The 144,179-nt window shown below is 42.8% G+C and overlaps 1 protein-coding gene across 1 annotated transcript; it reads left to right on the forward strand.

The window, feature by feature from the left end:
- Positions 1-6,830: 6,830 nt before the first annotated feature.
- CDK5RAP2 (CDK5 regulatory subunit associated protein 2) lies at positions 6,831-79,061 on the forward strand. Its single transcript, XM_018074319.3, has 39 exons — positions 6,831-6,836; positions 7,000-7,067; positions 9,070-9,137; positions 12,854-12,964; positions 13,475-13,551; positions 14,310-14,430; positions 16,252-16,403; positions 17,353-17,515; positions 18,891-18,944; positions 19,367-19,486; positions 20,067-20,159; positions 22,007-22,225; positions 27,760-27,930; positions 28,668-28,841; positions 33,639-33,736; positions 36,620-36,750; positions 38,353-38,468; positions 39,937-40,065; positions 43,658-43,753; positions 44,432-44,479; positions 45,096-45,283; positions 47,501-47,963; positions 50,501-50,765; positions 52,100-52,216; positions 54,277-54,874; positions 56,822-57,054; positions 59,206-59,254; positions 60,000-60,175; positions 61,313-61,438; positions 66,009-66,125; positions 66,395-66,584; positions 66,796-66,917; positions 68,257-68,505; positions 69,373-69,462; positions 69,737-69,996; positions 72,272-72,418; positions 74,253-74,391; positions 77,450-77,496; positions 78,390-79,061. The coding sequence occupies exons 3-39, from the start codon at positions 9,120-9,122 to the stop codon at positions 78,447-78,449; spliced, it is 5,727 nt and encodes a 1,908-aa protein (XP_017929808.2). The 5' UTR covers positions 6,831-6,836; positions 7,000-7,067; positions 9,070-9,119; the 3' UTR covers positions 78,450-79,061.
- Positions 79,062-144,179: the final 65,118 nt, after the last annotated feature.

Genomic DNA, 144,179 nt, shown 5'->3' on the forward strand with positions numbered 1-144,179 from the left:
CATCTGTCAAATCTTGCCATTCCTTTAAATATAGTGTTGCCATGACTAGGGCCGAGGAGGTGTCCAAAAATCGGATGTACCAATCTGTTGTTTGCTTTTAAATCTCTATCCAAAATGCAAATTCACTGTCATGAACACACTGAGAGCCTGGTCTCCATGGCTGAGGTTCTCTGAAGCAGCTGCTCATGGGGTGAAGGGATCCCATCGCCACCTCTGAGGGGGCAGATGTGCCAGAGGGCTGAGTGCAGCCTCCTGGCCTCTCGAGGGGCAAAAGCAAAGGTCTCCTGGGTTTTGGGTGGAGACAGCTTTGAGATGAGGAGCTCACAGGGGCAGATCTGCACTTCGAGGCTCAACAGGTAAAAGTGCACCATGGGTGGTTTCAGGAGTTTAACGTAGCACAAGGTGGGGGGTGGTTCAGCTGTCAAACAAACCTACAGGGAACAGGTTTTAGAGAGTCCCTTGATTTCTGTGGGAGGCTGGTGGGCTGTTTGCAGAGGGAGAACACCAAACAGGCAGCACAGCACGGGGAGGTCACACCAGGGAGCTCCTCAGCTGGTCCATGCAGCCTGTGAGCCTCAAGACGGGGGTCCCGCCCCTGGAAATCAAACCATTGCATTGAAACGGGGCATGGAACAAATATTTCACCTCACTCCTGCCCAGCCCCAGAGCTGCAGCTGTGTTGCTGTTCATGGTGAGGCTTCACCAGCAATTAATGCTGAGGTTCAGTGAAGTACCTGCTAAAGGTCAGCAGGAGCTGGCGGATGCATCCTCAGAGCCAGGCAAGAGTGGGTATTTCTCCAGGTGAAAAATGGTAGGGAGAATGTGGTGGTTATTTATTTGATTGCTGGTGCTGCGTGGAGGCTTTTCTTATCTTTGGAGGCTTGGGAGGGGGGGGAAATAGGTGCTTTAAACACATGCACAAAGATGCCATTTCTGCCTCAAAATTTGAATTGAAGATGAGGCACGACAAGGCAGGAGGGAAATAGTTGAGGTTGACCAAGGGAAATGGTGAGGGCAGAGTGTGGAATTGCATATAGGCCCAATGGGAAAGCTGCAGTTGCCTGCTGTGGGCCTGGGTGAGGTCCCATAGTTTAGGTAATAAATCTGGCTGATGTCATTCATAATGGGGTTACTTTTAGTAATAAAACGGGGGAGGACTGGAGGAGAAAATCTGGATATTGCTAATCCTGGAGTTACTCACCGAACTCTTAAAGAGCAGGGTGGTGCTGAAATAGAAAATTTCCTAAAAATTGTAATTATTTAGCATTGCTAATCTAGTGATACACTTGCACTTGGTCACTTCATGGGGTGGGGTAAGGTAATTTAGGAAGTGTTAGTTTTGGGGAGTGATACTAGAGGGCAAAGTGAAGGACAGACTGTTCACTTTAATGTTTCTAAAATACTTTAGTAGATCTTTTAATCTCTGCCACAAAACACCTCTTCCTCAAATTTTGGTGTGACTGGGCTGCTTTGTAATGGGAACAGACTAGGATTTTTGTCTCACTGTAGAAATAAGGACCATCTGCACAAGCAGAGCGTGGGCTCAGGTGCTGAGCCCTCCTAGTCCCTGCCTGCCACAGCACAGGAGGTGTTGGCACCTGGGCTGTTTCTGACCTTCAGAGTGCTCCAAACACTCTGTGTTTGGGCAGAGGAGGAGGTCAGGATGCCCTGCAGTCAGGATGCGAGGGGGGGGGCAGTACAGCTGTTGTCTGTGGGTTGCACATCTGGATGAAGGGATGTAGACAGCCTCGCAGGTGTGATGGGAAGCTTGGTTGGGCAGGAGGGACCTGGCTGCCCAGGCTTGGATGGCAGAGGAAAGCACAGGATGTCCTTTAGCAGGGCACAGCGAGGATGTGGCACTGGCACAAGGCTTGTTAGATGGGAGAATGACTCAGCAGGGACCCACCAGCCACCTCCTGCCACCCAGGCCTTGGCACTCGAGAACAACAGTTAGAGGAGGAGGTCGATGCCTCAGCAAGGAAAGAATAAACAGCTTTGTGTTTGGCTTTGGTGATGTGAGACCAGATCCTCCGTGCTCTCATCAATCATACCTGGCAGCACAGAGGGGAGGAAGAGGCTGAGCTAGCTCTGTCTCTAGTCAGCTCTGACTGGAGGGGGTGCAGAGCTCAAACACCTCTGCTGGGTAATGAAGGTCACCAGGACCATGACCTGTGTCATAGCTTGTCATGAGGCTTCCCAGGTGCTCAGGTTATGCCCTGTTGGGGTAGGGGCAGGTAAACCAGAAATGGACTCTCAGGGCTGCTTTGAGGCCCAGCTCAGCAGCCAGCGAGGCAGGGGGAGGCATCTTGTAGGGCTGAGGTGACGGTACAACTACATGTGGCATTCCTGAGGGGCCACCGGGCAGCACCTTCTGCCCGGATCCAGCAGTGAGGAGACCCCAGAGAATGGGGTCGTGGCGTGGCAGCTGCAGAGCTCAGAGAAGGCACAACAGGGCAGGGGAGGCTGGGTGGGTGTGGGAAACCACCTCAAGGCACGATCCTTGGGGTCATGAGGGCCGGGCTGGTCCGTATGGGGTGAGCCCAGTTCTGCAGTAAAGGCGAGAGGCAGTAAAGGGCACAAAGGTGTGTCAGGCCTGGGGCAGCCTGGAGGGCTCACGGCTGGGGAGAGCAGTTGGTGAGCACAGAGTGCAGCAGATGTGCAGAGAAGGGGTTGGGTTAATGAGAATAGATGATCTCGAGTCTCGTGAACCGCCGTGGCTGGAAATAGCTGCGAGGAGCGCTGGCCCTGGGGAGCTGTCAGGAGATGTCAGCCCCTGGAATGGTAATTCCCTTGGGCCAGGCTGAGCAAACTTAGCATTTAGGAAAGAGGAACGGATGTGTTGAGCATCCTTCAGGTATGCTGGGTCAGTTAACCACTGCTGTGCAGCACTGTTACCTTCAGTGTTACAGGCAATGTAAACGTGGCAGAAAGTTTGCACAGTCTCCTTTAAATAAAGGGTATAAAAATACTTTTCTCTTTAAAGTGAAGTTTTAGAATGAGCTCCCACAGGACTCTGCTCTTTGTGTGTCAGAGGAATGGATTAAAATAAGAAAAATGTGGGCCTTAAAAGTTGTACTTGCTCCCAACTGAAACCCATCAGTCTCACTACACGTCCAAACACGGCGTCTCCCAAGCATATGCTATGCTTACAAATGCATTTCTAAAAAGAAAAAAAAAGTGTATGATTTGAATATATGTCAGAATTTATACAGAAGAATGTTATTTAAAATGAATAAAAATAAATGTATATAATTTGTATCTATGCCACTTGGATTTTTGCATCTGTGGTTTTGTTCATTGAAGTTCAGCAGGAGTCTTTCCAATGACAGAAAGGATTGAATCTGATCTCATCCTGGTAATGATATTTGTTCCAAGAGAATTATTCCTTCATTATAGCCCTGTATGTGAGATGAGAACCGAGGCACAAAAATGTTTTTTAACATCAGATATCCATAAGTACAGTTGACATCCTGTGTCGGATAATCCAGCTAAAAAATGAGTCCTCTGGTCTCTTGTGTCTGCTGTGAACCATCCCAGCCCTCAGCTGCTCACACTGACATGTTTGGGATCTCCACAGTCAATGTCTGTTCTCCCACTGTTTTCTATATCATTCACACGGACACATTTTGTCAGAGATGTGAGTCATTAACAACAAAACCCTCAGAGCAAAGCTAGAAATGGGATGAGGATATTGGATCAGTTTTTTCTTCATGACCCCAAATGTCTTTCAAAGGCCATTTCTGCTATAGATACTCAGAAATCCACATGTGTGGCATCACTAGTTTTGAACACTTTGGGGAGTGTCTGTGGTAAACTTGTGTTTCTGTCTCACTTGGCAGTGTTAAGAAATTAATTTATTTGCAAATACAACTGCTAAAGGCTCAGCTTTTCTGCTGAAAGCTGTGTCTGACTCTGCAGCCCTTATTAAGCAAAGAAGTTGGAGAGGTAAGGCTTCATAAACTGAGTGAGCACTTGGTTTTAAGTGTTCATTCAAATGTTTAGCTGAGCCAGAGCTATATAAGTAAGGGCCACAGCGGTGAAATTCCAGGGAGTTTATTGAGACCTGATTTGCATTAGCAGAGCAGTCGGGCTGTGTATGACTTAAGTTAGGAAGAATCTTGCTGGGAGCTGTGAGAGGAGGAGGCAGAACTGAGAGCTGAACCAGGTCCCCAGAGTGGAGAGTGAGAGCAGGAGGGAGAGGAGGACCCTGACAGTGACATCCACCCTCCTTGTGCCACCACAGCACAGCACAGTGAGCAGCTGGCTCTTGTCCTGCTCCAGGGCAGCTTGTGCTCAACTCATCCCTACACTACACTCACCATAAGTACTTCCTTCCCAGACTGTCTTTAGGGACTCTCTTCCTGAGGTGGGAAGGACCTCGGGCTTCCTTGAGAAGCAGGGAAGTTCAAACACAGCTTCTTGGCATGAGGATTTAGTGTAATCTCCCCAAATGTGCTAAGGTTAAACAACATTAAGCAGATTATGAGAAGGCAAGTTGTTAACTGCTTCTAGAGGCATTTCCCAGGCCTTTCTGCCCCCTCAGCTTCCTGGTACTGCTGCAGGTTTCAAAACATTGTGCAGTGCAGTAACCCAGGGAAATTTCCCATCCTATCTGTCTGTATATACATAGACTTATAAAATCCTGGAATGTTTTGGGCTGGAAGTAACCTTCAAGATCATCTGGTTCCACCCCCTGCCATGGGCAGGGACACCTTCCACTAGACCAGGTTGCTCAGGGCCCCATCCAGCCCAGCCTTGAACACTTCCAGGGAAGACAGACATGGATATATCTCTATATATCCATATCTTTATCCATTGGACAAACACTTCATGAAGCAATAAACTTCACAAGGAGGGCCCTCCTGATTTCCTTTTGAATGTTGGACATGGACCATGGCTCTGCAGACAGAGGTGCTGTGTGTGCCCACAGCACATGAGCAGGGAGTGCTTTGCTCTGTACATGTGGCTGATGGACACTGATTTACAGACATGCATCAGATACATCACACCTCACTGAAACCTTAAACAAGAGCAAATTGGTATAATCCGCTCGGTGAATGGACTCATTCATTTTATGAAGACCTGCTCTGTAAAGAAAGGAAGCCACATTTCAGCCTGGCTGGTCAGATCTGGTGCCATATGGCAGACGTGATTTTGTGAACTTAACTTCATCTTGGCAGAGGCCACTGCAGAAGGGTCTCAGTCACATAACGTGGCCAGTGTCTCCAAAAGTCTGTCATGGGGGAGTCGAAGGGACCAAACATCCCTTGGGGTCACCAGAACCCAAAGGCAAAGCGTGAGGCATGTCCAATTGGACGGGAGATGGGATTAAGAGCCTAATTGTGCTGAGTAGTTCCTGGCATTTCCTGGCAGTTTGGGGGCTCTGACGGCTGCACCATCCTGCACTTGTACTCGTAAAGCTGAAAGGATGAAGCAGGGATAGGAAGCCCACCATGACCCTACACACCCAGAGCTGCAGGGGCTGCTGCCACCAGCCTGGGGCATTTGACAGGTGACAGCATCAATCTGTTCTGAGCAGTGAGATGGTGCAGGTGCACAGAGAAAATGGAGCTCACCAGGCCCGGGACAACTGGGGATGATAAACTCACAGAATTACCGTGGCCCGTGGTCAGCCCTTGTCTGTGGCTGATTTCCTGGCCGGGTAAAAGTCCCTTTGGGACAGCCCAGAGGATGGAGAGTGAAACCTGACACAGTGAGTGAAACCTGACACAGTGGTACTGAAGAGGAAACCAAATCTAGAAGGGGAAACCAAATCTAAGGCACACGGTTACTCCCGTGGGTGAGGTGAGTGTCCCGCTGGGACGGATGGAGCTTCCTCGTCTTACATGGAACACTGAGAGCCAGTCCCGGCATGGTGACGCTGTAAATATTGCAGGGAAATATTTCAGTCCTGCACACAAACAGCTCCCGAATAATGAATTCAAAAGGAGGGCAAGCAGGATGGGCAGCAAGGGGATGTCTGGAGCTCCACTGGCTCCGGCACCGTCACCATGGCCGTGCCCTCGGGGACACGGTGTAGGAGGGGACACCACAGCATTTAATCCAGTGTAGCATTTCCAGCTGTCGATATTCTGAAATGTTCAATGTAATCGCATTTTCTGCCCTCAAAAAGCGGGAGAGCCGACGTGCTTAGACCTTTGCTTCACAAAAAAAAAAACCCCAACAACCCCAGATTGTTTCAAAATGAGACTGCATGGATGCTGACAGCAGCTGGCTTCGCCCCTGCCAGCTCCGGAGAGCAGCGATTAGAATTTGGAACTAAAGCGTCATTATTTCTCCCGCCAAGCCTGATGACGGCTTGGCGCTGCGGGGGGAACATGGAAACCATCAGCTCCAGCGGCTCTGCCAGACCCGGCAGGAGCCCGGGACCGTGGCGCATCCCTGCAAAAGCCTCTTCCAAAGGGGTATTTTTTGGAGCGGGGCCCGGGGAGCGGCGGGGGTCGCTCTCGGGCTCCTTCCCTCACTCAACATGGCGCCCGCCCGGCCCCTCCCCTTTGCCCATCTGGCAGCCGCCCCCGCTTCTGCCCTCACCGACATGGCGCCTTGCCCGCCCAACCTTCCTCCGCTGCCCGCAACAAACATGGGGTCTCCCAATTCAGTTTCGTAATAGTGCCCGCCCTCTACGCGCCCCCGCGGCGGCTTTCAGCGGCTTCAGCTCTGCCGACGCAAAGATGGCGGCCGGCGATGCGGGCCGTTGAATTCCCCAGGAAGCCGCCCAACCCTCGCACAAATGGCGGCGGGAGCGGCCAGGGACGTCCCATGGATGTCTGCTGCCGGGGGAGGACCCACGGCGCGCTGCTGTGGCTGGAGGGCAGGTACGGCGGGGGCTGCGCGGGGGGGCCTGCGCTGGGGCGCGGGGCCTGGGCCGCGGCCGCGGGGTCAGCGGGAGATCGAAGCCCCCTCCGGCGTTCGGCTCTCAGCGGCTCTCTCCTCCTCGCTTCTCACTCCTTTTTCCTCCTTCTCCTCCTCCTTCCCCAGCGCCAGCGCCTCCCAGCTGCCGGACATCTCCCGCGGGGACCCCCAGCCCGGCCCGCCCGGCGGACAAGGTAAGGCTGGGTCTCTGTTGGGAGCCCACCCGGGCTCGGTGCTCGAACCTCGCGGGGGGAAACCTCAGCCCTGCGGGAAAAGGAAAGGGGCAAGAAAAATGGCTTTTAAGTGATGTGTTTCTGTGTAAGCGAAGGGCTTTTAGGGCCAGCGGCTGCCGCCGTCGCTGCCGTGAGCTCCGCTGCTCGCGGTCATCGCGGCTCGCAGCCTTACATAAGACGATCAGCGATTTTGTGGAGCGCGTAGTTAAAATGCTTGGAATATCCAGGCAGGCGATGCTGCCCGGCCGTGCTCCGCTCGGCGGTAGGGCTGTTACGCGCTGTGCATCCTCCGGGGCTCAGCTCGGCTGTTCAGTTCCCGCCTGCCTGAAGATCTAGACCCGGTGTCTCGGCTTTTAGCTAGTCGTGCATTAAGAAACCTTCCTGTCCAGTTCCTCTTGAACGGGAGCTGTAATTCTGTGCATTTTTCTGTATGATGACCGTAGAGTCACAGACTGGTTTGGGTTGGAAGGGAACCTTAAAGCTCATCTCATTCCATCCCCTACCATGGGCAGGGACACCTTCCACTATCCCAGGTTTCTCCAAGCCCTGTCCAACCTTCCTGGACACTTCCAGGGATGGGGCAGCCACAGCTTCTCCGGACAACCTGTGCCAGGGCCTCCCCACCCTCACAGGGAAGAATTTTTTCCGAATCTCTACTCTAACCCTGCCCTCTGTAAGTTTAAAGCCCTTCCCCTTTTGTCCTGTCACTCCAGGGGCTTATGAAAAGCCCCTCCTGTAGCTCCATCAGGTTGCCAGGTGCCATCTAACTGTTCATCCTCAGGTGTGGGAGACTTGCTTGAAACACTTATTTTAGAGTAAAGTGCCTGGACAATACTGGTTTGAAACCTCCTGCCTCTGTTGTTTGCTGTCCTGGGCTCCGTTAGGGTCAATTTCAGGTGTCTGTTTTGGTTTTCTTTCTGAATGTGTTTCTTTGTGAATGTTTTTCTTTGTGAATGTGTTTCTTTATGAATGTGTTGACTTTCTTTGTGAATGTGTTTCTTTATGAATGTGTTGACTTTCTTTGTGAATGGCTGACTTCATGGTATAGGTGAAGTAGTAATTGAAGCTAAGACAAATCAAATTAGATGGTTTATCAGGAAGTTATATTTACTCACAGAAGGAAGCAAATATAAATTACGTACTCGCGCTGCTCTGTTGTGCAACTGCTCAAGGAAAGGTGCCTTGTGAAACTAATTAGACTTTCAAGATGTGAAAACCACTGACTCTTTGGGTAACTTTTAAGACTGCTCTACACAGCTGCATAACAATTTTGGAAGTGATTTAAATGAAATATTTTCTTTTAGTTAATATGAGAGTCAGTCTGAGTCCCCAGCTATATCTTCTTTATATTTAAGACGATGTAAGTGCTACATGTTTTATACATTGTCATTATTCTGATTGGAAGTTTACTCTCTCAGATTTGAGTGGAAATAAGTTATGTAGCTCTGTTAAATGTGGCTGCTGCAGCATGTGTGTGCAAACAGAACTTGTAGATTCAGGAGGGATTAAATGTTAGGAATGTAAATCATGGCCGTTTCCTCTGTTTATCTTTTCCTTCAGTCTGAGGTTTAGGCCTGTGACCAGTGAGATACTGAGAGATTTGAATTGCTTTCTAGTAAATTAATGAGAATTAATTTAATATGGGATTCCTCTGTAGTTGCTCTGAGGACTTATTGTTGTGAGTGCACCTCACATAGCCTAATTTCAGTGTACATCATGGTTTAAATGGGTGATGCTGGAATTTGGGAGCTTAAGTGTTAGCTTATTGTGATCAGAAAGAAATCTAGATACTCCTTAGTAGCACTAACATGTGATGTAAACAAGGGACAAAGCATCGCCTCCCTTGTTTCCCAAAAGGTGTTCTACTTTTTTTATGTTTAGATTAGTGTAGACTTTGCCAAATTAAAGCTTTGCTTAGGGATTCTGCTGTCTGAACTTGTTCTGTCTTTTTAAATCTGTCTAGTGTTGCCAGATGTGGCAGAAGACACAGTCTCACCAACTCGAGCTCGGACCATGAAGGACTATGAAAATGTAAGCAGACTGTTAATATAGGACTTGGTGACAGATTTATGGCCAAGATATTCCCAGCATGCTGCCTGAAGTGTTGCCTCTTGGGGTCAGGTTTGTAGCTGGTGTCAGCTGACACACATCTGTTGGAGGTGTGACCAGGTGGATGTCCCTGTCTGTGCTTCCAAAACCGAGGCAGGAATTGTTGCTGAGAGCAGCCAACTGCTCGCTGAAGTTGTGAAACAAAAATTGGCACCCTCTGCTCAAAACTTCCTGCAAATCACCACAAGCACCAAAGCTTGGTTTGCACATCTGCTGTTGATTTATTTCAGGGAGGCATCAAGTTTATTTTGATTTAGGCTAGTGCAGGTTTGGCTTTTTAATTCATTGGCTGCAGTATGATGCTTTTAACTTCATAACTGTGTATGAGAGTGCTGTTGTAAAGGTCTAGTGCCATTGTGACAGTTCTGCAGGCAAAATTATTTTGGCACTTACTGGAATATAAAGGAAAACATTAGGTTTTTTAAAATATATTAATTGTATTAGTTGTTTAAATTGAATAAGTTTATATCTAGTGAACCATGATTTGATTGGGGTGTAGCTGTGTTGTGGGACAACTTCCCTGTTAAATGTTCTGCATTTTTTTTAACTCTAGTTCTTACTGTGAGAAGAAGCTCTAGCTTCTTTGAGCTTCTAGCTCAAACCTGAAATGTTTGAGATGACTGCTGCAGATAAAGGCTGTGGCTGCTGTTTTTGGACTGTGTTAAGTGTCTGCAGTTTCAGGGCACTGCTGTAGCTGCTGTTATCTTTTGTGGCATTGTTTTTGAAATGAGTGCTTCTTCTAAACTCAGTTTTTTGTGGCCTTATATCCCCCTGAGGGGAAACTATGCTCTTTGCTCAGAATTTAAAGCTTGTTTTGGAAAGCCTTGGTGAAGGATGTTTTTTTACAGTCTGTATCTATTTCTCTTTTGTCTGCTGGGGTAGATGGGTGCTGCTTTGGCATTAGGATGGGCTTAAAATCTTTTACTGTGATACATCCCAAAGACCTCAGTCTAGAATATACATTCTGCAAGTAGGTTATTGTCTGCAGGGTCCTTTTGCACAGGGAAAAAAAGTTTTAGCAGGGAGGAAAAATCTTGTTATGTAGGGAGAAAGGTCACAGGTCTGTCATCCTGGTGTCTACAGACCCCTCATGTTAAACTGAGCTGTTAAACTTCTCATGGGATAAGAACTTTTATGGATGCCAGCAGTGTAATGAATCTCAGAGATCCATTCAAATAAAGGAAGAAGAATCCATTAAACACAGAGATATTTCTATAAATATGGTATTTACTTAGGACATGAGAAGGATGTAGTTAAAACAGTGGCTTAAAAGAGTGGCTTTGGCCTTGCAGCTCAGAGAGAGCAGGATGGATGTAATGGACTAAAAGGTGGATCCATGTAGGAAAGGTCCTTTTATGTTTAGGCTTGGAGAAGGTGCTGAGCTGGAAAATGTTAGAGGTGCACATTTTTGAATTATTTATGCTGTGTCTCACTTCCTTGCAATACAGAAGGAACCACCTTGTGATAGAAAACATGATTACATGGGCAAAGTGAAAGGATTTCTAATTGAGGACCTCATTATGGCTTATTAGGTGCTCCTGGATAGAAAGAGTGATGGGTATTAAGGTAGGGAACTGAGTAATAGTAATTGTGGGTTTTTTCTTGTCTCTCCAAGCCCACTTAGAGTTTTGCTGTCTTGTAAAAAGGCCTCTGCTGGTGAAAACTGTGTTGTGCTGTGAAACCACAGCCACTGCTGACAGATCCATTTGGCATGAAAGTGGCTCTGTGCAGGCAGGCTGGGAAAGGAGCTAATCTGAGTTAGGATTTACTGCCATGCTGTCTGTGGTGTGGATTGTTTTGTGTAGTGTGTGTATCATTCCTTTTTTCAAATACAGAAATCAAAATGCATAAAGGAATTAAAACTTAGTCTTCAAATGCATAAGTTGAGAGAGCTGCCATTAAAATCTCTTTGCAGTGTGAACTTGCTCACATTATACATCTTGTCTTTTATTAAGCAATAACTTTTTAATTGTAGTCTGCCTGAATTAACTTTTGTCTGAGAAACAACATCAGAGACGACATTTGTTTCACTTCTTGGTTTATGGTTGCATAGTCTGTTTTATTTGCCTTTTGAAAATATTACCCTTAAGCTCTTTGGTTTATTTCTCTTGCCACTGAAATACATGTGACTAAAATCATGGTATGCTGAGTTCTTTTGATATTTTTTCCTTTTGACTCAGAAATCTATTGAATGTGTGGAGACTAACTAGAAGTTCAACTGATATAAATTCAGAGTGTCTTTGTTGCTTGGACTTTTTCTGAATGAGCAGAGACTGTTAGGAATGATCTACTGATAAGGTATGGGAATGAGCCACAAAGTTTATGTAGTCAGCTGGATTTTCAGTTGCTTGGATGATATTCACTTGTGTGAATAATGACAAGGCATCTTGCTGGGCAGGGATTGTTAAACTGAAGAATTGTTTGCAGATGCAGGTTCTGAGTGCAGTTACAGAAAATAATCTTAGGTTTCACAAGCCAAATATTTTAGAAATTGTATCGCTAATAATTCTTACAAATGGCACTGTACAGTTCTGGAAAAGCCTACATAAATATTTTATTAGAAGCTCTGTAACATATTAGATTTCCATTTGCTGAAAGCATCTGGCAGGGGACACGAGTCTTATTTGAGTGAATGTTTTATGCTTAACCTCTTAAAAAAATTTAGAGGGAGACTCCTTTCTTTAATGAAACCATCAACTATGTTACTGCTTCTACAAGGAAGGTTAAAAATGATAAGCAATTTTTTTCCTCAGAGAATTGCACTGTGAAATATGGGATGGGATAAAGGTTTTATTGGTGTTCGATTGGGCTTATGTGCCTTGTGTGCTTGTGGCTTTTCTTCCCATGAATAAGATTACCTTGGTCCCATGAATGAGGCTTCCTTCCCAGGCTTTCCCTTAGAAAATATTTGTTTCGACATAATGTCTTATATTCTGTTCAAGTTCCATCTTATAGAAGAATTGCCTAATATTTTTTGGATACCTTTTTTGTCAAGTCAGTCAATGTTTTAAAGAAGGAATATTCTAAAGAGCACTGTCTGCACTGCAGCTTGTATTATATATTTTTAAACAGTACTGTTTTACAGTTGTTATTTGCTTAAGTGCTGTGCAGGGCTAAAAATAAACACAAAATGTTATCATAAATGATAACGTCTTGGACAAACACACAACATTTATGTGTGTGCCAACGTGGCTACGTGTCTTAAAACCAAACTAAAAGACAAATCTCCAAACATTTAGAAGGGATAGGCTGGAATGGGATTTCTTCTTGTTCAGATGAGAAATGGAGTTGGGGAAAAAATGTTATGGCTGAGATGGTGGGAGAACATTATGTTCTGTGCTTCGGGCTGAAGCTGCAGGAGACAGAAACCTGTTGAAAGGCTTGGGGTATTTATAGCTCTGTGGGTGACACAGTCTTAGAGGGAAGGATGTTTATTTGGACTTGGGTGTCATATGGTGCAATTAACACCTTCACAATTTAATATATGTGTGTATGTGTATCATCCACATGTTTAATTATGTCCCGTGGGTTGGATTCCAGTATTGCACTGTGGAGAGCAAAACCAAATTCTGTAGTAGTTTTTACTCTTCATTTGAAACACATCACATAATTTGCTCATTTTCTTTCTTATTTCACAGCAAATCACTGATCTGAAAAAAGAAAACTTCAACCTGAAGCTTCGTATCTATTTCCTGGAGGAGCGAATGCAGCAGAAGTTTGATGGTCCCACTGAAGAAATATATAAAATTGTATGCATTTAGATTAATTTCATAGTACTGTGTATCTTTTTGAAGAGTTTGTTTTGTGGGGAGGTTGCCTATTTCACTTAACTTTTGAGTCTTTTTTTGTTGTTGTTGTTGGAAATGGCATCTGTCAGCTTCCAGGGCAGGGAGTTCTTTGTACAATTACATCATGAGAGGTTTTCTCAGGCTACAGCGAAATAATTTGAAAATTGTTAAAAGCCTCTATAACTGATGCAATCAGGTTTTGAAAGGAAAAGAAAATTTCTTGTGTCTTAAAGAACAAACATGCATGGAAGCCCTAGAAACTCCCAAGTTGAGGTGCAGTACTCCCCATTAGAGCAGTTAAGTGAATCCTTAATACTTTTTGAGATTTCTGAACCTTGCAAAATATGTCTTTCAGAAGCTGAAATGTCTCTGTGATTTTCTTAGCCCAGTGACACTTTACATTTGCTGGTCCAAGCAATAATTAATCTACACATTGCCAATAACTTTTGGGTTTTCATTCTCTTGCCTTAGAACATTGAGCTGAAAGTTGAAGTAGAAAGTCTGAAGCGTGAACTGCAGGAGAGAGAGAAACTACTCATCAAAGCCTAGTAAGTACCAGAATATTTCTGGATGTCCATTACATGGACTTGTTTCTATTTGGTTTTTCCTAATCCTTTAGGAATAGGAGGATTTAAAGTAGTATTTTAAGGGTGCTTATCTATAAATGTCTGGTTCAAAACTAATCCAGGCTGGCAATGACTGACAGCTGTTGACTGCTCCATAGGCCTCAGTTGCAATGGAATTTTCTTTGTTTTCCTGAGGACCAGATCAATTTTTGTTTGGTCTTTCCAGGTGGATCAAGGGATATTGCTGGGCTTTGAAGGGAACCTTGCACAAGGTCAAAGTAGCAAGTGAAATTTAGGGATCAGTAATATACAAGAGGTCATCTTGTATTTAGTAAGGAAACACTACCTGTTATTCTCTCACAAATACTGAAAAGGCAGCTGGAGAGACCTCAGCAGCTGCATGTCTTCAGTTTATTCCAGTGCTGCTTCCTGTAGAAAATACAACTCTACTGAAGGCTTGATACTGTATTTGAAAGCCTTAAAAATACAAAGGAAATATTTCACTTTTTCATCATACATATAAAATGCTTCTTTATCCACTGTGACAAGGCTTGTGTGTGGAACTCTCAGACTATACCACCCAAATTGCCATATTGTCTGTGGATGTTTGTATTTAACCTTCAAGTGACAAGCAGGTACAGATACAATGGAAGATGCTTGAGCATAATTCATCAGCCACTGGCACTTGAAATGTTTTCCACTTTGATATGCAATGGGATCTCTGTGTTGCTGCCTTTCAGCAAGGCAGTTGAAAGCTTGGCCCAGGGTGGTGATGCTGAAGTGCAGCGTGTGAAAGAGGCACAAAAGAAGATGCAAGAGATGGAAGAGATGCTGACTGGCAGAATAAACCTTCTGGAAGAGGTGAGTGACCAAAGCTGAAGGAATAGTAAGGAATCAGTGCTGTCTTTGTAGTGTTGTCTCATATTTGATATTGTGACCTACCTATATCTTTTTTTTTTTTTTAATTCCTCAGTGTCTGTTGTTGAGACAGTTTATTCCTGTATTTATGGTTGAGCCATCACTGATATCTTTGCAGGAGAACTGCTTCATGTTTCCTCATTTTTTTTAGTGTAGAGGCAAAAAAAAAAATTCTTTGTATGAATAACATGCTTCCTCCAAGCGAGGAGAAGTTCAGTTCCTTACAAAGAACAAATCTGATATTGAATAGTCTGTGCTGGAAATGTTTGTGCCAAGTTCTAGAAATACAGAAGCTCGTGGTTGTTTTGCATCACTGACTGTCTACAGTTCTCTGGAGAAGTGAGATTTTATGGCTGTGTTTGTGAGGGGGATCCATGTCTGGTGCTTCTTCTGTAAGTAAATAGAAATAGCACAAGTGAGTTAATTCCAATATTTGCTTTCCCATCTTTAAAGAATGAACTGGTCAAGGAACATACTAGTAGCAATCTCCTGATCATATTTTTCTGTCAGGATCACAGAATCCTGAGTTGTAAGGATCATCCAAGTCCATTTAAAGCAGAGAGCTCCTTCAGGGAGGAGGGAATCTCCGTGACCTTTTATTCTCTTTAATGCAACTGGAATTTCTGAAAGCATTCTTTGTGCTGTTGGATTGGTAGAGGAGTTCCTAAATTACTTCCTCTGTACCAAACCAGCCAGTCAGACTGGTGTTCTCAGATCTGACAGGTAGAAGGGCAAATATTCCAATCTTGTGGAGATGGAGTATTTTCTGTAGCCTGGAGATAGTGTTGGCCTCTGACATTAATTTTAGTATTCTTATGAATGTAAACACTGCAGTGTGGTGTTAGTCACTGGTTTTCACAGCACATGTAATTATACAGATCCAGGTAATGCTAACAAGGATTCATTTCCTTCAGAGTTCTTGATTGACAGATGAATGTTGGCAGAACAGCTTTTCAGGAGAGGGGTTGAGTGGGGAAGTTCAGTCGTGAAGGAGCTTTTCCTCCCCCTCCCCTAGAGAGATTCTTTTTAGTTTGGATCTGAAGGGGAATTACTTATTAGGCTACAAGGGGGCTTTTATTTCATAGAAAGCAAAATTGGGTGAGCACAGCAGGGAAGCTTACAATAGAAAAATGAAGATCTGAAACAAATTTGATGTAGTGGAAGGCAAGTATAGTTTTTTTGGTGTTCTGTCTCTATGAGTTGGGTCACCCAGAGGAAGTTGGCTGGAATCTCTGGGTCTTATCTCCATTTCCTTTGCTGTTCAAGAGAAAAATGTCTGGTTCATACTTTATCAATTCTTGCAAAGTATTATAAATGATGTTGGGAAGAGTTCCAGTTAGCTACAGTGAGCCTGGGAATATTAATTTTATTGAATAAAAAAGCCCTTCTTTAACCTCTTTAATTTAAGTGTAGCAATTTATTATGATAGAGGGAGGACAGTGAGACAAAACCAAATCATAATAGCTAAATCTAAAACCATAGCACAGGGGCACTTTTTTCCCAGTTCTGCTATCAGTTAGGATATTTCTTTGTTTTTTTTTTTTTGAAACAAATTTCCCTTCTTTCTGTGCCACAGAAAATGGATTAATCTTGAAAATGCAGCCACAGAGTTCAGAAGCATTTGTAAAGCCATCGAAATACTTGGTAAAAGTTCCTAAATTAAACATCCCGACATATGTTTGGTAGAAAAAAAACTTCAATATGTGAAAAATTTCATGAGTATTTTGTTCTTATAAGCATCAGGATTGTGTGCTTTAATTACAGAATCTTAAAGCTGCCCAAGAAGATGTGGAAAAAGCCGTGGCAATGACAGAGAAGGAGAAAGCTCTGAGAGTGGCAGCTGAGCAGAAACTTTCTTCAATTATGAATGCCCCTGCCAAGGATGTGGATATGGTTACAGCAGCTGAGAAAGACAGGTCAGAACCGTTGCCAGTGATGTTTCTGACTACTGGAATTCTCTATTGTGAAAGTGTGAAGAGCTGACATGGGTTTAGGTTTTAATAGTTTGGTCCTACCCTGGTATTCAGGAGCGTCTCTGACCATCTTACCTGCTCAGCTGGGACACGAATGGCAACACAGCAACCAGTTCACATGCTACATGTAGCAAAGCCATCTTTAAAAGTTGTCTGAAAGTGTAAAAGGATCAGGATGCTTGAGACACCAGCGTGTCCTACATTAAAGCCTCTTTGTAACTTTGACTCACCTCCTGCTCGCTGCTTTCTTGAGCTGCTGCTCAAGAGAACTTGACTGAGCCCTTGGTGTTCATGCTGTGGTGTTTGTGTGCTCTCAGTCCCAGGGATGTGCCTGGTGAGGGTGGTAAATTTAATTCACTGTGTTTGAGCTTTGTGGGTTTGATTGTTCTTTGCAAAGCACCGGTTGTGGGTTTTTTTGGCTGGTAGCTGGTAAGGTGTGTAAGTTGTTCAATAACTTTAGATGGGGAAAGTGTATAAACCCAAATCTCAGCAGTTTGGAGGATTGTTTTTGCTTTTATTTTAGATGTGTAAAGTAAACTACATGTGGTGTTTTGTGGGCAGAGAAAGGGAATAGATTGGTGAGGTTTTTGTGTGGGTTCTAAAGGATAATGTAACTAAAATATTGACGTTTAAGTGTTGACATCTGAAGTGATACTGGAGGAAAATAAGAATGAGCACTTTGCAAATAGCTCAGCCCTGTTTGCTTGCTTTAAAGTTACATCTCTTTTTGTGTTTCTCTGGAGGGAGAAGGAGTTGTGAAAGTCCTCCCCTAAATTTTACAGGTATTGTCTGGAGTTTTCACCTAGGGAAGTTGTCTGCAAGATTTACTGCAGTGACTGATGAGTTGGTGGTAGATGATACAAGATTAATATTAAAACTCTTATCATTTTAGACTTATAGAGCAACTGAATCTGTCTCTGAAGAGTAAAGAAGCTCTAATTCAATACCTCGAAGAGGAAAAGTCTAAGAGGGGATCTTATGATGGGAACTTGTCAGCAGAAAAAATCAGAGAACTTACCATTGCTTTGAGGCATGAAAAAGATAGTGAGATAGAGGTGAGGAAACTGCTTGAACAGTTACATGTTATAAATCTCGTGTGGGGTAGGATTTTAAAGGTTTTGTGCATGACAGTATGTGAGTGACCTAAGCCAATTTTTAAAAATATTATTTCCTCCTTCCTTCTCCTTTTCCTTACCATTCATTGGTTATACTATGGTTTGGGGGGCAATATTCATCTTTATTATCCACTCATTCAGTGAGAGGTTGTGTTTCCCATTGCTTTTATGCCTGTGTTATAGATACTGTGCAATTGCTTTACAGAAGTATATATTAAAGAAATACTAGATGTTAATAGATCCCTCACTAGATGACATAACTGCTATAAAAGTTAAGAATGTGACTTGAGAGTTTGTTCTTGGAAAGTGTCTCTACTGTTAGGGTCTGGAAAAAAAGCTGTGGTAAGGGAGGTAGGCATAAAAAAATCTCATGAAATAAAGTGGAAGTTTAGCCTTTGGCTTACAAAAGGTGCAAGAGTCAGTCTTATTTCACTTGGCTCTTACACAGGAAGGCAGATATCCTGACAGCTGGAATGCAGAATCAGGTCCTGAGGCTTGTTGTCTTTTTTTTTCTTTTTTTTCCCATTGGTTATTCAAACAAGAAATTAAAGCTGGCAGAATTAGGAAAGTTAGTCATGGGGGCTGTCAGGATTCGTTTTGGAACTGAGTCTTGCTCAGTACCTACACACCTTTTTGTTTATGTCAAGAACAGTTGAGAACCTTCAGCAATTGCACTGATCAGTGAAATTAAGATTTTTCAGTCTGCATGGTCTTGCAATTAAATCATTGTGTGTCAGGAGAGACCACCCTGATTTCACAAGAGTATTTGTGTGTCAAGGTGAAAACAGTGTCACCTTTAATCACTTCACAGGAGGTGGACAGCCTACATGATCATTTGGGATGCAGTACTGGAGGAAAAAATCTGATGAATAGCTTTGCACAACTCTGCTTTTATATATGATTACCTTTTAAAAACAAATAATTCTGTAACCTCCCTGGGGAAAAGTGCTAATTAAAATCTGCCTTGGTAAAAGCATCTTGCTGGCAAAGATAAATGTCACATAAAAATGCACCTTTATTAACTCGGCAAGTACAGTTGTTCCTGTCTCATGGAAGAACATGTTGTGTGAGGTTTTATTTTCTTTGTTTTTCCTTCTTCTTAAGTTGGACTGGCTCATACTGTGCCCAGGTAGATTTGTAGACTTCCAGGAAGCAACTGATTCAATATATTCCTGTCAAAATGTGTATATTAAGTTTTCCTTCCTCCTCCAAGGTTTTTAAGCTCGTTTTGCTTCATTTTAATGCTTAATGAGTTATATTTGTGTTTAGAATTTTTTTTTTTTTTGTTCTTATATGAGTTATGTTGTTCTTACAGGCTCTTAGAATGGAGCTTAAAAATGAGAGAAATTCCTTTGAAAAAAAAATTCAGGTAAGTTCTGACTTTGTTTCTGTTTCCCTCACTCCTTGCAGTGTGTGTTGGGCTCCCTCTGTTATGCATTCATAGGTACAGACAGGAAAGGGGGCAGAGCAAGTCCTCTGGTAAATTCTCTTTTATGTTTCATGACAGAAAGGCTCCTCCTTTTTTTTTTTTTTTGAACCAATTTTCAGTAGAGCTGATAAGGCCACTTATCAAATATTGGAGCTGATACTCATGGCCAGCCCATGAGATTAGCTGCCTTCTACTGTATTCCAGGCACAAATTTAAGATGATGACTCTCATTTTGGGACTGTATTTTGTGTTGGTAATCTGAGTAATAAGCTTCAAGAACTCTGAGGGAATGTTCTTATTAATGTGCAGTTACAGTGTCTCTTAGTGGGAAGTTAATGCAACTTTCACATAATCTAATTTAGTCACTCCAAGAAGAGCTACAAGAGAGAGAAAATGAGCTTGCTGTGGAAAAGAAGAATGGTTTGAAAAGGGACAAAACTATCCAAGGCCTAACTGTTGCCTTAAAAGCAAAGGAAAGAGAGGTATGGTGATTGTGATCTTGCTGGTTTGTTGAACTGGGAGTGGAATTTTGTGCTGTGTGTGTGACAGTCTGATCTCACTGTAACCATGAGGAGGCTTCTAGTGGGTCCCTGATCACTGCTGTCAGCTCTAAGCAGTTCTGTTTGCCTGGAGTTTGGGCTCTTGGACTGGAGGAGAGAAGAAAAAAGATACTTAACTGATACTTTCTCCCCTAAGAACTTAAAAGAAAAATGTTTTCTCTTACGCACTGAATTTTATCAGCTCTGAGCACCACTTACATGGTGTGAGGAGTATTTTATTTGTTGAGTAAGTGGAGCTGTCAAAGGCAGCTAAAATAGGAGAGGTCAAGCTGAAATTCAGAATGCGTGGAAGAGTGGGAAATACTTAACTTGAGTGAAGGCAGTCTAGTGAGTGTTGTATAAGAACAAGTATTTCTTTATATAAGATTTATTATGATGTATTTGGTGGTTTTGTTCTTGGAAGTGTTTTGTGTAGCTGGATGAATGGATAATGAGGTGGGATAGTGATTACTGAGTGGCCCTCCCTTGGAAATAACTATTTCTACATTCCTTTTGCTTAAAGAATGAGGAGCTTGGTTCTGAAATTGAAGAGTTAAATGCTTCATTGGCTAAGGCAAGAGAGGCAACTCACAAGGCACATGTACAAAAATTCAAGGTAAGGACAAACAATTTAATGTGGCTTCCCCATCCCTGCTCTTCCCTCCTCTGTAATTCCACACAGTGGGTAGTGCTTTGTGTCTTTGAAAGCAGAGAAATGGAAATTAGTTTAAAATGTTGTTTAAAATGTTTGATTTTTTTTTTTTTTACCTTGAAAAAAAAATTCCCAAATCAAATCGCTGGACAAATGGAATGTTAAAATGTGAGATTACTTACCTTGTTTCTTGATATTTTTTCTTCAATAAAAAACTGAGAAACCTTAAGGGAGAAATGAATAAAAGCAAAAGAAGTTAAAAACAAAGACACAGATAGTTGTGGAGCTGAGATGATCTTGAGGTTTTTTTTTTTTTTTTGACCTGCTTTGTTTTCTCTTCCAAAAGTATGGTACCAGCACAGGCTTCTTGTTAGCAGACTGGATATGAGACACTTGTTTGGATTTATTTATATAATAAATGTGAAACCACTACTTATAAAATAGTGGAATGTTGTTTGTGAAAATGTGATTTAGTAATGCTTTCCTGTGTGTGGTGGAGGAAGGACTTTATGATGATAATTTCTGCATTGTAAAGGTCTTGAAATGTAAAATGGGAGAAAGTAAGAACTAGATATTAAAATAGGCAATGAAATGTCTCTTGTAACGTTTTCAAACTCATCCAAAGTTTGGTAAAACTGACACTGCTTAGAGGCAGTGCTGCATCTTCCATTGTGCTGTTTGTTCATCCACCTGGTTTCAGCCCAGCAGGATGGCAGAGGTGGATTCAGCTGCCTCTGAGGTGCCCCCATTACAGCCCTTGTGACTGACTGTTATTCCAGAGTCTAATGGAGTAGTAAGGTTTAGTTCTCTCAGAGAACCTCCATTTCTTCAAAAGCCTTTTATTTCACTTAAACCCATGTTTTAATTGTGCTCTACTGAGAAAAGTTTATCATATTTCTTTTTCAGGTCATTTTGGCCTGTATGTGACTCTGTAGCTTATGTTTACTTTTTCATACCTGCTTTGAAATATGACTCTTAATTTTACCTTTTTCATTTTTGAGACCTTGTTGATTTTTTTTTTTTAAAGTTCTAAGTTTATAAAGTGTGTGGCTAATCCCTCCTGCCCACAGAATCCACATGGCATGGTGGGTGACAGAGCCAACCCTTCTCCTCAATACTCATCTCCTTAGCTACAAACTTGAGTTGAAGGCAGTTCTCTGTGAGTAGATTGTGCTGCACAGCCCACTACTCCTGTCAGCTTCAAAGCCACTTGTAACAGTGTGTGGTGGGGAAGAACACAAATCAGACTTGCTGTTTTATATTAAAAATCATGCTTCTGCCCAGGGCAGTGGTGGAGTCACCATCCCTGGAAGGGTTCAGAAAACACGTGGATCTGGCACTTGAGGACTTGAATTAGTGTGGACATGGTGGTGGTGCTGGGTGGGTGGTTGGACTCCATGATCTTAAAGATTGTTTCCAATCTTAATGGTACTATGAAAGACTTGGTGGCTACCTGCCCTAGGCCAGATTCAAACTGCCCCAAAAGCAGAGCTTTATGAAGTTAAAGCTTTGAGAAGCAAAAATACAGCTGTGACCTGGTTTGCACCTCCTTTGCACGTCAACCTTTATCTCATTCTTTGTTATCTCAGACTTTGTTATCCTGCACTGGATGTCATGGAAAGTTGTGTTACTTTAGCAGGGAAAATTATCAGTGTAACACTTTCCATGTTTTGTCATTTCACTATTTTTTTGCACCCCAATTCTGAAGTTGTGGGAAGAGGGGCAGGGGAGCGGGTTTGGGTGCAACAGGAATAAAGAATTCCAGGCTCTACAAACACCTTCTAGAGCCTGAATGCTGCTTTATGTTTCAGGGTGCTGCAGATTATCAAGCTCTCCTGATGGAGAAGGAGACCCTGTTGGCAGAACTTCGTTCAGAAAACCTGACCAAGGATGCTGAAAATCGCAGACTCCAAAGGATAATTAAAGTGACCGGTCAAGAGCTGAGTGATTTGAATCAGGAAAGAGAGAAAATGGAGAAGGAGCTGGATGAGGCACAGCTGCAGAAGAGTAGAAGTGACAAAACCATTAATGTTATTATCATTTTTTTGTTTTATTTCATAATGTTTAATTCAGCACTTTAGCAGGTCCTTTTCTCACACAGTTAGGTTTTTAATGTAAATAGCTTTTGGTAAGGTAAATGCCTAACACTGCCTAATGCCTGTGTTTGAGAGAATGTAGCCAAGAAGACTGAGGAAAATTCTACACAGAAGAATATATTAAAATAAATACAGTTTTTATAGTTAGGTCCTAGGGAAAAACATTAACCTTTAGAAGTGGTAAATGGTTACTGTTGGTTTCAGTTTTCTGATGGGAGGATCTGAACATGCATGACAGTGTATGTTTTATATTTCTGCTGTATTTGTCCTGTTATATGTCTGTAGGTTATCCTAAATTACACTACTTTTAAACTCTAACACAGCCCAGGAGGAAGCAGCCAGTTGTTGTGACCTCAAGCCAAACCTCAGCCTGCTTTCTGCTCTCCCAGCAGGGTCACTGTACAGACTGTATATTTAATAACTTCTGCTTGTAAAAGACCCAAAGCACAGGATTAATTGATGACAATTTAACATAAAAATGATGTGCTGCTCATTAATTTTGCTGCTTGATATTCTGCAGAGGGTTTTTACCTTGCTCTAGGTGTTCAGACAAGCACTTCTGCTTCCAGCTCTCAGAGCTGATGCAACAAAGTGAATGATCAGGTTTCTTCTTTTCTTCCTTTGAAAAAAGGATGCACCCTGTGCTGAAGAGGTTGACATAAAACATACTTCTCACCTCTATGGTTTGTCATGTGGATTTTGCTAAATTCTTCCCACTGTTGCTTCCATCAGGGCAGCATTTGCATAACAAGCAGAGTCCCTCCTGCATCCAGAGTCTGCTCCTCCTCAGTCAGGGATTAGTCTCCTGCTATATTAAATTACATAAAGGATTAAATGAGCCTGTTCTTATTCAGTGGCTGTTTTGGTTCCATTATTAAATAAGGGCCTTAATAAAGCAGGGAGACGTGAAAATTGCAGCTCCTGCACTATCCCTTAAAACCAGCAGAGGGGTCTCTTTACCTACAAACCAATTAAGTTCTTCTCCCCACCCCCCCACCTCCAATTTAACGCATTTTTGTTTGATTGTCAACTGTGGTTTGGCTGCCGTCACAGTGTCTCTATCTTTGGTGTGCTTTGAAATTTCTTCAGGGTGTTGAGGTTAAGGAGAGCGAGAACAGATCGCTCCTGTCAGTAAAACAGCCACAAAGAGCATTTTATTGATTTGAAGTATTTTATATTTAACTGTCTTCTCTATTCAGAATTTTTTTTTTTTCATCTTTCAGGGGAGCTAGAATATAACTGTATAAGAGAGACAGGAAAAATAGGACTGAGCAAGGAGTTGCCAGGGGATTCAAAGTTGCTTGGATTACAGAAGCCCTATTTGACTCCATTATGTCCAAGTTTTTCATGTAAATGACTGGCTCCTTGGGGAGAAGCATTCCTGCCAAAAGATGAGCAGTCTTATAAAAATTATATCCCTAACCTATTTCCTAGTCCTTGCAGAACAGCTGCTTCCATTTCAGAGCTGTGAGTACATTGGGATATAACCACATTGCCTGTGAAGTGTAGCCCATTAAGTAGTAGATATGTGGGAGTAAAAAAATATGCTGTGAGATTTTGCTCTTTGACAAACAGGAAACTGCTTCAGTGATGTGATGCAAACTTTTTATGAGACAGCCTTAAAAATTCAGTTCTATTTATGCTTCAAGATACCTATTTATCAGTGTTTCTATTTTGTTAGAATAAAGCCAGCAAGAAAGTGTATAAACTGTAGAAAATGCCCTCAACATTTGTAATGAACTGCTGTCCTGGCTCTTCACTCACTCACAGGGAAATTTTCAATGACTTTCCGTGTACTGAAATTGGGATAATGCAAATTTTTGCATATATCCATTAAAAAGAAAAACAACAAAACCCCAAAAACACCACAAGCAACAAACCCTAAAAAAAAGTTGAGGTCCAGAAAACGTCCTTTTCCCTGTTGTAAACCAAGTTTGTCTGGACATGAATTGGGCATTAGTGGGGTGAAACTAAATCAATTAAGACTGTTACATGTGGGCTGATCATCCAAATCACAGACTCTGCCCAGTATTAGGAGTCTTCTGGAATAAGGAGCTTAGATGTCCTTGAACCATGTTCCTGCCTCAGGGTGGGCAACTTTAAAGGTCTCTGAAAGAGCTTTTAAAAGCTCTCAGTTCTGTACTTGCCAAAAGCTGCTGTTAAGCAGCACTTTGAGCATCACCACTGAGATGCTGTTAAAAGTATCACTTTAAGCTCTTTGAAACGAGGAAGTTTGAGCTATATTCTTATATACTATTGATGAGGAATAAACATCAACTCATCCTTTTTATTGCTTGTGCCTACCATGTTACTGTGCCTCTAGCAGGGATTCAGTCCTCCTTCATCGAGGAGTTTGTTCAAATTTACATGGTTAAACACCTCACGTATCCATTCTCTCTCCAGGCCTAAATGTAGACAATTAGAGTGTATTTACTAGATATTCATATTTGATCAGTTGGTTGGGGAAATGCAGAATAACTCATTAGGCAGAATTTATTATTTAGCCTTCCTACCTGTAGTTTAGCCTGAGAGGGAAGTTTTGGAGCTTTGCGATTTAATTATTCACCAAACTGGATTTCATCTGACAAGGAGGGGGAGGCATCTGCTCCAGTGTTCTATATTACAGTGTTTCACATTCATTTTTCTTAGTTCAGCTATCATTAATCATGAGAAAGTCTCTGGGGAAAAAGGTTGGCAAGGGGAATTGGGAAGTTTGTGCTCCGAGAGCCGTAGGTACTATATTATCCTTGCAACTCAGTGTATGGAAACCAATAGATTTTCTCCCAGCCAATCTGAGTGGTCAATGAGTTCAGACAACCTGCTACAGTGATGGATAGTTTGGTGTGTTACAGAATTCCAGCTCATGCAAAGGAGATCATTTTCAGTCTCACCTCTAGCTTGTTTTGGGAAGGATTTAGGGAACTCTCGGGGCAGAAATACTTGAGGCAAAGTTACTTGCACATTGCAAATGTCTCACAGGCTGTTTTGGTTTTTCCACAATTGTATCCATTGTCAGTCCAGTTCTTTCCATAAACCTGGATATAACAGAGTGCTTTTAAGGCAGAAACCTGGTTTCTGCACCTGACAAGTGTTGTACACCAAGAGGGCTGAGATTAGATGATAGGGATGGTGTTGCAGCAGCATCTCTTCTATCTCTGCATGTCTGTCACCTTCCTAAAGCTGTTCATGGTTTTTATAAACTCAGGATGTTGGTCACCTGAAGTCACAGAACAGATCAAAAATGTTCATTTCGGGTTTAGCTACAGGTGGTTGATTCACTTAAAGCCTCTCAGTGATGTAATAGCATAAAAATGACATTAAAAAAAACCCCCAAGGAGTGAACTTTGCAGTGCAGGGAAACTCATAACACTGCTGTTGATCCTTTGCTTCCAATTCCCATGCTGGGAATGGGAATTCAGGCTTAATTTGACCCACTTGAAGCCATAAGCTTTTGCAGTTATCAGACCTTACACTACTTCCCACTGCAGTTTGTATTTATAGGTAGTTAGGAAAAAATAGCAACATTTTTGAGAGTTTGTTTGCATAGACAACACTTGGACCTGATTCTGTAATTCTTCATTTTTCTTAGTCAAGCAAGTAGTTCTTTTTTGAAGAACTGAAAAAAATAACTTTATTAGTTTGCAGAACTGAAAGTCTAGTTTTAATGATTCTTTGAATAACATTTGAGGGGGTTTTGGGAGCTGTTAGGGGTTTCTTAGCTCAATCCTGGTGATGAAGGTAAAATGAAGCAAGTAAACCAAAAGGCATTGTAAATGACAATTTGCATTTACTGTGCAAAATAAACAGAAGTAAAACACTGCAGTAATAAAATGATTTTAAGGATTTGATGTGAACCTGCATGAAGTGAGGTAATTAAGTCAAGAAAAGGACATAAAACAGTTTGTAAAGAGATTGCAGTTAAAGTGTCACTAGTGCTATTTCTTTGAACTTAGAATAAGAAACAACTATTAAATTTTAAATCCCAGTGGAGGTAAATTTAAGGTTTATAGGTGACTACCATATGTGCAAACTATTTGAAGGGCTCATGCTACTTCACAAATGGGCCCTTTTGAGGAATAAATAGAAAACATTTTTTTTAAGATGTACTCTCTATTACCTGGTTCTTTGGGTCTGAACAGAAGTTTAGATAGTATAAAGTCTTCTGTAAGTTTTAATTGTTTAATTTTAGGCAAGAGCTCCTTTGTTACAAGTTTCTACTTCTCTTTTTCCACACAATCTGTGCAGTAGATGCAGAGGAACAGTTTATAAAATGAAGCTCATGTCTGTGCAACCTCTGCCTCCTTTGACTGAGTGTTGAAACTTCCACCAAATCAGGAAAAGATCGGAAGCGACACAAAGAGTGGGAGAGAAGCCACACTATGGATTTTCTATTGCCTTGTGCTCTTGATATTTTCCACTCAGTAACTGGGAGCTGACTGTTAATTCCATGCTAATAATCTCATATATTTACATAGATTTAGGTGTTTTCCTGGTTTGTAACAAAGTGTAAGGAATAGGAATTGTTTGTTGTTGTTTTGTTGTTGATAAACCCAAGGCTTTATCAGGTGGTCAGACTTTGGAACCCCACAGAGAGCTACATTGTCAGGTGGAGTGGGGCAGGATCTGTAGGGATGCAGAGGAAGGAGCTGGGATTGTGGTGTAACCTGCAACCCAGGAGATGCTGCTCTTTGCATTGCAATATTCCAGTTTGATCCTACAGATCTCTGAGTCCTTTGGACTTGCCACTGCATCAGGCTGTTGAAAGAGGCTGTTTCTATGGTTTGGAAGCAGAATGGACAAGAAGCACACGTTTCTGATGGGGAGATAATGCAGCTAATCCTGGAGCTGCAGAAAGTAATTAACAGAACCACAATCAAGATCAAGTTCTGTTCACCCCTTCTGATCACGAGACCGACCCGACTGGTCACTTCAAGTTTGTGCTCTTGTCAAAAGAAAAAAGTTTGAACGTTTCTGACCTTTCGCTTGATGCAAAAGTAACCAGTAATACAATGTTAGTGCAACAATTTTCGTGGTGTGATGAGAAAAAGGAGCAAATGACAAACTGAATCACCCGTAACCAATTTTCTCCTATTTCTAGCAAGGGAGTGAATTGACTCTGGAGTGAGTGTTGGTTCTGACAGCGACAACATCTGCGTGTATAATAATCCCCCCAGCCCTGCAGTCCAGTCATTGGGTATGAAAAGCATTTAAACAACAACAGCCACCTAGATTTTTAGAAGAAAATACTGACATCTCTTCTCAAAGTTTCCTTTCTTTAATTGTGTTCATTGATGCCAACAGAAAGAAAGTGGCTTCAGTACGTTTTCCAGGCTATCCGGTGATATGGGTAATTTAAAGCAATGGAAAGATAAAGTAATAATGTGGGTTGTTAGCCTGAAACATTTTTTAAAGTTGATTTGCTACATATTCAGTTTCTTGTTTTTTTGTGTTTTTTTTTTTTTTGGTAGGACCTTAGAAATCAACTAGAGAAATTACATGGTGAAATGACTGAGAAAGAAAAGGCAGTTGAACACCATTACAATATTCTTTTGAGTGAAAGCAATCAGAAGCTGCAGAGCCAAGAGCTCGTTATCAAGCGGCTGACAGACAGTGTCAATCACAAGGATCTGCTGCTCGAGGTAGGTAGGCTGACTTTGAAATGAAAAATGGAAAGTTATCATTTGATTTTGTGTGAGGAGTTATTACAAAATCACATTTGTATTTGGAGTTACTGTTGATTTTGCTGATAATCCTTCAGTTTTTATAATGCTTTATTTGCAGAACAGACATATAATTATAGAGCGTGTGGCATTCAGCAGGATTTCTTAGGGTTTTTTGAAGCGTGTGGACAGAGGGAGAAGGAAGCTTTGCTAATGCTTATGTAGATTTTTCACTGTTGTGGTAAAAGCTCTGAAGTGCCTGTGATTTTCAGTTTATTGTGCAGAAACTGGAGGCTGAGGAATAGGTAGAGATACTGAAATATTTTATCTTCCCTTTTTGAAGCCCAAATGACCTATGTGAGAAGGCTCCTGTCTGAATGGTAATGGACCCTGCTCAGTTTTTTTACTGGAGATATAACACTGAAAAGTACTGATGGTGTTCAGCCTGCAATACAAAAACTTAAGGTTGCTCTGCACCTGGAGACCAAGGTGCATGCCTTGACTTATTTATTAATACTTAAAAGTTTGAATAGCTGGGCAAAGCTTCTGTGTGTCTTTCTTTTCTTCTAATATCTTAAATTTTGCTCTTTTTGCAAGGTGTGTCAATAACATGTACCAAGTAATCCTTGGATATTCTCCTGAATTTTATTTTGCTATTTTGCAGTTTAAAATTGGAGTAAATTTTGTAAAAGTGTCTCATGGCTTTCTTTTGTTAGAAACTGGATGGAACAGTTAAAGAAAAGGATGCAGAATTGCAGGAGCTCCTGAATAAGTACAAGAACCTTCTAAGAGCTAATGAAGAACTTGAGCTGAAAAATGAGGGCCTAGTAAAGGAAAAATGTGCTGCACAGTCTCAACAGTCAATTATCAAGATAGCCAGAGAGTTAGAGGTGAGTTTTTCATAACTGATCGTTTGCAGATAAATACCTTGACTTCAAATTTAAGAGAATTTTGACTTTGACTTCCAAGCTGTGGACTCATGTATGTTGTAATTCACCAGTATTGTACTCTGATGAGCTCATATGGCGTCACTAAGCTCTATAATCTTAGAAAGCAAGTTAAAGGTTTTCCTGCCATAAAGAGGTAGAGTTTTTTGGTGGTTAGGGCAGACATATTTCCCTGAGTGAGAGGGTATCTGTGTTTCTGAAGAGAGCTACAGAGGAGGGTTTGTGTACTTCTGATAGATAAGAGGGAAGACTGCACAGAGCCAGTGACCAAAAGAGATAAATGGATTGTGAGGAAAAATACAGCAGTGAAAATATGTCTAGGGCAAGAAGAAAACTGCTTTAAAGCAAAGAAGAAAGGCAATAGTGCAGTAATATTTATATGTATTTATATGCCCATTTTATTTAATGCCATGAAATGAATAAACTTGTTAGTAACTGAAATCAGAGCTCAAAATTCAGAGTCTTAAAATGTAGAGTTAATTCCTTCTCCCTTCACCCCCCACTTCTGTACAAGCAAAAGAAAAGTCAGGTACTGTTAAGTTTTTGAATCACTTGCTGACTCCATCAGTGCATGATTATGTACAGATTATTGAACAAATAAGCTCCTTTTGAGGTTACATTTTTTGTCTTTCTTGTGTTGTTTGCACCTTGGTATGTTAAGATTTCTTGAAGCATCAGGCAAGGTAAAAAGAATTAGACTAGTACATTATAATGGTGGAGAAAGCTTTTTCATTTCTTTAAGAATAAATCAGTCATTAATGAGATTTTCTGAAGGGAGCTCAAAACAAAGTGAGCCAATGGCAAAGGAAACATGAGTGCAGTATCTTGGGTCACATTCTGAATCATGAAATGTTTGATGTGATGGGCACTATTATTAAATGTGGTAGAGACAAGGACACGTTGAGTCATGGATTATAGGAGAAGCTCAGAGTAAGGGAGCTGCAGCCCTGTTTGCCCAGGTACCAGTGAGGGCATATCCAGTGTATATGAATGTACAGGCAGGAAATAGAGTCTGGGAAAGGCTGAGCAGAAATTCAACCTCTGTAAAACAAACTGCAGTGCAGGCACGTAACTTCTGTCACAAAGGGACCTAAAAGTGATGGAAAATCATACAGAATTAATGAAAATCAAACAGTAACTCCCCTCTGTACACCTCACTTGCAGTTCAGGTGTATAAGCAGGGGTGAGAGCAGTGGTAGGTGAAGCTGTGCATGGCAATCACCCAGACCCACCTTCTAATCACAGCCCATTCTCTGCTGCTGGTTCACTGGTGGCTGTGAACAATAGCTAATCACGGCCCATTGTCCCCTCAGCTCAACCCCAGTGTCACATATCTCCTGTAAGAACCCACTTGGGCATGTTAATCATCAGTTTTTGGACAGGGATTATCCAGAGCTCTGCTCTCACTGGCTGCCTGGGACTCCTGGATGGCTTTTCCCTGCTGCACCAACTCCCAGCAAAGCCACAGCTGGATGGATCCTCCCCACCAGAGGGAACAGAAACCCAGCTCTTCCAGCCTCACTCATCTTTAAAGTTGAAGACACTGATCTGAGAGATGCAGAACTTTCTCTCTTTCATCATATCTTTGTACTCTATTTTAATGCAATGATAAGTTTTAAGGCAACCAACATCCAGAGCTCTGTTGGGTCCCTTGACCAGGGTGGGGAAGATAAATGACAGTTTCTAATTTTGGAGTTTGGATTCTTGAGCCACTGTCATGGGCTAGAGAGAGAGAGTGAATGAGGGCATTGATAATTATAGGGGAGTCAGGCAACTGCTGACTCTGGTGTCTGTGAAGTCTCAGAATTAAATGTATTTTACAACCAAGGAGTTTAGAAGTTAGAAGAAATTACCAAATTTTGGTACTGATTGATTGATGGATCAATAAAGAGGTGTAGGTTATGGCTTTCTCTCAGTCATTCATTCTCTAACCTTCAAAGATTTTGAAATGATCCTGAGGATTGTTGGAAGCAAGAGAATATTCAGTGAGGCAACCGGATATTCTTGTGACTTTGCCAATAAGTTATTTATTGTGGAGGTAAAAACCTTTTATTTTCATTGCTCACAATCTGAGAAACCTTTAATGAAAGTAAGTTATGTTTTCCACCACTGCTGCTTAGCAATAGTATTTCAGACTTAAATATAGACTTTAATGTATTAGATTGCCTCCTTTCATGGGAATATAAATCTTTCACTGCAATATGGTCCTGGATGTCTTACAGCTATCTTCTCTAACACATTTTCCCTCACACCATGTGTCAAGAGGTTTAATGTTTCATTAACTCCCCCAGCATTACAGTCTATTTAAGTTACAGAGCTGCCTTATGTTTTGTGTACCGTCGGGGAGTTGATTGAAATAATTCACTCCTACACGTTATTTAGAAATGACAGTAATAATGTACATAAAAAAAGAAAAAAAAAAAAAGGAAGTTCATGCTGTACCTTCTCACCCTTATTATTCATGAAAGATTCTGAAAAATCGGGAACACTTCTTCATGATTTTGCTAACCTTTACCTAGCTGGTTGAATTTAGAATTTAATAATTTGTGTATAGTCTGTGACATTTGGAATTAACGAGCAGCTCCTGTCTCCCGTTACGCAGAGAAAGAGCTGGGAGGATTTCACGAGCTCGCTGAGCTTTTGGTACAAATGTAGAACTCAATGAACACGTGAATTTCTAAAAGGAGCAGGGAGCTGGAGCAGGGTGGTGTGTTTGGCAGGGGGGTGTGTTTGGCAGGGGGGTGTGTTTGGCAGGGGGGTGTGTTTGGCAGGGGGGTGTGTTGAGCAGGGTGGTGTGTTTAGCACTGCTTTGTTCAGGCAGCAGTTACAGACCCTGCTCTGTGCACCATAACCCTGCAGAGTGACACTGCTTTGCCACTGCTTCAGGAGGAGCTTTTAATTAGGATGTAGCTCTGTATGTCTGCAGTAATAATTGCAAGGCTTGTATCAGACATATGGAAGAGTTCACTGGAACTTTTAACAGTCTGCGAACCGACTAAATTAAGTCAAAGGATTTATTTTTTTCCTGTTGCTTTTTCTACGTCACTGATCAGTGTTTGTGACCAAAGTTTTCCAAGTCAAATTGCAACCTGTGTATTTTATGTTTAGTGGCTGTTCTTGAAAGGCTGAGGTTCCAGCACATTGATAAGGCTCCTTAATTCAGGCTGCAAGATGTACTTTTTAACATTTTTTTTGCATGAGGTTTTTTTTTTTTATTAATGGCCTCTGGATCACCCACCTCCATCTGTTTGCCTTTGTGTTACTCAGTCAGCAGAAGCTGTTGCTGTGAGCTCCTCTTCTGCTCATCTAGATGATAAACTTGATATGAATCTCAGTATTTTGCACTTCAGTACAGAGTAGTATTTAATGTATAAATTGCACTAGAACATGGAGACATTTATTAGAATACAGGTGCCTGTAGGTGGCAGCTGAACACGGTGCCTGTGTCCTAAGGCAAGGTCACTTCTTCAAAGACTCTGTAGCCTTGGTGGTAGAAGCTGCAGCAGGACCTGCCAGGCACGTTACCTGAACAGGAGTTGATTGAGCAAAACTTGATTACACTTGCAAAATATTATTTAACATGTTTGCCAGCATACAGTGAAGTATGAGTGTAAATAATTAAAAGTAAACACCAGTTGTCCTTGCTTTTGTGCTGTTTACTTTGCAGAACACTGAATTTTTCAAATTAACAGTCTTTGCATCGTTAGTGTGAATTAACAAGATTATACTGTAGCTGATTTTTTTTTTTTTGCTGCAATTCCTTCCTTAGGAATTACAGTTGGAGTAATAACAGCTGCTTAAAACTCCTGGGTGTAGGTTTGTTCCTTGTTAATGATCTGTTCACTAATGATTTAGTATCTCTTAAGAGTTCCCTTAGCTGAGATTCTCCCTTAGCTGTGGCACCTCTTCTGTTCTTGCTTTCAGTTTTCAGTCGAAAAAGAAAACTGAGAGAAGCAACAATTCTTAAACAGAGGCAGAATTTGTGCCTGGTATTAATACATCTAAATTTGCTACAGATATTCCAGTTATTTTCTCTTCAAAGATGGCTGATATCTTAGATACTTTTATGCAATAAGTGCAAGCAAATAATCCTTTGAATAGTTGCATTTTTTGCTTCCTGCTGAACTGTGTGGTTGTTTTGGAGTGAAAGAAGTCTGGGGGAATTAGTGGATCCTTACTGAGAATGTACCCTAAGAGTCTGGGTTTATTCTTAAGATAATAACAATATCCTTTCTGTGAGCAAGACTGCAGGTAAACCATTTTCTTTCCTTTGCACAAGTGAAGCAGCAGCTTGTGGTGACCCAGCTGAGTGTGCAGAAAGCTGACTCACAGAGTGTCTGACACGGTCATCCTTTAGTTGTGGCTCAACACAACCCTTTTTTTTGTTGTTGTTCAGAAATGGAACAGAATTTGCAGGAACTCCTTGACCCAAAAAAGCCAAATTTATCCAGAACACCGAGAGGACTTGTTCTAAAATGTGTTCTTGGAGCTTGGGTTTGTCTGCTTTCCCTTCCCTCCCTTCCTCTCCTCTGGAATAGCTGCCTACTAGGTTGTTCCTGGATTTTTGGAACTTTGGGAGTGAGGATGCTTTGGGTTGGGGTGGGGGTGAAGCTTCTTAAACTGTGAGAAAAATGATGAATCACTGTCTAGATGTGTGACTCACTCATGGTAGGTAAACAGTGATACAATACAAACTTAAAAATTACCTTGCAAGTTCAGTATGTTCTTGGTTTAATTTAGGAAAATAAAGAAGCTGAGTATGAGAAGCTGATTCTTGCTTTAAGGAAAGAACAAAATATATATTCTACCCTAGTGAAGACCTTCAAAGAATCAGATAGGTGAGTACTTCTGGTTTGGGGGATAATTAAACTCAAAGGGCAAAAGTCAGAAGTTGGGAGAAAAATGTGCAGTTTAACTGGAGATTTTTTTTTACCAGCCAGTTGTTTGTAAACTCACCGTAGTCATCTCTGTAAAGGGAAATATTTTTGTAAGTGAGGCTCTATTATGTAAATGACTTAAATGTTTCTGAAAATATTTCTGTTTGGATTGGAATCTGAAATAACCCAGATTTCCACTGAGGTACCAAAGTAAGCAGCTGGATTTTCAGCAGTTACATGTGGTGTGTTGGAATACAGGGGAAAAATCAAATTGCAGTGAACTTCTGGGTGCTGGACAATTTGCCATGGTTTACTTCTAAAATACAGATAATGCTTATCTTAAAAGTGACACTTTGAGAATTTTGATGAGAATATAAACCCATAAGACTTTGGAAAAGGTTAAACAAAACAGAATAATTGAAGATTACATAGTACACTTTCGATGTAAGGCATTGAGAAGTATGGCAGGAGCAAGTGGTTTTTAACCTTTTAAAATCAAAGAACACAACATTTTAGAGAGAAATCCGTGGCCTACTTTGTACCCTGTTATTGCTTGGCAGTTGAGGAGGAGATATTATGATAAAATAAAGAAAATTCTTAGCCGTAAGGTAAAATAAATTTAAATGTTTTATAAAAAATTTACTGTTGCTGTTATAATTACAAACGCCTTAATTAGATATTGAGAGCGTTTGAGAGCCTCCTGACTCTTTCTGCCTGAAGGCAATGGCTTATTCCTGCCAGCCCTGGGGGAATGTGTGTTTGTAGTTTGCAGTTGGTTTATAGCCCACTGCAGTTTGGAAACCATGAAGTGAGTAGATGAGAACTGTATGTGAGTTAAGCACATTAACAGTGTGCCAGCTTGTGCTTGGCCACAGCTCAGGAGCTGCTTTAGATACTAGAATTCTGTTAATTAAAAATAGTGACAGAAGTCAGATTATGGGGATTATTTCTTATTTCACATGAGGAGTGTGGCCTGACACTGAGCCGTGTTCTGTGGGTCAGGTGGTTGTCATCACTCCAAGCAGTAACAACAGCAGAGGAAAGTGGCTCTAAAACGAGTTTTTCCTTTCAAATAAGGAAACTTAAAACTGTAGGTGTAATCATCAGGGTCCTAGGAATTCTGCAATTAACTTCTGCAGGATCAGGATCGTTGGTTCTGGTTTCTTGATGTGGGGTTCTGGGGTGCACAGAGCAGCGTCACGCAGCGGTTGCACGCGATGCTCGAAGTTGGAGAATGGTCTTGTTTCTCCCCCTCGTAGTTTTGGGGGCTGAGATGTGCTCTGAATCTCATCAGGGAAGACTTGAACAGCCAAAGTTCTTGGAAATGGATAAACAAGCCCTGCAGATACACAAATGAGGAAGCTGAATTTAATTGCCATCAGCAGTGACAAGGATTTTAGGCAAACATCTGTTTTCCTGCTGACATATCTTCTTTTAGGCATTATTTATTTTAAGCAACCTGGGTGGTTATATTTCAAAATAAGGTACAAGATGTCAGGACCAAGACATTCCCCATCTCTCCAAGTGGGGAATCAATGCTTTTTCTTATAAAACCTCTAACTCATGAAAAGGAGAAAATGTGCTTACCTGGCTCCTAGTAATGTGTTGATTTGTTTTTATTCTTAATTTTTTTGCTGAGCTTTTAAGAGGGGTCTCTCTTCAAAGAAGCTCTTGTCTGAGGCAGAATTGGTTAAAGCAGTAGTTTCTTGTGCAGGAAACCCTGACAACAGCACAGTTGTCAGGAGACAGCCTGAGAGTCTTTTCATACATGCAGCCTTTTAATTAACGTGCTTCTACAATACGCTGTTATTCTCATGCAAGTATGATGTGCTCTATGTTCCTGTACAGTCTCCTGTAAGATGGGTTTAAATTTTTTAAAGATCCCTGAATTCTCTGGCATTTAGTGCAGTGGATTGGAAATTCTACAGCAGCTTCATTTATTTTAAAACACTGAATGAAGTAAACGTGAAAATAAATAGTACGATGAGTTCAGTCATACCGTGTTACCTATTTTTTATTAAATCCTATTTATTTCATTTTAGTACAATTTCAGGTTGTTTTTTTCAGTACTTAAGTCTTTTTGTGGACTGATCAGAACTGTCTTGTTGATGTAGTTGAAGGGTGTGGGGAAGATTTAGAAAGGGACAGCTCCAGGTGCTGAGACTGAGAGACCTGAGGGGCTGATGCTAAGGAGCTTCCCTGGCAAAGCTGCTTAAAGAATTAATTCACCTTGACAAATTTATAAATTGTAAGTTTTGACATTTATGCCCTATTGAGATAATTGAGACAATTTAGACCTCAAAAGGTCTTTTTACAGACTGTGTGGATAAATGAAGAAATAAAACTGTTAGTTATGTCTGGGTCATATTTTCAGTGAAACAGGATTTTTTGATGTTTTTCTTAAGTGGAGCATTAGATTATATAGTGTAGCTCTGTGGCAAGGGAATGAAGTTTCCATGGTCACCACATAATGGAGTACACAAAGCCATCAGCATTATATAATAATGATATTTTTCTGGCATACTCTCCAGAAGTCAGTAATTTTGATTTTTTCCTTCAAAAGAATCGCCCAGAGTTGGCTGCTGGAATAACTCTGTCATGTGGAAGCTGACTTAGAAACAGCACAGCTCAAAACAGCAGGAAGAGGCTGTGTATGTAAACATTTAGTCTCCTCTTCCTATGTAGGGATTTGTTTGGGCTCGTGCATGAAAATGATGTAACTGTGGTGAAACCCAGCGATGGGGAACCTGAAATGGGCTCTTGGTGCAAGCCCAGGTGGATAAAATGTGCTGAGGTTTGAGTTGAATCTCAAAGATTTCTTTCCCCCCCTCCTTTTCTATCCAGCATAAATAGCTTGCAAGTGGAACTGAACAACATTTTCATGTTGAGAAAACAACTGGAAGAAGATGTTTTAGGCAACCGGAATCTACAGAAGATCTTAGAGGATCAGATAAAGGACATGAAAAACCGCCAAGGTCTGTAGCCATGTGCAGCCCAACCCCTCTCCCTGCACCAAAAAAAAACCCTGGGTTTTTTTTTTACAGTCAATTTGCTGTGATGGAGAAGAAATATTTGAGAGTAAAAAGGGTGTGAAAAGGTTTCTTTTTGGCTTTCTACACTGAAGATGATTTGGGGGATTTGTAACAACGTCTTGGAGCAATCAGGGCACGTACAGAGGGACAGCTTCTCTCTTTCCATGCAGCAGGTGTTGGTAATTCCATGGCAATTCTGCAGCAGGGATTATTTCATGCTGCTTAAAGTTTTGTACCCTCAGAATTTATGTTTTTCACAGAAGTCTGTGATTCTTGACTTGGAATCAACCTGTGGCAATGGGATCACCTTCTGACCATGGGATGTAATTACTTCCCAAAGAACTTGTGTCTCAGACAATGGATAACCTCCTTCTAATAGAAGAATTATTTCTAGAGAAAGGAAAGGTAGCCAGAGGTTTTGTTATTTAGTGATTCAGAAAGAGTAGAGCCTTAAACTATAACTTTATCTTCAAGCTTTTTTATTGTACGTCTTGGGAGGTGTTTTTAGGATATTCTTAGATATAGAAAAGAATAATGTCAGTGGGCACTGTTAAATATAGTTTACTGCATATGTACAAGATGTATCTGGTTTATTCCTTAGGGGATATATAAATAACAATAAAGCCTGTTCACTTTCCCCTTTCAACTTGGATTTTCAGTTTTAGCATCACTCCCTTGACAGCTCTGATAAGTGATAAAAGGTAAACTTTGACTGTTTCAGAGTTTCCAGCCTCAAAAGCCCACAGATGATCCACAACCAGGGTGGGCCAAAGGGTCTCGTGGATGCTCCTGTGTTCTCAGGAGCAGTTTTGTTGAGGGTGAGGCTGCTGGGAATGAAGACTCTGAAAAATTAGTGATAATTTGTGAGTTTTGGGTCCTTGCAGCAGCCACAGGGTCAGTGTCAGAGCTGGGAGTAGGATTTGGATGTCTCTTCTTTGTCCTACTTTAGATATGCTTTCTCTCTATTTAAGGAGATCCATTTGTAGAATTAGCTGTCATCTATATTGTAAATAAGCAGGTGTTTATTGAAACATAACAAATAATTCCTGCAGTTATAGAGGAAATGAATAAGTAACTATTTACAATTCAATGGCTGCACTCTTTTGACTCAAAAGCAAAATAAATTCATTAACTTTGTCTAACCTGGCCTTTTGCCTTGAAACCTTGAGTTCATGTTCATAAAAATATAGTTAAAACCGAATAACTATTCATGCCTAACTTATCCTTCCTAAAAATTATTTCTAATTGTTATGCTAAATATGCAAATTATAATTCAGAATTACATTCACAACTCATGCTGATAACCACAGAAAATACAGCCACAGAAAATGCAGCATGTCTGTGTGTCAGAAGCACAAAGAAATATGGGTACAAAATTTTTTTCAATTAAACAGAAAGCTTATTTTGGGAATGAAACATTTTAACTGGCCTCCCAGAGACTTACTGGAAGGTTCTTATTCGAAAAGTCCTGTCTGTGCATTTTGTACTGTGTTTTCCTGCAAATGGAATTTCTGAAATAATGCCTGTCCTTGATTATTTTGGCAGATGAAACACTATCTTTCTGTGGTGATCAAACATCTTATATGAGTATCTGTTTAGGAGAACAAGATCATTTAAGCCTACAGATAGATCATCTGTCTCTTGAAGAACTTAAGAAAAAGGTATTGATCTTTTTTTATTATTTACTGTTTCTAATGGCTTTATTCTGCTTTGTTTATAGTTTCTGTATCTCTCACAGAAATGTTATTTAGATACAATTGGGTTGTTCTGAAAGGATTTGAAGGAAACATCTCTGGTTCTTTGACCCACCTTTTATGAACTATTTAGTCTTTGTTACACCACATGGACTTCAGAATCAGCTGAAAGGTGGGGGGAGTTGCTGCCAAAGTTGTATGCTCTGAGACACTTGGACTCAAGTTTTTGACTCAATTCCATGTTTCAGACATCATGTACATCAACTCCAAAGGAAAGTTTTGACATTAAACATCCCACAATGTGTATTTCATGCACCTTTATAAACATGAAGATATATAGTTTATACAGCACACTCCAGGACTTTCAAACCTTTTGGTAAATAGGGCATGTTATAAAATAAACCAGTGATAAATGAATGTTGTCTCCATTCTACATAAGGAGAACTGAAATTCACAGGGATTAAATGTGCAGACCTCTGCCATATAATAAACCAATATCAGAGGTCAGAAACTTGTTCTCTTACTCCTTGCCCTGTGCAGTGACCTCTGGTCCATGCTCCAGTTTATGACAAGGAATTATTTTGAATGTGGTTGTTTGGGAGTGAATATAAGTGGAGTTTTATATTTCTCAGGGCCAGCTGAATTGTAGGCAGGTGCTCACACTCTGGAGGTGGGTAATCTAAAGGAAGGAATTTTGCCTTACACTGAGCAGGTGTCACTAAAAAAGCCCCAGATTGTGTCCCAGTGCCATTCTGGGGTTACACCACTTTTATCTCTGAGCATATTCCCCTCAATAGGTTCAGGGACCCTCATTAGCAGAAGATGTTTATATATAACTTCTTACTGGAAAAGGGCTTCGTGTGCCTGAAAGCTGACCTGTTTTTCCAAGTATATTAATTGGTCTAATAAAAAGATTTCACCTTTTTCTCCAAATGTTGCCTTCTCGATATACTAAATGTGTTTGTGACTGTAATGTCTGTTCAAGAGCTTTGAACATGAGTGTCCATTCAGATTTTGTGTTTGTGAAGCTGCTCAGAATGGGAGTAATTTATAAATGGGTTTGGAGGCAGAAGAACAGGTTGTTTCTGGATGATGCCATTTCCCTGCAATGCTATTTTTTCTTGCATTAAATGTTTCTTCTCCAATCAGCTGCTGGTGTGAGGTGCCCTCAGGTTTGTTCTTACCACTGAGTTGTGAAACTTAATACCTGAACTCAATAACTGACTGGAAACTACAGTCTTACAAATTAAGGTTCCTTGAATGCCAACTCACAAATACATAACTGTGTTTCCACACATTGCCTCAAGGACAGGCACACAAACTCAGCCTCTCCCACTTTGCAGTTTGGATTTAGCTGGACATTTATATATCATCATGTGTTTTCCTACTAGTTTGGATGTTAAAAGTTCTGCTTGTTCTTCCTTTGATTATTTAGGTGTCTGATCTGCTCCTGATGGTTAAGGAACTGCAGTCAATTAATCAAGAACTTAAGGAAAGGCAGTCTGGATGTTGTACAACAGATTCTCAAGGGAAGGAAGCACTGAAAATATTAAACCACAGAGAGGTAGGTTTTCTGTTTTAAAGTACTGAGTCTGACTCTCTCATCTAATGTACCTTGTGGAGTCATTTACATCAGTTCAGAAGGAGTGTAAAGCCCTCAGGGCTGAAGTTGCTAATTCCTTATAATAACTTTTTAAATTAATGATGTAAACAACTTTAACGTGTTAGCACAACAGAGAATCAGCTCAATGCAAGTGTTCAGTGATGTGTCAAGTTGATTTTAAGGAAGCAACATACTCATTTAAATATTAATTGGGTCTGTGATCTATTTGTTTTGTCAATTGAAAGGGAAGGAAATAGTTAATTTTACAAAGAAAGCAGTATCTTATATAACATTTTAGTTATTCTTGAAAATCTCTTTGCTGTTGCAGAGTCATTCTCATGCTGGGTCTAATTCTCTGAGCTTGGTTTAGGTTTCCTTTGCATCTGCAAAACAAAAGGGTCCAATGTAGCCAAAAAAGAGAGAATAACACTTCAGATCACCTAAATGTGTGGCTGTTTCTTCATATAGAGCAGAAAATTACATGAAGAAGGGGCCCCCAGCACTGTGGAAATAATCCTTGCTGGTATTTCCTTCTTTTTCCTGAGGCTGAGACTGTTTTTAGCTTTGGGAAAGAAGAGGTTCCACTGAGAAACATTTTGGGAGCTGGGTCCCCACATGTGTTACTGTGTGTGAGTGGTGAAGGGTGTTCAGGAGGCTCTGAGAGATCCTACTGACCCTTCCAGCTTGTTGGAAAATATTTCTGGAAGTGTGGCTGGTAGTGCTTGTCTTTATATTCCTTTGTGGTTTTTGCTTTCAGTCCCGTTGTTGTTTGCAGAACATATTGAATAGGAAGGAAAAAAATGTGGAAGGAATAATGATGGTGCTGGTATTTTGTGCCTTGAATTTCTGAATTAAAAGAACAAGGACGGGAACAGTTTGAATTTCTTATGTGTAGGGACTGGCTGATTCCAGAACTGGGACTGTGGTATTGGTGATTTTTCTGCAGGACTCAGGAAAAAGGCTCATGTCTTTTCCTGGATGTGCTGTTGAACAATCATCAAAAGTCACCAAATATTCTTGCTTTTTCAATTTTTAAGGCTTACTCATGCTACCTTTAATTGAAATACATTTTAAATGAGAAACAGACCTTTAGGGGTGCCGTGGTTTTATTGAAATAATGAATTTATGTGTCACTAACAGGTCTGGGCACAGAGCTTGTGGGGTGATCCCTTTCTGAGTGCCTGCACTTCCCATAATTAATATTTTTTGCATTTTGCCTTATCATCCTGCAGAGGGTGCTGCACCCCCAAGGATGCTGCAGTTAATTCCAAAGGAATTCCAGTCCTGTGCTGGGATTATGACAGGACACTGTGCTCTCCTGCTTGTCTCCACATGACAAGTACACACAGACCTGCTCTCTGAAAGCTCCCTACACGAAATTAGATGTAGAATGATGAGGAGTGAAGCTTGTAAAATATAAATAAATCCCACAATTCTGGTTAAGGAAATAAGAAAATTAAATATGGATTTTAACCTGTGCCAGAATGACAGTAGTACTCTGGAACTCAAAAGTCAAAGGCTCTTTAGTTAAAAGTTTCTAGTTTAAAAGTTTTTATCATTTATCATTTATACCATTTGTCATTTTATCAGGCCTGGCAATAAATGGCAACCTGGATTTTGGGTTATGGATCGTGACAACAGTGTGTTTTATATATTAATAAGCACTGTCAAAAAACCCTATGTTCTATTTTTTGTGTGGGTTTTGAGCTAAAATTTGTTGGCAGGTGGTGCTGGGATAACACTAACATGTGTTATAAGAGGAATTTGGACAGACACAGGAAGATGTATCTTTCTCAGGTTCTTAAAATGTTCCTATTTTGCTTTTCCTTCCCTGAGCTGGAGCACAAATCAGATGAATCTGCATGTTGGTGCCTCTGCAGGGTCTGATAGCCCCTAGTCCTCTGTTTCTTGCCTTCCTGTTCATGCTGGGAGGGAGAAAAAGGAGAGGAAGAGGTTGTTTTTGTACTGTCCTCTGAACATCTGCTTTCTTGGAGAGAAGCAGCCTCAGTGATTTCAACCTTCAGGGCTCTGGGGATCTTTGCAAACCAAGCATATCAGGGGTTCATTTCAAAAAAACATTCTCAAGGTTTTCAGTCTCCAAGGAAATACTTTAAAACAGGCAGCTTAGTCTTGGTAGGTTTATTTTTCTGGCCTTGAGACACTTATTTTCTTTTAATATTTTGTTGCACATTAGGTTATATTCCTTGGAGAACAGAAAATTTGTCTTCAGCCTCTCAGAGAGAGGACCATAGGACCAGGCTCAACCTGCAGTGATTCCTTGTAATAGTGTATTTATAACCTGTTGGTCTTATGCAGTAGTTTCAGGCTAAGAATCCTCACTTATAAAACCAAATACTGGCCTTGGAAGAGCAGGTACTAAAAACTGTTGAGTTATAAAAGGTGGTTGCATTGGATGGATAAGTTACATGTGCAAACTACTTCATTTTTAATACACAAATGCAGGGTTTGTCCTTAATCTACACATGGAAGATTAAATCTAAACAGTTTTTTTTAATAATAGCTAACATTATTAGACTTTTGTCATCCCATGATGACAACAAAAAGATTTTTTTATAATGCATACCCTTGCTATACACCATAGTCCCATCTGTGTCTTCCTCCAGTTTTCAAGTTGTCTTTCTTCTGTGTTGTCCTAGAAAACCAAATCTGAGTGAAAATACCAAAATAATCCAAACATGACTTGGAAGTTAAGTTTTCTGCATAGAATTCTAATTGTAAAAGGCAAATGTATTAATACACTGCACCATCCGGTTTCTGCCTTTTAAAATTCGTGCTAAAAACCATTAGAGTGGCTTCTACTGCAAGGGATTGGGAGCTAAAAAGGTTTTTCTCATTAATTTCATATATATATATATATATATATATACACATACATTCAATGTGTGCTCAATTAAAAAATCAGACCCCACACATACATTCAATTCCCAGTGTTCTTAGGAAGCAGAAATAACTCTGCTCATAGAATCCTTTTTGCCTGCCATGGGACTGACTCGTGAGCCAGGACTTTGCAGCCTGTGATTCTGGGGAAGCAGGTTTCTCTCTTGCTGAGTTTCAGCACCAAGCTATAAATACCACATCCAGGACCCCGAGACACCAGTTCCCTTCCCTCCAGTCTCTCACCTGAATCTGTTTCTTGGATGCTGGAGAAGAGCCTAAACTGTGTAGCAAATGAATATAAATTCTGGAAATTGGAAAATAGAATAGGCACAACGAGAATACGACTGAGGAGACAGAGCTCCACAAGGGCTTGACTGGTTTTATATGTTTTATAAATTCTGAGGAGAAAGGGTTAAATAAAAATAAAGGAATGTATAAGATGAAGTTTCACTGTATTTGATGAGAGTCATTCCTGGGGTTTGTACTAATTTTCTTTGTTCTTGTCGAAGAAATCTAATTCAGTGTTTGTTACTTTGTATTACAGGCTTTTTTTATTTTTCTTTTAAGACATGTCACTGACTTATTTATGCATGTTTCATATCACAGTATTTTTTTTTTTGTGCTACATTTTCACATCATTCCATACTTTGTGTAGTGTCTTGAAACAACAGAGGAGCCTGTAATGCAGACTGAAGATGGTGACAATGACAGGAAGATGCAGAACAGTCAGTTTTGTGAGAGGGTCAGTCAGGTAGGACTCTGCTCAGGGTACACTGGGTTACAGTGCCCTCTTCTCTGCATGCCTTTAAAATCTCTTATTTTCTTAGAACACAAAGTCTTTTGCGACCAAAGCATGCTTTTCTTGTTATCTGAGTTTGCTTTCAACTGATTGTTATCCTTAAGAGTTTGTGGAAGCTTTTTCCTGTATTTTTCTGCTGGCTTTACAGTCAAAATAGGTTTCATTGTGGACCTTGTGTTCTCTTGTTGGAGTACTTATAGTCATCCTGAAAGGGGGTGACAGAGAGTCCCTTCAAATCATGTTTCTTTACCTAAACACACACTGATCTTCTCCCTCCATTGCACCCAGGCCTATAGTACAAATTGTGTGAGATTCATTTGCTGCTGTGATTGAGGAAAAAAGACTGTAGATCTTTCTTCAGGTTTGAAGTACTTGATGTTCTTGGTAACTGGTAGACTGCATTTTTATACACACAGGAATCTGCTGTCCTCTTATTCTAATATAAAGCATCACAGAATCACAAAATAATTCAGATTGCAGGGACCTTAGAGGATCATCAAGTGCAATTAAAATTGAACCTTTGGGGTTTAAAAACTGTAACATGCTAAAATATGACACAAAATGGGGCATTTTGTATAGTAATGTTGAAGAATAATGATGCAATTTGTAATTTCTGTGTTTGTTTACCAGGTATGCCTTCAAGTATCTTTGGATTTTCCTTGTGAGGTGGATAAACAGGTTAGTGATGTATTGATAAGATTCTCTTGGCTCTTTAACATCCTCATCTCTCTCTGCTGGTGGAAATTGTACCCACACACATGGGCCTGAATTCTCATGTGATTGGCACTGACTTTGATTGTTTTAACGGGGGCTGAATGACTGCAGAGATCCCAGGTAGAAATTTCCTAGGACACACCTACAGTGTTTTCTGCAAGAAGTTGGCAGCTTGTAAATGCTTGATGTTGTTTCCTGTCCCAGCCATCACTTGCATCTGGAGATCCCAGGACAGAATTTGTACTGTAAATACAGATGACTCCAAGTTGAACTAATAAAATGTTAGCTGCAGTTTGCAGGCAACATTCCAGAAGTTTCATACCTCTTCACAGATAAAGACCTTCAGGGAAATCTTCTTACTCCTTCCTAAACAACTGATCCCTATGAATTAATCATATGAAATAGATGTTAATTGGTTTTCCTATTAATAAATAGTCAGCGAAATGTCTGTGGATGCTTCTTAATGCAGATAAAGAGCATCAGGAATTACCAAACCTGATTACAAAAAAGATTACAGCCCTGAATTTAATAGAACATTACATACCTGTGTAATAAGACAATGTTTGCAATTTTTTAGCAGATAACTCCATCGGGCTATTCAGAGAGTTTCTGCAAAGACAGACATTATAGGAGTCCAATTAAGCCTCAATTTGAGCATGATACAGCTGACAAACACTTGGGCAGAATGGGAATGAGTGAGTATGAAACAGAAGAGAGCTTGCTCACATCTCTTTTAAGAGAAAATAGAACATCTGTGCTGGAATCTACGTAAGTATGAGGGATATGCACTGCTTTTGACAGTATTTCTATTTGAGAAGAGAATAAAGTAATTTTGCTAAAGTGAATTTGGATAATGGCACTGTCTAATTTACCTGAGAGATTGGCAAGACACCTTCAGAGCCATTTTAGTCTATCATGCAATTAAGTAATTAGGAAACACACTATCAGCAGAAATCCTTAAGAAAAACCCATTGCAAGAAAGAAACTCTCCAAAGTTACTGGTACCTGGAGCTTTGCTGCAGGGACTGATTGCTTCTAGGATGGGGTCTAGCAGAGTTAAAGGGCTCAGTTCATAATAGGTGGTATTTTTCTTTAAAAAACCAAAATATCTGAGAGCACAGGTGGTGTGGTGGAGGGGACAACACTTTACTGCTGTAAAAATTATGTATATGGGGATCTGAGGGCAGAGGAATTGGAGTTACAATGATTTTTACAGGGATAATTTTGAATGGATGGTACTCTATACATTTCACCTGAACTGCCTGGGCAGAGGTTTGCTCTCTGTCAGTGGTTCAGGGGGTTTTGGGGCCCGAGTCCTGCAGTTGAATAGGAGATTATTCCAGTACAACCACTTGTAGGACTGTGCTGAGATGAACCATTCTGTGTGTATTTGGATCACTTTCAATGCAGGAGGAGACACTCATCTGTACAAGCCCTGGTGTAATCAGTGGTTTTGAAGTGTCTGTGTGTGTTGATTTGATCAATTCCCAGCTAAAATGCTCATTTCCATAGGAACTGGCCGATACCAAGCAAGAAATGCCTGTACAGGAAAACCACACTCCCTGACTAGTTTCCCCAATTTCATGCTTACACCACTTATCTCCTGGTTGAGAACTGAATTAGAGTCTTGGTGGAGATGATTCTCATTTTCCTTTCCTGGTTTTCTCCACTGTAATCACTATGTCCAGGATTATGTGTCTTTTCCAATGCCTTTCAGTGCTGTTCCTTCACTGGGTGTAGTGATTTTTGGAGGGTGATGGGAATGACCTTCCCCATAAACTCTGCTGAGCAATGCTGGGAGCAGAATATCACACAAGTCAAATCCTGGTTTCTGTGTTCATCACCCTGCACTTGGCTTTACTCCAGCAATTCTCTATTTTTACATTACTATTTAAAACTCTCCCAACAGGCATACATGGTCTTAGTTGTCACAGCAGTAGTTAGTGGTGAATGAGGAGGTACTACTCCCTTAGAAGATGAACAGAAAACATTGTTTATTTGTTAACTTTACTTAAAAGTCTGCTAATGAGCGATTCCAGCACCATCATCTTTGCCACTCTAGCGTGTAATTTTTTCTATGTTCCAGTATAAATGACCAGATTGACGGGTGATGAGCCTGTACTTTGCATAACTGAATTCTCACTAATGACATCAGATGCCAGAGAAAGCCATAAAAAGCCTAGTTAGCTTCTACCATTTCAAATGCTAAACTATATAAATGCAGTTGTTTAAAATGCTGGTTTATGTGTTTAATGGCACAAACAGCTCTCTATTGGACACACAAAATTGTCTGTGGAATTTGAGAGCTTGCTTGTGCTTGAAATGCCTCTTATTTGGCTTCAGTTTCTCTTAAACATCACTTTCCAAACTGTTGTCCATGAACCACTTGTTATCCATGGGGCAGTTTGGTGGTCTGCAGTGAGCTGGTTTTGCAGGCTTTTGGCTGCTTTCTCCGTTTCCATCTTCCCTGTTACATTAAAAATACATGAAGGGATAGATTTTTAGAAAAACTCAGCATCAAGGCCAGGAGTTGGACTTTGATGGTCCTTGTGGGTCCCTTCCAATTCAGGATATTCTGTGATTCCATGATCTAAAGTCTCCCGTGGTTTTGGTATAAATTAATTTTTAAGGTAGAGAGTAAACTTTTTCGAAAATCCATTCATATTTCATATATTTCTTTGTTACATAAGCAATCAGTTTAGTTACCAGAGGTTTAGTGTCAGTTCATAAATTGAGAGAGGGACAGTAGAGCATATATGGTTATAAATAGGAGAAAAGCACTGATGAGATAATTTATGATAGAATTTGAGTTGTGAAAGGGTTTCAAAAACTCTGTTTGTTCGTAATTCATTAGTGAGTAAAACAGAATCTCCTGGGAATTTCAGATGTGTCACGACACAGCAGAAGAGTTTCTTAGAAGGTATTTTTGTTTGCTTAAATAAAAATCTAAATTCATGGCTTTTCTCTCCTCTTTCCCGAGTGCAGCAGACAAGAACAAATGAAAATTGTAAATGAACTGTTAGATCATCTGAACATGACTGAGGAAGAATGTTCAAGTGAAGATATAGAGAAAAAGGATGAAAAAGATCTTAAGCAAATGATTATTCAACTAAGAGCTGAACTCAAACGTTTCAAGCAGGTCACTAAATTCTTAAAGCAGCAAGTAAAATTGAAATCAACTTTTGATGGGAAAGAGAAGCTTTATCCAGATGCAGTGCCACAGATTAATAAGGATATTCAGTTGTTGAAAGTGGAATTGAAAGATGCAGCTACACAAACAATGACTTTAGAGAGTAATGTCATGAGATTCAAACATGAAGGCAAAAAAGGAGCCTCAGAAGAAAAGTCAAACTATTCAAGATTAAATGCAGAAAGAGAACATCAGCAAGGAAATGTGTATAAGAAGGGTGAACAGCATGAAAGACTTTTTTTTACAAGAACAAATGAAGTAAGTTTATTCTCGTTCTGGTACTTAGGGAATAGATATATAAAAGGGAAAAAATATGTTTCATTTCTAATATTAAATCTTACTTTTGTGTAATGTTTAATATTAGGAAAAGAGATGTAAGCCAAATATATTTTAGATAATTGTTCTTAATGTTCAGAGCTTTTCATCACATACTTCAGCCTGCTTTGGAACGTTAATTAACTGAATTTCAATCCTCACCGGGACCAGATACTAGTAAATATTACAGCTTTTGGAAAAAGAGTTTATAGCTTAATGGCCTGATTCTGCACTGCCTTGTGTTCCTGCAGAGATGGTCACAGCCTGCAGAGCCTGAGCAGAGTGAACTCATTGATTGAGTCGAAATGGCAAATGTGTTCTAGAAAATTCCTTGCACCATGTCTGAGAGCAGGCTGGTGAGGAGTCAGGGGTAGACTTCCACGAACTCCAATCTTAATTTTAGCCTTCAATTAACATCTAATAATTGTGTCTTGCTTTTAGAGAAGTGTGGCCAGTGGGGCACTGTGAAACTGGGGGGCAGTTTGTCGTGTTGGTTTGGAACCTGAGAGCACAGAATCTGTTCTGTCAGCACAGACAGAACTTGAGTTTTCGAGCCTTCTGTCTGCAGGCAGCCTGTGATCCCAAACAAAGAGGTGGGAAAACAGTGTCTGCTAAAGAGTTCCTGTGTATTGTTTCAGCAGCAGTGATAGAAGTGAAGTTGAAAACTCTTTGAAGATCTTGGCTCCTGCGGCGCAGACAAAGGAGAGCGTTGCTTTTGATTTTGTGCACTTCTAATGGGGAATGTTGTAGCACCTTCTGCAAAGAGTGGTTCCCATGACTTTAGTGATCAAGAGATTTATGTGAGGCAGCAATTAGGAACTGTTCATTTTTATTCTGGCTTGTTCCTTTTGGATTCATTTTTCTGAAGCTGTGGCTGCCCCATCCCTGGGAGTGTTCAAGGCCGGGTTGGATGGAGCTTGGAGCAACCTGGGCTAGTGGAAGGTGTCTGTGCCCATGGCAGGGGTTGGAATGATGTGAGCTTTAAGGTCCCTTCCAACCCAAACCATCCTGTGATTGTTTCTGCACTTCTCTTTTTTCCAGGTTCCTGTTTTCCCTGAGTTTCAATATACTCTTCTGATTCCTCTCTAGTTTAATCAGCTGCAACCTCAATGCAATCCCTGAATCAGTTGCTTTAAAAGCTTTCTTGTTTGGACTAATGCAGTGTATCTTTAGCTCTGGAATGGCTTTTATAAATTACCCAGCTGAACTGGCCTTTGGGTAATCTGGGTGACATATGTGTCTGTGCCACAGCCCTGAGACAGCTGGGAATGGTTTGTTGTTATTAATGCAGTTTAGTTAACTGGAAGTTCTGGATTTATATTTCAGCCTATGGATGATATTGTATTCATGTATGTACAAAAGGGATTGAGTATGGCATTAGGAAAATGGAACTTGCATTTTATTATTTTGAATTGTGTAAAGACTATAATTGCCAAGAAGTGAATGAGAAAAGGTATTTCAGAATACACTGGGTGGTGAAAGAAATTAGGGGACTCAGGACACTGGTAGAGCAAATGAACAGCAAAAAAATAAACTCAATCTATCTGAACATGCCATTATTGATTTTTATTATTATTATTGCACACAATTCCATAACTCTCATCAACACATAGCATGCTTTTATCTTTTTTGGAGATAGCACTATTTTATGCTCTGTGGTTTAAACAAGGAACATTTGTTTTGTGCAGACTTTCCAAAAGGCGAGAGGCTAAAATGTGGTGACTTAAGAAATTTAACTTCCCCCAATTCCAGTGACAGAATGTCTGTTACAGTAGGAACTGGGAATGCTGCAGAAACAATTTATAGACTATATGGGTGAAGGAGCTGGTTTTGTTCATGAAGAATTTCTCTGTGGCAGGATAAATGTCCCCTGTGGCTGATGCAAAGCTGTGTTGATTTTCTCAGGGTTATGGAAATAGGGGTTGTTAGGTGGAAACAAAAGGAAGAAAGGAAAGTAAGCTCAGAATTTTTTAAAAATGAGGAAGATCCTCAACTAAAAAAAAAATGTGTTTTAAGGGGAACAGGTTTTAAAGTTAACTTAAAGGTGTTAAGTTGCTGGGCTGGCAGACATTTATGATATAAATGACAGTAGGAAATAGCAGTTAGAGAGGTCAGTTTGGGTGAGAAACTATTTTCCTAAGGCATCCATAAATTCCAAACTAACAGTTCTACTGGTTACAAACCTTTGCTGGTCACTGCTGGATTTGCTGTGTTGGTTCCTGAGCTGGAAGCCAGTCACTGGGAGGCTGTGGATGCATGAGCAGCTGGTACTTACAGAAAATTGTACCAGTGGAATGGGTTTTCTGCCTCTCTGTTTATTTTTCATGTAGCCAAGGGCATTGCAAACTTATTGTCAAAACTAAAGTGACAGCTGACTGATCTTACAGGAAGAATTTTATTTTTCTACAAAATGTTTCCTTGTAGTTCCTATGCTCTGACTGTTACATGTGAGCTACAACTCCCCATTTTATTCCACGCAGGCTGGCTCTTCTTCCCTGCCCAAGAAATCCCGTCTGCCCGTGCTCTTAAAATCCTCCAGACCCTTAGGAAATGTGCCTTTGAACTCCTGGATGCAGAAATCGGGGTCAGAACCACAGTGTTGTACCAGGACACCCTGGGAAGGTCTGAAAGCTTGTGAAGCACAAACCAAACCACTGCAGGCACAAACTAATGGAGACTCATTGGATGAGTCTGGAGCTGAAAACCTTGGAGAAGAGCCTGCCCAGGGAAGCACATCAGGGAGAGGTAAATAATGAACAGACGTGGTGATTGTGCTGCTTGGAATAGTGGCTTAAACGCAGATCGTCTTTATATATCTACAGTGCTGAAAACAGTGTACAGATCTTGAAAAACACCTTTTTTTTTCCTCTTTGCCACTAAAATGTAAACCAGCTTTTTATGGAATAGGAAGTGCTGTGTACACATGGCACAAAATCCATAATAAATGACAGATGCACAGAGTACCACACATGCACATGTATATGTCAGTGTTTAGGTAAATAAAAAATTTCCTTTATAGGATGCCAAGTTTAATGAAAACTGTCAGTAATGGAGACAGGAGAGTAAAAAATACTTTATTTGTTTATGCTGCATAATTAAGTTTTTCCAATATTCCACGGATCAATCAAGTAATCTGTGTCTGTTTCCAGTGTGGTGGGTTAATCTAAACTCAGTTGTTGACAAAGTGTCAGGATCAGCAAACTATGACAAATTGTAAGACAGAGAGCAATGGGTATTACAGAAAGATTTGGAGTGGTAAAAAACCAAAAATGCACTTAGCAGTTAGAATAAAAACTGAGTAGAGATCTGAAGGACAGGGGAGGGAGTGTCAGTGTGAGAAATAAGTTTCAATCAAGTGGTGAGTGAACCACTGTCAAACACGGAGTTTGCAGAGACTTTTTTGTTGATAAAGTTGTTGTGGAAAGGGACAGATATGGTACAATTTGTTGTAAATACTTAAGGTGATGGGACTGGAGCAATTAATTCTGGTAGGTGCAAAGCCCATGGAGAATGCTGAGAAGGGCAGTACTTTTAAACTGAATGCTGAGATGAATCAGAAGCTGCACTCCTGTGGTTTCCTTTCCACACTGATTTCTTTCCCCTGGGTAACACTTGTACTGCACACTTGGTAATTCCAAGGCTTGCTGCAATGGGAGATTGCAGAAGATTAGTTTATGATCAGTGCTCATGCTGGAGAAACTTGGAAGCCTTTTCTCTAAACTTAACATAAAACATTGAAAAATGCACTACAAATTGATGAACTGTAACATCACAAAGGGGACTTGCAAATGTTTATCTTCATTTGTTAGTAGGAGCCTTTGCAAGTCATTCTCAGTAGTTATCCTTATAATTAGTTCAAGTATTTTAAAAATATGTGCAAGCACTGTTACACATGACCAATATTTTCCTGTTCCAAATTGTCAGAGAACCGGGTTGGGATTTGTGAGGTGGGTTTGTTTTTGCTTTTTGTTTTGTGCTTTGGTTGGTTGCTTTTTGGTTTTGTTTCTTTTAACTGTCCCCATTTAATTTTTTTCAGTCACTTACTGAATTGTGTTTTACTTTCCCCCACTGTTCTCCAGTTGACTCATTGCTCAAAGTGGATAATAGTGAAACCCAGGTGGAGTTGGAAGGTGTTGATCCAGGTGCAGAGGACAAGAATGAGTATGTGATGGACAAAAATCAGCAAAACTATCAAGGTAAGGAATTTATATGGTATAGTATTAGAAAAAAGGAAACTTTAAAATTCTAGTTTTTTCTGAGTTGTATAAAATCATAAATTGCTGCAGGTAATCATCTCCCTTGCCATTATTTGTGGGTTTTAAATCTCATTTTCTTAGCTAGTATGGATTAATTGCTCCAAGGATCCAAGCTGGTCTTTCAGAGTTGTGCTTTCAGAAGGGCCACAGGGATTTATGAGTCTGGTTTCCAGTAAAAGTAATGAGTTATTTGCCTGACTCTGATCTCTGTTGCTAATGTCCTCACTTCTGAACTCTCCTCTGAATTAAATGTTTGTTAGTTATTGCTTCTGCATCTAGTTCTGAACTATTGGATTGAAGCAATTGAATGATAGAATTTTGCTTATCTGAATTATTTGAAGGCATTCAATTAGGTTGAAACCTAATGGAATCGTTTAATGAAAATATAAATAGGCTTTATACTATGTGTTCCATGTTTCTGCATCATCCATTAGTCTTTTTTGGGAGAGCTTGAATAACCTGATTAATACTGTAGAGAGAGGATATGGCCAAATCTGTGATCCTTTGGTGTGCAGGGTTGTACTCCATGTGTGTCCATATATGCACAGAGAGCTTATTAGTTCTCCTTTAATTAAAGGGCACTGGTTAATTAAAACTACAGCCAGTGCTCTAATCTGAAATATTTCTTCCTTAATATCTGTTTTTATTATTTTATCTGTTTATTATCTGTTTACATGGAATCAGGATTTCAGAGTTTAAGAGTTCACCAAGTATTTGGGTTTTTTGACATCTGTGTTACTGCAGCAACCCACTGGTAGGGAAGGAGGAGAAGCTGATGAATGAAGTGTTGCACAGAGACACAGAACTGTTTGGGTTGGAGGGGACCTTGAAGATTATCCTGTTCCAACCCCCAGCCATGTGCAGGGACACTTTCCACTAGCCCAGGTTGCTCCAAACCCTGTCCAACCTGGCCTTGGACACTTCCAGGGATGGGGCAGCCACAGCTTCTCTGGGCAGTGTTGATATCCCAGTATCACAGCTTTATTTTATTCAAGCTTTATGTTATATTTATTTTTATTTGCTTGTGCTTGAACTTGACTTGGGCCTTCATATAGAGCTGCTCCTCCTGAGATTTTGTGCTGATTTAAAACTTGAACCTGGGCATTCAAATTCTCCATGGAAACCAATCTGAAAGTATTAAGGCCTCTGAAAGATCAATGAGTGACTCCCGAAAGGGAAGTTCTAATTCATAGTGATCTTTTGCAGAACTAATAGGAGGGCAAAATTTAATTTACTGGTAACTAGAAAATAATCATTTTGCCAGCTACTAACACATAGAGCCCTCAATACACACACAAGAATAAACATGGATTATATGTAGGAATATATGACTTTTATTGGGCTGAATCTGGGGTGATTGCATTACTTAGGAATGGCAAAGTCACCTGAGGAATGTGATGTGCACGTCAAGTGTGTGCCAGTAAAACCTTTAACACCAACACTTTAATGGATTTTGTTTAGATCAACCTTTAAAAAGAAGTTATTAAAGCCCCCTTCTTCAAATTTTACTATTTTGTTGATAACCTTTTTAAAATTCCGCTGACTTTATGCTCCAATTGGTTTTGTATAGATTTTTGAAGTGAGGAGAAGAGGAATATTTAATTAGGAGCTTTAGGAAGAACCATGTAAAGTCAGAGTCTCCTTTGAAATCTTATGGTCTCGTGTTTGAGGTTATATCTTTGTGACTGCAAAGGTCTGGGCCTCAATGGTGTCTGATTCAGGAGAGCATATGCCAAAAGGAATTTCCAATCGTTTGGGAAAAGAAAGTGGGTGTATTTTGAGTATTGTTTATTTGAAAGGTGATAAGGGGTTGAATTATTGAATTAACAGACAAATCAAAGAAAGAGGTCAAAAGTCCCAAACTAATATTGTATAGCTGGTAATTATCTGCATTTTCATTTTGCTATTGCAGAATGAAATGAATTCATTCTGGTGCTGTTGAGAACAGAGTGTCAGATAAAGAAATATTAATATTCACTCTCAAGCCTCCTGTTTTTCAGACACGCAAAATCATCATAACATTAGCAATGGGAATATTCAGAGTTCATTAAAAGAGCTGGATGCAGAGTTTTATCCCATGGAACACGAGGACATGGACTCAGCCACTGCACGTTTGGGTTCCGAGCGCCCGCGCTCCTGCAAATGGAGTGGAACAAGTACAGATGCACCCGATGACTGTGAAGCCACAGATGATGTAGAAGAACTGAAACAAAGAATTAAGAATATGAAGTCTGAGCTTGAAAAGTACAAAATGTTCCTGTTTCAGCTGCAGAGCTCTGACCATCTCCTGCTCAGTGGCGTTCCTAACGAAGTTGTGAGTGACGCAGCCTTGCCCGTGGAAGGGTCTGGAACACAAGTGTCACATAAAGCTATGCAAGACATCAAAGCATTCTCTGGTGTCCATCAGCTGGATTATGAGATCCACGCTGAAAACAGGAATTCAGAGCCTTCAAAAGCACCTGATACATGGGCAGCACAAAACCTTAAGGAACTGCTGTTGGAAAATGAGGCAGAACATGAGAAAGAGCAAGTTGCAAATGTGCATCTTGATGAAGTGTATCACCTTCAGAACAAACTGGGGGAAACATCACCATCCAAGTGAGTAAAACCATTGCTATTTCAGATTCTGTTTTGTAAACAGCAGTAGGAAGGTAACATGAAGATAATTTTATTCACATAGAAGTGTGTTATAGTAAAGGCTATTTCACCAACATTACCATAAATAAACTGAAATACTTAGTTAAAAGGCCCCTTGAAGTACAAAACAATATTCCTCTACAACAGAACTGCTCCTGATAAGCTCATGTGTAACTGTCCTGTGCCACAGACCTTTGTCTTTGCCCATAGCTCAGGTCCACAACTCTCTTTGCTGCAAGACACCCTCCCTTGAGCAGCCACATCTCAGGTTACCTGTGAGAAGGGCTGAGCTCTGTAATCCAAGTGTCACAGTTTTGCATCACTCAGGGTTTTTTCAGGTGACAAGTGCAAGAAAATGGAACATCCCTTTTAAGCCAGGAACGTTTCTGTGGGCAGTTGGCTGGCACATCCACGCTGGCCCTTCTGTTCATGGGACCAGACTTCATGTGTAAAATAAGACGTTTCTGCTCTAGTTCCCGTTTATTTTGCAGCTGAAGTGCTGTGATGCTTTCCTGTGAAAGTGGATATATATATATATATAAATTAATGAATGAAATTTTATAGCATAAGCTCATAAGCTGGAAAATCATCTATGGGAGACTGGAAAGTATCAGTCTTGCTTTTTGAATGATAAGACCGGGGGCAGCATTTTGGCTACATATGTGCAAATCACAGCCACAGAATGGGGGCTCATAAGAGTGAACCTTTTTTAACATCCACCCCCCTTTTTCCCTTTTTAATATTGTTATTGTCCTGAGGGCTTGTAGGATGCCAGGAAGTGTAACAAAGAAAGGGATTTAGCCTTGTGGCTTTCTTCCAAATGCTTGAGGAGAAATATTTGGAGACACTGAGCAGCCACCAACATGGACTGTTATATCTCTGAGTCTTACTGTTGTAAAATACAATTGTGTTATGTAGCCCATACAAATTTACATACCTTGAAAATACACCTCAGCCATTTTACAAAGGAAGATCTAACTGTAAATTAAGGAATGAGACAATATGGGTCACTGTGAAGTTTTTATGGCCACTGTGTAGGACAACATCATGAGTCACAAGTGCCAGACCCAAAACTGAATTATTTTATACACAAGTGACAATAAAAATTCTATAACAACCCAGACCATTATAGATTTTGGTTGATTCTCTTTCAAATCCTCTCTATTTTTCTCTCCACTAATTGATGATTCTGTACAAAGAACTATACCTGTGGTACAGACAGTGGCAGTATAAAGGGGATGTCTACATTTGCAAGTGTAAACTCAATAAATAAATTCAATTGAGTTGAAATTTATATCCTGGCTTGTGAAGTACAGGAGTGTGGACACTACAGTGGTTGTCATGGTCATGTCTCTGGTAAAAAACATGCAGAAATATGCAGAATTTTCAGACTGGGTGAGACCAGAAAGTCCATTATTGTGCTTTTGTATGTAAATACATAAAATTTCAGAAGGGACAGCTCTGTTCTTCCATAATGAATTAAGGAAAAAAAACCCACAAAGCATCAAAAAACCCATCCTGAAAAAAACCCAAAACAATCCAGTCAGGAAAAATATGTGTATTCTTAAAACTTCTTTTCGTGGATTCACTCTTCCTTATCTAAATTTGGCACCTTTGGTGCCATCCGGGTTCTTTCCCAGCAGACCATCGAGTCATTCCCTTAGTTTTGGCCCATTTTATAAATGAAGCAGTTCAGTGATGGAGAATAACCCACCAGTTATGCCCATAAATACCAAACTCAACACTTAGAGACAACACATCTCTCATTACGGCCGTAAAAGCGCTTTAAAAGCAAATCGAGTCGCATAAAATTATAGTCCAGGAATATAAGTTTAATTTGCTTTTTATTTTTATTTAAGTGTCACTTACGGTCAGCAAATTGCCTTACAGATAATTTCATTTTCTCAGATATGATTCATTAGTCCATTCCCAAGCTCGAGAGCTCTCCTTTCAATGCCAACAAATTAAAGAGATCCGCTGTGGCTGTGTCACTTACCATCAGCATCTGACAAGTCTGGTTAAAGCCTTTGAGGAGCTGCTTCAGGCCAGTGATGTTGATTATTATGTTGCTGAAGGCTTCCGTGAGCAGCTGAATCAAAGTGTCCTGTTGTTTGAGAAGCTGGAAATGAAATTCCTCTATGGTAAGCAGCAGTGTTTTGTGCTCGCTGTCACACGTGTTCACGTTGTCCAAATGGGAAGGGTTTTATCGTGTTTTTAGTGGAAGGGTTGCTTTAAAATGATTTATAGGGGAGGGCTGTCTTGGAAGGTAAAGTTTTTGTGCTCCAACAAGAATCACAGGCTAATTAGGGAGCTCTGGAGATCACCCAGTCCAACCCCCTGCCAAGGCAGGGTCACCTGGAGCAGGTGACACAGGAACACCAGGTGGGTTTGGAATGTCTCCAGAGAGGGAGACTCCACGCCCTCCCTGGGCAGCTCTTCCAGAGCTCTGCCACCTTCAGTGGAAAGAAGTTCTTTCCCATGTTGAGGTGGAACTTCTTGGGTTTTAGTTTATGACCATTACCCCATGGCTGGATTTTACTTTTGTGATTGTGCTCTCTCTTGACACCTGTTATTTGGAGCTGTTTATCTTAACACAAGCATATTTTAACTGTCCAAAATACAGTGGTTATATTTAGTTTGATAAAAGTTTTGTTGCACCTAGCTTCAGGATTTCCTGTTTCAAGCCTAGCTGACTCTGGTGAAGACACTTGGGGACATGGGTTAGTGCTGGGCTTTGCAGTGCTGGGTGGCCAGTTGGACTCAATGGTCTAAGAGGTCTTTTCCAACCTAAATTATTCTATGATTTGCCCAAGGGACCTGTATCTTGCTGCCAATAGTCTGATTGGTTAGGAAATACACACTGTCTTTCATGACAGAGAGCTAAAATGCAATCATGTGTGGGAAAATGAGCATCACAATTGACATTGGTCACCTGAAGGAAGATTATAATCCTGCATATTGCCTTCAGTCTGTAGTTTAAAGAAGGTTAGCAGGAAAGTGATGGAAAAGGGACGTTATCATGAGTAATTCAGCAAGAAAAACCTTTTCCTGACATTGCAAGTGTTTCTCTTGCTGACCCAGACAACCAGCAATACTTCCACAGATGTCAGCAGCAGGAATTACACCTTCAGCAAAACACTTGAGGCACCTGAAATAGGGACCCTGACCCCCACATCCTCCTGGAATTGGCTCTGGAAGATGACTTTGTTCAGCCCCATTCAGGGCCCAGCCATGCCATGATCTGTGTTCTGCCTTTCATTAAAGATCTCAGCAGCATGTTGCAGTTTTGATTGCTCATATAAAGCAGCTCTATATGAGAAAAAGGTATTACAGGCAGTGTGTCATAGCAGGGTAATAAAAGATTGAGTGTATTCAACGATTTCAGTGGCTGCAGAGACTCCTTGCATTACAAATGAGAAGTCTGTAGTGAATAAACATTAAATGCCTTTAAGCCAACAGATGGTATCCTATATACTGTGAAAAGTCACTGACAACTGAGACAATTCAATATATCTAACACAATGGTGTTGCATTGAATCACACATTAAAATAAAAGGATGTTTGTAGGGTTGTAAAGAACATCCAGTGTGCTAAGAATTGACTGTAAAGCAGCAGCATAAACAACCGTCTGTCTCGGCATTTCCATCCTGACCTTCAGTTCATTCCCCTGAAATTTCAGCTGTGCAGCTCCTCCCTGCCACTTTTGCTTAATTGCACAAAAATTTTAAAATCTGGGGAGCCAAGGTGACACCATGAAACTCTCATTTCCTTATTCAAATTAGTGTCTGAGTCCAGGTCTCTTGCCCTAAACTGTGCTTGTGCTCACACACAATTCCACAGAGAACATTGCAGGCAAAATCCCGTGTGTGCCTCTTTATGAAGAATTACTGGTTAACATGACGCTGGGTGGACAAAATCCAAGTGCAACAGAATTGTTTTTATATCATTTTATTTATATATTTTTTTATTGAAGCATTTACTCTTAATCCTTTTGCATACAGCACAATTATTTCGCATCTGTGTGCTAACTAAAACACCAAGGCTGTAAAATCTGGCACCTGTGGTCTCTATTAATTTTTTTTTGAGCTTCAGAGCAAGATGCTGCTTTGTTGCTAAGCTATAAATAGTTTTACTCCTGTACAGCATTTGACACTAACACACAGCGTGTGAGTATCTGTTGACTTCTCTAATTTCTCATTAATTTACCATTCTATATTTAAATAGAGTAAGATGGAGGGGAAAAAATTGTAATTCTCAGTATGTGTTTTTAATCAGCTGTTTCTGCTTTGCAGGAGAATCAATAGGTACAGAAGTTACCATACTTTATGAATTAGCTCAAAGGTAAGAGTGCAACTGAATGTTTAGCAAAAATATGGTTGTTTCTTAAGTTGATAAGGACGTTTTGTAGCACAACTTCCACTGTTTTGCTTTTTGGCAGGGCTTTGCTTATTAATATTCAATTTGTTAATAAAATATCCATCGAAAACAAACGAAGGCTTTTTTCCCCACTTCTCATCAAAAAGCTGAGATACTGAAAAAGAAACATCCTGCTACCAGGACTGTTCCAGTGATGAACAAACAATACCTGTGCCATGATCCACTGTGGTGGATGTTCACACATTATCCTGGTTGCCAGGAGGGACAGGGAGCTCCCTGTGACCTTGGGGCTGGCTCAGATCACTGAAGTTGCAGCACAGCTGAGGTTCGTTCTCACAGCCCCCTTCTGCTGAAGGTGAAGGGAGCAGGTGTTGTTGTGCTGCATATGTTGGTTTTATGCCAGCCTGGGATTCTTCTGTGCTACAGAAACCCTCAGCTGCCTGTTCAAGGCAGCTTGAGGTCCCCTGAACACCAAGGTGAATACCTGGTGCTGGAAAATACAAAGCGGGCTGGAGGTCCAGTGCTTATTCCTGCTGACTTCAGTGAGCTCTGAATTTCAGTCTTGATACGACCTCTGATGTGTAGTGGTTTGTTTCCTGTATAAATTCCCTTGCTTTACCTGTGAATTTGACAGCAAGCCCTCTGTCTGTGCTTCCAAAGTCAAAAACCAACGTTTTATATTTTAAAACCGTTTTGTTTGGCACAAAAGGGATAACGAGAAGAACGCCACGATGTACCAGCAGCTGCAGGATGAGTCCCCTGTACCATCTGCTCTTCAGAGCTTGTCTGACTTTGATTTGTCAGAGAAGTCTCCCCTTGGCTCACCTGAGCACAGGCGTGACCTGGAAGGCCAGCACAGCAAAGTGCCGAGCAAGTTCCCCCCAGGTAATGTTTTTCCCACTGAAGATTCGCTGGATATTGGGAAAAGCTGATGAATAACACACTAGGGAACTAATTAAGAAATAATGAAGAATGTTTGTCTGCTTCAGCTTTCCAGTTCCTTGCATAATCATTACAATTCCAGTGATAAGGCACACAGAGATGGCAAGGATGTGAGCTGCCTCCTGTTTTGAGACAAAATAAACCGTGATCATTTGTGCCTTTGTTGTTTTAGACTCTCAGCTTTTACAGTGCTCCAGACAGCCCTTAAATAGACAAGTTATAGGGGCAAAATAGACAATTGTCAAGAGATTATTACGTTGAAAAAGAGAGATTTTCTAATTTTGTGAAAGCCAGAGTTGTGTTTCCTGGAGGATTGTTAAGTGCTGCATAATTAATAAGTGGTGTCATGTTTGACCTGGATAGTTTCACTAAGCACGAGTGATGCTTGCAGTACTTTATCGGCAGCCATGAAAATTTAATGTCTGAGCTGGCACCGACTGCTCAGGGAGAAATATTGCAGAGTAAACCAGGAGTGTGTGACAGGGATAAACTGACAAATCAGACAGTGACAGGTAGAACAGATCAGCTCCTGAGTAAAGCTGAAACTTGCAGCCAGTGGAAGAAAAATGGTAGAATGGCAAAGCAAGAAGGAAAAGGTACAGTAATGAAACTTGATTCAACAGATTTATTTATTGTGGTATGCACTGGGTAAGTCAAAGTCAAATTTCTGTCTGAGTTACTCTGGGAGCTTCCTATTGTAAGGGAAAATGTATATGATTGGTGTGTTGAGCCAGAGTGTGAAGCTGCATTGCAGAGTTAGAATTCATTTCTCAGTACAGGGAATGTTTAACTAGATAAAATTGTTATCTACTCCAGTTTTGCAGGAAGAAGAAATCTGAAGAGCCTTAAAACTGGAATATTGCTTAAGTTAAAATGTGGAGTAGGAGTTGTCACTAAATGCATGGCTTGAGCACTGTACAAAAAAAAGACTGTCGTGGAGTCAGATATTTAATATCTGCCATTTTTAACAGCTCTGTATCATCTTTTAGTATTAACAGCCATTAGATTTGGCAGGAGTACATAGTGTAAAAGAATACAGTAATTTGCTCAAAATAAGAAGTGGTCTCCTGCTTTATTTAGAGTTATTAATGGAGCATCTGCAAGAAATTAGAATCCTGAGACAGCGTTTAGAATACTCCATAAAAACTAATGAGAGACTGAGGAAGCAGCTTGAGAGACAAGTAACAGACAAGGAACTAGATCAAGGTAAGAATTTATTTCATGAGAAATGAAATCCACCTTTTCTGATGAGAGCCTGAGAGATCAAATGCTGCTGGAAATGTTTTGTGTGATTTTTTTTTTTTTTTAATAACCCCACCCCTTAAAATGATGTGCCTTTCTCAGAGTCCTGCTGCATTTTGAGCCTCTCAGCAGCCACTGGTTTCCCACCCTGCCTGTGGAGTGGCATAAATACAGATCTGATGTGCCTTTTCCTTGAGTCCAGTGCTGGAAGTGTACCCAGTACCAAAGCACAAATCTTTTATGGGATACACGTGCACCACAGAGCCTCAAACCTGCACATGCACACATTGCTCAGAGAACAGGGCTGCCAGGGACTTTTATAACATTTGATGGTGCTGTGGTTGAATTTCATACAGAGAATTGAAAGACCCTCCTAGTTCTGTTACCAGCAAACAGCCTGCTTTTTTCCCTTTTTTGTTTTTGTGCCTTCAGGATATCATTATTATTTCAATGTTCTTGTATTTTAGGATGTCGTCTTTCACTTCTCAGCCATGTCCAGCCAGGGACAGTTGCAGGAGGGGAAGCCCATTTTATCAACATCATTTCAGTATGAATTTTTCAGTCTGAATAAAGAAGGAGATGCTTTGCTCTGAATTACATCCCTGCTGTTGATCCAAAATAGGAATTGTGTAGAATTAGCTTCCCTGCCCCTGTCCCATGTACACCTGGGGCAGTCAGCACAGCACCACTGCCAGCTGGAGATGCCTTCTCTGGAATTTTCTGACTGCTCTAAAGCCAGCTTGTGTTTACACACAGGGACAAAATGCCTGCAAGACAGAGCCTGGGCCATGTCAGCTTGTCACTGGAGTTGATTGGAGGGATAAATGTGTCCTGGACAAAATGCCACCATGAGGTTTTAATGAGAAATACCTGACAGCGACTGATGGAAATTTTAACACGGAGTTGGTTTTCATTCCAAACTCTGATATAAAGCAGCGGATGAAAAATGCTAAGAATAGTTATGCAAATTGGGAGGCAGTGCTCTCTGTTCTTGGTGTTCAGCATCTCTGAAAGCCAAGCTCTGATCTGTGTTTAAAACTTTTCACAAGGAGATAGCCAGCTTGCACTAAAAGGATGCTTTTGGAGCACCTTTGAAGCACCCTGTACCTGCACTTCCCTGCACTTTGCTCTCACTCTCCCACATTCCCCCCACAGGACAATTGATTAATATGAAATATTACTCAGACTGAAAGCAGGCAATAAATACAGATGTACTTTCCTTTGCCTCAGTTTCACTAATACTGACATTAGATTCATTATGTTTTACATCACCCCATGATCCATTTCTGTTGTTGTTTAAATGGAGGCAACCTGCACATGGCAGTTTGCTTTCAGGGATAATTTACAGTGATGGAAAGGTGGATAAAAAGCATCCATTTCACCCATGAAGTATTTACACTGCTGGAAAGGCATTCTGTGCTTGTGAAATAACCACACTGAAACACTTCCAACTCTTTTACAGCTTCATAAAGATTCTGGCAAGGGCATCCATTAATGCAGTGAAAGTATATTTTCTTTATAAACTGTCTTATGCCTTCCATCTGTCTTCTTGTTGCCTTAGCACATCTACCAATGCATGGAGGAGAAATTTGGAAAAGTAAAGGAAAAAAAACAACTACCTGTTAGAACAACTCCTTTTTGCTACTATGTACTTTCAGTCCTTCTTATTTCTCTCTGTACTGAAGATCTGTTTCATGAGATCAGATAAGCCTGTGCTCTCTTCTAATAATGATGCTCCTTTTTTTTGTAATAGATGAGATTTCTTTGACTTTTAGTGTAAAAAGAAGTTCACAAGTGAAGTTTGAGGCAGATTCCTGAAGGCATGGGGTGATAGGGCAAGGGGGAATGGCCTTAAGCTGAAGGATGGTAGGTTTAGGTTGGATATTAGAAAGAAATTCTTCCCTGTGAGGGTGGGGAGGCCCTGGCACAGGTTGCCCAGAGAAGCTGTGGCTGCCCCATCCCTGGGAGTGTCCAAGGCCAGGTTGGACAGGGCTTGGAGCAACCTGGGCTGGTGGAAGGTGTCCCTGCCCATGGCAGGGGGTGGAATGAGATGAGTTTTAAGGTCTCTTCCCACCCAAACCACTCTGTGATTCTATGAATTCAATACTTTTACTTTTAACTTAATATCCTTAGTTTGTTGTCCTTTAAAACAGAAAGCCAAGTTGTAACATACTTAATTGTTGATGAGAGCCTGTTAAATTCATGATGCTGAATCATTTGTTCAACTGAAGTAATTGCATAGATTTATTCTTGTCTAATAAATATTATATGGATGTACATACTCACATCTGCCCACTATTTTTACCGTGTTATTTTTAATATTTAGATTCTCTAAGTATTTAAATGCCTCTGGGCTTCCAGTATTCTATAAATGACTCAAGTGCTGGTAATGACTACATCGTTCCTGTAGAGCTGAGGTTTGCAGTGCAAGTAGAACTAAAATAATTGCTTCAATCATTTCAAATGTTAGGCTTCAAAACAAAATCAAAGGTTTAATTTTGAGTTTCCCAGGTTTCAAATGTTATTAATGGCAGTTAACATTAAAATAGGTGTTTTTTTGCTTTTTTAACCCATAAGTGACTGTATCTACTCAGAATTCTCTTCATCTGTCAATGCCTTTATTTTGCTTTACCTGGGAATGAATATTTTCTTCCTCTTTGCTGTGATTTTCAATAGTGCCTTTCTTTCAGTCAGTGTTTCCTTTGAAACCTTCAAGGTATGCTTCCTTAGCACTCACTTTTTCAGCACAAAACAGAATGAGAACTCAAGTGTATTGCAATTGTGGGCCCTGATGCTCCACTTTCCTCTGGTTAGATGGACCTTTGCCTCTGTGGAGAGTGTAATTGATGTCAGCAGGGCTCTGCACAGAAGTAGTAGTCTCAATAGTGGGTCAAATTGCAGGATTGTGTCCCTATTACCACTGGCTCTACATTATCCCTTATTATGTAAGATAACTACTAGTTATATTCTAAAGCCTTTCAGTAAAACTGTGATAGCATAACTTTTCAAATAGGATAAAGCTGGGTGATGGGCAATAAATTAAATTAGAATCAAGATGAGACCATCAAGCCTTGCCACTTCAACTTGAATTGCTTTGTTAAAGTCTGAAAAGGGAAAAGCCTTTTGAGTTCACAGAGCTGCCTCAACTCTTTAACATATAGATAGTGAAATGCCATTAGTGCCAGGCTTCTGGAGCCTTTGAGTCTTTCAGTAGTGACAAGAGGTGCATATCATGGCACACTACATCCCAGTTAGGTAGTGGGTAAAAGCTTCAATTGGGATTACAATAAAATGAGATTACTCAGAGGAAGTGCAGCACATCAAATTGAATTGAACTGCCAGAGCTGAAAGGCATCCTCCTCATACACTCAGCTAATTTTTTTTGCCAGCTGGTTATTTCTCTATTAACCAAATACTTGACACTCTTGTAGTTATCTCGGGAGATACTGGGATAACCAATCAACTGAAAAATACTTTTAATTCCAGTGGGTCCTGGAGTGTTTTACTGACTATGAGAAGGCTGTAAAGGGCAATAACAATTACTTGACTTGCATTTCAGAGGCAGCACCTTGAGAGTGGAATGTGGCACTTTCCAGACTGCACTGTAACAGTGCACTTGGGGGATGAGTAACATAAATACAGTACATTATGAGGAGTACCTGGGCTGGAATTTGACTGACTGGATACAGGATTTAATGCTTATATTCATATGACTAACACAATAAGATCCTCAGGGTAGGATTCATCACCCTTATCTTTCTGAAATTTAGACATCTAAATCTGTGCTGGTTTTCCAAAGCTTCTCATGGAGGCACTGGAGAGAAGTGCAGCTCTTGGAGAACAGGGCTCTCACCCCCAGAGAGGTGTGGAGAGGATGCAGGGGGTGAGCTGCTCTCTGGAGGGGCCTGTTCCTCCCTGTGGCTGCTGATGGTTGATCAAGTCGGGCTCAGTTATCTGAATTTTAGATGCACAAATTTAAGAGGGATGAATCTTCATCCCTGTGGTCATAAATGTGTTCTCAGTTTGTAATCAGAGGCCAAGACAGTGACTCTTGGCTGTGTGGTAACAGATCTATTGCCAGACTATTTATGTTACTCCTGCATTAGTCCCTGTGGATTAGTTGGTAGAATCTAGTTGTTCTCTCACTAAATACAATGGAGTATGAGCAGAGCAAGACTAAAATATATGATAAACCCTCCAACAGTTTTCAAGTCATAGAAATGTCACAAAATACTCCTGTATTTTGTCCTATTGGGATATTAACTGATAGGTAAAGACTGCTGGGGATAATTCTGCAATTTTGGTAATGGTTGCCCAGCAATGAGAGATACTTGTGATGCTCAGGGCTTTGGATTACTTGGCATTAACCTGAGCTGCCTTTTAGCCTGTAGTGATAACCTTCAAAATATATAGTGGAGAAATAGCTTTCATAACATGTTTTTCTGCAATTTTTTAAATTGTTCTTGTCTGGAAAGTTTAATCTTTAATGACCTAGAGATGACTCATAAATCATCTTTTATGTATATATTTATAGGTTCTGCAAACATTTTTATCCATGGCTCAGAGCAGCATAATTCCCTCACTTCTGAAATACATTTCCTGAGGAAGCAAAATCAAGTTCTGAATGCAATGTTAGCAAAAGGATCCAGAGGTAAAAACGTGAACTGTGCTTTACAGGAGTAGCCTGCAACTCATCCCAGATCAGAAAACAATAAAATAGTCACATTCTACTCATTAAACTGACTTAACCATTCTCCCCACCCCTGAAATTCCATGCTCAACCATAAGCATCCAAGCTGGGATTAACAATAATAGAGTAGCAGCTGTTATTTTCTGATAGTCTCTGAAAAAGCTGATTTAGTTAAAAACCATAGCTTTAGTGGGGGCGTTACAGATACCTTGTGTTTCTTCTTGTTTCAGATAAACAAAAGGAAAATGAAAAGTTAAGAGAATCTCTTTCTAAAAAGAGTGCAATCATTGAGCATCTTCAGGAGGATCACGAGTGCATCAAGAAGGAAAACGAAAAGTTGCAAAAACAAATTTACCAAAAGGAAGATGAAATCAGATACCTGACATGTCAGATTTACAGCAGTCGTAATGAATTAAACAGGTATTGATTCTGTCCCCATTTAAACAGTCATTTAGAGAAGAAGATTGTCAATGTGACAAGCACGTGTTTAGCCATAGCCATTAACATTAATGAGGTGCATGGATGTATTCAAAAGGCAAGGCAAGAATTACGGAGGGAAAGAGGAATGGATTTTAGATTTTGAAAAAAAAAAAATAAGAATTTAACTCAGCTGTTTATTGGGACTTAACAGGTTGCAAACAGAAATCAATGTAAAGCAGCATCAGATCTCGGAGAATGAGAAGTTACTGCAGTCGCTGCGGACGGAGATCAAGGTGTATGAAAAGCTGGAAGAAGCAAGAAGGAAGAGGACAGGTATAAATGCACAACATTTGCCCTTGCAACCCTTCCCTCTGAATATGACCTTGTAGGGCTGGGTCACCGTTTCTGTGCTTCTGCTTCTCTGCTGTGCAGAGAGAACTGACAACTTGCTAATCAAATGCTGCTTTTTACTTGGTGTCACTGCCAGGCTGTTTGAGATGTTGAGTGCACACACCCCAAGTTTCCTTTGTCTTTTAGCTAAGCTAAAAACAAGAATTGAAGATTTAGTGGCTCAGGCTTCCTGGGAATCTTAGATATTTACTTGTCATCTAAGTACCTGCTGCTGCATCCTCACAGGTCGTGCTTACTCAGGTAGCTTGTGCTTTCTCTTGGCTGAAGGTGAGGGTATGGCTTCTCCCTGGGGCTGGGAGAAGTGCTGGCACTGCTTTCTGAACGAGCTGTTTAATAATTTCCAGTCCACTTTGATGTCACTAAAGGTGAGAGGGGGACTGGAGCTCACCTGAGTTCTTCCTACCCCTTGTAAGGAAGCTGTGCCACCACGTAGCTGTTGGTGTGGTGAGATAAAAGTGGAATGCTGCTCATTGCTGCATTCCCCTTGCCAGATCCAGCAAATTCCTTATTGGAACTTCTTGTAAAAGGTGATTTTTTTTCTCCCTGCTCCTCTAATATGCCCTGCTGCCACTGGATTTCCTGCCTGGCTGCAGCAGAAGAGCCCTGTTGGCACAAGGCTTTAAGCCGAAGTTGGCTCAGGGTGGAAGTGATTCTTGTGGAACTGGTGATGCCATTAGAGAGTAGCAGCAGCCTCCTCGTGTAGCTCAGCCCCTTCCCAGGGTGTCTGGAGGGTGTCTGGAGAACACCCTCATGAGTTTGATTTCAGCAGGAAAGAATACATGGAATTGTTTCTGTGAAAAGGCAAACACAGCCCTTGCTTTTTTTCATGTTCAGATTTGTTCCTCTGGTTGCCAGGTGATCACTACTTTGTTTTTAATTCTGTGTGTAAAATTAAACTCCCAATTCTACTTCATCCCTCCTCTGTACTCTGAGATTACCCATTCCTTTTCTTTCCCCAGACTGTGCATTACTGAGCTTCAGATTTTCTAAATCCTCTTCATTCTGTTTTTATCACATTTTTTAGCTTTTGGCTTGAGACTTAGTAGCTTTAATGGACAAAGTGAAAAATAATTTTCAGCTCTTTAAATCTTTCCTGGATAGAAGCAATTAAGACGTGCTTTTTTGTTTATCTCAATGCTGCTTGTAGTTAATTCTTAATATTGAGGATAACACTGGCTATAACTTACTTGCTGAGCGTTCTAGTAGCTAATATTTTTTAATAGTTAAAGATGTTTAAGTGTTTCTTTTGAAATTATCTCAGATCCCAGATGTGATGCCTCAGAGGAATTCAGAAAAGATCAGAATAATCCACTTGACTTACACGAACTGTTGACTGAAATACAGAGTCTGCGGGTGCAGCTGGAAAGGAGCATCGAGACCAACAAGTCCTTGCATGAAAAATTAGAGGAACAGCTTTCCAAAGGAAAGAGGGAGGAAGTGGCATCAGTGTCAGCTGTTAATATCAACTGTCTTTTCAAACCAGGATCTCAGCACTGTGCAGGAGTGAATGGTACTGTGCTGTGTATGCTTTTGTTGTGCTGTGGAACCTGTGCCTTGCTCTTTAAAGATGCTCTAAAAGCCTTATACAACATCAGCTGCACCCAAATCCCCTTCCTGGTAGAGCTGTTCGTGCAGGGGGTGTGAAGTGAAATTTTCCTTACCTGGGGGTTCTTTTTTCACTCCAGAGCTCTGTAGTGTCTGTAAGGGTGAATATGTATTACCCAAGAATGATCAATAAATGCACTAAATGGGCTCTGGATAAATCACTTGTCCCTTTTTTGCCCTTGAGAAATATTTTACCTTTATTTCAATCACTTTTAAGTGATGCTGTTTTAGCAAATCAAGGAAAATGTAATGTTGACACTCAGGTTATTGTTCCAATATAAATGTACATGGGATGCAGAGGGCATGAAAATCTTCTTCCTTGCTGCTTAAAGTGCTCTGCATAGTAACAGCTTTCCATACATCCAGCATACAGCCAGAAAAACTCCTTGGAATGTCAACAGCTGACTTTATTAGGTTTTTAGGTTGCTATCTTTACTCATAAGTGCTTAGGGAATTTGGAAGATCTTTAGTCTGGTAGTGTGGAGAGTGTCATACTTCTTGTGAAATTAATGGGAAGCTTACATTTGCTAATTACAATATGCTCTTCAGGAGGTATTTTAGGTATTTTTACTATTTTGGGAGATATCTAGAACTTTGGATAGATGCTAAAATACAAGAGTAGGTAAATACTGGAAGATCCATGGCTGCATTTCCCTGCTTCCTGAGTCCAAGTGCAGCATCAGCAATAAAAGGAGCAGAAGTAGAGTTGGGAAGTTTTTTTAATGGATGTAAACATCTACTGATAAGAGTTTTCCTTCTCACTTTTTAGTAGAAAACCTTTGCAAATGCCCTGCTGCCAGCAGAAACATTTGTGAGCAGCAGAAGCAGAGGAGTGGACGTTGCATTTCCCTGGGGAAAACAGGTACGTCCAAATGTGTCCTAAATGTGAGTTATGACCCTGAGATGAGCTCAGTTGGTCAGAACCTGGTGCTAATAATGCTAAGGTTGTGGGTTCAATCCCTGTATGAGCCATTCACTTAAGAGCTGGACTTTAAAATCCTTGTGGGTCCCTTCCAGCTCAGAATATTCCGTGATCCTGTAACTGTCGGTACCTCAGACCTGTGGTTTGAGAGAAGTTTAGTGTAAATCGGTTCCACACGTAAGGATAAAAGAAGTCCACTATTTTTCTATCCCAGGTACACTCCCAACCCCTAAGGATGATGTAGACAGTGCTTCCCACTGCAGCAGCACCTCCTGCTCCAACACCACGTGCACCCCTCGCCTGGTGCCCGGGCACGGGGTGTGGGCGGACAAGAACGGGCGCCACGTGCTGGGGCTGATCGAGGACTACGAGGCCCTGAGGAAACACATCACAGAGGGGCAGCAGGTCCTGGCAGAAATGGACATTTCCCTGAGAGACATCACTGGTACGAAGCTGCAGGAGCCTGGAGTAAAGGTAAGCAGAGAAAGCTGCTAAAGGAGGGTGAATTTATAGAAGAAGAACCAGGTTGATTGTGCAGCGGGCACTGAATGGCTCAGGACACCTCGACCTTCACGGTCCAAGCCTCATCTAAATGCAGGCACTTATTTGTGATTCTGAGTTAATGAGGCTACAGGTAAATTAGTTAATTCTGGTGCTTTAAGCAATCTTAGTTTTACTTGCAAGTTGAAATGAGGTAAAACTGCTTGCTTTTATATGAAGAGTGGTGTTTGTTACGCTGGAAATGATAAAAATGCCAAATGAAAGCAACAACAGAAAACCTCAGGTAAAAGTCTGAAATGCTTCAAAGAGGGCATAAAGTAGTGGTGTGTAAAAATAATCTAAGGATAAAACTAATTGAGATTTTCTTGTAATGCAGGTTTGAGACTAATGCAGGAAATATGAGACAATTAAAAGAAATGGGATACAGAGCTAATAAAGTTCCTCACTTAGTTGAATTCAGCCCTTTAGTAACACCAGGTTGTAACTGTACATTAATGATTGATGCATGCTAATGAGGGTTGTTTCATATTACATTCCTATTCAGGGAAGCTTTTTAATATTTTTTCACTTCTTGGTATCAGCTGAGCATTTTAGCAATATCAGTGGCTATCCAGAGACTGGAATATCTTATTAATGATCAAATATTGTCTTCTGGAACACAGTGTATCATCCTTTCTGCATCCTGTGACACAGTAATAACAAGTCATGGTGCTCTTGCTGTAATCTTAAACATAACAATGTTTAAACAAATCAAATGTTTGTGTTGTCTTGAATAATGTCAGTCCTTTTCCTCTAGAATCAGGAGAACTGGTTAGTGTTCACTTCTGCTCATTTTATCTTATGTAATATTTTCAATTCCTGGACACAGTTAATGATGGCATATTTGGGGTGGATTGAAAAGATAAATTTGCCTACAAGCTTCAATTAAAGGGAAGGAACAGTCTGTGCATGTCTGTGGCATCTAATAAAGAACTAAGAAACTTAAACCCCAACAGGAAAGGCTTGGAACAGGCACTGAAAACAACAGCCAGTGGTAAAAATAATGAACCACTGGCATGGAGGGTGCTCAGAGACACTTACTGGAGGGGATTTTAAAAATGATTATGCCAATATTTGAAAAATTCCATGTAATGCTTTGCTGCCTTGGAGTGGGAAAGGGAACTAAGTGACTAATGAAGGTCCTTTTCACCCCTATGATTTTATGATAATATAAATGTTGTAAAAACCATTCCTGCTGCTCTTCAAAAACCAGAAGGTCTTAACTGCAGGGATAAATTTGTGCTACTTATTTTTGCAGTTATAATTAGTGAAGCTATTGAAGGTGCAGTCTTCCACAATTCTGAAATTCTTTTTGTGGTATCACATGTGTGCTCACCCAGGAAAATGATGCCTGAATGACAGTTAAGACTCTCTGAAGTATCATATATTTCCAAATGACCTAGTTAACATACTGATAATGACTGGAAAAGTAATCTAAGTTTTTAACTTGTTTTGTTGGTGTAAAGATAAAAGCAGTAAGTTTCACAATTTGCAGTTTCCTATCAAGCTTTACATCACTGAATTTTCAGACTACTTAGCAAATGGGATGTTTTATGTGACAGGAGGATTCTGGTTAGATAACAATGCTAAATAAATATTCAGATTATATCCTGCATGGGGTAGGAACTGCAAATGCTTTTCCTTCATTACCCTTCCCCCTTCTGTAGCACCATTGCTTTGGTAATTCATTTGCTCCCCTCACATTCTTTCCCTCCTTTATTTCACATTTATGCAATTCCTTCAATTTGGTTTTCTCATCTGTCAGCAGAGGAAAACATTTTATGTGTGTCCTGATGGTTATTTTAGCATTAAATGGAACAGTTTAAAGGGTCTGCTAAGGAAGAAACATCTATATTGCTTAAATTGATGTCTGTAATCATTGACTTTCAAATAACATGACACGAAATGCAAATGGAGAAAGAAGAGAGTTGCCAACTGTTACCAAGTGGCAAAGGAAATCTAGTAAATATAATCTATTCTTAATCATGGTTATTGATTAGGATGAATCCCCTCCCTCCCTGAAATTCTCAGATAATGCATAATTCATCAGCTTTTGTTAACTAACAAATTAGTTTTTATGGCAAACAATGTCTGTGTACATTATCTTAAATATGAAATCACACCCACTGGATTAAATCCATTCATTAAGATTACATTTCCATAATGTTTTCAGTATAAAATATGACATGTCTCTACTCCTGTGATACAGGTACCAGCCCAGGCATCCCTGCATGGCTTTTCCACAAATACTCACACAGTGCAGCAGATTTTAGAAGAGGCTGCACGTTTACTGAAGCTCCTCTGGAGAGTTTCCCTTCCCCTGAAAGCTGCCCATGGTACTGCTCAGGGCACTCAGGTACTGCTGGGTTTCACTGGAATTTGTTGGATTTGAGGTTTTTTTCTGAACTCTTTTGAAAATCATGAACCCAGGATGTCCAGTGTGTGCTGGTTCCTGTCATATTGTGGTCATATTGTGTGCCCAGGTGTTAATTTACAACATACTTTATAATCAAGATGTCATCTGTAACCCTGTCACAGGATATTCAGGAAACCCAGGCAGGTGGCAAATGTTCCACTTCTGCAAGACAAGGTTTGGACTCCCTGTTATTTGAGCCAAATTCAATTTGATTATGTGTATTCCAGTAAGAACAGAAACATCAGCAACTTCGATGTAATCTCAGCTACAAAATGTTGTTGATGCCAAAGCTGTAAAAGAGGATGCTTTTGTAAAAGTGTGACAAAACCCCAAGACAAGTTTTATAACATTTTAACTAAAAAGGATTGCACTATGCAAATGAATGAAAGTAAACTAAATGAGGAATGAGTTATCTCTGCTGTCAGGGTACCACCACTCAGCAATGCAACTGTTTCAAACTCTGGCTTTAAAATAAATCTGAAGTGTTTTCACTGAGGTTTTTGTATGTGTTTTTTAAGGGAAGTAGGATATTCCTGAAAAACCCCTCAAACTTTAGGAAAATAAACATTTTATATATAATTTCATGACATTTTTGGTGATGTTTTCTAGCATCCTTATATAGACTCACAAAAGCAGAAGGAGTTTGCTGTCTGATATATTCACTGATGTTTCAGCTCCATATTTGGAATGTCTTGGCAAGTGTGTGTGCTTCCATTTTTATCCTCCTGTGTGTAAGCTATACAGACAGCTAAATGTTGGCCTGGGTTGCAGTATCTGAACATACCTCACACACACTCAGGGCTTTCAGTATGTGGGTGATGCATCTTGTGCTTCCCTGTCACATTGATCCAAACCTTCTTCTTTTGGATCAGTCACTTATGAAAATCTGACCTTAATGTGTGTGGGGATTTGAGTTCCCAGGATGCACCTAATTAGAGCCTAATAGAATCTTTTTTAAAGTTTCTTATCCAACATCCCGAGATCTTAAGAGTATTAGATTGCTTCTGATGTCTTAAATGCAGCATATGAAAGAATGTCTCTTGAAGCTTGATTGTAAAAGATACAGGGCATTCACTGCCTTCTCTGCAGCCCCACAGGAGTTGTGAGTAATCAGTTCTGCAGAGCTAAGTACTGGGGGCAAATTCCAGAGACACATTAATTAACAAGTGGCACAGGATTAAAAATGTGCAAGCTTAAGTTTGCCCAAGGATCCAAACTGGTGATACTGGAAGATGTGTCAGGGCTGCTCACCATCCTGTTTTGCAAGTTACTAACCATAACTTGGTTGGAACTGGTGAAAACTGAACCTTAATAATGATACTGTCAAATAATTTTGCAATTAAACCATCCTGTTCATATGTCCAGTGCCTTTTAGCCCTTTGATAAAGGCAGCACCAACTATTAACAGAACACTGGAGGAGCAAGATGGAAGTTCTGAACCTGCAGACAGGACACTTGCTGATCCCATGGCACTGCCCTTCCTTATCTTTTCCAGTTCAGAAACAAAAATAGGCACTGGTGTTAAGACTTTCTCCAGTGTAATAGAAGAATTGTAGTTGTCTCTTGACAGGTGTCATAGAATCACAGAATCATGTCACAGGTGTCCTGGGGGATGTGAATGAGGAAGGACAGGACTCAGACATCTTTCACTCCTTTAAGTTTTTCATACTCTAAGGAAGCTTGAGAGTACTTGTGCAAAAATATTGAGCAATTCTCAGTGTGGATAGTGCTTTTCTGTAATAGTTTAATGTCATATTTTCTTTTCTCAATTTAGGATGAAGGGATGAAAGCAGAAATATTTCGATTACGGAAGAAACTGTCCGAGCAAGAGAGGAAGTTGCACAGCACAGTGAAACGCTTGCACTCCACAAACCAGCTGAAGGAAAACATGGAGAAAGTCATCATTGACCAGTGTGAGTGTGTGCTTTGTTAATGATTCTTATTTCATTTTTGTAGTCTGTGGCTGCCTTTACAACTGGCATTCCCTTGTGCACTCCCAGCTGTCAGTGACAAACAGCTCAGGAGGTTCAGGCTGTGCCAGACTGATGGAGCCTCAGTCCAGTGGAAAAAAGTTGCCCAAAGTACAGAAAGCTGCAGAGAATATCATGGGAAGCAGTTCATGGTTTTACACAAACCACTGACAACATGTCAATCCATGCAGCTGCCCCTGATTGCCACTTGAGTTATTCCATTTTGGATACTATTTTTTCTATCTTGCAACAGTTCTGGACAGAGGCAAAGCTCCTGTTGCTGTAGACCTTTTCAGCCAAAGATTTTTGTCCTTCTCAGAGTTGTGATTTTGCCTCAGTCTTAGTAAACATGGCATTAGGCTCTTAGATTTTCTGAGATGCTACCCTTGTAGCAAAGGAGATCTGTCAGTGCTCTGCACCAGACTGGGGAGTGCAGGAGAACAAGGCTCAGAATAAGGGAAACAAAAATTTATTGTGAGTCCTTTTTTAAAGAAAAATTAGGACATGCTGTGAAATGATATTTTACCCTTAGCATCCTGTATCTAGGAAATTAGCTGGAAACATGAAAACAAGTGGGACACGGGCAGTATTGTAGCTGTTTTAAGCCAGGTTTGAAGAGATCCATCTCTGCTGCTTTAGAGTTTAATCACTCACCAGAAGAGCTTTGAATGGATGTCTCCTCTACCTTCATACTACAGCAATATGTGTATTGTGGGAGGGGGATTTAATTTTCTTCTTTAAAAAGAAAATTAAAAAGTCCTTCCTTACCTTCTCTGAAGAGGTGGGACTGAATGGCTCGTTAGTCTGTGCTGGAGTGGCACTTGTGTTACCAATCAATAATTCACCTAGACTGGAAAATGTTCCACACCATACAAAGTTATAAAAATGACCATAACACTATATGTGACTCAAGTCATTTAAATGCAGTGTAGAGTGATAAATGTTATTTTGCTCCATAGCCTGTAACTTTTATATCTAAGGTCCATTTGTCTCCTGCCTGCAGATTTTTGTTGTTTTAAGCATTTATGGGCTGGTTTTTGGTCACTTCTTTCAGAATTGTTAAATTAAACGATGTACAAATTACTTATATTAAATCATAAACTGTGTTTTGTTCAAGTTTTAAAGCTAAATAGCTCAGTTTGGGGTTGTCATATAAAAATCAAAGCTATTGTAGTATGTCTTTCCAAATAATATCCCTGGGGTAGATTTACTGGTGTAGTTTCTCCAGTTCCAGTGACATCTGGAACACACTGGCTTATTTCAGAACTAGGCAGGTTATAAATCAACAGAGATTTTTACCCTTGTAGCCAAAGTGTTATCCCTCTGCCACTCCACCACTGTGGAAATGTGCAAACAGCACATCTCCCCCTAATTTTGCTCCCTCTTTGCAGGGCTTTGAGCCTCATCTGAACGAGGGGCTGAGAAACTGAAACCTGCATTTTCTGAAACCTCTGTAATGCAAAAGTGCTGCCTGGGGAGCAGCAGCTGTGCCAGCAGTGTCACAGCCTCCAAATTCTCTTCATGGGCTGAATTTAACATTTTTGATTTAGGAAAAAAATCTAGTTTGCCAGGTGAAATGAATTTACTAGCAGAGCTCTTATGAGCAGAGAGCACTCTGCTACACAGAAAGGCCTCGATGTGATTTTCTCTACGTTTCACTGATTAGGGGAATTATGGATGTCGAGTTGCCTTCGCCTTAAAGAGCAATTTAATAAATGTTTCTAATTTGCATCTGTACACAAATTCCTGACCAAGCATACAGCGAAACTGGGGGATCATGTGAAGCTGCTGGATTTTTGTCAGGATGTTCACACTTGGTTTTGAGATTTCTTCCTTTCCCCTTTTGCTGTTAAAAAAGGAAAAGCATCTCTTTCCTTTCCATAGGTGACCTTGCCCGCCTTCATTCTCCACACATCCTGTTACCTGGCCACTCCACTGAGGATATTCAGGTTCCCTCTGTTATTTAACTGAACATTCCTAAATATATTTAGAGGCAGAGACTGGAACATTCTTGTGGCTCAGAGTCTTCTGTGTGCTTTCTCTGGTGAGAGAACTCGTTGCTTACAAACCTCCTCTGAACCTCTGAACGTGGAACAATGTGGTGCCAAATTGCAGTAATCTGCCAAGGGTGTAATTATCTCATGACAGCTCTACCCTTGGAGTTGTTGGGTTCTTGCTGTTGTAATGAAAAATCTTTATTATGGCTAAATTGTTTATTTTTGAGACTGGAATATCAAATTGGTACTTGTGAGGGGTGTATTTCAGCAGTTATGGAGCTGACACAGATTAGAGACTCGCAGATTTAATCTGACATTTCTAAATACTGGTTTTGTTTGGGAACATCCCCTCCTCTGTTCACAGGTCTCCTGCTGTCCCCACAGAGCCAAAGTAGCTGGATGAACAGAGAGAACTTGGAACCCTTCAGAACAAGCCCCTGACAGGATTTCCCCATGGTCCAGAGGGGTTGCCTTGTCCTTGAACTGCTGGAGGATCTGGGTGACTCCTTTTGCCACCTGCCCACGGTCCCCCCACAACATCTCCACTGCAAATTTTCTCTCTTCCCTACTAACTGCCCTCCCCAGCCCAAATAGGATATATAATGGCTCAAACTGGAGTTAAATCAGGCACCAGCTCCCCTCAGAATGAACAGAAAGTCTTCCTTTCTGCCTTAGGTGGAGGGAACTGGGCACTCAGGATCGCAGGGGCTGTTGGTGCCTGGGATGTTACACGTGGTGCTGAGCTATTCCTGTTTCACATGGAATGGTCTTGGTGTGGCAGAAAAACTTCTAAACCACTTCCATGATGCTTAGATTTGAAAAGCAGATTATGGAATATAGGCCAGGAGGAGGAAACCACATTCCAGGGGTGGCCTCTGGACCTGCCCTGTGGTCCTGAGGAAATCCTCCTGCTCAGATGTTGTTTAGTATTTGGTCATAAGACTTGAATACAGTGAATTTAGAAAGACTTGAAGTATTCTTTTTAATCTCCTCTTTCTTTCCAGTGGTTTTAACTCATGATGTCTTGAAGAAAGCCAGAGGAAACCTGGAAGTAAGTAAAATTTTTGCTTGTTTTTAATTCCTTGGTATATGCTAATCAGAAATCTGCATTGCTGTGTCAGGAGTATTTTGCAGAATTAGTCTGATTTGCTTTAGGTTTGCTACCTAATCAAGTCTGGGTGACAGCAGTTTAGTATGATAAATAGTCTGCTGTGTTTGATGTCTGAATTAAGAGTTTTATGACTGACCATATAAACAGCTAAACCCTCTCCTTCCTGATGCTTCCCTAGATTAATATTCATGTCTGTCATCACCTTCCAGCAGTTTATTTTCAGGTGATCACAGCCTGATAACCTGCCTGCTGAACAAGTTCACAAAGACACCCTTATTTAAAGCTGGAGTGTGTATTAGTAACTGGTGCACCTTTTATTTTTTAAACATGGACCCAACAGGCAAAGCTTTTGCAACCATCTCTTTGCTGGTGAAAGGTATTAAATCACTGGGAGTGTTTAAATAATCACTGCTCAGAAGTAATTTCTCCCAGAAGGTTCAGACTTTGCTCTCAGAAGGATGTAATACACTTCTTGACTGCTAAATCCCAGCCTTCTCCTCACACCCCTCCACTGTGAAGGATTGTACAGTTCTCAGCCCCTCCTTGAATTTTCCTCTAACCTTTTCTGTGCACCCCTTCTCCCTCATCCCCATCAGTGCCTCCTTCAGCACTTCCCTGTGCAGCTGCTGTGCTGTTGTCTCAGCCCTGCCTGAGCTAGAAAGTGATGACATAAAAGAGTCTTTCTGCTTACAAAAGTCTTATCACTTTAATTTGAAGATCTGCTGAACACAGAAGCTCCTATTTGCAGCTCCTTGTGCAGCAGGATGGGGTAGGGACAAATTGTGGGCATCAAAGTACTGTACAATAATAGTAATTATTGCTTTCCTAACCAGGTCCCACCAGCTGAGAATCAAAAATCACCTTCCTACACCAGCAAAAAGAGGATTCTCTGAAGGAGAAAGTTCTGCTAACACAGACTGGTCCTGGGAGTTGTTTGCTTCATGCTGCCTTACTATTTATTGATGTAAAAATGGTTGTTCAGCTCTTTTAATGGAATCAGCCTTTGACCAAAAAAAAAAAAAAAAGAGGACAAAAAAAGAATTCTTTTGGTAAATAACTTATTTAACATTTTCTGTAATGTAAAGATGGTTTTTAATATTTATTACAGAAGCAAGGTACTGCAGGTACTGAGGAAAACTCCAGATTTTTTTTTTTTAAAGTTGGCACATTTGAAATTTTATATTTGTAATTGTCATGTTATAAACCTATTTGTTGTTATAGTCAAACAGGTCCAGAAAGAGTCAAGAATATGATCCACCTTCCACTGTTTCTCTACTGCTAAAATAATGCAGGTTAAAAAAAGAAAAGATTCTGCCAGTTGTCATTGTTTTGTAGAAATGTGAAAAATGTTCAATATTTTAAAGCATTTTAACCATCTCTGGAAGATCCTTCTGGAAGCTGCCTGATGCTGGGCTTTCTTACTTGTCCTGTTAGGAACTTAGATTGATGCTGTGTCTGAAAATGTTACGTAGAATCAGACAATTAAAATGAAAAATAATCACAAACGCGTTTGTGTTATTTTGTTTAAAACCTCAGACTTTGAGCATTACTGAACAAAGAAACCACATCAGAGGGTGCCTTTGCTGAGTGGCACAAAGTGAACTGGGAAAATAGTTTAACCCTAACATGACCATAATACAGCAATTTTTAGTTACAAAAGTGGACTTTGTGGTGCAATCATGGTTTTATTGAACTAAATTAAAAAATCATAGAATGGTTTGGGTTGGAAGGGACCTTAAAGCTCATGTCATTCCACCCCCTGCCATGGGCAGGGACACCTTCCACTATCCCAGGTTGCTCCAAGCCCCGTCCAACCTGGCCTTGGACACTTCCAGGGATGGGGCAGCCACAGCTTCTCTGGGCAACCTGTGCCAGGGCCTCTCCACCCTCACAGGGAAGAACTTATGCCTAATATCCAACCTGCTCTTTTAGTTTGAAGCCATTCCTCCTTGTCCAGGCCCTTGTAAACAGTCTCTCCCCATCTTTCCTGAGGGCCCCCTTCAGGTCCTGGAAGGTCACAATTAGGTCACTCTGGAGCCTTCTCTTCTCCAGGCTGAACAATCCCAATTCTCTAGCCTTTCCTCACAGGAGAGGTCACAGATAATCTGTTCCTTGGCACTGGGGATGGTCTCTCACATTCCAAACTTCCACACAACCATCGTGCATGTCATTTTTTTTATTGGAGGAAACCAACCCAAAGCCCTGCACTTCCCAGGTGTCCCTTTCTGTGGTCCCTGCTGTGACCTGCTTTGCTGTTCCCAGCGTGGGCTCCCTCTGAAGGATGCCGATGGATTTAGAGGGAGGTCCCACAGCCTTCCAGGAGGTGCCATGCTCTGGGAAGCGTCCTGTGCCTTGGAGATCCCAACCTGCAGCCCGTGCCCGGGTTATCCTGGACCTCCCTGTGGCACCATCCCGGGATGGGAAGGCTGAGCCCAACCCGGCTCTGCCTTTCTGTGCCAGGAGGGGGAGCCAGACCCATTCGCCTGGATTCGGGGAAAGATGCCAGGAAAATGGGAAAAGTTAAAAATAAACTTCTCCAATCGGAAAAAGGGGGGAAGGTAAGGGAAGGAGCGTGCAGTCAAACTTGTTCTTCAGTCTCTTCACACGTTATTGTCCTCACAGCTCACTAAAAACGTCAAGTTAATTTTACTAAGTAGCTAAATTATAGACACTCAGCTGTAATCAGAATCCGCTATACATTTCAACTTTCAAAATTAATCATCCTACGTTTCTGAGCTATAACACCTGAAGGAAACAGCTGTACAGCTATATATAGCACTCCCATGCCTCTTGGTCTTCTTGCAGCCTTTTCTTTCCCCCCACACCATCTGTACTTAAAAATAAATAAATAAGTAGGTTAAATGTTTCCCTTTCCTGAGATGATTTGCCACTTATTTCTTAATGGTCCCTGCTGTGCCCTCTCAGAGCTCTTCTCCTGACCCCTCTTTCCTTCTGACAGGCTCTGATTGCTGCACTCAGTTCACAGCAGAGCAAACACCTGGGCAGGTGGAGGGGACAGAGTCACCACTGAGATTGGGTTAACTGGGAGAGAAAAAAAAAATATGCAGCTTTTATCAACACCTCTTTAAAAACAGATGATCCTATGAGATCAAAGTATTTCATCTTAATGAGAAGTGCCTCTTAAAAACACACACAATTTACTGGGCTGGTTTAAAAATAATTAGAAAAAAAAAAATAAAACAGAAAAAAAGCTCAGCAGATGGAGCCCGCAGAAGACAAAGCTTACGGAGTGTTAAACTTTGTTCCCATTAAACAAAATTAAATTTTCCTTTAAAAATAATTATGCAGGAGAAAAATAAGCAGCATAAGCAAATGGAATTAAAGGAGGGGCTCATTTGCTTAGTGAGTTCCTGCCTGTACTTTCATTATATGTGCAAGGTGTTTGGAAACATTGCTGAGAGAGTAGTTCAGGGATGAGGATTCTAGAGGGTGAGGGGAGACCTGCTGTTATTACCTGTGACCTTGAACCTCTCTGCTCATTTCCCAGGCTTGCAGGGCATAAACAGGCTGAGGTCCTTCTCAGAGAAGAATTCAGAAGCCAGGGGGGATTAAGGGGAAAAAAAAAAGAAAAGGAAAAAAAGCAAAAAAAAGGAAAAAGAAACAAAGAAAAGAAAAAAAAAGAAAAAAAAAGAAAAAAACCAAAGAAAATAAAAAACAAAGAAAAGGGAAAAAAACAAAGAAAAGAAAATACAAAGAAAAGGAAAAAACAAAAAACAAAGAAAATGAAAAAAAAAAAAACACAAAGAAAAGGAAAAAACTAAAAGCTTTTCCCTTCTCTTTAACCCCCCTACAATACCTGCAGCTGCACAGGAGCTCTGAGAAAAGGCAATATTTATTGTCCTGGGGACAGAGCAGTGCACTGGGGACACAGCCAGCCAGCCCCAAACCATCCCATCAGGGCAGCACGGCTGGGAGGGCACTGAAGACCCACCTCTGCCAAAGGGAACAAACAGAAATAATATCCCAAACTCACAGGTGGTTGGTTGTATTAAAAATAAATCAATGCTAATGCATTCAGGCGTTTAAAAACAAAAAAGCAGCAGACCTTGCGGTATTTTAATCCCCACAAAAGCTGCCAGTTCTGTTTTTGGGAGGGAGCAGTGAGGCTTTGAGGGGTGGTGTCTGCTGGGGTGGAGAGGGATGGGGCATCCCGGGGCACCTGTGGGATCACAGGGAGATTTGGGGAAGGGGCAGAGCCCTCCCCACCAGCTGTATGGGATCACAGAGCAATTTGGGGAGGGGGCAGAGCCCTCCCCACCAGCCATGGCCCAAAAAGCCAGGCAGAGGGGATCATGCCCTCTTTATATTTGGGGTTTATTTTAAACACTCGTGAACCAGGAAAAGCAAATCCTGTCATCACTCCCAAATTCCACAGAAATGACAGTACGGGAAGAGAAATGTATAAAAAGTAAGTGGCAACACTCCTGGGTTCTACTGGCACCAAATTCCTGATGTACAAACTGCTAAAACCTCACCCCTGGTCACCTGTGGACACCAATTCCTTGAAGCCATGGGTGTCCAGAGCTTTCCCACCGTGGGCTCTGGGGGAAAGCAGGAACCTGGAGGAGGGTCAGGGCTTTGCTGTGAGTGAGACCAAACCCCTCCAGTGCCAATGAGCCCGAACTGATACTGGTATTAAACCCCAGCACCCGCTTTTAGGTGGTTGTGCAGGGGGATTTGCCCCTCTAGCCCTGGGTTCTGCTGCTGGTGGAGGGTGTTTGCCCTATGGATGTTGGGAACACTCACACCCACGTCACACTGGGGAGGATCACTCCAGCACCAACCCCCCCACAGCGGGGGATGCTGCAGAGCCTGGGCTCATCCTCGGGGCCGTAACAACGCGGGGAAAAGCTCCTCGAATAGCACAAATCCCTCCCTATACATTTCTTCCCCTGCCACCTTCCCTTCCTAACCTTCATCCTTGGCTCCTCAAGTCCACTTCTGAGCCTTCCTGGGATCAGCAGCCACTAGATGGCAAAGGCGGGTCGTGCTGGCGGGGGGCGGCCGCAGCTCTGGGGTCTGTGTCGGACCCGGGCGTGCAGAGCCCAGCACGGACCCGCGGCCGCTGCGCTGGGCTTGGGCTCCTGCCCATCTCCTGCCTGCAGGGAGCTGCCATAAACCCAAACACACGCTGCCGGATCGGGCCTGGGCTCATTAGTGGGAATGACACGGATAAGATGAGATTTGGAGCCTGAGTTATTACTCAAATGAGGAAAAAAAAAAAAACTCCAACAAATCCCAGTCTTAAAATGTGCCCTGCACAGATCACAGCGATCCAGAAGCCACGGGCATTGTTGTCATGGTGAAATTATCAGCAAGTTTAGTGCTTGGTGAAGTCCTGGGGCTGCCCCTCTGCTTCTCTGGAAACAAACTCCCCCCTCCAGTCCCTTTCCATGGGTTTGGCTTCTAGAGTCAAGGTTTGGCTTCCAGAGGAACAAGTGCCCAAGGGTTCTCCATCTTTGCTGGATGCTACACCAAACCCATCAGTGCTGTCAGCACAGAAGCTCTGGGTGATGGGTCAACCCCCTCACCTTCCAGGGGGAAGCAAAAGCAATACAAACTACTCCTAAAATGCCGTTTTTCTCCACCAAAGTTTCACCCTGAACCCCCAGCTCAGCACCCAGATTTCATGCTACACACCGACCACGTGCCTGCTCCAGAGGGAAGCACTCTGGGAATGGGCAGTGGCTGCTCCCTCCCCTGCTAGCCTGCAGGGAATGATCCAGGTTTAGCAGGGTCAAAGCACAGAGAACAGGGAAGGAACGTGCTCACTTTAGCATCTGTTTGCAGAAAACTCCCCTTGCAGGGAGCAGAGGCTGCGTCCTCCAGCTCCTCCAGGCTGCAGAGCAGTGTCTGGCAACAGTGGAGGAAGACAAAGCTGCTCCTGGGCTGGTGACACTGAGGGGACAAGAAAGATTTTAGTGACCCATTCCCACCTCTCTGTCCCCCTGCTTGCCATCCTTCCACAGATAAAATCTGTGTTTTCACAGCTCTCTCCTGTCTCCAGAGAAGCAGCAAAAAATCCAGTGTCACAGTAGAGCAGAGCTGCAACACATCCCTGCAAACCAGCACATCAAAAGTGATAAATAAACCAAGTAATCCCTTTTCCTACCTATCTCCACAGGATGTCACTCCTCTAATAAGCTCCCAACACCAAATCAAGTCCTTGGACACCTCCACAGGCAGCTCTGGGCTCCCCTTGCCCCATCCCACCTTCAGACCTGCTGCTCCACACTTGCAGCCACATCATCCTTACCTTTAATTTCTGAATTGACCCCCTCGAGAAAAGCTCTGCGTGCCTATTTTTTATGTGTTTATTTTGTCATTTCTTTAGAAAGATACTTGTTACAGTATTTTTTTCCCCCCTCCTTCCCCCCCAGCCCTGTCGGAGGCATCTACTTGGGTAATTTGTTGAGCGGGTTGCTGGGCCATGCATTATGCATGAGATGCAATCTTGATTTTTGCACTCCACTGTGTGCATTCTGTAACAGGCACGGCATCATGCCTGCACGCAAAATGAACATTAACAGCTCAACAACAACAACAACAAAAAAAACAAAACAAAAGAAAACAGAAAATGCCCATTTATTTAAAGGAAAACAAAGAAACACCCTCCACTCTTTCAAGCTGTTCTAGCTGGGATTGCTCAGAGCAGTGAAGTTGTCCCCACTTAGGTTGTGCTGTTGAGTACCTGGGTTTGGAGCTGCTGTGCTGGGTGTGACACAGTGATGGTGTTGTTGCAGTGCTCGAGGCCAGGTTGGGTGGGGCTTAGAGCAACCTGGGCTAGTGGGAAGTGTTCCTGCCCATGGCAGGGGGTTGGAACTGGATATTTTCTGAAGTCCCTTCCAACCCAAACCATTTCTGTGATTCTATGAGAGCCCAAAGGCTTCGCTGTGCAACATCACCCACCCCCTGGAGCGGTGGAGCTCAGGTGCCTCCTGGCACCCATTTGTACATTTACACACACTACACACACACACATAACCATGTACACTTGCATTTTGGAGCCCATTCTTTGCTGCTACTAGAGACAAATAAAGCCTGTCTCTATCAGCCACTCCTGTTCACGTGGTTTGTGCTGCAACAGCCTTCAGAGCACGTCACTGAGCCAAACATTTTGGGTCAAATCCCAAAGGCCACATTCACCAAGGCTTTGAGGGTTTTTTTCCAAATTTGCCCTTATTAATCCACCTCTACCCCACAACACACCCTCATTTACCTTCTCCTAGAAGGGCTGGATACCCAGCTCCTTGTCCAGGTTTGCTGGAAGCAGACAAGGACGTGGTAGGAGCTGGTGACATAACTAAGGGTACATGCTGCTAAACGTTGTGTCACAAGCCTTTGGGTTAAATGTATAAAGCAAAACCACACAAAAAAGATGCAGAAGATTCACAGCCCATCAAGCCCTCCAGCCCCCTGCCCTGCTGTATTTCATGCTTGGAGGCCATCCAGTATTTCAGTGCAATAAGATGTGGAGCTCATTTTAAAGTCCATTTAAAATCCAGCTGTGACACTGATGTCTTTACCAACCTCTGCTGTGGCACCTCCATCACCTCCCGTGGGTTGGGGGTTCTCCTCCAGCCTCCAAGGTGGGTCACAGCCATCACCAGGCTGCACTGGTCCAGGACAAGGGCAAGATCTCCTGCTCCACTGGCCGTGGCACCACTCAGGCACAGCAGCTGGAAACATCTGGAGGATGAAACAAAGGACAAGAAACCAGCTCTGTTAATCCCAAGAAGAGCACGAGGAGTGGAAAAGAACCCCAAAGCAGTCCCTGAAAAGGAATTAAGGGTGGTGGGGGGGAAATGTCAGAGAATGAATAAGAGGGAGAACGAGGACAGGTGGAAAGGAAAAAGGAACAGGATAAAATGGGCACCAAGATGTAAAGCCAATTATTTTTGATTCTTTGGCTTAGGGGCTAATTTATTACAGCAGTAAATCATGCTTGGGACAGGTAATACAGCAGCCAGAGCCTGGACATTATTTAGACAGTGTGATCATGATATGAGCGCTCAGAAAACTGGAAAATTTTACATTTTAACTGCCTACAGGCCAGTCTCACCCTTTACAGTCTCCCCTTTGCTCAGCATGAAGAAACACGGCACTTTCCTAGAGCCAGAGGTTTCACCTGGAGGCAGAAAGGTTTTGTGGGAAGGCACAGGGTCAGGTTTCCTCACCTTCACATCCCACATCACCCCTGGGCTGGGCTCAGGCTGCAGCCCCCCATTCTCCTCTCCCAATCCATACCTGGTGCCAGGGATGTGCCCACCCACACATTAACCCTGGCAGCTGCTTGGGCACCCACCAGGGCAGAGATAAAGATGTAAAACTCCCCAAAGAGAATGGGAGAGGCAAGTTCTCAGCTCCCCCTGAGCACACTTTGAGCCCATTTGCTCCTGATTTCCCTCCAACGTCACCTGCTGTGAAATCCACACTGTGGCCCCAAGGAATTACAGTCACAGACACAACAACATCCCTTCCCCGTGTTTTCCTGCCCCCAAAGGATGAAAAAAAATTGGAGACAGAGATTGCAACACCCCCTCAACCCACCCCAGTCCTGCCTGTGGCACACACTGGTGCTCTGACAGTCTCCACCAGTATCCTGCTTGCCTAAAGGCACAGCAGGAAATTTTGTAAATGGGAATATATTTAAGAAATGTGTTTACTTATGTCCTGTAAAAGCACAGCAAACTCGTCTCCAGACATTGCATCAAAGAAACGCTGTGATTTTAAAAGTTACTTTGTTCAAAAACTCCTCCAGGCAGGAAAGATAATAAAAAACTAGCAAGGCACCAGTGGTTAAGGAAAAAACAGAACCATGCTGTTATAATTTCACTCCATGGCCTATCCCTGCCAGAGTGACACACACAATGCACGTGTGGGATAATAAGTTAAAATAACTTGGAGAAAGCTATTAATTTATAACAATGGCAAACACAGGCTGCTGGGGACAGCGGAGGTGTTTTAAAGCACAGTTTGAGTTATTGAGCCCACCAGATGCCACACTGGCACTTGGAAGCCTCAGGTGGTTTGAAATGCAGCACAGATTGTCTCATGTTTGACCTCCTACGCCCGTCTCGATCCATCCTTGTCAGCAGCTGCCAAGATAACAGGGGACAAGACTTGATTGGAGCCTGATTGGGTTTTGTTGGTGTAAAGACACACATACATATGGTCCCAAAACCTGACATTCCTACCTCTTCTGCTGGAAAAACATGACTTTAAGCAGAAACAGGGCTAACTTCCACCCTGAAACCAATTTGTCTGATGGAACTCAGCCTGTAGAGCAGGAGGGATATTTGTATTTATGTCTACTTGAATGCAGGATTCCCTGATTGTTTTTAGTTACAGCTGATGATAATGCAGAGAGAAGGATCAATATGAACTGAGTTGGCCTGGCAGCCTCCACAAAGTGCAGAACTTGCACTGAGATGTGACACAGGGAAACTGAGAAACATCAGGGAAGTTTCACGCAGCCAGAGCAGCTTTGAGAAGATCTGCTCTCCATGGGCCCACAAGGACCCTGTGCTGGGCTGGGTTTACCTGCAGGCTCTGCATCTCAGGAGGGATTTTGCAGCTGCTGATGAAGTTTGTCAGCAGTGACAAACTACTGGGAGCCCCAGCAGCAACCTCAGAGAGACCCAGAGCAGAGTCTGACCAGCAACCTCTGATCTCCTGCACAGAGACCTGAACCCTGGACTTTCAGGACTTCACAGCCAGAGGCCACCCTGGGCATTTTATGGCCACCACCCTGGGGATCCCATGGCCATTGCCCTTGTCACAGCTCCTCCACCAGAGATGGGGCCTCTGAGCCCACTTGACTTCATATTTCTAGAGAAACCACACATTTCTTCTCAAAGCAAAGAGCAAAGAACTCCCACCTCATGAAAGAGCAAAAGCATATTCCAGCCTGGGGAAAAGGAAAGCTTTACAGCTGCACTGATTATGAGGTCAGGACCCTCTGGGCCCTCCATACCCTTACTTTGCAAGGTTACATGGCTGGGGAAGCCTGACCAGCTCCCCAGGGATCTGCCTCCTGACTGAGGGCACCAGGACTTGGCTCAAGACCCCACAGTGGCACCGAATCGATTAAAGGGTTTATTGCCACGAGCTTGTGTGGCAATTGTATCGCTCACAGGTGCCAATAAACCACTCACACCACACCATTAACTGGTCTATATATGCCACATCACTCTTCTGTAAAATACTTCATGAAGTGTTTTAAATTTTTCTGCTGCCTGTTTTCCCTTGTAAGTCTTTGCCATAAAACTAAGCTGGGTTTAACAGCCAAGAGCTCAGCTGAACAGAGCTGGCTGGGAGGGAGAAGCCACCACCACCTTTTCACTGATTCTGTGGTCTTAAAAAAAATTCTTAGCTGAAAAAGCATGAAATGGAGCAAAATTGAGCAATGTGATCTCCTGTGTAAAATATGCCATCCAGAGTGATCCTGGAATCCCTCCTGAGCCTGATGGTGAATGTTTAGACTCAGGGTTTGGGATTGGTGTTTTGGAAAGTTTTGGAAAACTTTCAACTTCATTGGTTTCAAAGAGCAAGGCAGAGGATACTCTGGAAGACTTGGAATTTCAGTCTATTTTCACTGAAGACTCCAAGGAACTGTTTTGAACCCATGGACACATAGAAACAGGACAACTCATCTCCAGCAGTGATGGGAACTGTTTACAAAACATCAGGGAAACAGACCATAATAATCCCCCAAACCCAGCCCAGGGCTGAGAGCACATGGTCCAACTGAGTGCTTCCCAACATTCCTCAATGGGCACTTAATTTTCGGAGAATCAATGAATGAGAAACCCAAAACCCAGCTTAAGGTCAGTCAGGGCAAATCCGGCTTGTTCCTGGGGGCCAGTGAAGGAATTAACACCTGGACAAAATATATTTACTTTAGTACAAGCTTCAGCCAGGATGGTTTTCTGTTGACATGGGAAAAGATTAGAATGTGGTCCCTCCTAAACCTCTGGGAAAAGGGAAACTGCAAAGGGCTGGCAATGAGGACATATCTTCTCCAAAGATCCAGTTTTAAAACACTTCCTGTTGCTAACCTTGCACTACCACTCCTAGTGTGTTGCTTTAACTGTCTTTTCTCTTTTTTTCCTCTCCTTTTTTTTTTTTTTTTCATTTTCTTTTTTTTTTTCCTTTTGTCCCTTCAGGAACTGACACAGTTGAGAGAGCAGAGAAATTAAACTGTGCAGGATTGCCTCCTGCATTGATAGACTCAGATTCTTATTCACACAGAGGCTTATAAAAAGCACAAAAATATTTAAAAAAAAAAATCACTGGGATCTCTCTTTGCTCAGAAATCTGTATTCCATTAACTATGAAATAAGGCACAAAGCAAACCAAAAGAAAGAGAAACTCACCCCAGTGGGTGGCTGGAAAACAGAGGCAGAGCCCATTAGCATACTCAGTGTGCACAGTGAACAGAGGGCTTGGGTTCACACAAAGTGATCCTGATGGAAGGAACAGTCAATCCCTCCTCGGAGCTGCAGTAAAAGCCGATGGCCAAGAGGGTCTGTGTGAATTTGGTAGCACAGATAAGACAGAGCAAAATTCCAGCGAGCATTGCCTTCCTGCAGCTGATTAGCTGCTCTACTCCAAGCTGGAAAACACAGGCACCACACTTGTAAAAATCAGAGTTGAGGGCGCCCTGACAGCAAACCAGTGTGCACAGGCATCTGGAGGAGAGATGGGAGGGAAGGAAGCGACAATAATTCCATTATCAGCAGCAGAAAGTTTGGTTCTGTCCCTCGGAGGGCGGGAAGCAGAGCCAGGCCCGTTCCCAGCTGGAGAGACGCCGGTTCCAGGGGCTGCAGGAGCACCCCCAGGGCTGGGCCTGACAAACCCTGTGCCATGGTAATTACCCACCACGCTGGCACAGCCCCGGGAGCTGCCGGGCATCGCGCCCAGCCGTGGGCACGTGGCTCCACAGGGATGGGGGAGTCGTGTCTCTGCAGCTCCCCAGGACATGGCACGAGCAGCGGGAGGAATCTGTCCCTGCTTCCCAGGGAGGCCTCTTGGCAAAGCTGCCTGGATGCCCCTCCTCGGTGCCTCCAGGAACCAGAGCCCACCACCCCTGGAGGCTGAGACTCTCCAGCTGGATGAGCATGAGCAGAAAATCCAGGGAGGCAGATGGTGGAGCAGGACAAGGCTGAGCCAGCCCGCCCGAGTGCCTGTGGCACCACAGCCCCCTGTGCCCCCCACACCTCCCCACCAGTCAGCTCCCGTTGGTACCAGCACTGGCACAGGGCAGGACAATGTTTAGCTCAGCATTGCCCAGGGCAGGGCCAGTGGGTGAGCACAGATTCACCTGCTGCAGCAGCAGATGGGACCCCAAGCCAGGGCCCCAGTAAGGTCTTGGTCCCCCCACACCAGACCAGTGGCCTGTGGGGACAAACCAATATTTACCATACAAATACTTGTTTTCTCCATGTGATGCCCTCGGGTGACAGTGTCACCCCACCAGCACTAATGACAGACCACCTCCCATTGATTTGTGTCTTAGGGCAAGCTGCAAGATCTCACTGAAGTATTTCCTACAGTGTGGACATTCATAAATGCCTTTCCTACATGGAAACATTGGGATCTAATGAACAGCTGAGAGTGTGAGGCTGCTCTTTCTTCAGCTCAGGCATGAATGGTACACCTTTCTGCAGCCTGACTTTTCCACTTGATGGGATAACAGGATACACACAGCAAGGCACAGGGTAAAGGAAGGAGGCTGCAGCAGCAGGGAGAGGGGAGAAGAGGAAGATATAAAGTTGGAGAGATCAGCATGGGGGAGCCTCAGTGTCTGTGCTGGATTCTAGTTTCAAATAATTTTAAAGCTGAGGCCAGGTACCATTGTGCAGAAGTGCATGTGAGTTGTCCGTATGCACTAATTGCCCAGAGAACCTGTGGCTGCCCCATCCCTGGAAGTGCTCAAGGCCAGGTTGGACAGGACTTGGAGCAACCTGGTCTAGTGGAAGATGTCCCTGTCCATGGTAGGAGGCTGCAATGAGAGGATCTTCAAGGTCCCTTCCAACCCAAACCGTTCTGGGATTCTATGATTGATGAAAACATATTTGGGACATCTCTGCCAAACTGGGCTGAAATCCAGAAAAGCAATTAAGATGTGTGTACATACATGTAGAGGCTGATCACGTCACCTGCTTCAAGCAACTGTAAAAGACACTTTAAAAAAGAATATTCCCCCAAGGTACTGCAGAGCACACCTTCCCTGTTACCAAGTTCCCTTCATGCACAGCACATAGGGCTCACAGCACTTCCATGGAGTTCTGCACAGGGATGGATTTCACCAGAACAGAAAGGAGGAAAGAAAAACTTCAAATCCCAGAATGTCTCTCTCAGCCCCAGCAGCCCTTGAGGGAGCCCTGTCAGAGACCAGCCGGAAAGTAAGACCATCACAGAAGCCAAATGGCACAGTTTCCAAAGGTGCACACAGGCAGAGGTGATTATATGATGCCTGCACAGATCCTTCCAGCTGGAGGTATTTTAAACACACAGGAAATAATGTTGGAATCACAGGACCACAATCTTTAAATTATATTCAAAAAAGATGCTCAAAGCATATATCATTGAATCATGAACAGCTTTGGCAGCTTTATTGATGATGTTGAATCTGGTTGACAGATGCATTTACACTGCATAAGCATTTGAGATGCAAGAGTAATTGCTTATTAGTCTTGTTGTGAGGCAAAACACCAGATTGAAATAAATAGGAGCTCATGAACACAGAATTTTGCTGCCTCTTTGATTATTTTTTCAAGCTAACCATCTGCTAAGCATCTGGGATTCTTAGAATCCAAGATCCATACCCCACACAGGTGGGAATTAAAAAATACAAATAGAAGGATCTTAAGAACCAAAACAAACTATAATACGAAATTGTCCAAGATGACTGGGGAGGTTCTTTCCCAGCTTGCATACAAATGTAGGGAGTTTGGTTCTTACAGGATGCACAACAAGCATGTCCACTTCATGCTCTGGTGCTTCTCAGCATGTGCCAGGGCCAAAAAATGGTCTGCAGTGTGCCCTAAGAACATGGGGAACTGCAGAGAAGCATCTGGGCAGGGTACTCAGCATAGGGGGCTTCTCCACAAATGAGACATAACAGGAGAATCCAAGTTCCCTTGAGGTCTCCAGAAAGGCTTCCAGGACTCTCTAGAGCTTTTCTTGCAAGACTTTTGGTGACACTGTAAGACTTCAGGTTATTTCTCTGTCCCTTGCTAATGTGTTTGTAAACTTCAATCAAATATAAACATGGAAAGAGAGAAAAAAATAAACACAGGAAGGAGAAAAAACAAACACAGGAAAAAGAAAAAGAAACAAACATGGGAAAGAGGAGAAAAAAACCCAACAAACACAGGAAAGAGAAAGAGAAATGCTGACAGTGAGGGAGAGGCTGCTGTGACTCCTCAGCCCTTTTCCTGGTGGTTCCTCTCCTCTGCCCAGGATTGCTGGGTGCCCACACATAATCCATCAGGATGGAGATCCAGCCTTTTACACCTGATCCCTGATCCTCACAGATCCCCATCCTTGTCCCCACAGGGGTCCAGCACAGCCACCAGCAGAGGACAAGGACGAACCTCCATCAGGACAAACTCAGGAGCCAGAGTGAAGTTTGCTGCACAGTTTATTGCAGCCTGTGGGATGGCAGCTTTGATAAGAACATAAAATTGATATTTGAATTTTCCCCAGCTGCCATTGCACTTGATGCTGAGAACACGAGTTAATAAAAACAGCCAGTTAAATAACTGTCAAACTCAGGCAAATACCCATAAAGCAAATGTTCTTTTAAAAAAGCAAATTAGACTTGCATTTTTCTCCATGAAAAAGGGCAATTAGAGAAGCTTTATAACTAATATTTGTTTTTGGCTCTAAAATATTAAGAATCTTTCTTAAACACAGCCCAGTGAAGGGTTTCAATTAATCTCCTTTGAACACACACATTCAGGTGTTTAAAAAGGAAAAAAAGAAGAATGATTCGTGCATCATGATCTGTCATCTCCAAAGAGCTGTAAACAGTATCTTAGAGAGCAGAGTTTGTGTGACAAATTTGAGATTAGACGGATTCTGATCTAAAAATTAACTTGCTTATCAGAGAAATAATATTAGAGTAAAATAAATTAGAATCTCGACTGAAGACTCTAAAAGTAATTTTTAAAATTAATTAGAATCAAAAAGATGGATCTCAAAGGGTAGGACAACTCTAATTTAGACAGACGGTAATTAATTCCTTATTTCAGAAATTCATTAACAGGCTGTAAGAGCAAATCATTCCTTTGCTGGAGTTAAGCTCCAGAGAGAAAGATTCATCTGGAAAGGGGATATTGGAACTCCCTTGCTGCTGGTGGGCAGGAGAGCAGGGGGAGCCTCATGGGCAGCAGGTTTGGCTAAGGGGGGGTCACGGTGCTTTATTTTGGGTTTGGACTCACAGCTGCTCATGCTCTGGGGTGTGGTGAGGGGGCTGCAAGCACAGGGGCTTGGACCTTGCAAGGGTTTGTGGGTGGGGAAAACAAATAAAACACAAAATATTGCTCTTACTTGCAATGAAAAGCACCAAGATGTGTTTCCTCTCTCCCTGTCTCGGTTAGGGCAGCAGCTTTCCCACCTTGTTTCACCTTCACTGAACTCTGACAGAGCAACACAGACCCACCACGGGTCCTCAGGCCTTGGTGTTGGAGGCAAAAACCTGAAGATTTGGGGGAATTTCACCATAAAACTCCGTCATGCAGCAACAAGGAACCGAGCTCAGAGGGGACATCTTTCCATCTTTCCCTGCTCCCACCTCAAGCCAACGAATGAAGACGTTTCCCAGCTCTAAAACACAACCAACCAACCCCACCATTTCCCAGGGCAACATCCACGGAGGAAAGAACTCGTGCACCTCGACAGAGGTGGTGTGTGAGTTCCCACTGCCAATCAGTGGATGCTCTGGCAGCCTGCTGTGCTGCCAACCCTCTGAGTGGTGCCACCCTGCCACTCCACATCCTTGGGAGAGGCCAAAGTGTCCCTGCCAGCACACCCCCAGCTGGCAGCTGGATCCCTTCGATAACCGGCTCAGCTTGGAGCGTGGCCTCAGAGCTGGAGGGCTCCTTAAAGGCAGGATAAGCAGGGCAGGAATCTGCTGCCTGTACCCAGCTGGAGAGAAGCCCAAACCTAAATCCTTATCTGAGAAGAGCCGAGCTCTGGATCCGGATCCAAGGAGCATCCTGCTGGCCTTCCCATCTGCGAGAGGCTGTCCCAGCCCCGATCTGAGCGAGGTGGGAGGGAGGGAGGGAGCCATGAATATGGATTTGTTCCATTGGGCTGAGGACTGCCACATGCTGCACGGCAGCAGTGGGCCTGGGCTGCTCTGGCTTCTTGGCCCTGCTGCAACAGAGAGGATTAAGTGGACATTTCTCCAGGGAAGAATCCTGGTGACCCGTGCAAGGGATGGACAGAGGGCTCCCAAGCTCTTCCATCCAGACACCGGAGAAAGGAGGCAGAAACACAGCAGGATTAACTAGTGCTGGCTGCAAACCAACCTCTCCCTGCACCTCAGCTCGTGGTCCCCAGGTCCTAACAAGAAAAGAAGCTTCCAGAGAGGAGGACAGGTCACCTGGCAGCAGGACTTCACCATCTGGGACCAGGAAGGAGCCACACAGCAGGATATACAGAGCAAAACAGGCTTAGCACAGGATCCCACAATTCGCTCACACTTCTCTGCCACAGGCTTAGGGGCACATTCACTCCCCCTCACCAGTTTTATTTCACAGAACCTGCCAAAGATAAGTGTCTGCAGTTTCTTTCTCCTAAGTCACAAGTCAGCCTAAACCTACTTTGTTGGAAAAGGCAAGTTGCTCCAGGTTGCAGAGCACTCAGCTCTGAGCACTGCACCCCAGGGGCTCCAGAAAATAAAGACAATTAGTTGCCACCTCTGAAAAATTAATTTAAGTGACAGATTGTGAAGCTGCCAAAAACTAACTAGCATGTGAAAACTGACTTAAAAAAAAATTAGACCAGACTTTCTATTTTTCTCTTTTTCCTTTCAGAGATCATTGCTACCTTGAAAGTCCTTCCTCAAAGTAAAAAAAGAAAAAAAACCAAACAGCTGATTAAAAAAAGAAAGTAAAAAAAGGATCTCTTTTCTCCCACAGTTTTTCTCTGAAGTTTCCTGGGATGTTTTAGCTGCAGGCAATCACACTGGCACAGGCTGGTGAGGGTATAAAACTGATATAAAGCACTAAAATGAGGAATTTTGGGGGACAGGTGGCACCATCCCACGTGTACAGCACTATGTGTTTGAAGCAAGGTTTGTGTACTGGGTAACTTCTTTTCCTTTTCCCCAGTGCCATTAACAAGTTTAAAAAAGTCATATTATCTTCCTCACAAGCCTTGTATTTGTGCCTTTAGAGAGCCAGAGCTGCAGGAATTGCTCTGCACATGGATAAAGTCACTGCAGGGAAGGCAGGATCTGGCCCAAGGGTCAGGTCTGTGTTTGGGATTCTCACAAACCCCTCTGGCTGCTGCTGCAACCTGGGTCCTGCCACAGCTCCTGGGAGGGGAGAAGGCCCACAAAAGGTGCTTCAGATGTGGATGGAACAGCACCTGTGACTCCCTAGGGGAAGTTTACACAAGAACTAAGAGAAGAATTGGATACCTGCTCTCGCTAAGGAGAGTGACAGCCCGGGACATTCACAACATCGTGTGCCACCAACACAGTGCAAGTGCTGGGTGAGGTCACCCCCCTGCCACACCAGCTGCAGCAGAGCCATTTATATCCAAAATACACCTCCAGCTGTAGAAGGAGTGTATTTTAAACACAATCTGTGCCACGGACTTGATGTTCCAATACGTTTAACTTTTAACCTCTCCTGGTGCCCTTCCAGCCCCTGCAGCATCTCAGCACCTGATGCACCGAGCAGTGTCAGGGCCTGCCATGGCACTCTCCTCCTCTTCATCCTCCTCCCACCAGCTTTTTCACTCAATTTTCTTCCCAACAGGCAGTTGAAGGTGGTGTTGTGGGCAGCTGCCTTCACAGCTCAGTGAATCAAACCTTCTGCCTGAGAGCATTGGCTCTCTCATTGACTGTGTGACAAATCCTGGAAATTGTTTGGTTTCTGTCATTATAACTGAGGAGATTAAATTTACATCAACCCAACAATGAGAGCACAGCTAAGGAAATGAAATGTTGCCTCCAGAGAGAGGAGGGAACAGGCATCCCTTTGAATGTATAGTGAGGATCTGGGGTTCAGCTTTTCCTTGTCATCATGTCCCTGGCTGAGTACAAACAGCCTGACTCTCCTTAGAGAAGAGACCTGGAGGTCTGGGTAGAGCAGGAGGGGGCAGAAGAGAGAATGGTGGAGATGTCTCTCTCTAGTGTCTTTCAAGCCTTCATGCCCTGAGATCCAAGACACTGTCCCCCAGTCAGCTCCACACCACATCCAGGGTGACCAAAGGCACCCTGGACTCTGCCCTTCATTCACTCTCCTACCACTGCGACTCACTGTCTGGTTCCCCACCCACAGCACCTGTCCAAGCATGAGGAGCTGTAGATAGTTGGTCCCTCTCTGCTGTGGCCACATCAAGAGCCCCCCTGCTCCCTTCACAAATCCCTGGGTGGCTCCTTAGCTGCCTCCTAATCATCAGGATGCCTCTGGATCTCTGTATTAACACCAGAAAGAATTTCCACTACAGTGTAAGCTCCTTATCTCGCCAAAGAACGTGCTCCATGTCTCTTATCCCATTACCAAATATGAAGAACTTCCGTTCTTCCACCTACCAGAAAGATTCCTGTTTGTTTTTTTTTCCCTTTTTGGCGTCTTTACAGCTTTGTTACCCAAATACCTCCCTCCCACCCACCTCTCCCCGATTGTTGATAAACATGAAAATCCATTCCCCTCCTAGCAAGGGGAACAGGGGATCTTTTATCCTCCCCTGATAAACAGTAATAAGCTTCTTATCCTCTTACCAAAAAGCGAGAGCGTTGCAAATCCTGTATCAGACACACTAGGGTTAGGGTTGTTTGCATTACGTGAAGGGATTTTGTAAAGTGGCAAATAAAAGGCATATCATTTTGTTCTTTTATCTGAAGCTTCCTTCTAGGAGGGAAGGCAGAGCTGTTTAGAAGTACATTTAATTGGGTATTATTCAGTATCAGGTTGAGGCAAGTTCTCCTGTCTCTCACAAAGAACTTCTGCACTAATTTGTTCCTACTCGTGGATGAAAGGTCATTGTGCTGACTAGGAAGTTAAGTAAACAAAATTAGCATCTGATTTAAGAGACTTCTTATTCCCTCTGGTGTAAATTAGTGTAAAAATTAGCAAGACTTTCCGTTGCTTCTGTTTTCTGCATTTGAAATGCATCAGTTCCCTGAATTTAATGGTGTGGAGGCTTATTATTTCTTTATTTATGGAAGTGCATACAGATGGGTGGTGAGATGGAAGGGATCATCAGCTGCAGCAGTGAAAGTCATTCAAGGTCAGGAAAAACAGGACAGGAGAGGTCTCAGCAGCACAGATACCTGGACACTGAAGGGGTCACAACTCCATATTCACAGATGGCAAAATATTTTAGAAAGGCAACGTGGGCTTTATTTGTGAAATTCAACACCACCAACAACCCAGGGTCAAGTAAACTCACCTTTGCTACAGAGGATACAGGTTTGATTTATTTTATTTTTTTTTAAATTGAAATAAAAAATAGTCTTGTTCTTATCACATTCAAATCACTCTTTGCAGAGATTAGAAATAAAACCCAGCCAGTGCTTGGGGTTAAGGTAGAAAATCCCAACAAATGTGTTCCAGAAGCAAGTTCCTGATAAGTTGCTCATTGTTCCAAATCATCTATTATTGACTGTTGCTGCCCATTCTAATAAATAACTTGATGCTACTGCAGCTTTCCCTGATGAGCTTAACTTTGTACTGCGCTCCTGAAAACATACAGGGAACAGAAGGATGAAAAAGGGAAATATATTAGAAAATAATCTCAGAAAAGAAAGGCAATAGAGGAATATTTTTCTATCCTGTGGGGTGAAACAGCCTCCCAAAAAACAAATCATTCCTGGGAAGGGAGGAGGAGTTGAACAGGCAGAGAGTATCTTCCAACATAAGCGTGGGGGAGATTTTTCTAATCATTGGTTTCAAGACAATTCCCAGCATGCCACAGATTGTATTTCAGGAGCAGATAGGAGGTATGAAGACGACTATTAAATTGGAAGGCTAGAAAGAAAGCCCAGGAGTGGGTTTTTTTGGGAATGACTCTGGCAGAAACCTTTAACTACCACAACACAAAGTGGAGCTGGACCTTTGGGCTTCCCAGAGCCCCAGAACATCTTTCCCAAGACATTCTTGCTTGGGAAAAAAAAAAGGAAAAAAAAAAAAGAAAATCAACCAACCTCCCCAAATCAGGACTGGTTGCAGATATTGGCAAGAGATGCTGGAAATTTGCTATTTCTGTCCCCCTGCACCTGATGCTCTGCAGGTCCCATTGCAGTGACCCCAGAGAGGGGTTTCTCCTCCAGGCATGATGCTCTGACCCATCATAAGCTTCCCCAAGGACAAACATTATGCCAAGGGAGCAAAACAAGCCCCCCCAGACAGCCTCACTGAGGTGGGGGTTGCACTGCTCTCTGGTGAGGTCCTACCACAGTATTTTTAATCTTACATGGTACTAATTTGGATGTTGATTTTCCACTGCGCAGTTCAAACATATTTCCACTTTAATTGGTAAAACTCAGTCCCCAGACCCCAAAGAGAGGTGCAGCATTTGCAACCAAGCTCATCATTTTGAGTCTGCAATTGCTTGTTAAACCAAAAAGATGTGGAACTGAGAGCAATATGTTAAGCTTAATAACGTGAACATTAATTCCCTGAAGAGTTACAGAATACATCTCTTCCACCTGCTAAGTAAAGGTAATGCTCCTCCAGCCCCATAAGAGAAAGGTAGGCACTGAAGTAATAGTTTGCATTTCTTACTGACTCAGTTTAAAATGTGAGCAGAAACGCTGGGTTTCTAGTTAAGAAGAGAGCAGATATTGCAATGACTGTGAAGGGCTGGCTCCAGGAGAGGTCTGGGACCTCCCAGGTTTGGTTGGACACTCCAGAGCAGGACCACTGGTCCCTCACTTCAGAGGGAAGTTGAAAGACAGCCCATGTGCTGAAATTGCCAATATCAGAGCTGTCAGAAATCAGAGAGCTGCAGGCAAACCCTTAGGCCTGAGTGCCCAGCTCTGGTTTGTGTGTCACCAGGCCCTTTTCTGTCTTTACACAACAAAATCCTGGGCTCCTTCCTTGCTCACAGTTCTCCCAGGAGAACCACACTGTGAACTTTTGCCTCTGGTTCCAGAGACAACATTTGGTGGGAACATCAATTTTTCCAATGGGATAAAAATGCCAGTTTCCTCAAAAACTTAAATACGTCAATAAACCCCCCAGGCCAGGGGGTTCAGACACCTCTAGGCATAACTGACAGCTGAGAAGGGGGTTTGAGAAATAACCTCCATGAAATGGTACCTACAGTCCTCCCAAACCATCCTTGAAGTGCACATTTTCCTACCTGGGCTTCTACATTCACAGTCATCAAACAAGTAATTTCAGTTAAAAAAAAAAAAAGAAAAACAAACCAACCAGTTTATCTTCTCTTATGGGAAGAAGAGTAATCTCTCAGCTGGCTCTGGGGTAGCTGGAGTATTTTTTCCATTTGCCCACATCATGGCTGCATCTATCAGCCCTCTCTGATGGGTCTGATCCCACCCTGAGACAGGACTTTGTGCTTTTCCCTCACTATTATGTTGTTCCTTGCAGCTCATCAGCCAAAAGCAGTGCTGGAGAGGAGGACAAAAGTTCAAAGCCTGTCACAACAGGGACCTTTTCACAAAAAAGGTCAACAGCCCTTGCCAGGGAGAGACAGTCTGTGACTGCTGTGGCCACAATGTCTTACAGAAACAGCAATGAGAACCACAGTGAAAAAGATGAGCAGAAGAGCCATTAAGCATATGTTGGGTACAAGCTCATAAACACATAAACAACAACAATTGCTGGGTAACCACAGGCGAGAACTTTCCACGAGCCGCAGGTACGAGGCACAAATTGACAATAATCAGGTTTAATGGGTTTGGTTTACAGTCTCACTGGTTTGCATGTGTTATTATTTTCTGCAAAATTAACCAGTAAAATAAAGTCTCTCTCTACTTGCAAATCTGCTGGGATGGGAGAGTCCCAGATGTTGGAAGAGTCACAGTCAATAGAGATCCCCAGGGACTAGGAATTTTTCTTCTGTTGTAGCACTCAGGCCTCAGGCAGAGTGTGAAAAGCGCAATAACAAGGATGAAATTCAGATCCAACCCAGAAGTTACTGCTAACAAAAGTTCTCAAGTCCAAGGAAATAAAGTCAAACTTTAATTTCCATTCAGATGGGAAGCCCTTTGCACTGCAAAAATACAAGAGGTTCCATACAGAGGGATGTTTGAAACACAACGACTGGATTTTCAGCATAGAAGTTGAAGTGCTGCTTTGACTGCACTAGAAATGGAAACAAATGATGCTCATTTGAAGAACAACCCCAGGCAACCTGAAAGATGCTGCCCAGACCACAACAAGCTCTAGCTGAGATCTCTAGAGCAGCTGTGTGCATTTACAGCTTCCCTCCAGGATCAGTCTGGAATCACTGACACCAGACAGGGCTCCCCTATCCACTCCAAGGAGGAATGAAATCCTCATTCCCCTTCCCTTGGGTATGGCAGTGCTGCTTTCCCAAGGAGGTGATGGCCACCCCTGCAGAGGTGCCTGCAGCTCTTGGCCTCGGGCATCAACCACACTGCCTGTGGCACAGGGAACTGGGAATTCATTGGGATTAAAGCTTAGAGAACACACCACAAGCATAGGAGTTAATGCCACAGTCATTACTGCTATAAGACATTTGTGCAGAACCAGGAGTTTAGTTGGCATTCCTCAAACCAGATGAGAGACTCTGACCCATGTCAAAATAGGGCAGAATATAAAAAAAAACACCCCAAAATACAAGTGTAAGAGCAGTAGGGAGGAAAACTTGGAAGAAAAAGAAGAGGGAGGACCAGGTGCTCAGCAGAACTTGCCTTAGCAGATTTCAAACTACCTGTTTTATGAGTATCTGTTGCCAAGTGAGTGCACTTGGAATCAGAAAACAATGACAGGACTTACCTGTTTCCATGAACCAGGGCCAGGTCTCAGGCAGGTCCTTGCTCCAGGCCAACCCCAATAACCATAAAATGGTGGAGAGCACCTAAGCAGCCCCTCTCCCAGAGCAGAATAACCATCCCCACTTCCCCTCCCAACTGCTCTGCCCTTTGCTGCCTGATTGCCCCCAGGAACCTCACACAGCCCTGTGTGGGGAATTAATTACATCCTCCTTAAAGACTCCTGATTAACATTTCCATCACATGCTAACGAGACACTTCCTGGCTTCAATCTGCTTTCCTTCATTATGGCTTTCTGGAGACAAACTTTACACGTTTATGAGAAACATTAAATGCACAATTGTCTAACCATGATTTACAGCCGTCCTGGCTCCAGGGTGTTTGTGTAAAGACTCAATATATTATAGTTTGAAATCTGGAATAGGCTTCTGAGAGCCCACAGCTGCTTCTTAGGTCACATTGGAGGCTGACATCACCAAAAAAACCAGCAACCAAGCCCAGAGCTGTGGATTGATGCACCTGAGCCTGCAGAAAATGGAGGGGAAAGCCCATGTCAAAAAATAGCAACAAAGCAAAACCTCTAGGGCTTCCAACAGAGCACAGGGTGATCCAACTACTAATTGTACCTCTAATACAGAGAGATTATCGAGGAAAAAAAAAATGAGGATTGTCATTTTGGGCAACAGAGTTGAAAATGAGAGAGAAAAATAATAAACAAAGATGACTAATACTTCTAAAGGCCGTAATGAAGGTGGACACCTGGAATATTTGTTGCATTTAATGCAAGAGAAAGATTCCAGTGCTTGAGTAAAATGTCCCAACTCCTGTGAAGGGCTTTGCACTTGTACTCACTGCAGTGCTTATGAGCCCTCACGTTCAGCACATACATTCAGCAGCCCGAGCCTCACTCCAATATAGAATACAATAAATACACAAGAAGCTTATTGTAATAAATACAACACCCCTGCAAATGAAATAGTAATTAGAAGCATAATTCAGACAGATTTTAGTTAATACCTGTTTACTAGGAGGTGCTAATCTCCCAAATAAATGTCCTAAGTATACAAAATGGGTCTCCATGCTCCCAACTTCCCTCTGTCAAAACCTGTTCACCCTCTAATTGGAATTTAAAAAATTGCTCCGTCCTTTGGAGTGGGTTGGCAATAGCTACACCAGCTTTTGGAAAGTAAATGTTGCCAAGTCAAGCAGTTTAGCACTTCTCTTGTGAAAGCTGGTGTGAGCAAAGCAATCCATCCCCCCTGCCCTCCTCCAGCCGGGCTGGGATCCATCACACCAGCGCTCCCGCTAATGGGAGTCAATATGGCTAAAAAATGCTGACAACTCTATTTCATCTCTCCTTGGCTGGTTCCCAGTGTGTGTGTGCTCTCCCAGCCAGCATGTTCGCTCCCTGCAAGGCCAGGGAGCTGGGGAAGGTGCAGGGGGACCAAGGGCAGAGTGACAGCGTCCCACCACGTCTGTCTGTGGGGTGGGGCTCCTCTGTCCATTCCCTGGACTAAACCCTGTGCCAGTGTGCTGAACTCCTGCTGGGTCTCTGAGGTGGCTCAGCCTTCGTGCTTGAGCTTTGTAGTGACTCTGGGAATTATTGACAAATTTGGAGTAACAGGCAGTAGAGGGGAAAATTGTTTATTCATCCTAGAGCAGAGCCCGGAGGTCCCAGTGCAGATCAGGGCTCGCCTGCTCCAGCTGCTGAACACGTGCACAGGACCAGGCTGTGCCTGCTCTGTCCCACACTGACAGGCCAGGCAAGGGCAGGGGACAAGGACAAGGATGTTTTTGCCTCCATCTGCAAAAGGGGAAGGGAGTCAAGCCTACGAGACTCACTTAGATGCACAGATAGCCTGTGGCAGGGCAGGGAAGCAGCTCTTCCAAAGTCCCAGCACAGTATTCACACCTCCAAATTATTCGAGTCCTCAGCGTAGCAGTGCTGAGCCAACAAAAATGAGCTGCAGCCTTTGCCTAGGACTTGACCCTTGTTCTCCAGAGACAAGATTAGAATGAGTAACAAAACCTCACTTTTACTTCTCCTTTACATGTAGAGGCTGCAGAGCTTTGCTCTGGCTGGGGATGGAGTGCTGGTGGCAGCAGAGGGAGGCTGTGCTTGCAGAGGTGCATCCTTCCCAGCAGGGAGAGAAAAGGAGGCCCCACAGGAGCTCATCAGAGCTCTCGGGTGGTGCAGACCCCATGGAGTGATCAGGGAAAAAATCAATCATCTTTATCTTCCACTCTCAATACCTGGAAGTCCCCCAAGACCCTCAGGTTGGAGGGGGAGCAGGATGTGCCAGAGGAAAAGTCTTCAGACTCATGGGCACGTGTGCACCAGCAATTCCCACCACTGCAGCTGGACCCAGGAGCACCTGCCAGCCCCTGATGAAGTAAAAGCACAAACCACCACAAGCTGTGACAGCCCAGGGATCGATTTGGCCCTAAGGAGACACCAGGGGGAAAAGTGAGGAGCGTTTGCCTACACAGACCATAATTCTGCAGCTCCAGGCTGTGCACTCGCTGTGCATTCATTTCTCCCTCCATCACTGGGGTCATGTGCAGTAAGGAGTTTTATCCTGCAGGGCTGCCAGCCTTTTAATCCAAGCCGTTCATTTTCTCCTTGGAATTCATCTTCTGGACCAGAACACACTAACTGCGAGCCTGCATTTGTGATAAAGACCACGAGACATAAATATTTTACTCTGGTAATGAGATATTTAGCATTGATATAGAGCTCAAAGCCCAGTGCAATTCCAGCTTTGTTAATTATAATGAACTATTGTAGGGCTCGACTTCATCTGTGCCTTGTAAATCTTGCAGTGCCAGTTTGATGTGCTGGTGGCTCCCTTCCAGGATGAGGCTGGAGCTCAGCCTGGTGAATGTTTAATCAGATGTTCAGGCCCACTATAAGAGCAGTTAATGGTGTGAATGGTGAGTGGGTTGTGTGATGGTGCTGCCTGGCTCCCTTCTGGAGATGGAAGGGATGGTCCTTTGCACAGAGCCTGAGTAGGACTGTTGGAAATCCATAGTTTTAGTCCTTGTGTTCTCAAGCAGGGACTGAAGCTGCTAACCATGAGGACTGTGTTCTGCCCCCAGAGCTGCCAAGACTAGCAGGAGAGCAAGCCAACTGTGCTCATAGAACTTCACCTCTGGAAGAGAATATGGACCTCAGCCACGTTTTTATAAGTCCCTTGGTCGCCTCCTGTCAGCTGCCTGTTCTTCAGGTGGCAATAAAGTGTGAGGGTCTTGTCACTCCTCCCAGAGTCTGGGTGGACAGCTCTGTCCCCATTCCCTGTCCCTGCATCTGACAGAGCCCAACCCAATTTTGCAAGCTTAAAGTTCTTATTCATTGACAGTGTGTAAATAGGTGGTGCAGACGCTCTGTGTGTTGGGGCAAAAAACCTACATTCAAAGCAAAGCTCACCTAAAACCCCTTTATTTAGGCTGACACCAGGCTGGGAGGTGAAACATCCTCCCACTGTTCTCCCACATGTTCCTTTTGTTGCCTGCTGAGAAGGAAGGATCTGGTAAGACACAATCCTTCTTACACTGGATAACACCCCTGAAGGGGAGGTGGTTGTTGTAATCCCCTCTCCTTCCTTCCCTAAATGCCTGGGAATACCCACCAGCTCCTTTGCTGTGTCCTTTGGGGGAAATGCCTCTCTCTGTCCCATCTGATGTGGCTGATGTGGTCAGGACCTTCTCTACTGCCCCAGCCAAAAATCCTGCACAGCTTTTCATCCTGAGAAATACTGAGCCTTCAGGGTTATGTTTTTGTGCCCAGAATACTCAGGATCAGGCCCTCTGCCCTGAAATTGTGTGGGACGTGGGAGGAGTGGAGGAGAACACACTTTTGAGTGGATTTGATGCTGAAAAGCCAAGCATCTCTGCCCAAACAGGCTACAGCCAACATGGATCGGGCACTGAATAAATCCTGCCTCAGCTGAAGCACCTGTAATTGGAAGATATCAATGGCAGGAACAGCATCAAGTTAAAAATGTGATGGAGTGTGAAGCTGGCATTGGGAAGTGCCATGTGGGAATGACACAGTTCTGCCTTTATTTAGAATTAGTGGATACTTGAAAAAGTAGCTTAACGTTTTGTCAGATGCTAAGCATAAATCTGGATAATAATTCACGCTACACTAGGCTCTTTATAACAGTAGTTTGCTAAAACAAATTGAATTCAAACCTATATTCATTTACTAACTTAATGCTTGACATATCTGTGAATAATTTTTCATAGCCTAAAAAAAATTCTAGGCACAGGCTTCGCTGGAAAAGGGCCAGGAGATCTAAAATTAATGTACATTAAAGCATAACTGGTACTCTAAAAGCATTCGTTATATGCAACAATAACTGCTTTAAGCCTTTTTTTTTTTTTTTTTTGAGAGAAAGATGATTGTGGGAAGGCTAAAAGAAGTTTAGATCTGAAAATCCTGGGGTAGAATGACAAACCAGAGCTTCTTATATTTCAAAGTGATGTTGTGTGAATTTGGGAGGAGGGAAAGACCCAAGCAATTTGGCACTTAGAAGATGCAGAGTTATTAATGGACCAACTTAAAGAAAACGTCTGCCTTTTTCTTCTTAAATAGTTGCTGGGGGTGGAGAGAATGAAACTTCTGTGCTTTTGAAGATGTGTTGAAACATCTCTGCTCCCTGCCCATCTCTCCCTCACTTGAAAACATGTGATTTCCAAAAAAAAAAAAAAGAAATTCTTCCACTTTCACGCGTTACACTCCGAAACTGAAGCGATTCCAACTTTATTTTCTTTTGAGGGTAACAGGGAAAAAACTGCCGAGTTCTGTAAAAGTGGGGTCTCACTTCTACATCCCAAAAATGATGGCAGCAGCCCCGGAACAACCATCCCAGGGAAGGTGTGACATCCATCCCTTGGCTCAGGGAGCACAACCCCGGCGCGTGGGGTGACCCGCTGTGCTGACAGGACCCTTTGGACGGGAACAGGGCAATCCATCAGGGCCACCCGGAGCATGAGGGATGAAGACATCCAGCAGTACCTCGTTTTGTGTTACCACCTTCTAGGAAGACTCATATTTCAGGAAGCCAGAGCACTCCTCTCACACCATCCAGAGGCTGCCTTACATTTCACCTCTGTGTCATCCCCTCCAACGCACATTAATATTAATTTCTTTTCCTCCCCCATCCCAACAATTATTTACTTCCAGAGGATTTACTGTGGCACTTGAGCTGAAGGCAATGCGTATAAGCCCCTACTCCTGCTGCACGAGAATTAATTTTTAGCATTCTTAATTTATTACCAATTAATTTATTCTAAATTATAGGAGAGACGACCCGCTGTAGATAACTGTTTCTTTCTAATGCCTTGCTAGAAAATCTCACGTTAATGAGCCCATTAATTTGATGGTGGCAGGGGCAAATCATCCAGAGAGAACCCTTCAGTTGCAATCTGTGTGTCCCACCTCGTATTCTTGAGAACGTGGCAAGAAGAAAGCTGGGTTTGTTTGCAATAAATGCTGGTATAAAATACGCCTGTATATGTATGTATGCAAATAGCCTGATCTAGCATCATTAAACCTCTTAAGGAAATATGAAGTTTTGAAGCCATTTCCCACTTTAGAGCTCAGGCAATGACTGGAGCATCTGCATTAAATGTTTAATGTTCAGCGGAAGTGCAAATCACCATTTAATTAACTCCTTCCATAAAATATGATAGTTTAGTGAAGTGAACACAGATGAATTATCATTATTCAGGAGGATGCTGAATGCATTGGTGAATACCAGACACTGCAGAGCTGACAACAGTGGATCAGGAGGTTCCTGGTATCTAAAACAGAGTGGGTTTCTTTTCCGAGGGACCGCTTATTATTCATGAAACTGCATTTTTCCACAGAAGTCACTGTTATCAGACTCAGGCATGTGAATGCACAATTAAAAGCAAAATAACTACTGCCAAGAGCTGGCAAAAATAACTTCCTTGAGCAACCATTCATTAGCTTCTGAGCTGGAGCCGCTGCAAAGCCACTGTTTGATGCTGAAAATGAGTGTCACTAATGCTCTCAGGAGGGGGAGCCACTGTCTGAGGAGATCATCTGATACATGTCACTGTGGTAGGATGTGGGACAAGCCATCCTGGGCTTTCCTCCAAAGGGCACTGCTGCAGTGCCCTCCAAGAGGGATCAGATGGAGAAGAACTGTGCTCAGGAGGGGTCAGAGGTGCCTCCTGCCCTCTGAGCACTGCAAAGACATTGCATTTCTCTGCTTGAAACGCCCCTGTCCCTCCATGATCTCTAAAGCTGAAGGGTGTTCTACGGTCTCACTGATTTCTTGCTCAGAGACTCCAATTTTGTGGAATTCTATTCATCCCCCAAGCCATCTGGAAAGGATTAGCCACTTTGAATGGATTAATTTTATCTGACTATTGCCATCCACCGCTATGCCACTCATCTCTGTGCTTCTATAGCCCATGAGTTGAGGACAAGTCCACTGAGCAGCCTTAGACATATCTCGTGGTGAGTCACCCCCTTGAAATACCTTTCCCTCTCTCTGCTGATTATAAATGGAGCCTTGCTGCTCATTTTATTTGGAACAGTTATTTATTTATTTTTAAAATGCTGCTGCTGTACTACACGCTGCCAAACAGCCAGGCCAGACAGGGCTGTGTCTGGTCTCTGGGGACTGCAGAACCTTTCCCACACTATGTCAGTTTATAAGGCAGCACAAACATGAGCTAGTGCAGAGAGTGTCCCTGTGGAATAATGATCAAAACAGAGGGGAAAAAAACCTGTGTGAAGATGACCTGAGGCGGTTCTGTTTGTTTGAGGAATGGAGAGTAATGAAGCCAAATGTTTCAAAGTTGGAGCTCTCTTATTTTATTTTCACTCTTCCACTAACAATGATCCGGCACTTCATCTCTCAGGTTCTGATCTAACAGTGCTTCTGCTTGCTGAAATCTTGTTTTCCCTTTTGATAGATGTTTCCTTGAAACAACCCTTCTCAATATAAAAACACATTCCATTTGAGCAGTCACTGGAACTGTCTTAATGTCTCCACTCTTTGCTTGAAGAAAAACCCCAGCCCAGTGAGGTGCTTCTCTGCTCACAGAGAGGTAAATGCATCTGTGTCAAAACTAGCTTAATTCAATGCCACTTCAGCAACCATTTAGCTCTGGTTGGCTCTCAGAAACCCTCTCCTTTGCCTTGAATATTTGCCATTAACTTCCCATCGATAACTTCCTAATGTGTAACAACCCTGTGCTTTCACCAGCTCCCCCCCTGAGGTCTCTTCTCTGGCTCTTGGAGATGCCCAACAAAGTGGGGTCACAGCTGACAGACTGAGAGCTGGCACTGATCTTTCCAGGCCATTTTTTACCCTGTGTGCTCTGACATGCTCACACATGCACATATATTTACCCCCTGCTTCTTGCTGGAGGAGATGTCACCGAGTTGTCCTTTGCCACCTTTAGCTGGGTTGTTTAATCCAAAGTTAGAGATGGTTCCTCCTGCAAAAAGACAGGCAGTTGGCACACATGGGGGCACAAAATTGGTTTTTTTTTGTTCAGTTTGTCAACAGGGACAGATGGAAACAGGGTTCTACGCCCAGAAAATAAAGTGTAGCAACAAATGTTTGTTGCAGTGCTTAGATATGAGTGTCCAAGAGAACCCTGGATGGAGTTCCTAGAGCCACACAAGGCACAGAAGGGATTTACAACCCCCAGCACACTAAAACATCTTCTTAAACCCATCTCAGCCAGGTGAAAACACCAAAATTCAACCAAGTGCAAGTCAGGGATATCCTGTCACAGCAAGTCCACGCTGACCATGGCCACCAGAACAAAGAGTGTGAATTTTCTACAGCTACAGAGCAGAACAGCACATTTTTCAGTGCTCACCTGCTTCAGAGGAGCTCTGAAGGTGCCAAAAATGCAATTGCCTGAAAAGAGCACGAGAGTGTTTATGCAGGTGGCAGTTTATCAATCGATCATCTCTTTCATCAACAGCTTTTCATTCCTTGTTCCCATCAGTGGGGACATCTCCGAAGGTTCGTTCCGATCAGGACGGACTAATTGGTACTAGAAAGTTCAGTGTTTGAAGATCGTATGATTAGGGAAATGTACAAATTCAATTTCTTTCAACCAGATTCAATTCTAATCTAATCAGAGAGATGGAAAACTCCAGTGTAATAATGACAAAGAAAATGACTTTGTTTCAGGCCATTTAAATGTCCCTTACTGCAAACACTCCAACAGGAGAGGCTGAGTTTAGAGTCAGAGATGGGGTATTTGCTTTGAATTCAACAGCAAATGGGCCATTTTCTGTGTCTAAAATAAGATTCTCTCTTTTTGAGAGAGAGAGACAGACACCATCTAACTCAAATGAACATTTGTGACATTTAATAAAGCAATTATATCTGAAGGCTAGGGGCTTGAGATAGAATAGACTGGCTAATGTTGTCTGGCAAAAGTCTCTCAATAAAGGAATGATGCTTCTCTGCAGGCTTCCCGTGACCTTGAACAGAGTAAAATTGCCAGTGGAGACCATCTTCCACCAGGGCTGTTTAACTCAAAACCAGACCTGAACAAAATCAGGTTGTGTGTCCCAGGGAGATGTTTCAAAAGAGGCCAAGGGGCTGAGGAGCTTTGTTGGCTCCAGGCTCTGAAATGCTGGACAGCAGGGCCAGTGAGCCAACCCAAAGTGATTCACCAGCTCTGGCTGCTGGAGCTGACTGTGTCATAGGTGGCTTTTAGACCTCAAACAGCAGCCAGGGTCAGTGAGCAGTTCTTCCTCTTTATACGTTTTAAAGCGACTTTTCTGCTTGTGAGAGGTCCTCGATTGGCAGTTTGGGGACAAAAGTCCTCAATTTAGCAAGACAACAGTGGCAAAATTGTTACAATATGAGCTTTAGTTCTGTTCCAGTGCTTTGTTGGGCCTTAAATGTGAGCTGAATGGAACAACTTTAAGTATGAGAAATATTTTCCTTTATTCCTGGCCTGTCCACGTGCCAAAAGTTTGGCTAACAGGAAACTTGCTGTTTTTATGGGCGACATTGAGGTTTAATTTCAACCTAGCTGTTGTATCAACTGAGGCTTTAGTGACTAGGATTAACTCTTCTACATTCCTTTTCTAGCTAATAAAACCCCTGGCCAACCATAGTGACCCAGCTGTGAGAAGTTCAGTGCTTTTTCTCTGCTCACCAAGCCCCAAGGCTGGGGAACATCCATGGAAATGATGCCCTGGAAATTAGTAACCTCCATTTTAACTCAAAACCTTGGGAAAAAAAGGCTTTTCTTGGATGATCTTGTTACTTGTTTGATAACCTGCAGTTCTAACCTTCAAATCCCACCAGTCAGAGCGTACCATGCTCACCATCAGAGACCCTGGGGCACCTTCCTAACCCTAAACTCATCCAATGAGTCTCCAGCTGTGTGAGATTTTGGAAGCTTCAGCTTGTAATGAAGAAGTAAATGCTGTTTCCACTGAACTGAATAAAAATTTTCTTCAAAAAAAACCTGATTCAGTGCCATGAAAAAGCCTCTTCCAATCAGAGGGTAATTTAAATCAATAAATATCACCTTCTTTTAATGACACTAAAAAATAATTTCAGAGGAGAAGGTGAACCAACACCAGAAGTCTTTTAAATTTAATGACCTATGAATGAAACCAGATAATCCTTGCACTTGACATAATCATTTGTATTTTATTCCATTCAATTGTTTGTTAATAAACATAGACCTCACTATTGTAATTTAATACTCTCAAATTGTAGATTAAGGTAGGGGCTACCTGTCTTTTAAGGCATTAAATGATTGGAGGGGTTGGTTATAGAAGATTTTATTACCCCAATAATACCATTTTCAGGAGAGGTTTTCATAAGCTTCATTTGCATGTTGATTTTTTATAGTAATTATCAGTAAAAGGTCAAATATTTGCTTTATCTATATAATTCAATTTTAGAAATGCCTTTGGGATTCAAATTAACTCCCTTGTAATATCTTCATTGAAAAAGAAGATTAATTATGCTTACAAGAAACCTAATTTGGCTTATCAGACCTTTAATGTTACAGGGATCGTTAATGCATTTAAATTTAGGATTAGTAGAGTGATCTGGTTCCATTATTTTGGTGACTTTAATATTTGTCATTATTTTTATGCATACAGTTTCTTTTCCCTGAAGTGAAATTATAATGTCTATTATAAAGGAAATAAACATTATATATTGACCTTAGTAATTATGCTTCTGCTTTTTAAGAGTGCATTAAAAGATGTATTTGTGACTTACATATAAATGCAGCATTTGTACATTAAGTGGGCTCCGGGTGGTAACACTGCCAGATTCATCCTTGGAGGAGGATTTGGGAGTGTCAGCAGGTGGATTCATGGCACTGTTTCCCCAGGGGGCCCCAGAGGGAAGAACTGAGCTCCAGCCTCACCTCACCCATCCTTCCCCATCACCTGCATCCCGTGCACCAGCTGCTGCCCACTCTGGGGGATGCTCCCTCCTCACTTCATGGAGTCAGAGAGTGGTTTGGGTGGGAAGGGACCTTGAAGATCATCTTGTTCCACCCCCTGCCATGGGCAGGGACACCTTCCACTAGCCCAGGTTGCTCCAAGCCCTGTCCAACCTGGCCTTGGACACTTCCAAGGATGGGGCAGCCACAGCTTCTCTGGGCAACCTGTGCCAGGGCCTCCACAGCTTCTCTGGGGAACCTGTGCCAGGGCCTCACCACCCTCACAGGGAAGAATTTATTTCTAATATCCAGTCTAAGCCTACTTTCTCTCAGTTTGGAGCCATTCACCCATGTCCTGCTGCTGAGCTGACTTTGTTGGGAGCAGCATTGGAGAACTAGTGAGTGTTTTTGAGGATACTGCCTGCATGCCTGGATTATCCCACCTGCTGAAAAATTCCCCAAAGCCCCCTTGTTCCCTCCACTGATTTTTCCTCCCTCCAGAACACAATGTATGCAGCCCATAAACCTGATTTTGTGGGTGGCTGCAGGGGTTAACTTTGCTTCCTGCATGAGGACGAGCTGGGAGTGCTCCAAAGCAGGTATAAACCTGTAACTGTAGTAATAAACACATAACAGTGCTCTTCTTGTTGTCTTCTTTCTGCCTTAGCTGTGCTGTGGTTGTTGGTGTGGGACACAATTTTCCACGCCATGCTGATTGTCGGGATTTTGGGTTATTTACGCCGGGCTAATTGCTGTGGTATCGCAGTGTTCATGCTAAGCTAATCACCATGGTATTGGATTATTTATACTGAGCTCACTGCTCAGTGTTGGGTTATTTATGTTGAGCTCATTGCTTGGGTATTGTGTTATTCATGCCGTGCTCGTGGCTGTGATATCAGGTTATTTATCTTGTGCTTATCCCTGTAATATCTGATTAAACTGATTACACCAGTTACTCCTTTCTGGTGGGCTATTCCACTGTCTTATCCAGTATCAGAGAGGAAAATCATCCCTTCTCTGCTCTCCAGATCAGGTTCATATTAATATTTGCTTTTGGTTGACCTTCTGTGAAGCCTCCTGGCATCCACCAGAGGACTTGGATGTAGGCTCTGTAAGTGGCTGCACGAGCAGTGAAGATGTGTTAGAGCTGTCAGGGCTCTGTTGTACCAGCTCCATCTCTGGTCTTCAGGTACTCTTCTCCTTGAGTAACCCCTGTGCTACAAGCCCACTTTGTAAGTGATAGCCCTTTGGAGGCCTCTCCGAGTGACCAAATTGTTACATGCTGGAGTAAATAGAGGCATTTGACATGGTCATTTTTCTCCTCCAGCTCTGCAGATCCAGCAGTGACAGGGAACACCCTGTCATTTGCAGTTTTGGGAACAGGGGATGCTCTCTTGGAAAAAGTACTTTTATTTGCTTGCAGGATTGTCACTGGAGCAGGGCTGGTGTCCAGCAGCAGTTGTTTGGACCTGACTGATGCCTTTGGATACCTAAACAGGGAACACTGGCCCAAATCTCTACAGCCACCAAAAGCCACTGAAACCCTCCTGGAAGGTGCTGCTCTTTGCAGTCCTGTCCTCTCCTTGGCTTTGAGAGCCTCGCTGATCAGCTTCAGCAGGATGTCTGACTTCAGAAAGAGATGAATTTCATCCCTAATCGATGTGCCCAAGGTCACACAGCAGAATTCAAACCCTGCTATGCTCAGTCTCCCCTCAGCCCCCCACATTCCTGTCCATTGCTCCAGTTTGAGCTGTGACTCTGCTCATCTCTGCTGGTTACACTCAAACACTCAAAAGCAGATTAGTGGCACCTGCTTTTCTTTAAACTGTTCCCAGGATTTTTTTTTGGTGACTCAGTGCTATCTGTGTTTCAATTCCGCAAACTTTAAAGGTGCTTAATACATCAGAAAAAAATAAATCATTGCGACAAATAAGCACTGATGGTGGCTTAGGAGAAAATCTTTTAAAGTGTTTTTGTTTTGCTACCAGAATGCTGCTATGTATTATTCATTACAGCCTCTGAGATTTAATTATTATTAGTGCTACCGATGATTGCTGGAAAACTGAACTGTAGCAGAAGGTGTCCGTCACTGTGTGAAGGGCATCTATATGTTGTGTAACTCACTGTACCCATTTGCATTAATCTCATTAGTTGCTCACAATGCAACTCCTGAGCTGCTTCTTGCTGGGGAACTGAAGTGAGGGGACACACGTGCCCTCTGTGCCCCTTCTCCACCTGGGCTTTGCAGCGCAGAGCTGAGGAGGAGTTGATCCAGTCCACCTCTGGCTTTCTGCCTGCACTTCTCTGTACCTGGGGTTCCTCTTGTGGGGCTGCTCGAACATTTCCAGCCCCCCTGGGCTGCCCTGCCTACCCCACACAGCCTGAGCTGTGGTGCTGAGGCACTTGTGAGAGGGAGGATGAAGATGTCCTGTTAGGAATGACCCTGATAGCTGCCTGGTGGCTTGAGGCAAACACAGGAAAGCCACTGGAGTGAGCTCAAGAGGAAATCTTGATTCAGCAGTAAGCAGTGCCTTTTAGCATGCCCTAAGCAAGACACACACCCTCACAGCCTTTGAATGCTCTACCATTCCCTGCTCTCTCCCAGCCTCAGCCATGGAGATTCAGAGGGGATCATATTTCCCTCACTCTATTCACTGAACACAACCCTGTGTAGCACAGCCCAGCCCTGCACATCACTCCTTGTCACTGCAGCCACACAAACAGCATCCTGCAGCCTCTCCTGGGATTAAACAGCACAGGGATGTGAATGCTTGTGCCAAGAGCTGTGAGGGTGAGAGAAGGAGTAGCACACCTTTCGTCCTTCCCTGTATTTTGCAGCTCTCCCTCCACTCCTCTCACTCACTCCAAGCCCTCTAGGAAGCTTGAAGGCTCTCTGCTAATTTACCCACTGCCTTGAAGGTCTCATTAATTGCCTGCTAGATCTTGCATGGCCTCTCTTAGAGGTGCCTGAACTACGTGTGATCTCTGCACAAGGGTTTTGACACAATGCTGCAGACACGTTGCCTCTCCATTTAGTAACTCTGATGTCCCTGGCTCCACATTTGGGGCTCTCATTAGAGTCCAGAGAGAAGAAGATGAGTTTTTTAGGTTAAAATTAAATATCTGCCCCTTCTGTCTTGCATGACCTTGCTAAACCACTTGATCTTTTGAAGGTTCAGCTTTTCTATCTGCTCTGTTAGGAGAGAGGGAGTCAGTTTTGTAAGGCTGAGCTTATTTGTGATACCAGAGCTTATGGGCTACTGGGACAGGGGCAGGGTGGGGGTGAATAGAGACTGTAACCACTCTGTCCTTGAATGTCTGCAGGCACACAGGGCAGCACTGCCACAGATCAAATCTCTTGCCTTGGTGTTTCCTGCTACATGGTGCTTCTTGGTCAGCCTCTCAAGCCTCCTCTGTGTCTCTCGAGATGAGGTCTTTTGGATGTTCCCACATCTCCTCTTTAATCCCCGTTTCTTCTCCCTTCTTTAAAACATCCTCACTGAGGGAACAAAGCAAAGGCTGGAAGAAAAGCCAAGAGGTTTTCAGGAACCAGGAGGAGGCAGGTTGTGAGTCACATTGCCCCATGATGGACATGCAGATGCTAATGGTTCCAAGTATGTGCAGTCTCTGCCCAGAGAGGCTCAACAATGTTCAGCGAAATCCAGAAGCCTACAAGGCTCCAAAGAAGGGAAACGTGTTCTAGTAACTTGCTTTTCCACTCCTGCTCCTGTTGGCTGTGCATTAACTGCACAGAAGCATGTCAAAAGGGAAAAAGACAACAGCACAAGAGATGATAGGACAGCAGGGCTGGATGGAAGGCAGGCACTGGGGAGGAGGGGTCTGGATGAAGTTTGATGTCCTTAATTTGCAAGGGGTGACATGGACACAAAGACACAGATTGAAATCTTGGCCGGGTCAGTGTATCTCATACAAAGCAGACACAAAGTTTAGTACTAGTTATTTTGTGTGATTTATAGAGACAAGGTCTCTATGTACCCTGTCTCCTATGTGCAGATATGGAGGACATTGATTGTCCTTATCCTGCACTGACACAAATATTTGAATCCAACTTTTCCTCCTCTGTGTAAATTGCTGTCCCATCTGCTTTCTTCAGCCACCTCAGTGGCAACATAAAACCTTCACTGGGTTTTGCATTACCCTTATACACACAAAACAACTGCTGCCTTCAGCAAAGATTGAAGGAAGATCTCAGGGTTTACTCAGCAGTTTTCTACCCAGTTTCTGGGGCCCTTTGCAGTGAGAGGCAGCAGAGCAGGGGAGGTTTTCTGATGGGAGCACAGGAGGATGGCTCTCAGGGCTTCCCTGTGGCAGCCAGTAGCCCTCAGACTGTCCTCAGAGCCACAGCACCAAAGATCCTTTCTGGGATTTGGGTGTTTAAAAGCTGGAGATAAATAGATGTGTAAAGTGCTGGACATTTACACTCGGATTGTTGAAACCATATGGTCACGGGGCCACGGAGGGTGTTTCTCTGATTGTAATGCAGAAATATGCATTACATCTAAATTGACACTGAAAACTGACTGGAGCCTGGTATTAGAGAAGATTAAATTAACCCCCAGCAATAGCAGCATATTACAAAAATGGTTAGATCTTAATAAATTGAAAATGATAACAGTGGCAAAAGCTGTACGTTTTCCCTCATGTTCCTTTATTGCTGTAACACTTCTTTCCAGTTTGTTGCTTCCGTGGGTTTTATTAGCACATTTCAGTGGAGAAGATTTGCTCTGAAGTGATAAAAGCCGACTGTAATCAGAAAGCTTTATGTTATCTGCAGCAAACAATGGTAAATGCCACCTGAGAAGGGCTCTGCTCAATGCCTTCATTACTGTGATTAGTCTAAGACGGTGGGAGATAGCAACAAACTTCAAACTGGCTGATAACAGACTTTGTTGAGAACACAATAAACACTGAACACCCTGCACTTCAACCTAGTAAAGAGACAACTCCACTCCAAACACCCCTGAGACCATTCAATGTGCTGCAGACCTGACAGTGCACGGTGTGTAATGAGGTGGATCCTCCTCGAGCAGTGATCAATGGTCCCTACAGGTCCCTTCCAACTGGAGACAGTCCATGATCCTGCCAGTTAGGTGGGAATCAAAGCTCTGATTCAGCAAAGCCTCAGTGTAACTTAAACATGCCCATAAAATGAGGTGCACATGATTTCTGAGAAAAGGTCTGGGTTGTTTTGGAACAGGAACTTCCTCACTTGTTTCCTGGCTTGGTGTAAATTATCAGCAAACTGTGGTTTTACTTTGGGCATAAAAGCCTTTATATGCCTTTATGTCTCCTGCAAATTGGTCTTCTAAACTCAATCCTACCAAGTGTCAGTGGAAAGCTGAAAATTCCTGTGACACAAGCTGGTGAGACCTACCAGGGTCCTTCCAGACTTACCACTTTTTGTATATTTTCTTGACATTTTTGGTAGCAACTCCCTGAATAAAGAGTCCTGCCCTTTGCTCACCCTGGACAAAAGGGAAGAGAGGATTTGCTTGTTGCAGGGACCTTGCTCTGATCCTATGTAAGAGGGGGAATTTTGCTTCTGGAGATTAGGTTTGAAACGAAACAAGATGGATGTGCACCTATAATCTCCTAAATGCTGCTTCTCCTTTTGTAAAACCTTTTTTATTTTTTTATTTATTTATTTTTTAATAGTGTCTATATAAATACAGAAAGGTTTTCTCGTGGGTTTTTTTCTGTGTGGGTTTTGGGTTGGTTTTTTTTTTTGGCTGAAAGCCACAGTCATTCCAGCATTGCTCTCTTGGCTTACAGCAAATGTGGTTTGGCTCCAAAACCAGCAACAGAAAAATTCTCTGAATGGGTACCCAGTCCTAGAGGGCATCTCAGGGCTGTGGCAGGGATGGGAGCACACCCAGGGTCTGGCATGTGCCAGTGTGGAAGCCAAGGCTTGGCTGGGGATCCCTGTGGTCACAGGGAGAGGTAGCAGAAGCCAGCTGGGCCATCACTCTCCTTGGCGCTGCAACAACCTATCAGAATAAAAATACTCCAACTTCCAGCAAGAAAAATTAAATTGGAGCCTAATTTCTAAATACAGAGTTAATATTTCCAGAGAACAGATAAATCTCACTGAAAGATCCCTTAGAAAAACAGCTTTTTGGAGGAAAATCAGTTCAGACAGAAATATTGTGCCCAGGCTTAGCTGTGAACTGCATAGAAGTGTTTCCCCTCAGCCCAGGAAACAGCACTTGGCTTTCCAGGCAGTGTGTGGGGTTTGCACACTCACTGCAGGTAGTTGAGGGGCTGTGCCTACGTGTCCAGCATGACACATAACCCTCCCTGAAACCCACTCACTTCCCAGCACTGTTGACAAATGCAAAAGGCAGAAATCTTAAATAGATCCGGGAAGAGCAATCCTGCTGCCAAAAGGTTAGTTTTGAAGTGTTTGACATTTTCTACCTGAGCTGAGCAAGTCATTTATCTGATTAATTTAGTTTCCTCTCTGTTCACCAGTTGTCCAGGAGCTGTTGCTGAGATTTGCTCAGATTCATTTGTTATCTGAAGTTCCTGCCTGGGTCTGCAGGTTGTTTATGGGCAGTTTGTTATAAACAGTCACAAAATTCAGAGCTGTGCTGATTGCTCTTGATGGGGAATACGTGGCAGGATATTGTCTTAGCTCTCTGATGGGGTGATCTAATCCTTTGAATTAGATTTCTGATGTGACTGCAAGTGAAATTTGTTGCCTATAAATAGTCTTAGCTGTTATCCTAAAGGTCACTGAAGCTGTGGACACTTCTGCCAGTTCCCAGAAGAGCTTTTACGGTGGCAAAGGACTGTCCTGAAAGTCCAGTCTGAACAGGCAACCAGACCACAGAAACAGCATCCCACAGCTCTGCATTGACATGGAAACCTTGACAACAGATTTATTTAAAAGAGTTCCCCCTTGGATTTGAAGACCGTGAGTTGGTAGAGAATTCAATGTATTCTCCTCCCCAGCCTGGTATTGATAACTGAGGCCCTGGAAGTAACACTTTGATTTTAAAGTGGTAAATCAGATGAGAAGTAAATAATAAAAAATCCATGTGCCTTTTAGTAGGGAGAAAATATTTTTCTAATGTAGTCTTCTCCCACATTTTTTCAACATACACATCCTACTAATTGACAGGTCAAGTGTCCACCCCAAAAATACTGCTTTCCATGACAAACTAAGAATTAATGTAATGCCACGTGACAGAGGGAATTACAGCACTGTGTGTGTGCAGTACAGCATCAAAGTGGGAATAATGAATCCAGGGCTTGCATAATTGAGATGTTATACACTGGGGCTGGAGGGCTTGTCTCACTGTTCAACACTCAGCAAATAGTTTTATAAAATTACATCCGTATTTTTCTGCTTTGTAAGAATAATTTGAGTTACTTTGTTTATCCTTTCAGTAGCACTTGGCACATCTTGCTGATCTCTGCATTCCTATGGGCTCAGTGCCTGGGTGTTTGGGTGTAGGCTGAGGCACTTGGTAATAGAGAGAGAAGGGAATGGGAATTTCTGATCTGTGGAAAATTCTGACATTTTGAAATAAATAACTGTTGCAAAGCATGATGAACGGTCACACTTGCGAAGTTTGCTGCCAACATTTTTGTCAGGAGTCTTGGTTCAGTGCCATCAAGACATGTTTTTTCAATAATGTCCAATCACTTTAGTTTGGTGATACTAAACCAAAATGAACAAAGTCCAAGGGAAAGCTGCAGACCTTTTAATTAAGATATGATAGATTATATAAACCAGCTACACTCGCTGCATTACAATGAGAGTGCAAGGAAATATTAAAAGAGTGGCAGTGGATTAAAACCAGGAATGTTTTCCCTTCTGAGAAGCGAGTACAAGTCGAGGCAATGCCTTTGAATTGAGCTGAATTTCTGTGCAGAGGTAAATTGTACCCCAAATTATTCTGCTTATGCACTTCTGGCTTCAATCAGAAATTGTGGGTCCTGGGAGCTCCAAAGAGAATCATCATCAGGAGGTAAATGAGATATTTTTCTTCCTTTTTTTTTTTTTTTTGCTTTTATTTTTCAAAGGTGCCATCTCTTTGCTTCACTAACTGACATTTTTTCATGCATTCCCAAGGAAATAATACACCACAGGCATTAAAACCTGGCAGCTTCCAAAGACATCCAGGAGTTCCTCCCTCTTAGAGCATTCAATGGGACTTCACCCATCCATGGGGCCTTTCCAGTGCAGCTGGGTTTATATCCAGAGTGGAAAGAAGGTGTTTCAAGCTGCTCTGGCCATGTGGGGAGGATTTATATGAAAAGTCACAGCTGGACTGATGCTATTGCAACAACAAAAACTGCCTGTTGAACAAAAAATCCCAGTAAGGACACAGTGTGTTACATACACACTGTCCCTTCACCTACTGTGCATTTCTCTTCTGCTCTGTGATAGCACCAACATCAGGAAATCTCATCTGAAAGTCTTTATTGCTTGTGAGGGGGCTAAAAATATCCCTCGGACCCTGTTAGAGGTGGATCAGAGTCTTTGACAAAGCCAAAATCATTATGTATTTAAATAGTTTGGGATATACTTAGATGATATTCCTTGCTGTTCATACAGAGGAGTGGTATTTGTACTTACTGAAATCACCCTGCAGCTCTCATTAGGAAAGCACTGTTGGCAGTCAATTATAATTTTGCCAAACTTTGGCAAAATTTGGGCTGGAATTTCCCATGTCCTCAGTTTTCCTGAGGCAGGTTTTGTATCTGATTCCTTTGCTGTAAAATATCAGAAAATACACTTCCAAAATCTAAACCAAAGAAATACACCTCCACTCCTGCCACTCCAGCAAGGAAATATTGGGTTTTCCTTGTGTGTATGGACTTGTGTGATCACATCCATGTGCATCCTGAGGACCTGTGTGTCAGTGGTAGAGCAGGAACCAAGTCATGGAGCACCTAAACATGGAACGTGACTTCACTTGCTTCACACGAGTTACAGTCTAAGCAGGACATGAAAAATGAGTGGGATTTTTAAAAATCCTTGTGTCCTGGGAGAACAAGTGCTAAGTGACATGATTCTGAGTCAAAACAAGGTTTGACATGGTGAGGTGTGAGGCAGTGGATGACCCCCTGCCTTTGTGCCTCCTGCATTCCTGCTTCTTACTTCTTGTCACACACAGGGGATGCAGGCAGGTGCAGAGCAAATGCCATGAAAGACCTTGGGAGGCCATTTAGGAAATCAAACTCTTCCACTCCCCCAACTGCAATTTGAATTTAAAATCTGGCCCAAGTTTAAAGGATGGTTGGGATGAAGGACTTGGAAGCAGGTTAAATAAGGTTGAACAATGTGAAGCCAAAACATTTTGCTTCACTTCATTTGACTGTTTTGAGTGGAAATATTTAAATCTTCCTTTCAAAAAAACCCCAATCCCCCCAAATACTCCCTCCAAGCCAATAAAATACCCTCCCCCAAAAAAACCCCAAAGCCACAACCCCCCTTCGACTCCCCTAAAACAACCAATCAACAAAAAAACCCCCCAAAACCAAAAGACAAACAAACAAACAAACAACCCCCAAAAAACACAACAAAAAACCCCAACTCCAGAGCCCTGCCTTAATTTCTCTTATTCTCCTTCTTTCTGGTCCCCTTGCCTGTCTGACTCCCCCCTGCTTGTTTCTGGAGTGGCTTTATCAATCTCTGCCTCTTCCCTTTGAAGTCCTCATCGCCTCCTTGTTGAGCACACTTTGAACAATAGTTCTCTAATTGCTCTTCAGAGAAAACTCTTGAACAACCTGGAAGGGCCCTCTAGCTGTTCCAGGGGAAAGGGACTGTTTTCAGCTAAAGTTGTCTTTTTAGCACAGGAGAACTGTTTCTCCAACACTCACTCTGTGAGCTGTTTGTGCCAGTGTCAGCCTTTTTATTTTGAGTGCGTGCAGCTCCTGAAGCAGCCGATGTGGAACCACCAGTGCCAGAGGCTGCCAGGGAAGAAGATGCCACATTTTCCTTCAGTTGACCTTGGAATTCTTCAATGAAGGCACTCTGGAGAATACCTTGGGCGTGCCATGAACTTCTTTGATCAGGACATGAAAGGACACAATGTCAAGCGGTGCAGCTCTAAAATCTGATGGGAAGATCAATCATTCCCACTCTGACTGAGAAGTGCCACTCTCTTGTTTGATCACCTTTGTCCGACCTTGAGAAACTCCTCCTAAGTGCTGAGAGGAAATGTCACACACCGACTGTCATTAGAGTTTCTTCATTAGGTGACCAAACCAAAAGGAAAAAGGTTTTTCAGGTGGGAAAACCGAAATTAACCACCTTTAACAATTCTCTGCAGCGGAAAAGGGGAGGAAAAATTGCTCCTCAATCAATTAAAAACCCCTCAGGCTGATTGATTTTGTAAAGCTCTATTTAATACCTGCATATTTAAGCTTGAATTTGATGAAGCCAGACTTAGACTGGAAGCCTTATTCCAAACAAATCCCCTTACAGTACTTTAACTTATTTATCCTAAGTATACAGTAATCTGTAATAAATTCCCTGATCCCTATATGAATTTGGTGCCTCTGTAAAGCTCTAAACAAGGCAACTTTTGGCTTCACAGGGCTGTGAAGAAGCCTCTACAACTGGAATATTTCTCCCAATTCCACTGGAGGTCAGTGCAGCCTTACAGTTCTGCTGGCACGAGTGTCCTTTTCTCTCTGATCTGGTACTACAGCTAAACAAAAACCCCTGTAGAGCTGTTTTTAAACTAGATTTGTGTAGTAATAAATACAGGCTTAAGAACTGTGTTTTGTGGTTATATTTGGAACATCCTAGCAGGGATGTGAGAATCTAAACTCATTTGGGTGTTCTTTTTTTTTTCTTTTTTTTTTTTTTTTTTGGTGTTGTGGCAGTTGTTTTTCAAGAGCTCGGGGTGATTTCTTTTCTTGCCAAGTAAAATTACTTGGAATACAAAAGCCTTGTATTTTGTGACATGTTTTCATAGCTCCAGAGAAAAGCACATCTTTGGGTTCCCAGCCTGCTAGAGGAGCAAGTTAAGTGTGGTCCAGAGTGTGTCCTGTGCACTTGGGGGCTCTGGACCACACCATGTTTTATAGTGATTTAAATGTGAACTTGCTCAAATCGATGCTTTCCTCTCTCTGCCTCCCTAATCTTCCTCCCCTCTGTGGCTGTGGGGCATCCACACACCACACTCACTCCTCTTAATGTGGTGATACACCTGAGGGAGCTCCAAATTATCCCCTTGGGATGATGGCTCTCAATGCAGGGAATAAAACCCAAGCTAAGTGGTTTAAAGTTATGCCAGACAAACTCTTGGGTTTGTGGGTGAGCCCTTAGGGCTTGCTGCATGTCTGGCTCTCTGACATGAGCCCAGGGTTCCAGGCACACTGTGGATTTCCTGCTTCCCTGCCTGGCTCTATGACAACAGATCGTGGAAGCTACAGCCCTGTGCTGCTGGGCTTCACAGACAGACCCTTTGAAATACAAAAGGTGAGAAGAGCAAAGAAGGGAAATCTGAGTCCTGGACACCACAACAGATGTTTTCTATAAATGCTGAATGCACGTGGAATGTGTTACAGGAGGGAGGGTGGCAGGACTGGGTAAACATCACAGAAATCTCTTGGCCAGAAGCTACAGAGTCCCAACAACACAACCTCTTCCAACCAGGGATCAACAGGTCCAGTCCAGCCAGTCCTGCTTCAGAAAAAACCAGACACCAGCAGCCAGGTGACACAGGACCTGGGCTGCCTGAGCCTGGGATGACGGTGATAGACCTGCTGGGGCAATGTCAGTGATCTACCCCGAGGCTGCCTGCCTGCTGGCCAGGCAAGGAGGAAGAGGAAGGTGGAGGATTTATCCTTTGCTCTGCCCTCAGCCACTGTCTGCTGACAGCCCGTGGGCTGGCTGCAAAAGTAGCATGCAAAGAGCAGGATGTTTCTGCCCTTGGGGTCTTCAGGCAGGTCCCCAGTTGAAAGTTTTACTCTTTCTGTTCCAGGTACTTTGTTCCTGCTCATTGATTTATTTTTCAGCTAAACTGGCCAGAGAGCTCATTAGGAGAAGGGGCTGCAAACCTCCATTTCCCCTCCCTGAAGCAAAGGAAAGCTTCAAACCTTTGGGTTTGCATCCTTTCTCCCCTCCCTGAAGGAAGGTGGAAGGGGGAGGTTGCTCTGGCTGAGCTGGCCATAAAGGACACTGTGTCCAGGATGTTTAGGTCTCAGTTTAATTCAGGATATATTTAGCTGAGTCAAAGCCATTTTAGCAGAGCAGTTGATTATCAGGCTCAGCCTCTGTACACTCACACACAGACATTTCCAAGCACGCTGGTTGGACCGTGGAGGATTTCTTGTATTGGAGCAATCTCATAAAGGAAATGCTGACAGCTGTATCCACTGGTTAATTTAAAACTCAGCTGGAACAAGACCTGGGCAAAATATTATTGTGAAGTGACTCTCATTCGCTGTTGTTCCATTACTGAAGCAACAAGTTCCACCACAGGCTGCCCTCCCTGTGTCCTTGTGCCCTGACTTAATTTCCCTCTTGGTTCCTGCAGTAATACACCTCTACTCCAGAGCATCATATCACTGTCCCCCTTCCTTCTCTGAGCCTGCTCTGCTTGGCCAATTTTGCATATACAGACCCCTGTAGTCCCCCAGGTTTGTCTTTTGAAGGGCTGTGTGGTGCCCCAGGAAGGTTTTTTTTACTGGGATTTGGCAGCTCCCCTCCATGCCCACCCTCCCAGCTCTTGGTGGGTGGCAAACAAGCTCTTTGCCTCTTCCCCTGCCTTTTCCTGCCTGGCCAGTAAGGCTTGGCTTTGCAGCTGGGTTTAGGGCTCTTTGGGGAGCAATCCTGTGGGTTCCCAACCCATTCCTTAGCCCTTCATTCACTATCTCCCTGGAACCATCCTGTCTACCAGTGTCATATTTCCCCCAAATAAAGGAACCTTTGGTAAGATCACCTCTCCCAGTCCTACAGGTCTCTGCAGCAGCTGATTAATGTAACTGTGTTTTCTGTCCTAAGTCCTATGATTCCCATGTCTTTCTCATGCTTTCACTGAGGAAAAAAAAAAGTCCCTTATAGGCCAAAATTAGGAAAGCTGGAAGCTTTGACTTTGGTTTTAGAATTAGCAAGTCTTCCTCCCAAGTAATTTTGTACAATATATGTTTTATATTTCTCTACCCCTTTCCATGACTTATTTTATGCTAATAATTCCCTAAGTATTATTAATTAGATTTTTTTTTTTGAGTAAGAGAAAGTTCTTGAAAGTTAATTAAAGTTGCACGCGGTAATTGTGCGAAAGTAGCTTTTCCAAACTAAAAATTAAACCTTTATAATTAAAATCCGATATTCATTTAAAGATTCAAACGGGGTGTTTATTAGTCATTTATTATTATTTATTTTTTGCCAGTTTGGCAGTGTAATTGCTCCAGAAGAGGGAAATCAATCCCAGTGCTGCTGTGCCCCCTCCCTCCTGTCCCCTCTGTGGGAAATAGGACACTTCCATCACCCCGATTATGTCATCCTGCTCAGGGAACGACTGACTTGGGAATGGAGGGACAGGGACACGTGCTCACACCTATCTTGATCTCTTCCCCTAACAGCCTGTCACTTTTTTTTTTCCCCCCAGGATGTAAAAAATTTGTTGTCTTGTTATCTCAAGGCTGGGATATAGATTTCAGAAGCTATCAGCATCTCATATTTGCCAGCAAGAGGCTACTCACTGCACATTCAAATAACACCGAGGCTGGAAACCAAAACAGATCCAAAGAAACGTCAGGAGGAAGGTTTGGGTGCTGGTGTAGATCCCAAGTGACCCTGCTCACCACAGTGTGCCAGTGGCATGTCTGGGTGGGTTTGGATCACCCCCATGGCCCTGGTGCTCTGGATGGATGAAGGGAAAGAGAACCCTGATGGCCAAGGCTGTGCTCCCGTGTTGTTTCCAGCACTGAAGTGCTTAAAGGGATGTGGGAGAAGAAGGGACAAGCTTTTCAAAGTGATTTCTGTTGAATTATCCAACTTCAGACATCAGGGAAGGGACACAACTTTCCTGCTTTGCATTTCTTGCACATCAAGCCTGCTCAAGGGAACCCAGTTGGCTGTGTATGCTTAGGCATGTCTTTGGAGTCCCTCAAAAATCCAAGTGTAACATCAAACCGCAAAATTCCAAGAGGCCCAAGCCTGGCCAGTGCCCACTAATTAATGATGATGACTAATTATCATCTCCTTTTGGCTCTAAAAGTGACCCAACCTTAGTGGCAAAGTCACCCCTTCATGTACCAGGCACGGTGTGAACAAGCTTGTGTAGGACTTTCTTGTGTGTTCCAGAGTTCAATGCCAAGTAGATATACATCATTATCATAAAGTTATTAATTATTGTGCTGAGCTAATGTCACCCATTTCTCTTAGAATGGCTTCTGCCTCTCTGAAATGCACAGCATGCCAATAAAACAAGAGAGTGGTGTAATAACTGGCATATAATTAATAATTATCAATAACGAATGCATAATCAACTCAGAACACCTCGTGCTGTGTTTAGGAAGTGGCTGGGTCCCTCGTGCACCTCTTTTGGTCACAGTGTTATTATAAGCTATTTTTACTGAACAACTATTTTGGGAGCGCTGAAGACATAAGAAGGAGGAAACTTTGCTTAGAATCTGAAAGGAGTCAATAGGAATTAATTAAAACCTTTTAAAACATGGAAACATTTAGGTCAAATGTAAAAAAAAATAGGCTTTAGCAGCAGAGAGAGTGCTGTGAGCAAACAACAAACTCCAGTAATACAAGCGTCACCAACAGAAATAATCACAAATAAACAAAATCCTTGTTGAATTAACACAGAGGGAGATCTCATTTGTCCTTGGGCTGGATGATGGGAAGGAACTTTTGTAAGGATATTACTGTTACAGTGCTCCAGAGCAGCACAGCGAGTCCCTCATCAAGATAAGGGCTGTTATTGTGGCAGCTTTCTAGGACGGGATGTGAGTACTGAGAGAGAGACCCAGTGTAAAGAGCACAGTCACAGCAGAGGGGGCTTCAGAGGCTTCATCTCAGAGCAGGGATGCTCAAGGTTACGGTGATTCCTGGCATCTGACCCGGGAAAACATCACCCTGAGCATCAACCACACCATCCTCCTCCTCCTGGGATGTGCACAGCATCCCTCGGCACCATCCCCGTGTGGCACAGTGTCTGCTGCAGGCTTGGGGAAAGGCTGGTTGGCTTCTTTTTCCTGGGAAACTGCCCTCCTCCCACCTTGTCTGTGGAAGGTGGTGACTGGAACTGGGCTGAAACAGGGCAAAATGGGGCATTAGCAAAGGCCTCTTAGTGCCAGCCTGTGTTTTAGCCCAAATCAGCTCCTCTGGCCTCATCACTGCAGCAGAACTCAGAGGTGTAAACTGGGACTTATTACACCCAACTTTAGCACTTTTGGAGCTGCATTTAGTCTAAGAGCCACCTCCAGAAATGCCCCCAGAGAGTGGCAATTCACCCCAGAAAGACTGGGTGGCAATTCACCCTGCAATTCACCCTGCAGAAATACTTCAGGACTAGACACTGATTTTTGAGCATCACATTTAAATCTGCTGTATCTCTTCCTTAAAATCCTTCCCTGGGTGATTTTGGAGAAGTCACTTTACGGCCCCAGACCTCAGTGTGTCTCACTGAGGCTGATATTTCTAACTTTTGAAAGAGATAATAACCATTCCTGAATATTAACCACTGTGCAGCAAGGACTCTGATAAAGACGATTACAGAAATAAACCACCAGTTGATAACCAAATGCAAAAAGAAAAAAAAAAAAGAAGTTATTATTCCCCCAGCATTATCTCTGTGCTCTGCACTAGTACATTTTAAGGCAATCTCAGCTGAAAAGATGAAGACATAGCCATCCTTATAAACAAGGATATTTCATTCAATAGATAGAAAGCTCTAAAGGGTTCCAGCTTTGCTGAAGCACTGAGACACTGAGAATTGAAAGAGGTAGGGAGAATTAATTAGACTTCTGATATTATCCTGGTAAATAAAAGTAATAAGCAAAGCTCTGAAAAGGAAGACCTGATTCATATTCAAACATTTACAGAATAAACAGCTGCTGATTCTCCTATCTAGCCCAGTCCTTATCCTTTAAGGCTGCAATAAGTGACCTCTTAATCCCAGGCAAAAGACTGCATGAGCATCTGGAATTGAAAAAGAAAGCATATTTCCTTCACTATTCCAATTTCCACTCAATTTCAGTATAAAGTTGTTTGTGTCTCTCTCCTTTTTTTTTTGGTTCCTACAGCGATGTGCGTTTGATGATGAGATTTTGTGCATCTGAACACTTTTGCAGCCTTTTTTTCCCTCTCTCTAAATAGAAGTACTGCAGTCCTTCAGCAGGGTTATATCTCCATTGTACTGGCCATGCTCTTAAAGCACTTATAGCAATAATTTCTGGGCATGATGGACAGACTCAGCAATAACCTGATCCTGCAATGCACTGAATAAACACTTTAGCATTTAGTACATGGACACTAATGTGCTGGGAAGTAATTGCTTAGAGGTTCCCAGCTTCAACATAATAATGCAGGGATTGCATTTATACAGCGTACAGCAGAGGAAAAAGAATTATTATTGGGCAAACTTCCTCTCTCCCATTTTGATTAGCACAGTAGGAGAGAGGGATGAAGGTAAACCCGAGGTGATCCCAGGTTCCCAGATCCCCCGAGGACCAGAGGCTGTGTTTGGATGTAGATGTGCTTAAGAAGTGGAGAAATTCCACTGACTTCAGCCCATTTCCTCTGATTTTACGCCAGTGTTCCTGAGAGAAGGGCCTGGTCATTAATATCCTTCTTCACAACAGTAATGCTGAAACGAGTGAAAGATTAAAAAGCCAGTGCTGGCTTGGCAAAAAAAAAAAAGGAAAAAAAAGAAAAAAAGAAAAAAAAAGGAGTATCTTCTACAGTAAATACATAAACATGCAGGCAGCAATTCCCTGGGTGAGCTCAGCTTAAAAACAGCTCAGTGGAGTTCGCAGAAGGAGAACAAACTGTGTAGAAGCACCAAAGTTTTGTATTTCCACTTATGCGGATAATTACTCTAGTCCTCAACAACATTTCTCTGCTTAAATAGTATTTATAAATTAAAGATGCCTAAACTTTAAATGAAAACCAATTTAGTTATTTTTTTAACTTGTTTTCCCTGGATACTTTGGGCTCATAAATGATTATTAAACAGTTTTGCTGTTTTTTTCCCTTTGCCTTTTCCCTTTCCTGAGCACTGCAAGTGACTCCTTAATGGCACCCAGAGTGGGGCCACCTCTAGGATACAGGAATGCTGCTTGAAGACATTTTCTTTTTAAAATATTTGATTTTAGAGCTACCCCAAAAAAAAAAAAAATTATTCAGAGGGCCAAAATAAAATAAAAAGAACAGCTTTCCCAATCTATTATTAATAGCAATAAATGGGAGCTGGTGGATTTAAAAGCCAAGATGTAATGCATTTTCCTGGAGCAGTGAGCCTTTAAACAAGTTCCAGTTATTGAGACTGCGTAGTAAAAACTGGTAAAATGAAATATCTTTTCAGATAGGATAATAAAGACGGGGTATATTAACATACCCTTCCAGGGAAACGCAGCACAGAGGTACCATTGGCTGCTGTTCTTTATGGACTCTGTTGTGGAAGGCTGGCAGGTGACCTGAATGGCTTCATCTGAACTCCCTGCTGCAGTCTGGGAACCTCTTGCTGGAAACAGGAGGAGAGCCATGGCCCTGCTCCTGCAAGGTCTCTCCAGGAGGCTTTTTCTCAAGTGTATGTGGTGCCTCCAGGTGGGATATTCCCTCTCTGTCTGTACAGTCAGCTTGAGCTGATGCTTCACACTGACATCATCATGGGGCTGCAGTGTGCTCAGAGAGGGATGGGGTGACACCTTCCAGGAGTAGAGGGAATGGGGTACCAAGGGATACCTGAGCCAGGGATCCCCCTGCCTCACCCTTCATGGAGCAATGACATTGCTCCTGTGCTCTGCTCCAAAGCAGAAGCTCAACCCAGCATTGTTTCCCCAGGGAAACTGAGGCAAAGGATCAGGGCACTGGGACACACCAAAGACTTGGAATTAAACTCTTGTTAATCCAAAAACTGTCAGAAGGACTAATGCAGCTGAGTGCTGGGGGAAGTTCTGCCAAGCCTGGCAAGGGACAACTAAAGGATGAAGGAGGATGGTGTGGAGTGAGGGGGGAAGATGCCAGTGGTGGGGTGGGAAGGGGCTGGTGCCCGGGGTGGAGTGCAGCTGTCACAGCAGCATGGCTTGTTTTGCACTTAATATTTCTGCCCTGTCACTCACTGAAATCCAAACTCTCCATTTGCCAGTGTCCCCCAGTATCTTGGCAATTTGCTACTCTCGAGTTTGTTAGTTTAAACATCACTTATCTCCAAGAATATCTTTTATTTTCACTCCTGCAACGCCCATGTAACATCATGATTCTCACTCCAGTGAAGACTGCTGCAATCCATGTTCCTGCTGGCCTCACAAATGCAGATTTGTTCTTGCAGGAAAGGCCAAGTAATCCATTCTAGCCCGGGTGTCTGCCTGAGAAGGACTCTCCCCCTCCTTTGTCTGTGTGCAATCCTGAGCTCACAAGGTAAAAGTAGGTACTAAACTTAAGCAATTAAAGTTTGGCAGGAAGTACTCACCCACTATCCCTGTGGAAGTGAGATGCCTGGCTCTTACTCAAATGTGCCTGCTTTGAGCACTCGTGAAAATCTCATTTGTGATTGCACAGGGAGCCTTTGGGCTGGCTCTGAGAAAATGAAATCCACGCTTTTGACTTTAAAGACTTTTTTAGAAAAATGTCCTCATATGTTAAAATTTATTATTATTATTATTATATTTTATTACGATCCTTCAGTAGTGTTCTGCTGCAAGCCTCAGGTGTGACTCTGCCTCACCTCGGGCAGATGCAGCCCCACTGCACTTGGTGGTGCTCGAGGTAGAGGGTCAGCTCAGCTGCAGCAGGTTCTTCAGCTGCATCCAGGATGTGGAGTTTGCCACGAGCATCCTCCCTGTGCTTCCCGAGCTGCTCCAGCTGCATTTTAAGAGCACAACAGCAATGATACATCTGTAACTGCTCGGGGAAAGCGTGTTTTAAAGGTAAAGAAAGAGATTTAAGGAAGGGGAAAAAAAATGAGCCGAGATAAGGCTGAGACAGTGTCAAAGAGATGGAATATACATCTCAGAGAAAATCTAAAAGCAGATCATTACCCAAAAAATAGTAGCTGTAAGCAACAGTTTGCAGCGCGGAAGGAATATTTATCCAGCAAGGCTTTGATAGTCTTTCTGTTTCTTTCTGTTTGCTTCCACTGAGGAGTGATTTTATTCAGAGGATGGACAGGGAGGTTTGGAGGTGGTGGTGGGGTACTGGTGTCTAATTTGAATCCTGCCCTTGCAGTGTGGTGCTCCCTGACTCCTTAACCCCATCAAGCTTCAGGGACTGGGGGCTGCTGCGCTGGGAGCTGCACACCCCGAAGCAGAGAGTGCTCGAGCCAAAGGGTTTGTATACACATGGGAATTAATTTGGATAACCAAAGACCAACTGTTTGGGGTCAGACTCAAGGTCTCTTTGAGTATCTCCTCCCTAACAGTGGGTGCATTGAGCAGGGTATTTACAGAGTGCTCCCTCCCCTGCTGCAACCCTCCAGCTTCCACGGCTTTGCTGCTCAGGGGCCTCTTTGACCCAGAGAAGGTATTTTGTGCTAAAAAGCAAGAGATAGGTTGTGAATTTAAATTCTGTGGCATCTTTTCTTCTGCAGTTGGCATGCCTTATTCCTGTTTAGTTTAGCTCACTTTCAAGCAGATTAAACTAAACTGGTACACAGCACTCTTATTACAGAATAAGTGCTCACAGAGAGAGCTATTCAGGAATAATTATTCTGATTTAAACATTTCTGAATAATTCTAAGCAAAAGCAAGTTCTGAACAGAGAGACAGCAGGTTGATGTGTTATACAGATGGGGGAGCACAAGGAGCTGTAATACAGTGTATGAGTATTCGTGCTGGAGTCCCTCTTCTAAATGTTAACACATCCAGTCAGGAACAGAAACCCTCCAGGTGATCAATATATCCAGTGAAAACTTAGATGATCACGGTGAATTCTGACCATTCAATATGCCCAGCTAACTCCTCCTGAATGAGACACAGAGCAGAGCTTACTCCCCCAAATAATTTAGCAAATAGGTCTGTATAATAAACACAATCCAGAAAATCACCATCTGCTTATGGACAATTTGCGAACAGAAAGAAGTAGCAGCATTCTTTTAATAAAGGATCTGCTATGAATTATTCACACAGCTCTAATTAACATTAGGACTCCTAATTTTTCCAGGCAGCCTTAATGTAAGGAATACTTTGTGATTCTTCTGCATTTCTAACTCAAGACCCTCTCAGCCCTTTCCAGACATTCAGGAAGAAAACCCCACCACTCTCCTTTGGAGGAGGCCATGTCTTCATTTGGCAGGGGATGAAATGGAGACACAGGGAATACTGTGGTGTTCTGCACCTTCCACTCATTCTTATCAACATGCACATCAGCCTCTGCCATTTTAATTTGCAATAATCTGGGCCCTCTTTTCACTCTGGTGCAAAGGAACTCTGCAGGTGAGTGAAAGTGGTGATTCAGAGTATGCTCGAGTGTCACAGGGACACCAGATTTGTCCTTCATATCTCATTTGATAGTGGATTGCTTGAGCTTTAGCAGCCAAATGACCACTGTGATGTCTAAGGTCCAAATTTTTGAAGGGATCTTGGTACTGGAGAACACAAAATAAGTTCCTAAATTGCCATGAAAATGTAAGTCACTAGTATAATTGGAAATAAATTCAAGGGAAAATAGAATTTTCCCAATTTTTGTGGACAGAAAACAAGTGTATCCACCTATGTCCTTTTTACCACTGCTTTACTGCAAACATAGAAGTCTCAATTTGTGACAAATTCCCTCCTTTTGCAAATATTTTAGTAAAGCAGCAGTACCTTTTTAGAGACGGTATTCCCAACAATGGAAGCTGCACATTTTTGGTCAGGAATTACACAGTGTGAATTATGAGTCAGCCCACTTATTATGGTGGGGGGATGGCTCTTATATTGCTGTTTGAGCAGGGTGATTTACACCACAGCAAAACCCAAATGTGTAGAGCACACCGAGGTTAAAGACAGCCTTAATTCTGGCTTTATGGAAATTAAATGTTAGGGGTTTTCATTACAGACAAGTTGGGCTAAAAATGAATCCTCATTAACAGAATGCTGTGATATATGGTTACATCTTCCTTGTTGGCCAGAATGTACCGTCTCTGAATTTAGCTTAACAATTTCATATGGCATTTTCCTGCTCACTCCTCCTCCTTCACAGTTCAAGAATAGGAATAGCTCTTACGGCTGAAGGACAGAAGTTGTTTTTCATTAAAGTATCATAGTTTAGGAAAAATAACCAACCCAATTCATCTCCTCTCCCCGCATGTCATTAAACACACTCAGCATGCAGCATCTCAGATGCCTCGCAGGTGACATCCTCAGCCACCTTCAGACTCAAGTTTGCTGCTTCCCCCATCTCTCAGACTCTTGGTTCCCAGCACTTCCCTCCTGCCTTCTCATTTCCGAATCAAACACATCTTTATTAACCTCTGACTTTCCAGGGAAAATCCTGAGTTTTCCCTGGGGAAATAAAATTCGAAGGCGTGCCACGCTTCAAGAAATACTTGCAGCTGGCAAAAAGGATGGTGCAATCTTGGTTTTGTAGCCCAAGGAGAGAAGGTCAGAAAACTTTATAACCTGGGTGTGCACAAAGTCACAGTGTACCTGAGGGAAGAGCCTGGTGCCTGGCTGTGAGTGTTACAGCCTTATAATACACGGCTGCCTGACAGGGAAGTGGAGATGATAAGTTCTATGAGATAGGATGGAGCCTGAAGGTTATGATTTGTAACTATCAAACACCTATCCGAGTAATACTTTATTTGGAAATAAATATCTTCTACCTCTTGGCAAATCTGGGGCTCTGTCTTCACTGGGGACCTTGAGCACAGTTGTGATGCAAACTAAATAAATGGTACTGATTAAGTAACAAAACGCTTCCCAGAAGAGGCAGGGTTTAAAAAACCAAAACATTTCAGGCATAAGCCTTTTCCCCTGGGCTACCGAGTCAGAGTTACCAGGAGATTGCATTCCAGCCTTACCTGGGAATTGTAATTACATAGAACCACTGTCCTTCCCCCCAGACTTAGACAAAGTAAGAGGACAGAATGTAGCTGTCAAGGACAGTAACTATTTCACACTGTCATCATCTTCATGGATATTTGGTACCATGTATGAAATTTGGGCAAGGGACTGGTTGTGTGGATGCTGCTGCTTTTGCATCATCCTGAGATTTTTAGCAGGTGAGCCTGGAGAGCCCCCGTTCCTCCTCCATAAATCCGGAGTAATGCACACAGTGACTGTCACAAGGAAGGCAAAGCATGAATTCAACATATTAACTTCAGTGCCCATCAGCAATTCTAGCTGGGCAAGCCTTTATTGCTCACTCTGGGACCACAGAGCACAGGGCTCAGGTCAGTGCACACACCCAGATGCCTTTTATTGCACTGGAGTCGCTCTCACTACTTGCCCACTTTGCTGGGATATTCCAGCAGCCTGATGCTCGTGTCTCTGCTGCCATTCTGCTTCTATCTGCAAGGATGTTCCAGCTGAGAGAAGCTGGTGCTGTGAAGGGCTGTCTCCCACTCCTTTCCCAGAGCTGCCACCTGGATTGATGCTGATGAGTGCCCTGTCCAAAACAATGCCTGACAAGGAAAGACTCCTCCAGGGCAGCGTGTCTCCAGTCCTGCGCTCAGATCTGATCATGACCCCATGTCCCCCCTCCTCAGATGCTTCATGGCATGATGCAGTGACATGGTCCCAGCATTCCCACATCCCTGTGCCTGTCACTGTGATCTCTGTGCAAGTGAAGGAGAAGAAATCTCCCCTGGCTTTCTGTTCCCAGCTTCTCTGCTCGGTGCACAGCCAGCAGGTCCCGGCGGCCTCCGCGTTGCCTGGTTGAGTCTGTGTGAGTCTCTCCTCCTTGCTGAACTGCCGTGGTAAATCAGGATTAAACTACAGTCTCTGCTGCATCATAAAACCTTTAGATCTTTAGCACCAGTGGAGAGGTAATACCACTCTCAGCCTCATCAGGAATGGTTTCCTCTTACAGATGTTCACTGACCGTAACTCCCCATCGCCTCTTCCCTCCCCTCGCTCGCTGCAGCCAGCCAGGGCTGTGCTCCGAGGACAAGTGATGCTAGAAGGAAGAGGTTTCTGTTTGTTTTTTTTTTTTTTCTTTTTAAATAAAATAGACAACAGTCCATAAATCTAACCCTCCTGCCTGATCATTGTTTCCCTCCGTCTCCCTCTGGCATTGTCGGAAAGCGGCTCTTGGAGGAACCTCTTAAAAATGTATTGGCGAGAAGAAGGGAAATTGTTCTCGGTGACAACAATGCCGTACACATATTTGTATATTTATTCTGAAGATCAAATTGATAACAACAGGTCCCTTCATGCCTGCTGATTTATCTGCTGAACAGGTACCTGAGCCGTATGCAGCACATGGCTATAACTGTCATGGCTGATACAGGGATAAGATGAATAACCTCTACAGATTTCAGGTACAAGTAGGAAAATGTAATCATAACTCACTTTAGAACCAAGTGATACATATTTATATTTTGCCTATCACAGGCTAGCAAGCCTTTCTCTTTTATTTTGCATTCATGGACCTGTGATGCACATCAATCTTTTTTTCAGTTTGTTAATACTGTTGTCACTCAACTGAAATTTATCATCACATGACTTATGATTGGGAGACAGTTTCATTTGAGGAACATTCTCTTAATTTACCATATTCAAATTTCCTCTCCTGGCTTGACTCTGCAACACAAAGACCAAGACTTTGCTTGGTTCTAGCTTATTCTACTTTCTCCCTCCCAAACTAGCAGCAGTAAATGTCATAACTATTTATAAACTGAACAGGAGCAGAAGTTAAAGTAGCAAAATGGCATGGATATAAACTCCTAATCAGCCCCAGAGGCTTTAATGGATGGGCTTATATGCCCATGGTCTGATTTCTTTTTGGAGACCTGGCCTTGAAGGACCCTCTTTGGGTCATGATTTGCTTCTCTCTGGCAAAAAGAAACGATGAAGGGCAGCACTCCTGTGCAAAGGCAGTCAGAAAAGCAGCTTTGCCTATTTTGGGCAATTTTTAAGGGCTTTAAATGCCTTCTGCACTTCCAGTCTCACCAGGTTTCCTCTGGATTTCATGCCATGAGCACAGCAGCAGTGGGACAGGCATGGGAACTCTGTTCCATCTCCGTGGCTGAGCTGGCAGATCTGGGCTCTCTGCACCCTCCAGCTTTTGGGGATGAGGGTGACCCTGAGCAGGGCCAGCTCTGCCAGGCAGGATGAAGCCACTTCTCCTATGCCAGCAGAAGGGCAGACCTGGCCACTGCAGAGAAGACTCCACTGACAAACTTCACTGAGGGAAGAATTTAACTTTTCTTTCTTTCAGTCTTTTTTTAGAGATCATAAATATTTATGAAGCGCCTGTCAGTCATTTTTAGGGTTTCTGACTGACTGTGTCACAAGAGAAGGGCTTTTATGAGGATTTATAGTAAATTGCAGTAAATTGTGTTCCTGTCAGGGAGCACAGAGGAGTTGCACAATGTCAGGGGATGCAGGAATTCTCCCCAGTATGGCAGGGATGCTCTAGGGTGAAGGCTGTCCCTGCCCGTGGGTCATCGTGGAGCCTGAGCACTTCTAAAGTGTCCTCAAACTTCAGCAAGGCATGGCTGGGAGAAACTCCCTCTTCCTGGGCAGAAATCACAGCAAATCACCCTAATGTAGCAGGTGTATTGCTCTCCTGGATTTCTCCATAGCTAAACACTCCCTCTCCCCAGAACTGCCCTGCACAACAACAGCAGGGATTATATCCAGCCCTAGGTATTACACACAGCTCCAACTCTCCTGTAACTGCATCCCAACAGGAAAACAGCCCTGGATTCTCACACCAGCAGGAGTTTGGAACTCCAAGGGATGTAAAAATGGGCCTGAAACATCAATGCAACAGCAAGCATTGAAGAAATACTTTTCCTACAATAAAGCAAATCAAGACAAAGCCCAGAGCATGTTCCAGGAGTAAATTAATGCAACTATCTGTTGTAAAGTGAGAGAAGTAGACAGAGGCTGCTATAGAATCATTGAGTAATAGAATGGACCTTAAAGATCATCTCATTCCAACCCCACTGCTGTGGGCAGCAACAGCTTCTCTGGGAATTCATAACCCTACACTTCACCAAACCATGCTGAGACATGCCTGTCACACAGAAGTCTTCTGTCTTAAAAAAAAAAAAAAATTAAAACATTAAGTTTCTAAAAGTAAATCCTCAAAAGCTACATCCAGTACAGTCCTTACACCAAATCTATTTGCCCATTGAGTTGTCACTTCCTGAATGAAAAAAAAAAAAAAAGCAGGATGGCAACATAACTTGCCCGGTGTTGTAACCAAGGACCCCCTCCTGACAGCTACATCCCAGTTGTCCCAAAGCTTGAACTGCTCTGTCTCCCTGTCCCTCAGTGTCCCAGTCCCAGTGACTTTGAAACAAACAAAAAAGTGAAGTACAACCCTTTTTAAACCTGCCACAATTTCACCTGATTTTGCTGCTCATCATTAGTACTACAAAAGATTAAGGGAAAAACTGATGGCACCCCAACACTGAGGCAAATCCTCCATGGATCACAGCACATTAACCTGGAACAGTCCATTGCATTACCCTACTTGCTACAGAGCCACACTATTATCCTTTGGCTGATTCCATCACTTTATATTTTGCTCATTAAAGTAAGGGAAGAATGTCAAGATCACATTTTGCCCAACAAGAAAGAAGTGTGAACATGGGAAGTGCTTTTGCATTAATTGAATTAAGGATGACAGTGCAAGCAGCTTTGAGCCCCATAAATCTAGACAGGCTCCTGTCAGATAAAGTATCAATGTGCTTTATCAAACTTTGTCCATAGATTTATAGAGTGCTCAGGCCACAGATCTGTAGTTCCTCAATGTAATCACTTCAGCATTTTCTAGCTATGCTACCAAGCTCCATGTGAAATAATGGAATTTATTGACAGAGAAGCAGGCACTGCAATTTTGCTGTTGTTTAGAAAAATTGCCCATCAATGAGGTGTCGGTGGAGAAAGACAAAAGATATTACAGTAAGATGACTGTCTCCTGACTCCTGCTGAATTGGTAGATGAGCCATTAGCTTCCATGGAGGCAAAGGGGTGGCCACTCTTCCAGAGAGCTGCTCTGGCTTGTACTTAAAAATTGTATAAGACAAAAAAAAAACCCCTGAATAAAATCAACCCCCAAACCTTAGACTTGTTCCAGTCTGCTGAATTACTTCAGTCACGGATTGCAAGTCAGAAGTCTGGGTTTTGTCAGTGTTGTTTTGGTTAAGCTATCACAATATTTAACCTCCTAATTATATAGATCTCTCTTTGCACAATTCCTGTTCACATTTCACTGTCTATTAAAATGTGTAACTACCACTGATCACATTAGGTAAATGTGTATCATTCTTCCTCTCAACGTTAGAGGATACAGAGCGTGTGAGTTCAGGAAAGACTGTTGAAATGAGGCTGAATATAATATCTTTTTTTGCACTGCTCTAAGTCCCCTGACTTCTCATTTGGTTTCAGGAAGGAAACAGAGCAGTCTTGCCAGGAATTCTTAACAAAACAGGGTTTACATTTACTGCAGGGAGGAGGAATGCATGTTCATGTGGGCATCAATTTATAATGCACTGTGCTCTTGAAGCATCCCTTTTGGAGGTGGCTGCAGGAGCTGGCACGTGGTCCAATGCTTTGGGAGCAGGACTTTGGGGTCTGGCTGTGCTGAAGGTGACTGCACTATGGGACTGCCAGTGTTTCTCCAACTGCCTTCAAACCACCTTTAGTTCAGCAATTAGCATGACCTCCCTGTGTACTGACTGTCCTCTAAGAGTGCTCAAACTGTCTCAAAATCTTTCCTCAAAAAATTTTCTATTTTCCACCTGCCAACGCCTGAAAATAGTTTGTGATTGAATGGTGGTTAGAGCTCAAGGCAGAGGACAGAACGAAGAACACACCTCTGCTGAAGTTGGAAAGCCCTGATCATGTCATCAGCACATAATGATGCAACTTGTCTCCCATTGGGTTCTATTAATCCTGCTTCCCCAGCATCTTTGATGCCTATTACTGCTCCAACTGTTAGTGCAACCTGCTCAAGCAGGTCCACAGGCTACAGGCTCTGCTGCTCATGAACACCTTGGGACTCCAAACAAGGCTCTTGCTCCTTTATTTCCAAAACTACAGAGTTGATGCACATGAACTGAAAGGCATCCCTGGCAAACAGACACATCTCATCCCCCATTCTCCCATGAATTGACTGCAAGGCAGTGTCACTCGCTCATTAACTTCGTCCTGGTACCAAAGCACTTTGTGGGAGACACAGAGGTGGGGATGAGTTCTTTCTTCTGTGCTGCAGTAGCTCAGGCCCCAAATGAAATCAGGGCTCTGTCGCTCTAGGCAAGATACACCTGCTTAGAAATACTCCTGGCCTCAAGCACTCACTGTTCAAGCAAAGGAAGGAAAGGTGGAAGGGGAAACAGAAATCCTGAAGAATGAAGTGACTTGCCTCAGGCTACAGGGGAGGTCAGTGGCAGAGGCAGAGCCCAAGGAGCTTTCTAAATGCTATTCCTGCTAGCAGGGACCTTGACCTAAGAGATAATCAGGAATGAAGTATAAGCAGTCTCCAGCCTGTGTCTCTGGGCCAGGATGAATTCCTTACTTTGATGTGACATTTAAATTGCACAGAACTCCTGGCCTTCTCCCCGTGCCTCGGTGACCCTTAGGGAACAGAGTGGGATGTGCAGTAAAGGGCAGCCCAAGCAATGGAGACAGGCTGAGAAATTAAATGCTAGCACAAAGCATTGTGGTTTCATGTCATCAGCAAAACCTGAAATTCCAGCCCAGCCACATGCAAGACACTCAGTCACAGGTGATAAATAGCAATGAGGAGCATTGCATGACTCTGTCATGGAGTGGAACAGCTACATGGCACAGGCAGGGCTAATTTCAGGTAGGTATCTCCTGTTGGAAGAGATGTCTGGCTTGTAACATACCCCTGCAACATGGACATTTCCCAGTTGTGAGGCCACTGGGAAGCACACCCTTCAGTTCCTGTCCTGACACGGGAGGATGTCGTGCTTAAAAAGACATCATGCAGCCAGGAATGGGAGAGCTGCTCCACATCTCACAAGGAAAGCCTGTTCTCACAAGATTTCCAGTCAAACTGAATATACCCACGGTTCAGAGAACGTACATAGGATCAAACTCCGTGTGTGTAAGGACAAGGCACATCCCACGTCCTGCCTGAAGCCGATTCAGAGGTAGTGTCCTCCTGTGATCCTGCTTGCTGGGCTGCCATGCCCTAGTTCTGCCCTAAGGAGATGAACAGACCTTCACCAGCAGTTAAATTAAAGTAATTAAAGACCAGTTATGGACCTTCTCAGGTGAGCTGTTGTGCCTGGCTGTACAAGCACTCTCCATCCTTGCACAGCACTGGTGTAAAGCCCCACAGGCAACCACTTCCCTTCAGGGGAAGCAGTGGCAGCATCCAGCTGGTAACACGCTCAGCCAACACCTTATAATAGTCTGGCTGCACTATAACTTCCAGGGTGCCCCTTTAAATCAACATTCTTGTCTCCTCTTACCACTAGTCAACTTGTTCTCCTGCTTCAGTACCCCCTGCAACCTCAAACCTCCCCCTGCCCGAGGAGTGCAGCCACAGTGCTGAGTCCTTTGGGTACCCAGCACAGCCCTGCAGGCACTGCAACAGCCCCAGGCAGCCCTCACAATGAGACTCTGAGTGACAGACAGAGGCTATTTGCCATTTGGACACACTACCTGTGCTTTCCCCTCTCCAATCACTCCTTGTGCCTGACCCAGCAGCAAGGAGAGCAAAGTGTGTGGAGCTCAGGCCTGAAAGAGCCCTGGCAGCAAATGACTGGAAGTGCAGTGTAGTCCTACTGTGCCTGGTTATTCCTGCTCAGTGTGTGCTTGACCACTGGGAAAAGGTACAGGTGAACCCCCTACAAGGAAATCCACCCACCCACTCTGATTTTATTCTGGTCAAATTGCATTTACTTCACCTCTCCTCCACCTGGTCATAGCGAAGCAAAGACCACTTTCTACTTCTCCATCTCCCATGACCTTGCTGAGTGCCACTGCGTAACTTCAGTGTGATTTTGCCTCTACTTTTCCCTGTCTGCAAGGCCAGTGCTGGTGATGTTGGCATGTGTAACACCACACTGTGCAGCCCACAAATTAGATACAGTCAGGATGGTGTTTATCGAATGAAACAAGGAGAGAAGGTGCATGCTGGGGAGAAGCATGGAGAGAAATACCACAGAACAAATTAACAGAGGCCTGACATGGCACTCAGATGTTGAGAGTTTGTTACCAGACAGGAGATTGTATTATGGTTCCAGACAGGGGTGTGCTAATGCTGCTGTCTCTTGGTTTCTGAGGTCTGTATTATCCTTGTCATAGCTGCTTCCCCAAAAAAATGGAACAAATGTTTTCTGAGACACTGCTAGCCCAGGACAGCACAAAACCACAAAGGTGGCTGAGTATCAAAGGAGAAACTGTGCCACATATCTTTAACTTGATTAAAGTCCCTTAAAATAGGGAATGGCCAACTCATGTCCTTTCATTAGCCCAACATTCACTAAACAAATAAATTAACGGCAGGAAGTTGTGCAGTAGGAGTTAATTTCTTGATTTAGCTACAGTGTATAAGTGCTTCTCACACTTAATGGGTTTAAAATGCAGTATCCAAAATACATATTGCAAAGAGATATTACAGAACACGAGCAGTGCTTCCAGGCACAGGCACAAATGCACTCAAACACGCAGTAGCTTCCTTCTGCTTCCTCGTGACCCTGAATTAATTCTTATGTTAACCGTGCACTTCTTTATAACTAGTCTAGGCTCTGAAAAGATTTGCTCCTAGCTGGCTGGGGCTTATTACGTGCTTCCTAACCCTTCTCCACGCCTGGAATTACCATCTGGGTCTGTCCATCACTGTGCCCAGAGAATTGCAAATGTTCACGACGCCTCTTGCCTGGCTCTGTTTCAGCACAAATTGGGGTTAAACATGATCTAAACAGAACAAGAATAGGGCAGAGGTCACCGGTTGTGATGGTACAGAGAGGTTTGCGTTGGAAGACAGTTGATGCTGGAACACTGTTCAAAAGCTAAGGTCCCTTTCAACTTAATTTGTAGGTTTGTAACAGTAGAGATGAGTTGTTAATTCACCCTTGACAGCTTTATTCAACAATCAATGCATAGTCCTTGGAAATTAAATAATGAGGATCAGTGCTGTCTTGTATTTGTTTTTAAGGGTATGAAAGGACATCAGCCATCATCCACTAGAGAAGCAGAGTGATTCCTATCATCAGAGACATGAGTAGAAACAACCTGATCCCCTGAGGGGGCAGGAAACCCCCAGAGCTCAACTGGGATGTCTCTTGTCTAACTAAGAAAACTGGCAGTTCTGCAGGACTGTATGGGCTGAACTTTGCCAGAAAGAAGCTGTGCAAAACACTGCAGTGATGATCAAAAATGTAGTCTTAACACCTTGGCAAGTGGAAAGCCCTAGGCCTCCTGTCATGGAGGTTCTAGATCAATATGGTATTGGCAGACTAGTGTGTAAACTGGTGTCCATGAAAGGAAAGTCAGGCAGAATGCTCTGAGCTCTCCATGTGATCTGATCTCTGAGGTGAAATAACCTTCCCTGAGCCTAACACAGCTCCTCTCACCCCTTTGTCTCTGAGTCAAAGGAATATCAGACCATCTGCTCACAAGACAATTCCCCTCTCCTGTATTACGTAGTTCCGAGGTAAGTTTTATCTTACCACCAATTAACCATCCAAATCTGGAGAATAAAAATAGAGTGAAATTTTGTTTCTCTCTGTGAGGCTCTGCTCTGCCACTGCTATACATATTTCTCTGATATTCTCATGAGAAATAACAGGCTGATGTTATTTGTTTTAATGTCCATGAGATCATGGCACTGTAGATGGAATATCCACATGTGACAGAGAAAAGGCTTAGGAGAAAGAAGAGTTTGTGAGGTGGGGAAGGAAGGCTGACAATCTTGACTGAAGAGGGGGAACAGAGGTGTAATTCAGAAGGGCAAGATGCAAATTAGCTAATATTAAAAAAGGAAGGTTAATTAGTGAAAGTTAGACTGACCCTTTCATGCTAAGTCACAAGTTGTTCTTAATGTTATACCATCTTCCACTCTGCACATCAAGTAGACCTGATCTCCTGATCAATAGAGGCACGTGGATTAAAGCAGAGCTATTTCCATTAAAAAAAAAAAAAAGAAAGAAAAAAGGGGACATGGCTATCAAGGGGATTGGATGGCTCAGGGGTCTGTTAATAGGATAGAGAGTTGTTCACCTTTCAAGGTCCCTGGTCTGATTACAGACCAGGTCAATAGGGAGAATGAAAGCCATTGCTTTTAATGGCTGGTTAGTGATGGATGTGAAATGAATTGATGGTCTCAACCAGTCCAGAGCAGACTTCACAAAAATACCTTAACCTGTCCTGCTGCTTCTTTTTTTTTTTTTTTAATAGAAATGTAGAAGGAAAAAAAAGATTAAAATACCCAACTAGGACATCTTTTAGCCCATTCCAACGTCTGTTCTGCAATTTTCCCCAGCTCCAGCAAATCACCTCATCCCTTCACAGTCTCACTTCTTTTTATATAAAAAAAGATGACATTTGACTGCTTGTAATTAAAGCTAAACAGCTTAACACTGTGACAAGGATGTGTCAGGCTTGGGTAACCGTTATGTCCCAAGGCAATCCAGTGCCCCTCTGTCTTCAGAGATCACCCCTTTTTGCCTGGAGGTCAGGCAGCAGGACAATGTTCCTAGATGCTGCTTCAGAAAGCCTCAGTCCTCAAAGCCATCAATCAGTCACCTTTCTCAAGCACTAAATTCATTTAAGGGAGGGAAAAATAAAAAAGTAGAGCGAAGAAAGAACTAGATTTCATCATATGGGAACACTGCGAGGGGGAGTCTGCCTTTGAAGTGCCTACAAGGGAATCTAATCAAGGCATTTACTATAAACAGAGAAAATCGATCACGGAACATTTTTAACATTTAAAACATGTCTCTGTTTGGACAGCTGAGACATCCCATTACTGTGAGTGACACTCCTGGATCAAGGGTCTACACAATTTAAGAGAGCTGTAAATCATCCCCAGACCTCTGGGCACACAAACATTTACAGAATTGCTTTAAATTATTTGTAAATAAAGGGCCAAATACCGCCCTGGGCAGAGAGTGTCTCTCTGCCTTTGGCTTTGATGGGAACGACGCTGCCTTGTGCCAAGGCTGAGCTGAGCAGGGTTGGGGCCAGCTCCAGGTGTGGCACTGGATAGTTTGAAGATGCCACCTGCCTTGGACCCCTCACACCCTGTCAGCAGAGCAGGAGCTGGTGGGCAGTGGGAGTTGTACAAATATGTGCCCAAAAGACCCACGTGCAAACACAGGCAGGGGCAGCGAGGAGCTTCTGTGTGCTTTTACACCCTTGTGAGACACTTATCTCGTCCAAAGCTTTCATGAAACAAACGCAAAGATAACAGAGCAGGTGATAATTTACAGGCTGATAAAGGAGGGTGAGTGTGAGGGTGTATAAGAGCTGGGTTACACTGACATGGGTGGCCTCTTCATTCACAGACTGCCAACCTACACACATGCTGGAGGCAGCTGGTGCCTCTCTTGCTCCTCAGTAGCTACTAACTAGAATGACATGGTTTAAATGATGACAATCATAAAAAAACTCCCACAAAACAAACCACTAGGTCTTGAATGCTACCACTCTTACAGCACTTTCTCTGTGAGATCAGTGCCATTAACTGAGTTTCACAAGTGGGGCA

This window comes from Manacus vitellinus, unplaced genomic scaffold (genome assembly GCF_001715985.3).
Source record: "Manacus vitellinus isolate BGI_N305 unplaced genomic scaffold, ASM171598v3 scaffold_27_pilon, whole genome shotgun sequence".
Classification (NCBI taxonomy): Eukaryota; Metazoa; Chordata; class Aves; order Passeriformes; family Pipridae; genus Manacus; species Manacus vitellinus.

Bases quoted from the DNA above. Each gene is read 5' to 3' on its own strand.
- CDK5RAP2 (XM_018074319.3), top strand. The intron at 50,766-52,099 runs GTAAATAATGAA...ACTGTTCTCCAG, and splicing joins GGGAAGCACATCAGGGAGAG to TTGACTCATTGCTCAAAGTG. The intron at 77,497-78,389 runs GTAAGTAAAATT...TTTCCTAACCAG, and splicing joins AAGCCAGAGGAAACCTGGAA to GTCCCACCAGCTGAGAATCA.